A 104,334-nucleotide genomic window follows, 5' to 3' on the forward strand; every position below is an offset into this window, starting at 1 on the left:
GTCCCAAGTGGACTCCACCATAGGGGGCCGGCCACCCCCACATGGGAGGTGGGAATCCCACCTTTGGGTGGGAGTCCTAGTTGGGCTAGGTTTGCCCCCTCCTATGGAAGGTTTTGGTTTCGGGTCTTATTCGAAGACTTGGACACCAACACTTGGGATCCACCTATATAATGAGGGGCCAAGGGAGGGGGCCGGCCACCCCAAGACCACAAGCTGGCTGCCCCCATAGAGTGGCCGGCCACCCCCTCCCAAACCCTAGCTTTGCTCCTCCACTTCATATTGCCCGGTTTGCTTAGCGAAGCTCCGCCGGACTTCTACACCGCCACCGACACCACGCCGTCGTGCCGTCGGATTCAAGAGGAGCTACTACTTCCGCTGCCCGCTGGAACGGGAGGTGGACGTCGTCTTCATCAACAACCGAACGTGTGACCGAGTACGGAGGTGCTGCCCGTTCGTGGCGCCGGAACCGATCGTGATCAAGATCTTCTACGCGCTTTTGCAAGCGGCAAGTGAACGTCTACCGCAGCAACAAGAGCCTCATCTTGTAGGCTTTGGAATCTCTTCAAGGGTGAGACTCGATACCCCTCGTTGCTACCGTCTTCTAGATTGCATCTTGGCTTGGATTGCGTGTTCGCGGTAGGAAAATTTTTGTTTTCTATGCAACGTTATCCTACAGTCTGGTTCTTCGACCTCGGTCGAAACGGGCGTCCTGGCCGTCGAGCAGAAGGTGGATACCAACGTTGTTTATCCCGCCGAAGATGTGCACAGCGTTGCAGGCCACCACGGCGAGGTCTTCCTAGGCCCGATGCTGGACGCGAACCTCGACCCCTTCGACGATTTCGGCCCAAACGTTCAGTTCCAGGAGGATGTTGAGGGTGATGACGAGGAGGTACTTCTCTTTTACCGAAACTGTCCCAACCCTCTTTGTGTCATATTGCTGTTCACATGGTTTGCACGAGCCTGGTTCTTGATTGATTTGATATCCTACCTTGTTCTTGTAGATGTAATTGATTCTACGATTCGTAAGATCAGATTCTAGTTTAATTTCGACTAATCTGCCATGTAGTCACATAATCAATTTATGTGTTCATACTTAGTGGACTTGCAATTGTTGTGGCTTATGTTCATGGTTGTTCATAGGGTTTCTCATGATTTATTACGATTTGTTCTGCCATTTACTTGTTCTACACATTTAATTTTAGGGTTTCTAAGGTTTGATTATGTTAGTGGAGTATTTATTCGATCTGTCATAAAAAACCTGATTATGTAGTACTTAATAATTCATAGGAGTATTCTGATGACATGGACAACAACAAGCTAGGTGCGCAGGGACCGGAAAAGCCGCTATGTTCTCAAGCGGCTGAAGGGTGATGAAATTCGTTTCGCATGCGCGGGGAGCTATTTTGCCCATTATGTGGCAAATTTCTCTAGAAGGACATCCACAGCCTGATCCAACATGCGATGGGTGTAGGCCTAAGTACATAGGGGGAAACACCGCCCTGCAACCCAGGCCAAGCACGCGTCATATGGCCTCTTCCTCCAGAATTACGTCTTGCCTAGCTTGCTCCACGTCAACGCCCCTGCTGCTGGCCCTCATGCTCCTGGTCATGTTTAAAGTTCATATGTGTAATCTTAATCCCTTTGGAAGTTCAGCATTAAACTCTACTAGTACAACCGTGGTGGTCTTGTGATGTAGTACTCTTTTGATGCATTTGTGATGTAGTAGTTTTTTTTGAAATGTATAGTACTATCTAAGAAAAGTACTCCCTCCGATTCACATTCATTTCACATCAAGAAATATGGATCAGAGCGAGGGAGTAAATTAAACATGGCATCTCGTGCATGAAGCTTGACATATCGATCAGGTTGGCTAGAATAGCAATACAATGCTGCTCATTAGGCAAATGCATGCCATGTACTATAGTATACATCTAGTAAAGAAGTCTATACTGACATAAAAAACTACTTTGGGGATGAGAGTCAATTGGGGCATCTACAATATAGAAAATCTTGCTCGTAGATGATTTTGGCTAAGAGGGTTTTACTCACATTACACGTGCCACTTTCTTGTCTGCAAAACAAGTTCCAATAAAGGGAGAGGAAAGAAGAGGGTATTGTGGGCGAGATTGAACACCTTTTTTATGTGTTAAGCCGAGGCCTCGTTTAGATGAGGATTTCGACTTATGCCTAACAGCTCAACACACCCACAAATAATTCTGCTTGCGCGCACCACCGTTCATTAAAAATAACAATATTAGCTCGCAAGATTAAGAACGAAGTGAATTTAAGTAACTTGGTAAGCTTTTCAAGCAATATATTCAGCGAAAGAGCACGCATGTTCGGCTCAAAATAATCATAAGAGAAGAAAAATAAATCTAAGGCACCACATGGATTCATACCTTGAGTCGACGCTGGCTCGTAGAAGGGCGGCCGCGCCTCGAGGATGCCGGGACGTCTCCACCTCGGTCTCACATGTGACCGCTTATCGGCGGGTGGTGCGCCGCGCCATGTAGAAGATCTATCAAGAGAGGAGAGCCCGATGACGCTACCGACGCCTCAACCTTGATAGCACCGACCCGTTGCTCCGCACCGAGATGCGCCACGTGCAAGATTTAGCGGATGCACCAATTTTAGAGATATGTCATGATCATTGTAACAAATTTCAACGTGATGATGATTTGATCTTGTACTCGGCCTTGAACATAAGAACTAGTACAATCTCACATTTTTTTTATCATTATCCTTTGCGAGATTTAGCGGATGCGCCAAATTCAGAGAAATATCATGATCATGGTAACACAATTTTCAATGTAATGATGATTTGATGTTGCACTCGACCTTGAACATAAGTACTAGTACGGTCTCACAAATTTGTATCATTATACTTTGCAAGTTTTAGTGGATGCGCCCATTTTCAGCGGTATATCATGATCATGGTAAGTTGGTAACAAATTTTCAACGTGATGATGATTTGATTTTGCACTCGGCCTTGAACAGAGGTACTAGTACGGTCTCACAATTTTTTATCATTATACTTGGACGGTGGCCAAATTCAAAATCTCATAGCGGCAAAACTTCCCGCCCACAAAATACAAAAATTTCACACGCTTCCAAATTCCCATTCTACCCCGGTGGAGATGGCAGCAAAGTCGGTTGGTGGGGGGTCTGCCCGTCATTTTTTGAATCACCACCTCCCTAGCCCGGAAACCCTCCCAAAAAAAATTCATTTCCCTCATACCACCCACCGGAACTTCCCAAGTCCCTCTCTCCCACCTCCACGACCACCGCACCGAACATCCCCGCCGGACTTCCCCGGCCTACCCGAGCCCTCGCGATCCTCGTCATCCGGCTGCCTGCCGGAGCCGCTTCATCGACGCCGTCATCAACCGGACCGGATCATCCCCGCCGTACCTCGAAACCATATGCTCATCCAGCAGTCTACCGCAGTCGCTTCAGCTGCGGTATCGTCCACCCCACAGAGCCGCTTCGCCGGATCAGCCGTCCACCGCATCGTATCTTGCTCACCGACACCGCCGTGCATGAACCGGATCTGCTTCACCGGCGCCGTGCATGATCTAAACTCTTCTACTGTCGCTTTTCTATTGCTTGCCTGCAAGTTCTTGTTTAATCTTGGGGGAACCTGTTTGTGCTAACGACGCGCCGTTACTTTTTTGCAGATGAGATGAGTAACCATGAAGTGTAATGGCCGTCTCTCCAATCCCAAGTAGCACATGTAGCGTACTTCATCACCGGATCTATCAACCCCAGGAAGATCTGCCCGTGACTCCCACGCAGTGCTTCTCCTAATGTAAGTCCCTTGTTTTAGCGCCATGTTCCGGGTTCGTATGCTTGTTTGTCCGAAGCTCTTTTAGTTCATTCCTAGCTATGACCGTAACACGTTGCTATTTTCTACTTCATTGCTAACTTTAAGCGATTGAACATTTTGGTTTGCATTCCCTGCTCCGTAGATGTAGCCATCATAACTTCTATCTTGCGCAGTCGTTGTTACAAAAATTATAGGTATTATAGTAACATCCTGCTATTATTTAGTTCATGGCCAATTTTAAGTAATTGCACATGTTGGTTCGCATTCCCTGGTCTATAGCTTTTGGCATCGTAACTTCTATATTTGGTTTACATTCCCCGCTCCGTAGATCTAGCCATCATAACTTTATCTTGCTCGGTCGTTGTTACAAAAATTATGGCCTGCTACTATGTTGTTTGTGCCAATTTTTTACTCCATGAACATGTTGGCTTGCATTCCCCGTACTACAGGTGATGCCATTGTTTTGTATCTAGTTCATTGTAAGCTAACAAAGTAAGGACTTAGTTTGGCATGCTATCACTCGCTATCTAGCCTCGTAGTACAAATAAACTTGTCATACTACTAGATAATAATTTTGCGTGCCATCTTGTTCTTCAAAAGCTGCATTATTGACTTGTTTCTCTGACTTGGCATGACGCTCACATATGGAAAGCTGAACATATTGGTTTGCATTCCCTCTTATACAAGTTCACAGGTGATCCCACTATATTCCGTATCTGGTCCATCCTAAGCTCCAGCATTAACTATCCTCTATGTGTTGCTCATTACAAGTTTATATCCCGAAACATCTTGATTTGCATCCCCTTCACTATAAGTTCAGGAGTATTATTTAGTTCACGGCCAAAATGAAGTAATTGCACTTGGCACATGTTGGTTCACATTCCCTCCTCTTTAGCTTTTGCCATCGTAACTTCTATTTTTGGTTTACATTCCCCGCTCCGTAGATGTAGCCATCATAACTTCATCTTGCTCGGTCGTTGTTACAAAATTTATAGCCTCGCTACTATGTTGTTCATGCCAATTTTGTACTCCCCGAACATGTTGGTTTGCATGGGACTCGACAAGTAGTAAGTCCGTCTGTTTCATTCTAACATGCTCGTTATATTGGCCGTTGGTATGCGGCATGCACTCTTTGTTTGCTTATTGTGCGCATTACAATGATCTTGTTATAACGACGAAATGATGAGTTCCAAATTCTTTGGCAAACAATATTGCATTGTCTTTGCGTTTCCATTGTTGCTGTCTTAACTTGTAATGTCTTTGTTTCAGATATAGGTGCTGCATGGACAACTTAAAAGATTGCCGGATCGCTTCATTGTATTGCTAGGTTTAATTACCATTCAATTTCTCTGGGGTCTGTAATATTTTTTCAAAGCCTTGCAGCTGATGTAATATTTAGTTAGTTTTTATAGTTCTTTCGCGCATTTTTTCTTTGGTGCTTGTCGTAAGTGAGGCTATCCGACGTAAATCAATGCCGCGTAAATATTCTCGCATCTAAATCACGAATTCCCATCCCTTAAACGGCCCAATTAAGCGAAATCACATACGTGCCGGCCCGCAAAATACTAAAGCGCCTTTTACGCCGGCATATAAACAACAACTAAACGGGCTGGCCCACTTACTTATTGGGCCAGCCCACTTGATTAACCGTGGACCCCACACTTTTATTGGGCCGGCCCACTTGCTTTAAGGTGGACCCCACCCACTACTGGGCCGGCCCACCAACTAGTTGGGCCAGCCCAATTGCTTTTGTGGTGGTCCCCACGTACTAAACGGGCCGGCCCTTTAAGACGAATGTGGGACCCACCGTGTTTTTGGCCCGCCCACTAGCCCGTTGGGCCGGCCCACTTGCTCTAGGGTGGACCCCACATACTAAATGGGCCGGCCCTTTTACGGAAAGTGGGACCCACTCGTGTTTTTGGCCCGGCCCACAAGCGTGTTGGGCCGCCCACTTGCTATACGGTGGACCCCACATACTAAATGGGCCGGCCGTTTAACCGAAAGTGGGACCCACCGGCGTTTTGGCCCGGCCCACTATCTTGTTGGGCCGGCCCACTTGCTATATGGTGGACCCCACATACTAAATGGGCCGGCCCTTTAGCAGGGAAGTGGGACCCACCAGACTTTTTTGGCCCGGCCCACTATCTTGTTGGGCCGGCCCACTCGCTCTATGGTGGACCCCACATGCTAAATGGGCCAGCCCTGTAACAGGAAAGTGGGACCCACCTGTGTTTTTGGCCCGGCCCACTATCTTTTGGGCCGGCCCACTTGCTATATGGTGGACCCCACATACTAAATGGGCTGGCCTTTTAACAGGAAAGTGGGACCCACATGCTAATTGGGCCGGCCCACTAACTTCTTGGGCCGGCCCAGCTTGCTTTAATGTGGACCCCACTTTGTAAATGGGCCGGCCCGTACTCAGAAAGTGGGTCCCACATGTCTTGTGGGCCGGCCCTTTTGCCTGTTGACCAGTCAATCGAGTGCATTCGGCCCGGCCCACATGCTTAGTGGGCCGGCCCATTAAAGTTTTGACCACTCAACCTTAGAGGTTAGGCCCGGCCCACGTAACTAATGGACCAGCCCAGCTATATAGTTGACCGGTCAAACTATGTCAGCCGGCCCGGCCCGCAAACTTATTGGGCCGGCCCGCTTAAGACGTGGCAGGCCTCGTGTGGGCCTACCATCTACCACGGGGTTTCAGCCGGTTAACGCCGTTAACTGCCAGTTAACGGCGTCTGCCACGTGTCAGTTTGCATGACGTCAGCAGTCAACGGGCTCCCGAAACACTTGGGCAACGGTCCGATTTTCCGTGGCGGAAGGGCGCCCAAGCGCGACGGACCGAAAAAACGTCGTTGGACTTTGCCTGACGCAGTTTCCACAACAGAACCCATATCGTCGGGTTAGGCCCATGGGCGACGAAAAATACCCCTTAGCGGACGATTTTGAGACGTTGTCTATCAGAACTTTTCTTGTAGTGCTCCCTTCACAAATTCTCAAAGGGGACACCCAACCTTGCCCTGATTGGTCTAGCCCTTGTCACGCGGATCATGCCCGCCGACTGTTGATCGTATGATCTAACGGGCAGGATAACCCCTTTCTCTCTCTGATCGGGGCCACCACCCTCTCTCTCTCTGTCGGCGGCTAGCTTCCACCCTCTATATGTATTATTTTTCACGCGCTAAAAATTATAAACTCTTGTAGGCATTCCTTTTGTTTTAGGGAATATAGTTTGGGATATAGTTTTGGTTATTTGAAACGTCCCAAAAGTGGTATAATTTTGGTACAAACACGAGGCATACATATTTGTGGGATTTCGGTGAATGGATTATTTATCACCCCTCTAACAATTATCAACTTTCTTTAGCATTCCTTTTTATTTTAGGGAATATAGTTTTGGTAATTTGAAACGGCCCAAAAGTGGTATAATTTAACATGAGGCATACATATTTGGCATATTTGTGGGATTTCGGTGAATGGATTATTTATCACCCCTCTAACAATTATCAACTTTCTTTAGCATTCCTTTTCTTTTAGGGAATATAGTTTGGGATATAGTTTTGGTAATTTCAAACGTCCCAAAAGTGGTATAATTTTGGTATAAACATGAGGCATACATATTTGTGGGATTTTGGTGAATGCATTATTTGTCACCCCTCTAACAATTATCAACTATCTTTAGCATTCATTTTCTTTTAGGGAATATAGTTTTGGTAATTTGAAACGGCCCAAAAGTGGTATAATTTTGGTATAAACATGAGACATACATATTTGGCATATTTGTGGGATTTCGGTGAATGGATTATTTATCACCCCTCTAACAATTATCAACTATCTTTAGCATTCCTTTTCCTTTAGGGAATATAGTTTGGGATATAGTTTTGGTAATTTCAAACATCCCAAAACTGGTATAATTTTGGTATAAACATGAGGCATACATATTTGTGGGATTTCGGTGAATGCATTATTTGTCACCCCTCTATCAATTATTAACTATCTTTAGCATTCCTTTTCTTTTAGGGAATATAGTATTAGTTATTTGAAACATCCCAAAAGTGGTATAATTTTGGTATAAACATGAGACATACATATTTGTGGGATTTCGGTGAATGCATTATTTGTCACCCCTCTAACAATTATCAACTATCTTTAGCATTACTTTTCTTTTAGGGAATATAGTTTTGGTTATTTGAAATGTCCCAAAAGTGGTATAATTTTGGTATAAACATGAGACATGCATATTTGTGGGATTTTGGTGAATGCATTATTTGTCACCCCTCTAATAATTATCAACTATCTTTAGCATTCCTATATTCCCTAACATGTATTTTTATTTTTTTTGGTAATTTTGGTGAATGCACACACTAACTTTGAAAACAACTACAAGTACATGTAACTGAATAATGGATTTATAACAAGGGATCCCTTGTAACAACTTCTAGCGCCTGATGAGCAATGATAAGAATCCGATCGCAATTATACAACAAAAAACAACCAGCCATCAGATTAGCTTGCTTCTTCAACTCGATCAGCTGCCTTAACTGCTTGTTCATTTTCTTCAGTTCTCCCTTCACTTCCACCAGTACTGCATTGGGAGCATTAGGCATAATCGGAAGGGCACTAATCGGAACGGCTCCTATCTCCACCGCATTCTCTACAGCAAGTCCCCCCTCCCAAATTGCGCTCCCCAATAGCGCCAATTGATTCCTGCAATTGAAGCCCCTGAACGTACACATCGATCCGCTCGAAATGCCCGCATTTCTTCAGGATCCGAAAACAACAACGTGAACCCTAAATCCCAAATTCGAGGTAATAACAAGAAAATCGAGAGAAAAGAGAGAAATTGGAGCGAGATCTAACCATATCCCCATCTCTATATGGAAAGCTCTCGCATGCAAGGAACTCACGTCCACGGTTGCTGTTGTCATCCGTCTTACAGATCGACCGCTTCAGAGGCTCCTGGCATGGGCAGTCAGGGCATCTTGTCAAAGGCACGGGTCCATACTGCGGCCATGAAGAATGGGAGGTTGAAGAGAAACTAGACATCACCCGCCTGCCGGAGAAGGGCTGCCGCTGGCGGAGAAGAAGAACAATGGGGCGCGGGGAAAGAAAGGGGAAGCAATGGCACGGGCACGGGCTGGCCCGGGCTCCCATTTTGCAACGGTCACCTGGGTAAGCTGTGGGTCAGGCGCGCTAGCGTGGACAAGTTGTGGGTCCCACGATAATCTGGATAAGTGGAGACGTGTCCACTGCCGGGCACCAACATCGTCCCCACTAACGGTCAACTTAACAGGATTCCTCCCGTTCGAGCTCCTTGTGAGGTTTCAGACAAGGGCTTGGGGAAAACTGAGGAAAAACTAAGTGGCTGGGGAAATATGAGCACAACTAAGGAACCGAGGGCACGGAAATAGAAAGCCCTGTGTTGTAATGCCCAAACGAATCTCATAGTAGTCGTCTTGCTATGTATGATCTTTATTCTATCAAATGTCCAGCTGTAATTTGTTCACCCAACATGCTATTATCTTTCTGGAGAGACACCACTAGTGAACTGTTGACCCCGATCCTTTTCTTTTACAGTGATAAATTCAACCACTGCAATCCTGCTCTGTTTACTTACTGCAAGCCCTATTCTCTTTAATTACTGCAAACATCTTCTTCCACACCATACGGTTAACTCTTTGATTCAGCAAAACCACGGAGATTGACAACCTCATTGTGAGTTGAGGCAAAGTATTGCGATTGTGTTGTGTGCAGGTTCCACGTTGTTGGTGACGCCGGTAGTGCGCCCTGCCAATAGTTAGCCAGCAACACCTTCAGAAGTCACTCCTTTCTCCTACTGGTCAATTAAACCTTGGTTTCTTACTGAGGGAAAACTTGATGTTGTGCTCATCACACCTTCCTCTTGGGGTTTCCCAACCGCTTCCACAACTGCCAGCAAGATTATCTGGCGATGTACCTGGAGCACCATCAGTCAGCAACACGTCCGTCAAGTAGGGAGATGGACATGGAGACCATTATTCCTAAGAGCACCATCAGCATCGTCCCACCATGACGTTGATAGGGGAACCTTGAAAATCAGAAAACCTAGAAGTACGACACACACACACAAAAACAAGAACCGAGCCTCCCTTCCCCTCACGATGCCAAAACGGTGATCAAAGGGGAAGGTGAGCGACAGACTCGCCAGCGAGAAAGAGACCTGGAAGTCTAGAACCGCTCCTCTGCGGTCGTAGGAATCAACAACACAAATTTTTTTTATTAGAAATTACTACTCGGTGAAGATAGATTTGTTTTACTGATCTAATTTGGTGCAATTGGACTCTTCTGCTTGGACATTCTTTGTCCAGTTGTTGAATGTCACGTTCTGACCTACGAAAAAGCATGTCGAGTTAAGTTCTAAAAAAGTTACATTTTCCATTTTTTCCTTATTATTTCTTGGCGAGCGCTCAACGTCGGTTGAACGATCGGAGGCCTAACATTGGGTGTTTCCGCACCGTCCGATCGGGACCTGACGTACATGATAGGCTCAAATGTTGTTTTACATTTTGCTCCCTCCGTTTTCAAGAAACCGACCCGTAGTCCGAGTTACTTCACTTAAAATCAAAAAAGCGTATACCTTTGGCCCTAGCTTTCCGGATATTACAACACATATGCCATTACTGTGATTTATACCTAATACAAATAGTACACCAAAACTATTGCAACATTTTAAAAGAAATGTTACAAAAATTAAGTGGTTAAACAATACTTTTTGCTGGAGAATGATCTACAAAAAAATTGCCAACAATTTCTACAAACATCGGGAAGTACTACAAAAAGGGATTTCTATTTTCGTGCCCTCGGGTCCTTAGTTGTACTCAGTTTTCTCCAGCTCCTTAATTTTTCTTAATTTTCCCCAAGCCCTTGTCTGAAACCCGCAGAAGGACCTCGGACGGGAGGATTCCCGTTTAGTTGACCGTTCCATGCTGAAGTGTGGGGCCGCGTTATGTGGGGGCACATCGCGTGGGGCTGGTAGAAAGAGACCGCGTGGGACAGGACGAGACCGCGTTTGGTTGTACGTGAGCAGGAGCTGGGTTCTGTCTCTCTCGGTCCAAATTGGCATCCCTTTTTAAGACCACCTTTTTTTCCTCTTTCTCTCTATCTTTTTTCACCAAATTATTATCAAATCTAGAGAAGCTTCCATTTCTGTCTTTCTTCAATTATTTGTGCCTTTTGGTCCTCTTTTTTTGCCCAATATGTCAGCAAATCTAGTACTCCCTCTGGTCCATATTAATGACCTCACCTATCTTGGTTCATATGTACTCCAGTTAAATCTAGAAACAAATCTCGATGCTAATGCACGATAAATTCACACCGTCATAATAAATCGAGAAAACAAAGTAGAGCCAACAAAGTATAGTAGAATAGGGATAGATAATAAGCTGCATACAACAACCAACATAATATAACGAGGTTCTTCACAACACCAACATAGTAACAACATAATAACAAAATAAAAAGCTGCTTTGCAGCAGCACATGTTCTCGACTCCGCCTACTCCAACCCCATCTAGCTCTTCCTCCAGTTCTTGCTCCCCTGTCCATTGATCTTGGGCACCTTGGGCTTGATCGAAGGCATGCACACGGCAGCGATCTCCACCCACTGGAAGTTGTGGAGGTGAATGCCGAGCGACTTGTTGCGAAGGTGAATGCCGGCGCGGAAGGAGTAGACGTTCACTGTCGGGCCGACCTTGGGGAAGGTCCTCTGATGTCCTCGACATGCGTGAGGAGGCAGTTGAAGTCGGTGCCGCCGAGTCTCCTAGTGCAGAAGGGGCACTTGTAGACACCTTTGGCGAAGTAGGAGGTGAACTGACCGACATGCAGCCTCCGCAGAACCTGCCGAGTCTTGGTGTGCTGATCCTCCTCATCGCTGCCGATGTTGCTGCTAGACACCTGATCCATATCAAACGGAAACTATGAGTGAATGAGATGCAACGATGATGTAACGTGCATAATAACAAAGGTAGGAAAAACAGAGGCATCCTCAGTTAGAGTGAACACGATTATATATCTACAGGTACGGGGTTAGCGAACCAAAGCTAATGCACAACAGATTTGTACACAGCAATGGTTCGCTGAACCCGCCCTGTAAAAATTTATGCCCAACGATTCATCATAGGCAAAGAAACAAATTCCAGATCTGAATTTGAACAAATTCCAGATTATTTGCAAATTAAACGATTGATACCTTTTGATTCGTGCAGAAATTAACTGATTGACATCCCATGATTACTTGCATAAATTAACCGAACGTCCAAACCCCAAATCTTAACCCCAAATCTTAACTGATTGAGATGTCATGATTACTTGCATAAATCAAGAAGGGATCAAATCAAAATGGAATAAAATCGGCAGAAATATTAACCCGATACTCATCCTACCTACAGATCGGCACTAATATTTACTACTGAACCAGCAAAAATAGGGTTGAAAAAGGAAAGGGGAACAACAAGGGAGCAAAGCGTAGTTACCTCGTTCCAAGGGTCGTCCATGCAGGTGTCGTAGGGGTTCGACGGACGGATGTACGGCACCTGCTCGTAGGGGTCCCATTGCGGCAGGATCTGACCGCCACCAGCGGTAGCCTCCGATGCATCGGCGGGAGCCGCCAATGCACCGACGGCGGCGACGGTCGTAGAAGGGACGGCGTAGAGGACGGAGGCGCCGCGCGTAGAGGGGACGACATCGAGGACGGAGGCACCGCGCGTAGAGGGGACGACGTCGAGGACGGAGGACGGATTCGCATTCTCCTTGTCCATCGCCGGCAGAGGAGAGGGAGAGGGTGTTTTGCTTTGGAGAAGATGATGGGACGTGAGAGGCGGCGTTGCGTGAGGGAGTGAGAGTGAAAGTGATAATGCGAGGAGGTGAACAGGGAGAGGCATCTATAAAGGCGAGGGGTCCTAAATGCGACCCGCGTCCTACGCATCCACGGTTGCACGTCTGCACGTCTTCGACTTCTGCACCGCGACACACGTCCATGATTGCACGTCTTCAACTTCTGAACCGCGTCCTACGCGTCAACAATTGCACGTCTTCCACTTCTGCACGCAACACGCGTCCTCGAGTCTAACCCTGGAAATTTAGATATACTCAGATATACCCTCGAGTCTTATACTAGCATTTTTTGTGTGCTTAGTTTTCCCCTTGAGTGCTAATCGCTAGTGCAATATACTCAGTTTTACCCTCAAGTGGTTGGTCAACAGAGAGTCAACAAATAGGATTAAGCTAGTTAAATGAGTCATTTAATGTGCAAAAAATTCTAAAAAAGATAAAACCATAGTGGCACTTACTCATGGAGTCTTCTTACGCGACCTGCCACGTTGGGAACCATAACAATCATAGATAAATCAAGTTTTACCACAAATTTCACTTCTCAAATCACCTAGTAGCTATGAAGGTGCATGGCTTTCCACAATAAGCCCTTCCCAAAACAGCTTTTCCCAAAACATATTTTGTCTGAATGAGGCCACAATTTTCACACTCATTTATATTTGTATTGCAAATAGTTTGAGGTAGGCAAGATGGGTTTCATTGTACAAAACACGCATTTTCCATTTTTTAAATCTCATATTTGAATCCCTTAGTATGTTTACTACTCACGTGCCCTTGGTTTCTTGATACTACTCAGTTTTGCCCTCTTCCTTCACAAATTCTCACAGATGCCCAACCTTGCCCTGATTGGTCTAGCCCTTGTCACGCAGATCGTGCCCGCCGACCGTTGATCGTATGATCTAACGGGCAGGATAACCCCTCTCTCTCTCTCTAATCGGGGCCACCACCCTCTCTCTCTGTCGGCGGCTAGCTTCCTCCCTCTATGTATGCTAAATACCCAGTTTGCCACCGGATTCAGCAAGTTTGGTTTTCTGTATTATTTTTCACGCGCTAAAAATTATAAACTCTTTTAGGCATTATTTTCACGCAAAAAATGATAAACCATCACCGATTTGTTGTAGCCATTACTTTTCACGCAAAAAATAGATTTCGGTGAATGCATTATTTTTCACCCCTCTAACAATTATCAACTCTCTTTAGCATTCCTTTTTTCTTTTAGGGAATATAGTTTGGGATATAATTTTGGTTATTTGAAACGTCCCAAAAGTGGTATAATTTTGGTATAAACATGAGGCATACATATTTGAGGGATCTCGGTGAATGAATTATTTATCACCCCTCTAACAATTATCAACTATCTTTAGCATTACTTTTTCTTTTAGGGAATATAGTTTTGGTAATTTGAAACGGCCCAAAAGTGGTATAATTTTGGTAGAAACATGAGACATACATATTTGGCATATTTGAGGGATTTCGGGAAATTGATTTTTTATCACCCCTCTAACAATTATCAACTTTCTTTAGCATTCCTGTTTTTAGGGAATATAGTTTTGGTTATTTGAAACGTCCCAAAAGTGGTATAATTTTGGTATAAACATGTGGCATGCATATTTATGGGATTTCGGTGAATGCATTATTTGTCACCCCTCTAATAATTATCAACTATCTTTCGCATTTTTTTTTTTAGGGAATATAGTTTTGGTAATTTGAAACGGTCCAAAAGTGGTATAATTTTGGTGGAAACATGAGACATACATATTTGGCATATCTGGGGGATTTCGGGAAATGGATTATTTATCACCCCTCTAATAATTATCAACTTTCTTTAGTATTTCTTTTCTTTTAGGGAATATAGTTTTGGTTATTTGAAACGTCCCAAAATTGAGGCTGCAAGGGTAGTTGTCTTCACTTGTTTTGTGGTAGTCATGGTGTGGATAATCCACGTATGTGTCGACCTTGTTGTAACTGAGTCGCTTGATTTTCTCTTTATAAAGTGATGAATTTTCTTGAAAAACTTAAAAAATGTCGTTTGCAACTTACATGTTGAGCTTTGACTTAATTCTCTTTTGAGTAAGAACTACGTAGCAAAACTGCTTTAAAATTGAAGTGAGAATTTCCCTTTTCAAGTTCTTTTCTCTGTGAAGCTTTCAAGCCTGGCCTATGTCAAAGCTACTGACATGTCCCCGCAAAAAAAAAAAAAAAGCTACTGACATGTGGGCCCACCCCTCGTCCGTCCAGTCCAGCCCCACTGCTCATCATCTCTTCTCCTCTTCCCCTCGCGGCGGCGCCGGCGGCCTCCCCGTACGTTTGCCGGCGAACCCTCTCCGCCGAGGAATCCCTCACCGAAGCGCAGCCGCCTTGAAGGAATCCGCATCTCCTAGCCTTCATCCGCCCCCGCTCTACTGGACTGGCGTGGCCGCAGACCGGAGATCCTCCTCGATTTCTTCTGCCGGTGAGGAACCCTAACTTGCTCGCAATTTTTCTAGCAGTTTCCAATTCCGGTCCTTCCGCGAGCAATCTAATCACTCCAATACATCCAGGCTATCGCGGGTGGTGGAGGTTTTAAGGGGGCATTGGCGATTTCCCACTTCGCTGCAGATTGGTGAGCGATGGAAGTGGACACGATCCCGGGGGAGGATGAGCTGTCCTTCGCGGCCAACCAGGACGACGACGACGCGGAGGACGTCTCGCCAGGCAGCAGGGAGCTGGCCGCCATGGTGGAGGCGGCAGCGGCGGCGGAGACCGTCGAGCTGGACAGGGCCGCGGCGCCGCCGCACGGGGAGGAGGACGACCGGACGCCGAGAGACGGGATGGAGTTCAAGTCGTACGAGGAGTTGCTCAACTTCTACAAGCGCTACGCCCTGCGCACGGGGTTCGGCGTCTGCGTCAAGAAGTCATCTTTCACCAAGGCCGGCCTCTGCCGCCGCCTCGTGCTCGTCTGCAACAAGTGGGGCAACGGCAAGGATGACGCCTGCTACCAGGCCAGGCCGACGGCCAAGACCAACTGCCAGGCCACCGTCGTCGGGAGGCTGTGGGGGGATGGGCTGCTGCACCTCACGGACGTCAGCCTCGAGCACAACCACGCGCTGAACCCGTCGTCGGCGCGCTTCCTGAGGTGCTACAAGACGCTGCCCAGCGGGATGAGCAAAGATCTGGTGGTCAGGGCTGCCAGAGGCGAGTTCTCCACCTCTGGCGACGCCGAGGTCCCCATGTTCGATGACTGGGGGCGTCTGAAGCTCAGGGAGGGCGATGTTCAGGCCATCAATGGTTTCTTTGCGGAGATGCAGGCCAAGCAGACAAACTTCTTCTATCTCATGGATTTTTACGTAGAGGGCCATCTGAGGAGTGTTCTTTGGGCTGATTCAAGATCCAGGGAAGCATACCAGTACTTCAACGACGCTATCTGGGTCGATACAACCTGCTTAAGGAATAAGTTTCACGTACCACTTGTTTTGTTTCTTGGGGTGAACCATCATGGTCAGCTTGTTTTGTTAGGCTGCGGTTTGCTTTCAGATGAGAGTACAGAGAGCTTCCTATGGTTGTTCAAGTCATGGCTGACTTGCATGAAGGGACGGCTTCCAAGCGCCATAATTACTGACGAGTCTGTGGCGATAAAAACCGCGGTTCGTGAAGTATTCCCAAAAGCACGCCACAGAATAAGCGATTGGCATATATTAGGAACCATGTCGGAAAAATTAGATGACTCGGTAAGAACCGAATTGGAAACTGCAATATATGATTCCTTGAAGGAGGATGAGTTCGAGGCAAGGTGGAAGAACACGACCGAGAGATATGGCCTTCAGGATACTGAATGGATCATCTTTCTGTATGAAAATCGACACTTGTGGGTCCCTTCCTTCCTGAAAGATGCCTTCTGGGCTGGATTGTCTGTTAACCACCGGGAAAGTCCAGGTGCATTCTTTGGTGATTCATTGAGCCAATTAACAACATTGGTGACATTCCTTAAAAGCTACACTGTTCTTGTACAGAACAAGTACAAAATGGAGCAACAGGATGATTTTGAGTCATTAAGTAGCGGCAGGGTCCTTGTATCAAAGTATCCTATGGAAGAACAGCTATCCAAATTGTACAGCTTGAACATGTTTGTGAAGTTCCAGGATGAGCTAAAATCAACCATGGAATGTCAAGTTCAGCTGGATGGTTCGGCATCTTCTTTTATAGTTCTTGATTTAGCTGCTGAACCAGGCGGAGGAATGGTGAATAAAAAGTATGAGGTTGTTCACTGTATGGAGACTAACCGGATGGAGTGTAACTGTGGCCGATTTCAGTTTTCTGGAATTGTTTGTCGGCATGCGTTATCGGTGCTTAAGTGGCAGCAAGTGTACGATATCCCCCCTTGCTATGTACTTAACAGGTGGCGGAGTGACTATAAGGAGTTGCATGCTCTGGATAATCCATTGAAGGATCTAGTGTCGAGTAATCATGTTGAGCGTTATGATCATATTTCTTTGCAGTGCCTCCGTCTTGTTGAGATCGGAATGGTTTCAGATGACAAGTATCAGCATGCATTAAAACTAATTAGCGACATGACAAGGACCCTTCTTGATGATACTTTGTGCCGTGAAGTAGAGCAGAAACTTTTACCATCTGAACGTGCAATTCCAAATGTTGATAGCCATGCACAACCTGGTTCATCTGAGGGGGGTCCAGCCAAAAAGCGCCGCGGCCGTCCTCCCAAGAAAAGTAAAGACTTGAGCGTGGAGTCCGTATCAAATCAATATGGAAACAAGGTATCTCCTTGCTTCTAGTTTGTCAACTTCTTGCATTAATTTGCTGTTGGTGGCTTGGTGCTAATCAAGCTCTATTTGTTGTGCGACAGGATTCTTTGCTGGTATCATCGGCTGTAAGTCAGAAGGATGGTTTACATTCTTCTTCGACTGCCTCCAACCTCGGTACTCATGTCAGGGCACATGGTGTTGATGATCTTATGGTAATTTCTATCATTCATATTAGGTTATTGAATCCATCATTACACACAAGGGCCTTGAAAATAACCTAACTTCAACTGTATAACTTCCAGGAAGAAGTTGATCCGAATGAGGTATCATTTGAGAGTGGTTATGGGGCGGAATCTAGCCATCCAAATCATTATGGTGACCAGCTGCATACAGGCCAAACGTTGCAGGTTTTCTTTTCAGCAACATGTCCGCATTTTTATTTGCAATTATTTTTTTAGCATGTGCAATGGAGGAAAATAAACTACTGGTTTCTTCATAATGGACAGTTTGGCGGCCAAGACATGCCATCAGCGGAGCAATCGTGGGTGTACCCAAATCCAGCTATATATCAGGTGAATTGGTGCATTGCATCTGTCTAGTATTTTTGTGAGTCAAGTTGTGTCATGAAGTTGTAGTGATATGCATATGCGCTGATGCATCATACAAAAAATGTAGGATGATCAAGTGCCTTATGGTAGGAGGACATCATGAATGCTGGAACAAGAGGTAACGATTTCAGGTTTCTCTCATTAAATTATCACGTTCTGTGTTGCTGGGACCTACCGCAGAAATAATCTTATTATCAGAATGGAACACCTAAAAGTCTGATGCGCAAAACTGGACAAAATTAATACCGTCGTGTGTAGATTGTGGCCTTATGTACTGTTAAACTTAGGACGCTGATATTTGAAGTTTGATACACCCAAATGAAAGGTGGTAATACTATGCACTGTTATTGCAGTAATACTTATCACCTAAACTGTTAAGTTCATTGTTCACCCTTTTTACTATCAGTCGAGTTATTCCTTTTCAAGATATGTACCTTGTCTTAAACAAGGGCGTCCCTAGCTGAACCACAGGTTTTAACCAAGGTTAATATTGAAACAATTATTCAGTAAAGCAAAATAAGTGAATAGGACAGTATCTGTCTTTACTTGGTTAGCTTTTAATTGTAAGAGTAGTGCCATGCTTAACCACAGTTGGCTCATAAAAGCCCAACAAAACATACTGTTGCCTTTTGGGAGATGTAGGATGCCTTGCAATCGTTTCGAGTACTTTGCGGATTTAAGCATTTCACATGTTAACCCACCATTTGCCAATCCGGACCATCTAGTGTGTTTGATGGAGGATCCTTATGAGGAAACTCTGCCACCTATCTTCCTGGGTCACATTGTAAATTACTTTTTTTTTGGCCAAGTTCGAGACGCCTGCCGAGTTCTCTCTAATGGGGTTCTGTCTCATGCTGCAGGTTTCAGATCAATTGTACAGAAGAGTTTGGAAACCCAAGGGTAGGGAGGTCAATTAGTACCAGTCCCGAGATGCATTTGGTTCAGTCATCTAACAGCAGAGGCAGCATGAGAATGCGGGTTCTTTCATCTTCGTAGAAACTCGTAGAAATGTAGTCATGTGACATGGCTGACCTTGATGTTAGCAACTAGAATGTACTATCATCTTTTCTTGAGGCCATTTTTTGAACTGCTGACCAAGATTATTTTTTTGCCCCTGTCATGAAATTGAACTAGTTACTAGGACATTCTGTTCATTGTGCAAATGCAAATGCAAAAAATCCATGTGACAGAAAACTGTAGTTTTTTTGTTGTTGTGAAATTTTGGGATCTTGACAGTCAGTCAGCCAGGTCTGCCCTTCCCCAGCACGGATGAGCCTGGCGTCTAACTCTCCGTCTCCCACCGGTGGGCACAGCTTCATGGACATGGAATTTATGTCTTTGTTTACGTTGCAGTTTTATTATTACTCAGTCCAGCAAAATAAGGGAATAGGACAGTATCATTCCTACTTGGTTTGCATTTAATCGTAAGAACATCGCCATGCTTAACCACAGTTGGCTCATAAAAGCCCAACAAAACATATCAGTGAGTATGAACAGACATGCATGTTACTTGGCCTGTTATTTCACTAACTTTCTTTTATTAATCCTGTTACCTCTTTTTATAATGAAGAGGAACAAATTACTCATGAACTGTACTTGTATGTATTGGCACTTAGTAGTTAGTACATGTTTTATACTGGCCGTTGCCTTTTGGGAGACGTAGGATGCCTTGCAACTACTTGTTTCGAGTACTTTGCAGATTTGAGCATTTCAGATGTTAACCCACCATTTGCCAATCCGGACCATCTAGTATCTTTGATGGATCATCCTTATGAGGAAACTCTGTATATTGGAATAGGGAAAATATCTTGCTGGGTCACATGTAAACTACAGTACATTTGTTTTTCTGGCCAATTTCGAGACACCCGCCGAGTTCACTCTGTAATGGGGCTCTGTCTCATGTTGCAGGTTTCAGATGAGATGTACAGAAGAGTTTGGAGACCCAAGGGGAGGGAGGCCAATTAGTGCCAGGCCGAGGTGCATTTGGTTCAGCCATCTAACATGAGACATCTTGGTAGAAACTCGTAGGAATGTAGTCGTGTGACATGGCTGACCTTGATGTTAGCAACTGAAATGTATACCATCTTTTCTTGAGGCCATTTTTTTAACTGCTGATCAAGATTGTTTTGTTTTGCCCCTGTCACGAAATTCGACTAGTTAGTACTAAGAGCCTTTCTCGGAGACCAACATTCTGTGCATCGTGTAAATGCCAAAAAAAAAAAAAACCATGTGACAGAACACCTGAGTTTTTTTTTGTGTGGCGAAATTTAGGGATCTCGGCAGTCAGTCAGTCAGTCAGGTCTGCCCTTCCCCGGCACGGACGAGCCTGGCGTCTCACTCTCCGTCTCCGGTGGTCACAGCTTCATGGGCATGGAATTCATGTCTTGGTTTTCTTTGCAGTTTTATTATTGTGGTGATGGTTAATAGTTGTGTCGATCTGTGTGAGCTAGGTTGCGAAGAGGAAGAGGCCTGCGGTCACACGCGAGTCGCTCTCTTGTACTCTGCTTATTATCTCTTTGTTTAAGGTATAATTTGCACTTTTATTTGAGCGAATTCCAGAGGAAATGGTTCGGGTAATGCTTGAATTTGGAAGACATCACGTAATCAGTGACGTCCGTGCTCCCACAGTATTTATACGGTGCATGTCTGTACTTTTTCTAGGCACAGGAAGAAAGCAGAGCAGTAGAAAATACTTCATCGCTAGATAGTGAATAGTTTCAGCGCGCGTGAGTGAGTAGGGAATGGCGTCGACGGCGGTGGCCGACGTGAACGCCGGGAGGGTGGCGGTGACCGGGCCCCTGGACGCCACGAATCCGGCGATCGTCCGGATGCGGCAGCTCGTCGACGGGCAGCAGTACGCAGGTGGCACTCACTCACTCATTTGGCAGTTTGGCATACGCATTAGATAGCTAGGCGTACACTGATAGATATATGTTGGTACGCATACAGATGGGTGGAGCAGGTGCTGGGAGCAAGGCGTGACGCCGTGGGACCTCGGCGAGCCCACGCCGGCCGTCGTCAAGCTGGTGCGGTCCGGCACCCTCCCCGCCGGGAGCGTCCTCGTCCCGGGATGCGGCGGGGTACGTACACGCACGCACGGCCGTCCATCTCCGTAGCATACAATTCATATATAGTGAGGGTTTTGCATTGTATCTACGACGCAGGGGTACGACGCGGTGGCCCTCTCCGGCGCCGGCCGCTTCGCCGTCGGCCTCGACGTCTGCAACGCCGCCATCCAAAGGGCCAAACAGGTGACTCAAGTTACTATCCTAGCAGTTCGCGCGCGCGTACCTACGGCATTATTTAGCGCTAACACAGGCTGGTCCATCGATGTCAGTGGTCGTCGTCGTCGCCCGACGTGGCCTTCGTCAACGCCGACTTCTTCACCTGGGCGCCGCCGGAGCCCTTCCATCTCATCTTCGACTACACGTACATACATACGCTAATCAAGTTCCTAATCAACAATAGTTTCCTACTAGTACTTCACTTGCTTATGCCCTCCTGGTAATAATTCTTCAGATTCTTCTGCGCTCTCGATCCGTCGCTGAGGCCAGCGTGGGCGGCGAGGATGCACGAGCTGCTGCGGCCAGACGGAGAGCTCATCACACTCATGTACCTGGTAATCATCGATCAGGGCTAACATAATCCATCACATTGTTTAGTTATGCCTCATGTTCAGTTCAGGGGTAGTTCAAAGCGATACCATAACCAACCATTTTGCCCGTGCTTTGCATTTCAGCCTCAAGACCAGGACTCCGGGCCGCCATACAACACGACAGTGCTCGAGTAAGCTTGCAAATCAAGATATTCCATCACACTGTTGAGACATAACATAACTGTAATTCTTCATTCACTATGTCAATTGCAGCTATGAGGAGGTGCTGAAGCCCCTAGGTTTCATTATCGCCTCCATCGAAGATAATGACGTGGCGGTCGAACCACGCAAGGTATGCATGTTCAAAAATGTATCTATGTGTAGGTAACATCAGGTGCTAATGTCTATCTCAATATTCAGGGGCTGGAGAAGATTGCAAGGTGGAAGAAGATGCCAGATGGAGCAGAAAAAACAGCATCAGACTTGCTGCCCACTAACGCTCTCTGAGTTACCATAAGATACACAGCTGAGAGGCATGACATGCACAACTTATCGATGCATGAACGGGAATATATGTATCCACGGTGCTAGTACTCTTTACATGATAACCTTGGTCACACGGCATTCTTTATTAAGACCAATGTATAATTATCATGGTTATGCCACAAATATCTACTGAATGAAGTATCCTTGCATTGATAGCGAATCATGTGGCTCAGCCATGGAATTCATAAACTGATCTCACATACTGTTAGCTTGTGGTCAGGAAAACAAACAACAAAATAATGTTCTGCAAAGTTGATGCTCACACTTCACACACATAGTGCACATTACACAGATGCTGATTAACCTCACGAAACTGGGCTACTCACACATGTAATCCACGCTGCTATCGGCGCCATCCTTTGGAAGTAACCAAGTCAAAAAGCCCTCGCGAGTTCCACCTTTCAGCGTCTGGGATGAGTACTCGACTATCATGTGCCACAACTCGCCAACAGTCCATCCATGGTGAGTTATCCACTGGATCACCTGTCACAGTGTAATGATGCAAAGGGTAAGGTGAAGATAACATAAAAGAAAAAAAGCCTTACAAAATGTGATAACAATCCACTACAAGGAAAACGGAGGATCCCTGCCTCCATCTAGAACCATCTATCAGTATTAAACCTTCCAAATATGGATTAGACGATACCCATCGCCAACCTGTGGTCTGTCCATGGAAAGCTTCTATTGGACTCCAAAAGCAATAGGGTGGATAAAAAGATTGGAATACAGATTGGATTCTTGATCACTGAATGGGAAAGATCCAGATCCCCAAGGATAAATACCAATGCATACGAGATGGAGGCGAGAAAGTAGAGCAGCCAGCCATTTCAGTGGGGTGATTGCAGAACCATGAAGATAATTGGACACACAAAACTACTACAGCTCTCAAAATAGTAGAGCTTTTTTTTTCTGTACGTAAGGAAAAAAAATGAAGTGTTCGATAGACTTGCGGTACCTCTTCTAGTCTTTTCAGTGATGCATCCTCGAAGGTATAGTAATTAACAAAAGGTCGCCGTGCCTGCAAATAATAACAAGGAAATACATATTATAACTCCAATCATTTTGATACTTGAATTTATTTAGTACATATATTTAACTGGGAGCATAATTAGTTCATCAGTACTGCTAAACCCTGAAATTCGTCTGTAATAACATTTTCCCTGTACCTGTGATGCAGCAATCCACTGAATCATGCTCTTGATTTCAGGGTTTCCACCAAAAGCCCCACAACCCCAGTTTCCAGTTGAAACTCCTATACAGTGATCAGAGCTAACACTTGAACAGTTATCCATGGTATTAGAATCCTGAAACCGTGTGTTAGAAGTTAAAACATGATCAGAAGTTTAGGCACCATACTTCTAATGCAGTCCCTGTATTCTAAGCTACTGCTTATCATGTTAGTCATTATTTGAAATCATATACACAGGCAGCAGAGGTCCACATGTTCGACATAAACTAGAATTACTTCATTTTTTTACGAGCACATGAAAAAAATGATAGCACCAAATAAATTCTGAGTCAATTTCTGACCTAAGCATAAATTGAGGTGTTTACTAATAGTCTCTCAACATTTTTTTCTTGCAAATGCTTCCAATTAGGTAATTCATAAGAGGATTCAACTACAGAACTCTACATGAGTCATTAGGTGAGAACCTGAAATGGCTTCAAACAGAACTGATGCTTTGATGCATCCACAAATCCACAAAACGCTTTGTTCACCTCCCTGCACATATATGTATTACCGATGAAAACACTTCAGAGAGAAACTAAAATTATATTGGCAGGCAAGAACATGCCGCCAGTAAATCATAACATATGGTGGCACACTGAAGTGAAACAAAAACATGACATACCTTAAAAGACCATTAGTTTCATACTGTAACTTAGTTGGACAGTCCAAAGCATCAATTGCTACTATCCTAGTTTTTCGTCTACCCATTGCGTCAAGGGGCTTCGTATCTAAATAGTCACCGACAAAGCGGAATGAGGAACCATACCTGTAAGAAGAAAGTGAGGGGTTCATTTACAAAGTAACAGTCATCAAGAGACGTACTCCCTCCGTCCTCAAATAAGTGGACATCTAGCCTCTAAACTTTGTCCACAAAAGAGTGTACTCCTATCTTCCCAATGCAATTTAATTGCTTCTCTCTCATCGCACGGAAATCAAACTCAATAATATTGAGCACATATTTCTCTTGTTTTCTACATGCACTTAGCTTATTGGAGGTGAAAGAATTAAAGAGGAGAGATGCATGTTCCCAATGTACTTTTTACTCCACCTCATAATTTATCTTGAAAATCCCGCAGGTACACTTATTTGTGGACGGAGGGAGTAGGGATTTCAGAGTTGATTAGGACTGTAGAGCTTCTCCTTTTCAATCTATGAACTACATCAAGTGAAGAGTGAATAAGGCTAAAACTAACCCCATATACTGTGAGAACCTTTCTGCGCCGACAATTTCTATAGCCTCATTATCTCCCATTGAAGCCATAAAGAGCATGCCCACAATCAACTCTGGATTTATCATGAAACGGATCTCTTCCTGTACCATTGAGGAGATACATCATGTATAAGAGAACCGCAAAATAAACTTACATCGGTATAATTTATCATAACATTGAGGAGGTAATCTACCAATCAAAAGAAAGAGACCTGCACACAACCCCTGGAAAGTGCGCCTCCCCCCAAATATTTATTTGCAAAGTCAACCTCAAGGGCTTCTTGTTCCTCATCTTCTATCAAACCCGAGGAAATTACCTACTAATGAAAAGAAAACAAACAATCAGCATACTTCATTGCAATGAACTTGAGGCATTTTGATAGCAATACGATAAAGAGAACCATTCCTAATTCATACTCCAGTGTCACAGCCTCACAGGGTAATTCATTCCTACTAGCCTTATTTCCGTATCATGCAATACCAGGATACAGATAGCCAATCATGCGCATTAAAATGCCGATAAAACAAGTGACTCAAAATTGCAGCATACGATTCTCACAGGGTACAGACACATATGGAGAACAATAATGACATACAAATAGACCAATACATTTACTTCTCCAGTGAGACCAATACAAATAGCCAGGGGATGCTAATTTGAAAACAAACGACTATCCTAAATAGACCTGCGTAGTTCAATTACGTTGCACGGATACTCAAAAAAACTCACGTATCCGTATCGGATACAGCCGGATACGCGGATACGTATCGGATACCTGCGGATACCTAGCATGTACGTAGCAGCTGATTTTTCATTTTTTAAAAAGAAACTAAATGGTTACTTCAGAGCTAGGTGGAGAAGGGACTAAGAGAGTGCTGAAGTTATCAAAACTTTTATGCAAACAACCTCTGGTACTCCTATATAGTAGTTCTTCTGGTAAAAATCAGTAATTTGTATCTATGTTATTAATAATTATATGTATATAAACGTATCTCCGTATCTGTATTTTTGGAAAATGAACGTATCGGCGTATCGCAGTATCCGTATCCGTATCCGAATCGCCGTATCCGGGCAACCTAAGTTCATAAAAGATAAACTCAATATGAAAGAGGTGTGGCAAATATGCTCAGTTCTCCTCAGATCTCATTCCAGGAAACTACTCTTGTAGGATGAATGTTTACTAATTAATCATATTCTTGTATACTGCATCATCTTATGTGAAGAGGCATATGGTCTGAAACAATACTGGTTACAAGCTCCACTTTGATTTAACAAATACAACTCAACTAACTTACGTGCTAGTTAATTTCATAGGAACCATGCAAGAACTTATGTGGTAGTTAATTTCATAGGAACCGTGCAAGAGCACTAATGCAAAACATACAGCGGACGACTTACCCGGAATGGGCAGAGGGGCACGCTAGATTTCATCCAAGCATCACTGTCAGGGTAGGTAATGCCACCGGAGACAGAGCCGCACCGAAGAACCTTCCGCTCAAATGACACGAATCCAGTAGGCGTAGACGCGGTCACCCTCTCAAAGTAGTGAGCAAGGCACCTCACTTTGTGCTCCTGGCTTGGCCTCGAATTGTTGTAAGTCAGTGCCCTGCCGATCCATCAGTAAACAACAGAAGCAACAAGAGACCAGTAAGAACAGCAAATCACTTCTACATATGCAATGATTAATTAAACCCTGGAAAAACCCAAACCGAAATGAGCCAAGTCCAAGGGGCATACGCGAACAAGGTGTCGAAATTGATGGCCGGGAGGCGCGCCTCGCCGCGACCGGCGGTGGGGAAGAGGCAGAAGAGCGCGCAGGCGAGCAGCGCGGCGGCCAGCTCTTGTCCGAGGAGAACGACGCCCGCGTCCTGCGACGACAGGAGGCGGAGCCCGAGCGCGGCGGTGGCGGCGGCGTAGTGGTCCTCGAGCAGCGCGGGGAGGCGGAGGAGGAGGCGCGCGAGGCGGGGGAGCACGTCGGAGAACCAGTCCCGCGCGTGGGCGCGCGAGAGGAGGTCGTCGAAGAAGAGCGCGTAGCCCTCGGCGGCGCGCGCGGGGAGCGCCGGGAGGGAGAGGGCGACGCGGAGGTCGTGGAGCGCGTCGGCGAGGACGTCGCCGGAGGTGACGCGGCTGACGTCGGGACCTAGCGCCAGCGCCTTCAGCTGCTCCTGCGCCGCCGGCGGCCAGAATAGCGCGCCGCCGCGGAGCACAACCGGGATCAGCGGCAGGATCGACCGCAGGTCGCCGCGCGCCTCCATGGTTTGCTCCGCTCTGCAGCTTGCCCTTCTCTCTCCTTTTTTTTTCCGTTTGAGCTTTGCCTGGTTGGTCGATGGGCCTCAATGTTGTACCTTAGGCTAGAGTAAACGGGCTGGTTTCGGCCCAATAGTGCGGCCCAACTACCACACTGGACTGAAGCTTATCCATTTCGAACTCGTTCTCTCTATGGAGCTCCAAGCTTTGCCATGGGAGTGGACACGCGCCACCAATGGCCGCACTCCACGCCAAGCTCCCACCGGCGCCGCCAGGCCACCGACCTCCGCCGCGCGTCAACCTCCGCGAGACGTCGGAGGTCGTGCGCGAATGCAAACGGCTGGACGGGCTCATGAAGGCCGGCAGGCTGGCGGACGCGCTGGACCTGTTCGACCGGATGCCCACCAAGAACGTGGTCGCGTGGACCTCCGCCGTGTCCGGGCTCACGCGCGGCGGACATCCCTTCGCGGCGCTGGAGAAGTTCGCGGACATGGTGGCCTCGGGCGTTGCGCCGAACGACTTCGCGTGCAACGCGGCGCTGGCGGCGTGCGCTGCCGCGGGCGCGGCCGCGCTCCGCGCCGGGGAGCAGGTGCACTCGCTCGCCGTGCGTTCGGGTCTCGCCGGGGACGCGTGGGTAGGCTGCTGCCTGGTCGAGCTCTACTCGCGGTGCGGCTCCCTGCGCGCCGCCCAGGACGTGCTCGACCGGATGGAGTCGCCGGACGTGGTGGGGTACACCTCGCTCGTCTCGGCGTTCTGCCGGAGCGGCGAGTTCGGTCTGGCGGTGGAGGCGCTCGGGCAGATGATTGTGCGGGGAGTTGAGCCGAACGAGCACACGATGACGAGCGTCCTGGCGGCGCGTTGCCCGCTGGTTCTCGGCGAGCAGATACATGGGTACATAATCAAGGCAGTGGGCTCGCCGTCGCAGAGCGCCTACGCGTCGAGCGCACTGATCGATTTCTATTCGAGAAATGGTGAGTTTGACATGGCGAAGATGGTGTTCGACAGTCTGCAGTGCAAGAATGTGGTAACCTGGTGCTCCAGGATGCAAGTGCACATCAGGGATGGGAGGCCGGAGGACGCATTGCAAGTGTTCGGTGACATGCTCTCGGAGGGTGTCATCGATCCTAACGAGTTCGCCTTGTCGATTGCTCTTGGTGCATGTGGATCCATCACCCCAGGGCGGCAGCTTCACTCTTTGGCCATCAAGTGCGACCTAACCACTGATCTCCGGGTGTTGAATGCCCTGCTCTCCATGTATGGAAGAAGTGGTTTTGTTGAAGAACTCGAGGCCGTGCTCAGCGACATCGAAAATCCTGACCTTGTCAGTTGGACAGCAGCTGTCTCTGCATATTTCCAGAATGGCCATGGTGAGAAGGCCATAGCATTGCTCTCCCGGATGCACTCAAAGGGTCTCATGCCAAACGACTATGCCTTCTCCAGCGTGCTGAGTTCCTGCGCTGACTTGGCACTGCTGGATCAAGGGAGGCAGTTCCATTGCTTGGCTCTGAAGCTGGGATGCGACTCAAAGGTCTGCACTGGGAACGCGCTGGTTAACATGTACTCCAAGTGTGGCCAGATCGTCCCCGCCAGGCTCGCCTTTGACATCATGGATCACCGCGACGCGACGTCCTGGAACTCGCTGATCCATGGCTACGCGCAGCACGGGGAGGTGAACATGGCTCTGGAGGCGTTCAGCGAGATGTGCTCCATTGGTGATGGTGAGCCAGACGAGTCGACGTTCCTGGGAGTCCTAGCAGCATGCAACCACGCTGGGCTGGTGGACGAAGGAATGACATTCTTCAAATCAGTAATGGCTAGCCGGTATGGCGCCTCCCCGACACCCTCACACTACGCCTGTGTGGTCGACATGCTGGGCCGGAGTGGCAGGTTCGACGATGCGCTCAGTTTGATCAAGGACATGCCATTCGAGCCTGGTGTGCTGATATGGAAGACACTCCTGGCGTCGAGCAGGCTGCACGGCAACCTGGAGGCCGGGAAGCTTGCCGCGGAGAAGCTTGCGGAGCTCTCCGAAGGGGGAGAGGACCGGGACTCGGCGAGCTATGTGCTGATGTCAGGCATCCATGCGATGCTTGGGGAGTGGGGTGATGCCAGCAGGGTGCGGTGGAGGATGGACAATGCAGGGGTGTGGAAGGAAGCAGGGTGCAGCTGGGTGGAGGTCAAGAACGAGGTGCACGCCTTCGTCGCCCGGGACGCGTCTCACCCGGACTCGGCGTCCATGTACCAGATGCTCTGGGAACTATTTGACGCCATGCGAGATACAACCTACCACAAAGAAGATGTTGAATTGTTCGATGTACATATGCAGAATTAAATGTGAAAAATATACATATTTTCGAGTTGTTTGGTGAGGATGTGCAATTCTGTTGGGACATACGGATATGGGATGTCAATTCTGAAGTTCTGTGCCACAGGATGTGGATGCCGCTGGAAAGGAGTCTCACCAATGGATCAAAAACAAGAAACAAGTCTGTCAAGGTAACTGACTTCTGGTTCTTCTCATATTGCTACTTCCATTACACAGTTTGTAAATATAGCGAATGTGAATGAATATCAATAGCATCTTGGTTTCAGTTTGTAACGATTAAAATGCGCTCCAGAAAGTTGATTAAAACAGCTTTCATTGTGGCATGCACCATTGCGATATTTAGTTTTACTTACCCCATCTGCCGTTCGGCTATGGCACTAGTAAATTGGGTTTATGACTCCAAGGAGCTGAATTTTTGACATTCTAAGACCCTATTCTGGCATTGCCCAGTTACATGCTGATGAGACTGTAGCATGGCCTTCTCAATTACTGCCTATGTCACATAAATGAACAGAAGATTAGCTACTAGTTACAGTGACAGTTCTGACTGACTTAAAAGATTGCTTCTGAATTTTGACCAAATGAGCTCCCGATTTCAGGGTTCCACTTTCTATTCACTAGTTACTCTAGGTAGTTGAAGCAGAAAAGGGAGATTAGAAGCTTGTCAACATATTCTTCTGAAGTTAAGTTTTCCAGGTTCAACACATTCTTCTGAAGTCAGGTTTTTTCCTTTTCTTTCTGAGAAGTTCTCAAGAAGATTGGCCATACATATGCTGGAACTGACGGTTCCGTGTTCCACTATGGTGCATTTGTTCACCTGCAATTTCAGTCTTCCATGTTCCATGTTCCACTGTCTGAGACGACAAATCCCCACCCACCTCTTCCAGTGGATGCAAAATGAGCCATTCAAATTAATCTTGAGGCATGGTTCCCTCCAACAGAACTCGCTGGCAGCTTTCATTCAGCTGCCCCCTGGGCTGCACAGGCATGGTTCCCTTTAACAGAACTGCAAGCACCTGGCCTGGGTTATCATATATTCATTCTCTCTCACACGTTCTCCAGCATTTAATTTATTCTCTGACACCACCATCGCGACAGCAAGTAGCACACAAGGGTGATTTCCTCTTCATTCAGTTCAAGTAGTACTCCTACTACAGACTTAGCATCAGGGCACATACACATGCATCGACACACCGTTTCCAGATTGAGTTCTCTCCAGATTTGCTTCACCTCCTTACAACAACAACAACAACCAAGCCTTTCAGTCCCAAACAAGTTGGGGTAGGCTAGAGTTGAAACCCATAAGATCTCGAAGCCAAACAAGTTGCTTCACCTCCTTGCATTTCAAAAATAAGTGAGCACCATCCTTATCAAGGCGATGACAACAGACACACAGTGTGTCACACTGAAGTCCTTTCCGGTTTATATTCGTCTTGAGGAGCAGACTATTGTGTGCAAGACGCCAAATGAATTATTTCACTTTTGTCTGGCATTTTAAATCCCAGATCTTCTACCATCTTTGTCCACTATATGTACTATTTGATGACGAAGAAGCTTGTGGCCCATCTCTGTCACGTGTATATAACTTGTAGGCTGATTTGACCAAGAAATTACCTTTGCAATCATAATGCCAAGTGATAAAATCCTAAAAATCATGTCCTTATCATCCTTCCAAAACGTATTTCTCACCAATTCCCTTTTCCACTGTGAAGTGTTCTGATTAATAAGTTCACTAACCTTGACCAGTGGGCAATGATCTCTCTGAGTGAATGGCCGGAATTCTCCAAATAACTCCTTCTCTAAGCAATGCAACTACTTTTAGGATGCTGCGCCACGAGTAAGGCATCCCTTCCATTGGTTGGGCATCCAAAATGGAATTGCTTGGGAATTGTTTTGCGTTAAGTATTTGGGCACACAAAGACTCCAGAGCTGATAGGATTCTCCAAGCACCATGGAAACTAAGTTAAAGCATGGCTAACCTTATTCTCATTGTATTGCTTTGCCCACCAGAATCTGCAGATCATCATGCTCATTTTCTCCCATAACGTTTTTGCAAGATCAAAGCAAGGAATAGAAAAGTTGGTATAGCCTGGGCACATGCTTTGATAAATACATCTTTACCACCATTGGATAGTAACCTTTCCACCACCCTTGTATTCTTTTCCACACACTGTCCTTAAGATACTCAAAAGTTTTTGATCGGCATGGACCAACATGCACAGGTAATCTCTGAAGATTAGAACACTTCTAACTTGAGGACCGGTTCACTACTTGGATCAATATCAACCTTTCATATGGAATCTGACGGCTTGGGACACCTGCTTACCGCTTCACGCCATCTTCATGACCATGTCGATGTTGATCTTGCATCGGACGGTCCTTAAGCCAGCGCCTGTTACTGTTGACGCCCAACAACCGCGAGCAGGAGCTTGTTATCTTTCCCCTTGGTTGTATAAACCCTAGACGCCACTCTGCACATGTATCTAGCCTTACTTTTCAGCAATACAACCTACGAAAATCACACCACAAAATCCCCTCATCTGAATTTAGTGTTTATCTCAAACATAGGATTCAGAACTGTTATGTATAAGCTCCAAAGTGTTCAGCTCTTTCCTGCTCATTCTGACTCGATCTGGTAGAAGTGAACTGCTAATGGTGATTTTCCAGTTCAGCTTATTAAGTGCAGTTCAATGGCTTAAACAGAACATCTCTGAAGCAGCTAATCTGAAATTCGAAAAGCCACATCAGATGCAAATTCATTGCTTTGTTAGCAATTCAGGGAAAGTGTCTGACTGCTGACCGGCTTGCGAAGCAGAGCTGGCCTCATAAATTCAGTGTCCAATCTGCTTACTATGCCATGGCTGTGCACACTCTTGCCTACTGTTCTTTGTTGTTCGCAGTTTGGAATCAACTGTTAGAAATATTTGTTAGGTGTATTTTTGCGTTTTTTTGGGGCAGTCTGCTGGGGTTTATGACTCGTCAGGAATGATATGATCTCTTTAGAACAAAACCATCTAGACAACTCATGCCGCATCGTTCGAAATTGTTTCATTTTCTGCAGCTGTGGAATGAGCTGCAGAGGGGGCAAGGGATGACTGAGGTCTGGTGGATGTTGCTCACCTCCGACCCGGGGAGGCTGAAGTGCCCGCGCCGTGGTCTACAGGGAACCTGACGTGTGTGCTATCAAAGCAAGGCTCTTCTGTGCTTAAGGGGTTCTGTTACCACAATATTATCTTTTCTTCCGTAATCTTGATGCGGTAAAGTTGTCTTGATCAGTTTAAGGGGTCAACACTTATAATCTGCACTTGTTAGTAGCAGGCACATGCCGAGTTGGAAACTTGGAATCTTTTGCTGCAACTCATGTTCAGGACTTTAGAGTCCATGCTTCGTTAACTAGTACAGAGTACTACTTGGCACTTTCTTTTGTTTTTCGGCAAGCAATGGCGCACCTGATCCCTTTGCAATGTCACATTATGGAGTATATCAAGAAGGGGAAGTGCTAAATCCTGAGGTGGGAACGCAGAAGTCAGCAGATACATGAGCATGGAGACAGTTTTCGATTATCTCTACAAGAATGTGCTCCATGATCCATCTGCCGGATCCAACGGGGATTGTGCAACACCCTGTGAGGCTCCCTCCGGTCTCTTCTAATTAACTCAGATTTAGTACAACTTTATACTAAATCTGAGTCAATTAAATAGAACCGGAGGGAGTACATCCCACTGCCAAGATGCTGAATTGGTTCGATGCACATGTGCAGATTTAGATGTGATTCTTGTTCTTGATTTCTATTTTCCAGATTTTTAATCTTGTTGCAAGTCCGTCAGGCTTTCAGATCTCTCAACATGGCATCTGACTAATCTGAGATAGAGTAGCACCAGAGGCCATTTAAGCTCAACCCCTCAACAGTTTTAAGATTTCAGATAGACAGCAACGGTAATAGCACCACACCATTCTTTAAGATTTCTACAGAATCACATCGAGACTGGATGACAGTTTTCAGAGCATGTTGCACTGCGATGTCGAAGTTTCCAACACCTCTGGTCTGGTGTGCACTTGCGGAAAAAAAAGGAGTAAACAACCTTGAACCTACAACAGACCAATGTACAGCGCCTCAAGCAAGCAAAAAACCTAGGGTGGCAACCGACTGGCAGGGAGCTCATGTACCGAGAATCCTGCAAAATAAATCTCCAGACCACTCCCAATTACACCCGATATGCTATCGCGAGCTAGTCCGCGCCGAGAGGTTCCCATGGTCTAACGCCTCAGGCCTCGGTCACCGGGGCCACGGGCTCTGAGGCTGCTGGCGTCGCTGCTCTTTGTGTTAGCAGAGGAGTGAGTGCCTTGACGACGATGCTCATGTTGGGCCTGAACTCTGCCTCGTATTGCACGCACAGAGCCGCCACCGCGGCAAGCTGCAGGTAAGAGAATGCAAGGAGTAAAGATCAGTGACACCATTGTTGGTCATCAAGTAACTATCAGACGGTCTAAAATATCATACACGCAGAGTTGATGAGAGGGAGATATATACCTTAGCAACTCCCTTCGGAGGGTATTCTCCCTTCAACCTAGGATCTATGCACTGTTTGACCTTATCTTCACTCAATCTTGGAGTGGCCTGAAGGGAAATTGGCACTACCAGATTAGTGATGGGAGTTTACTTTGGTTCAGATTTTGCTACCAGACAGGTCCTGGGAATAGATCAGTACCAGCAGCATTCTCTCAAAAACAAAATCAATTGCCAGCTGGAACTGGCCAAAATTTGAGCCAACAAAGGAATCCAAAATTCTTAACAGAAAATGTGTGGATGGTTAGAACCCAATTTTCTGCTAGGTTTGGTCTTCACACACTAACTGGTTTAAGTACTCAAAAGCAGAACTGACCTGTTATTGTTCAAGTCCACTGCTCAGTTTAATGGGAATAAAATTCAAAACCAAAATGACCTATAACTAAGCAACTTTCAGAAAACATATCAGTGTGCAAATTCGGGCATCCAGTCAGCTAGTTCTTGTCAGGGTTTCCAATTCTGAACTTGCAACAAGATGCTTGCTTCAGCTACATATAATTAAACCTCTCGTTTCCCAGTATTTTCTTCGTAATTTTACAGTTTCATTTCTACCAATTGATACATATAATAATGACAAGAGGAAAATCACTACAGTGACAGAGAAATAAGTAGCCGCAGTAAATAGTATGCCAATAAAATAACACATACCCAAGTGACTAAACTTTGCTGCCCCCGAGGCATTGTATGATCCACAGGTTTCCTTCCAGTCAGAAGTTCAAGAAGAACCACGCCAAAGCTGTAGACATCACTTTTCTGTGTCAGCTGGCCAGTCATAGCATATCTGCGACAAGTAGGAGCGTCAAAGTTAGAGAGGAAATGCATGAAAAGCAGGACTACAGATATCTCCAGAACTCATGCCAAAAATGCAAGTAAGCTTTTTGTTACGAGGCTCGTCTGGCTAGATAAAGATACACTGGCTGCCAGAGAAGTTGTTAATCTTACTAGAATATCAACTTAGGCCAGTCTTTAATTACTTCACAACTAGTTTACATATATAAGCATCATGAACAGATGAACCAGCACAGTCCAGGCAAAACACAAGATTGCAGTTTCCAAAGGCAGAAAACAATATCAACCATGGGGAGATAAAAACAAACTAACTTCTTAGTGTTTGAACCCTATCAGCAAACAGATTTTTTCTTTGCAGGCATAGGAAAGCAAATCAAAGAAATATCTAAGTTCTGCCCGAAATGATGCGCAGATTGGGAAAAATATCCTGGAAATTTAGGCTTAACTAGGCCTTTCCTAAAAGGTTACTGCTTAACTAGGCTTAAGTAGACCCAAACAAGGTTGCTGAACGCTCAGATGACAAACTCCTATTTGGCAAATTAATGATGTTCCGCATAAAGTTCAAAAATGCATACTATACGCCGGTAGCATTAATTTGTCTTGTCGGCATTGGGATATCTAGCAGATGCACAACAACATGCTATCTTGTCGGCATTGGGACAACACTTATCATTAAATAATAATACAATCTCCAAACATATTTGCCTACGTCAGCTGCCTTTCTAAAAATGTCATATTTACCCTAAAATAAGCATTTTGTCGTTTGTAGCCCAAATATCTGATACCAGTGTGGTCAGTATATAGGAAAATTAGTTAACAAAGAAAGGCTGAGTGTCTGCCTACATACCAGTAGAAGCCAACCATCGTATAGTTGGAAGTTCATATAAGTTGGTATATAAACAAACATATACTGGCGAATAAATTTTAGAGGGTATCAATACCAAACACGATATTAGTATCACATGGAAATATGATGGCTGCTGCTAGTAGAGAGAATTAGGGAAGAGGCGGCACTTTGGGCAAAAGCTGGGGCTGCCAACCTAAGAATGATCATCCCCACAACTTGGGACATCCACTGAACTCTGTAACAAATGATGTAACTCACCTCCTAGGAGGCTTGTACCCTTCTTCTATTCAACGAAAAGAAACGCAAAATCTTTGCGTTTTCTCGAGAAAAAAATATGATGGCTGAGACGAACCAATATCGGTGTACACGATTATCAGTCTATATATGTAGCCTACTTGGTTCATACATTAATGCTAGACATACTAGTGTTCCTTTTGGATATGTAGTTAGCACTGATTACTGTCCAAATGTGTAGAGCAACTAAAGTCGGTATCATGATCATGAAAACCAGAGTGGCTGTCCACCTTGCTTTGTCCAAATTCACTAGTACGACTGTTGGCTCTAAAGAACAAGCGATAGTATGGATTGGATATTCAGAAGTCATAGAAGTAGTTTTACGTATCCTCGTGAAGACAAACTTATGTTGGATGCCCAACCTGTAAAGCGTACGTGAGTGAACAGTGGACAAAAATAGCGAACCTTGAATTACGTACAACCCATTTGACCCAAAATCAGTTTGCAGCACAATGACAGGTTTAAGAGAACAGGTTGTGTCGTGATTCATGAACCAAATTCCCGGTGACTATGGCATGCACTACTATCTCCAATTCCTATATTTGCCACAAAGAATGGTCGGATATAGTGGTTGGGCATCCACTATCTACTGACACAGGTGTACCGCATCAGGTTTAAATTGGGAATTTCTTTAAAGGACTACATTAGGTCCAATCTTGTTTGTCAGCAAGTTTCCAGAACTGTGATGCGGTATTTATTTCTTCGATGCACGAAACATGCATGTGTCCTGCCTTGATGTGCCTCCATAGCCCATGCAGGTTAGGGCACCTAGTCTTGTTCTGGTGATGTCTACTACTAGATGTGAACCTAGAGCCTATGTGCACCCCTTGCTTCCATATAACATAAAAATCCTAACTCCATTTTGGCACCAGGAGACCCACAATTGTTGTTTATGCTGGCTACTTCAGTAGGTACGAGAACCGTCAATCTGAGATGCGTACTAAAAAAGTGGGTTCAATTCGGTATGAATCAAGCAGCTGAACATAAACACATACAATAGCAAGACAAGATGTGAAGAGGATAATCTAGAAGTTAGTTCATCCAAAAAGCAACCCCCAAGGCTGTCATTTAAAGAGGGCCTACCATACAGACATGATTTTTTTTTGACACCTTCAGACATGAATTGTGAACTAAAACAACGGCAATACTTACTTTTGCATTACAATGATATTATATTTTAGTTTGTTCTTATGAGCTGGAAATCTATAGTTGAGCTACGTTAATGCAAAATACTGAATGGCATGCAAAATGATTAGTATTAAACTATGAATCAGACAATTACTCTGGTGCATGGTATCCAAATGTCCCTAATACACGAGTTGAATGAAGACGTGCTGCCATATCTGGAGCTTGATTTAAGAGGTTGAAGTCCGCAATTTTCGCCTTGAAGTCCTCAAACAGAAGAACATTGCTTGATCTGATGTCTCGATGGATGATTGAAGGCTGAACCTTCTCATGCAGGTACTCTATACCTTTTGCCGCCTCAATAGCAATTTTGACCCTCTGCGTCCAGTCAAGCACAGGGCCAGGCTGGGCACCTTGAACTCCTTTTCTTCCTGTTTATGAAGAAATAGATGACTGAACTTGATATCCTAAAGAATAGCTTCATGATTATGCTACATGCTAAGTACACTAGGTTCCTAATGTCCTAATGTCTTACCGTGCAGAACATCATGAAGAGAACCCATTGTTGCAAATTCATATGCCAGTATACGATAGTTGCCCTCCACATAGTAACCCAACATCTCAACAAGATTGTCATGTTTCAGCCTTGATACAAGTGAGACCTGGGGATTCATACATAATGAAATGGATCTTAAGTCCTTTAGAATCTGGAACTATCATCAATGCATGAGAAGTAACAAACATAAATGTTTACCTAAAAACATCAGAAAAGGTAAGATTAAGGAAACTAAAAAGGAAGCAAAAAATGTTCACCTGTTTCAAGAATTCGTCGTTAGGCTCATTTTCAGATGCATCAAATTTCTTAATAGCCGCTTGCCTGCCATCATCCATAGTAGCATGATATACTCGTCCATACGAACCTTCACCAATCAGAGAACTCGATCCAAAATTGTCAGTCTTTTGTTTTAGGTCCTCAAATGACAATTCTGGGACGTCAATTGTAGGAGGGGAAATATCTGGCTCAGGTTGATCAGCAGGTCTGGAAGATTTGTGCTTGCCTGATGAACAACATAAAAATGCAATCACTAAGGACTCGGAATAAAAAAACATGTCAGCAAGAAGAAAAGATGCAACGAGCAGTAACATAAATCTGAAGCCAAGTTTCCAAATAGAATGCAACAAAGTGTCGAGGCATATGACTGAAACTACACGGGAGAGAGAGTCGAATGTGACACGAGACCATTAGCACACAATATTGACAATATTGCTACTCACAGCCCATATAGTTAGGGCCAAACAGAAAACCAACAATGGGTCCATAGCTCAGTGGTAGAGCAATTAACTGCAGATCAATAGGTCACCGGTTTGAACCCGGTTGGGCCCTACTGTTTTCTTTTCTGTATTTTTTTTTCCTTTTTCAACTACTGTTTTGGCCTTCAATTCTTTCTTCATAAGTAATCCGTCTTTCATTTTATTCCTTTCTCATCATGTTTGGGGCATGTTGATTCTTTTTGTGAGAACCGTTGTTCTTACACTAGATGGTTACCACTATTCAAACAGTTATCAATGACTCCAAAATCAAGTTAATTATTTACTATATTCTGCAGAGAGTGGTTCATCAATCTAGGCATTTAGACACTTAGGAAGAACACTTCACCAGTTAGACCCCTTGAAAATAATATAAGAATGGTTTGCATAACCTAAAAGTAGCATGTTAAATAAAAGCTGGACCTGATAGTCCATGAAAACACCTTGGAAGAATTTTTTCTACCTAATTTACAATGACACCATTTGGTAACTGCTATGAATGTGTGCTTGCTAACTAGCATTCAAATCCATATCTAAAAACCAGAGGGATACAACTGATATTCATTTGCATTCAAAGTCTAGAGTGAACCAAATGATATTTAACACAACCATATGAAACATATCGTCTATCTTATTTAACACAGTCACTAATGACTAAGAATAAAATCATGCAAGGAAAAAAGACGACAAGATGAACGAGCAGCAAGACCTAAATGTGAAAGCATTTGCCAAAATAGATTGCAAAAGAATACATTAAGGCGTATGAACAGAGAGAGTCGAATATGACATGAGAGCATTAAAACCCAATACTGTTACTCACAGCTCATTGATGGTTTTACATATATTTAGGGCCAAAGACAAGAACAAAAATGGGTCCATACCGGTAGAGCAATTGACTGCAGACCAATAGGTCACCGTTTCGAACCCGGTTGGGCCCTGTTATTTTCTTTCTGTTATTTTTTATTTCCTTTTTTAACTACCGTTTTGGCCTTTTACACTTTCTTAGTAAGTATCACTCTGTCCCATAATATAAGATGTTATTACAACCAATATATGAGTTAATTGGATGTAATAATATCTTATATTATGGGATGGAGGGAGTATTTATTTCCAACCATCTCTAGCTTAATTCCTTTTTCATCAATTATAGTACATTTTGGGCCGACAATTCTTCTTTGCGACAACCTTTGTTATTACATGACATCTTTACCACTATTCAAACGCTTATTAAATACTTCAAAGTCAAGTTAATTATTAGCCAATTAGGAACATTCGAAAGAATCTAAGAGTGGTTCATAACCCAAAAGTAGCACTTTACATAAAAGCTGGAACTGGCAATCCATGAAAACAGCCTTAAGTATTTGTCTCCTACCTGATAATGAAACTCGCTAACTAGCACTCAAATCCATATCTAAATCAACAGGGGTATAATTGATATTCATTTGCGTTGACAGTCCAGAGTGAACCAATCAATATTTAACACAACCACATGAAACATACTGTCTATCTTATTTAACACAATCACTAAGGACTCAAACAACAATTGTGTAAGCAAAAAAAGACAAGATGTCGAACACATAAATGAGAAAGTATTTTCCAAAATAGATTGCAAAATAAGACATTAAGGCGTATGAGTCAAAATACATGACAGAGAGAGTCAAATATGAGTATATGACATGGGAACATTAAAACCCTATACTGTTTGTTTTACATATATTTAGGGCCAAAGACAAGAACACAAATGGGTCCATAGCTCAGTGGTAGAGCAATTGACTGCAGATCAATAGGTCACCGGTTCGAACCCGGTTGGGCCCTCTTGTTTTCTCTCCGTTATTTTTTACTACCTTCTTAAACTACCGTTTGGCCTTATACACTTTCTTAATATAATGGTTGTAATAACATCTTATATTACGGGACGGATGGAGTATTTATTTACAGCCATCTCTAGCTTTATTCCTTTTTCATCAATTATAGTACTTTTTTGGGCATGAAGATTCTTCTTTGCACAACCTTTGTTATTACACGAGATTTTTACCACTATTCAAACGCTAATTAATTACTTCAAAATCAAGTTAATTGTTAATCAATCAGGGTCATTCGAAAGAATCTAAGAATGGTTCATAACCCAAAAGTAGCATTATACATAAAAGCTAGAACTGGCAATCCATGAACAGAGCCTGGAGTATTTTTCTACTACCTAATAATGAAACTTACTAACTAGCACTCAAATCCATATCTAATCAACAGGGATACAGTTGATATTCATTTTTGTTCACGGTCTAGAGTAAACCAAGCAATATTTAACACAACCACATGACCCGTCTATCTTATTTAACACAATCACTAAGGACTCAGACAACAATCGTGTAAGCAAAAGAAGACAAGATGAAACAAGCAGGAACATATAAATGTGAAAGTATTTTCCAAAATAGATTGCAAAATAAGGCATTAAGGCGTATGAGTCAAAATACATGACAGAGAATATGACATGGGAACATTAAAACCCTATACTGTTCGTTTTACATATATTTAGGGCCAACGACAAGAACAAAAATGGGTCCATAGCTCAGTGGTAGAGCAATTGACTGCAGATCAATAGGTCACCGGTTCGAACCCGGTTGGGCCCTCTTGTTTTCTCTCTGTTATTTTTTACTACCTTTTTTAACTACCGTTTTGGCCTTACACACTTTCTTAGTAAGTATCACTCTGCCCCATAATATAAGATATTAATGGTTGTAATAACATCTTATATTATGAGACGGATGGAGTATTTATTTGCAACCATAACTAGCTTTATTCCTTTTTCATCAATTATAGTACATTTTTGTGCATGAAGATTCTTCTTTGCACAACCTTTATTATTCCACGAGATTTTTACCACTATTCAAACGATAATTAATTACTTCAAAATCAAGTTAATTATTAGCCAGTCAGGGTCATTCGAAAGAATCTAAGAATGGTTCATAACCCAAAAGTAGCACTTCACATAAAAGCTGGAACTGGCAATCCATGAACACAGCCTGAAGTATTTTTCTACTACCTAATAATGAAACCTGCTAACTAGCACTCAAATCCATATCTAAATCAACAGGGATACAGTTGATATTCATTTGCGTTCAGGATCTAGAGTGAACAAAGCAATATTTAACACAGCCACATGAAACATACCGTCTATCTTATTTAACACGATCACTAAGGACTCAGAATAGCAATCATGCAAGCAAAAAAGATATGAAACAAGCAGGAACACATAAATGTGAAAGTATTTTCCAAAATAGATTGCAAAATAATACATTAAGGTGTATGAGTCAAAATACATGACAGAGAGTCAAGTATGACACAAGAACATTAAAACCCAATACTGTTGGTTTTACATATATTTAGGGCCAAATAGAAGAACAAAAATGGGTCCATAGCTCATCGGTAGAGCAATTGACTGCAGATCAATAGGTTTGGGTTTGAACCCGGTTGGGCTCTCTTGTTTTCTCTCTGTTATATTTTACTACCTTTTTTGGCCTTATACACTTTCTTAGTAAGTATCACTCTGTCCTATAACATCTTCTATTATGGGAAGGATGGATTAGTTATTTCCAACTATCTCTAGCTTTATTCCTTTTTCATCAATTATAATACATTTTTGGGTATGACGATTCTTCTCTGTGACAACCTTTGTTATTACACGAGATTTTTACCACTATTCAAACGCTAATTAAATAATTCAAAATCAAGTCAATTATTAGCCAATTAGGGCCATACAAAAGAATCTAAGAATGGCTCATAACCCAAAAGTAGCACTTAACATAAAAGCTGGAACTGGCGGCAATCCATGAACACAGCCTGAAGTATTTTTCTACTGCCTAATGATGAAACTTGCTAACTAGCACTCAAATCCATATCTAAATCAACAGGGATACAATTGATATTCATTTACGTTCACGGTCTAGAGGGAACAAAGCAGTATTTAACACAGCCACATGAAACATACCGTCTATCTTATTTAACACAAACACTAAGGACTCAGAATAACAATCATGTAAGCAAAAAAGAGATGAAAAAAGAGATGAAAAAAGAAGGAACACGTAAATGTGAAAAGTATTTTGTAAAATAGATTGCAAAATAATACATTAAGGCGTATGAGTCAAAATACATGACAAGAGAGAGTCAAATATGACATGGGAACATTAAAACCCAATACTGGTGGTTTTACATATATTTAGGGCCAAAGACAAGAACAAAAATGGGTCCATAGCTCAGTGGTAGAGCAATTGACTGCAGATCAATAGGTCACCGGTTCGAACCCGGTTGGGCCCTGTTGTTTTCTTTCTGTTTATTTTTTTTTTCCTTTTTTAAATACAGCTTTGGACTTCTACACTTTCTTAGGAAGTATTTATTTCCAGCCATCTCTAGCTTTGTTCCCTTTTCATCAATTATACATTTTTGGGCATTATGATTCTTGTTTGCGACAACATTTGTTATGACACAGGATTTTTACCGCTATTCAGACACTTATTAATTACTTTAAAGTAAAGTTAAATATTAGCCAATTAGATCCATTAAAAAGAATCTAAGAATGGTTTGCATAACCCAAAAAATAGCATGCTACATAAAACACGGAACTGACAGTCCATGAGCCCAGCTAGAAGTATTCTATGGCAAATAAATCCATATATAAATCCACATGGATACAAATGATATTCAATTGGGGTTCACAGTTCAGAGCAAACCCAGTCAACATTTAACACAAGCATATGAGTGTACCGTCATTCTTATTGCCCTGAGCTTTGGAGTGTTCCACTTCATCGATGTCCTCCTCCCGGAACCGGCAATTGCAGCAGAACCAGTGCCCCATATCGTCTCCTCGCCCACCACTTCAAATCCATGCACCAATACGCACAAAACAGTTAGCACATGAGTATCATAAGTTGAGAGCACGCACTGACAAAGTCATTCATAAAGCAGAAACTAAATTTATATACTGTAGAATCATTCAGCGCATCTCTAGAATCTGAACTCGATCGATTACATTCTGCGCAGAAAGCATTGCATTTCCGTATACAGCAGCACAACTTCACAGAAGCGCTGAAGTTTATTTTTCCCAGAAACAGATGAGGGGAAACGTTTTGGAACAAGGTGTAGCCAGCTATGAGACAAGCACAACATTCAGGCAGGTGGATGAATCCAGCCTCTGCAACCCCACCAACCCAATTTCTCCGTTCCCCACATGAACGCAAACAGCACATAAATGGAAACCTCGCATCCAGCCTTTCCCTTGCTTAATCACTCGCTTTAATTCGCCGAACACACCGGCTGGGCAATGAATGCGCGGCACCTACTTAACGCACAGTTCAAATCCGGTACTAGTAACACACGCGGAGGCGCTAATTCAGGAATGGAACCAGCCGACGGAAATGGAAACAGGCCGCCGGAAATTCCTCCTGAAACAGCACGGATTGAACTGAGCCGAACCGAACTCCCCGCGAATAATCACCAACACAACCATCAGTCCCAAAATCACCCGGAATTTATTTATTTATTTTTAAAAATCAAACTCCCCCCGAGAGTCCGAGACCGGCCTGGGCGAATCCACGCTCCCCCGTCGACTCCGCGGACCGCGGCCCGAAACACGCACCAGAAAACTAGTAGAGCTCCAGCGATCTCGAGGGGCCGAGCTCTTTACCTGCGCGTCCGCCGCGGCCGCGAGCTCTCCACCGCCTCCAGCAGCAGCAGCAGCTCCGCCGCCCGCGCGGTAGGGTTCGCCCGCCCGCCCGCCGAAGGGCCGAGGCGTAGCTTGGAAGGCAAGGGAGAGCGCAGAGGAACAGCGGCTTCGCTTCCCCTGTTGTGCTAATGCTGCTGCCGCCCGGCCGCTTAAGTTAAAGCCATCTTTACGGGAGGGAGGGAGCGTGGTAACGTCGCTAATTGCACACACGATTAGCCAGCCCTAAACGGCGCACGAGGTCGGCGAGGCCGGAGACGGGACGCTCTCGATGACACGTGGGGCCGGGTTCGGGGGACCACGCGAGGCGGAGCTGGGTGCTGGGTGCTGGCCAGGTGGGCTGGGTTTGGCGGTTACCGGGTGCCTGCGGCGGGAGGCGGTGCTCTGCGTGACAGGTGGGGACAGTGGTACGTGGGGCCCGCGTGCTCGTTGGGTACAGGCGTACAGCTCAGGTGTGGTGCGTATCCGGCCGTTGAGGCGTGGACCGGGTCTAGGAGCTGGGCGCGGCACCGGAACCGCGTGGGCCGGTGGGGACCTGGGGGGACGTGCACGTGCTGCCGCGGGTCGCTGACCAGGTGGGCCCCGGCGGAAGGGAGCGTGGCTTGGCCAGCATGACGATAGAGCTAGTGACGTTGCGTTGTGCTGTACTGCTGTATGGCATTTTCTTTCGACATTTGAAAAAAAAATGCAAATATTCTGCCGCTCTACTGATAATCATCAACACTATAACATTTTATAGTAATAAATATAATGTTAGCAAAATATTTTTTATAAGTGTACACTTGCAAACGAATTGGTAGTGTAACCTAGGATCACAAGGGCATTGCTAGTGTACACACACCCAGGCACACTTGAAATTCCGACAGACCACAGGTTGCTTTTTTAGTGACCGGAACCGACGGGAGGTAGCTAGAGGAGGCTCATATTGGATAGGAGGAAGGAGAGCATCGTCGCCACACCACCGGAGAAGGGGAATAAGGGAGAATCGTGGCCACCACCCCGTCCATCTCCATCACTGCCAACACCAGCCAAAAACGGTGGCGACCTTACCCTGCAACAATCTCCTCCCTCCGCCAACCCGCCCCTACCCCGCCCATCCCTCTAGCCCCACCCCTTCTCCAACGCCGTTGACCCACACCCAAAACCCTAAGTCCACGACCTACGGTCCCTTCTCTGGTGGGTACAAGGATGAGTGTCTGTGGGCCCCACATGGAACCACACGACAAGTCAAGACGCACCGTGCCCATGGTAACCTATATAGAAGGCAGTTCGGGATCACAATTTGTATAACGATGACACTTGCAGTAAAATCGGTAATCCGAGTGCAGGAAACGGTTGTACAACATGACTAATCTAGGCTAGCAACGACCTAGGCTAGTGTTCTTATATGGCTATCAACTACGCAGACGAGAAGTTGAGCATATTCATTGATCCGCCCGTGTAAATGTGAAAACCTTGCTTCACTTACAATACAAACTTATCCTATGTCGTCTCTTTCTTACTATGCTATATTGCGAAGACTTGAATGCATATGGTCTTGAAATCCGGCAATTGTATATTATTTCCATGTTATATTAATTAGCTTCTGCATTTACAAAAAAAAATCCCTGTCGACAAGCTAATATTGGAAGCAAATCAGTCACGTCCATTATGAACCCGCGTGTCATGTTTGTCGGTTTGCTCTTTAGTTTTCAAGTGTGTGACACAATGCTTACGTCCTTCGATCAGCATAGATCAGCATACGTCATAGGCGCCTCGGCTTCTTCGCAAGTGATCTCAGTCATCTCCAAGCCCATTCTTACCTTTGTTCCGTCGCTCCTATGGTACCGAAGATCCACATTTATGTCTTTAAATCCTTTCCCCCTTCATCTATAGCAAAATACCAACCTTTAAGGAGAACACTATTCACATAACTACTCCCACCTCTCGTAGTTTTTACAACTCCATGTTCTTAGAACAATGTCGTGGAAAAAAAGATCTACAAGCTCTCATACAAGGGTAGGATCTCTCAAATGGTCGGAGGATGCTCTGAGTCAATAGTCTCTATACCTATTTGTCGGTTGATATCTTATTTAATCGTTTTTTCTCATCCATCTTGATATGGCCAATGGTTTTTCTTCATTTGTTCATTTATTATGGATTTTTGCCAACATACTTAAACCATGTATGATTTGTTGGTTCTTTAAAACAACTTAAAATGCGTCTAACATACGCTCCGGCGTAGCCACTCCTATCAACCCACCCCCGCACATGGGAAAATCTATTTGGTAGGCTTCGATAGGCTGGAGCCTACCCTCCAATTTTACAAAATATTATCGAGTATACATGCTCCAATCTATGGTTGATTAAGAAAGAAGAAGAAAATGGTCGTTCGAGCATGAATCAGTGTTGTATTACGAGACATGAGGAAGAAAGCATCGATTTGGTAGCTAGCCAGTTGTCTTGTCGAATTTGGGATTTGAGAGGGAATAGGAATAAGCCAAACAAACACAGGAGGTTGTGATGTCTTGACGTTTCGCGTCGCAGAGTGCACCGTGTAACGCACCCTAGCGTTGGCATGGCTGCCGCGAGTCAAGTCGCCACTCGCCAGGAAGAAGGCAAAGTGAGAGGCGTCTGACGATATGACTGAGGCTGGCGATAAAGACGTGCGAGGTGGCCGGCGAGACCTGAGTAGGAGCAGCACCGACATCAATCCATGAGTGGACACATCCTGCAGCCTATAGCTAGGTCATAGGAGCCTACGAAATAAGGACAAAAATAAGTAAATAAAATTTGCTTTTCTTGCTATGGAAATCAAAGGTACCTTTTTTTTTGTAATTGATGATTGCTTTCGTGCTTTCTATATTATCCATTATTCAAAAGTTATTGAGGAAATAATTTCCCTCTTTAAGTTAGAACTGATGATATGTATACTTCTCAATTTGTTCATAGATTCAGAAGTGAAAAGTAGCGATGAGGAAAGTAATCGTCAAACACTTCCAATCTATGAAACAATAAAATGAAGATTTACTTGAACATAGAGCTGTAGCAATTCCACCTCACTAGGACAGACCATTTGTTCTGAATTATATTATGTTGATATTTAGTGAGCTTTATATTCATCATGTTTTTCTCCGTTTAGCCTAGTCCTTTAAGGTTCGAGCCTACCCTTCATTTCATCTTACTTGGTTTCGAGAGGATGAATTGCCAAATCTTGTGATTGACATTGTCACCCCAGACACATCACGATCGAGTACTAACAGTGGTTAGTATAGAAAAGTTATTTTACAACTTGGTTAGTAGGAAAAGATGGTAGGAGTTGTAGTGTGGAGCACGTGAAATGGGCTCATGATTTTGCTAGCCCTAGCTGCTAATCTCAGCACGGCCAGCCTAGCATCGCAACCACCAGCAAAAGCGACCGAGCCCAGCACCAGCAGAGAAGAGAGAGCAGCCAGCCCCAACTGCCCTCCGCTCCGCCCCACGGAATTTTCAAAAAAGGCGAGCGACGGTGCCACGTCACCGCCAATTTCCTTTCCTTTTCTTTCTCGAGGCGACGGCGGAAAAAAAAGAGAGGAAAAAGCGAACGAGGCGGAGAAGGTCCAAGTCCTCCCTCTCTCTTCCAGCTCAAGCGAAGCGACCCTTTCCACCGGACGCGCCGCCCGCCCGACGCCAACCACCGCGGACCGGGATCCGCCGCCGCCGCCGCCGCTCCTCGGAGGTGCAGCCGTGCAGGTACGTCCTGCCTCCGTCCACTCTGCCGCGCGCGCGCGCCGCCTTGGGTAGCTGCTGCTGCGGGCCGCGCGCTGCCTCGGACTGCCCGCGCGCGCGCCGCCTCGATTTGGCCGCCCCGGACCGCGTCCTCGGCGGCGGGGCGGCGGTTCGCGCCCGTGCGGTTCCGCTCCGATCGGCCGCGCCGCCTTTTTTTGTTTCCGCCGCGGCCGGGGATGGTGGGGATTTGTTACTACTCCCATTTTGGGGGATATTTTTCGCTATGCCCGTAGGATTCGCTCTGTCCGCCGTCCGACTGTTCCCCGTTTCTGCGGCGCGGGGTTGTAGCGGGGCCTACTGCCTGGTTCCGACCCCCCGTCGATCGACTGCCGTTGCCGCGGGCGCGATCCTGCGGAGAGCTTGACGCGATCTTACCGTGATTTCATGGTTTTAACCGTCAATTTTTGTCGTCGCAGGTCGGAGGGGCTGCTCGATTCGGAGAGACGCGGCTACCTCGCTGGAGAAGTCGGGTCTGGGGTGGGAGCTCAGCTCCCCGTCGCCGTGACGTGGCCACGGGCTTAGGGTTTACTGTTCAGCAGTAGGGCCGGTGGCAGCTCTGAAAGCCGGAAGTTGGGGGACGAGCTCTTCAGAGTCGGTGCTGGGGGGTTTGGAATTATCTGGGCGGTAGCATGATCAAGCAGATCCTGGGGCGGTTCCCGAAGAAGCCGTCCAAGTCGGGGGACAAGGACCCCGTTGCCCGGCCGAGCGCATCCTCGGCGCCGAACCCGCAGTTCGGTCCGAGGGGCGCCAGCTCGGGTGGCCAGACGCCGGTCATCTCCAGCTACGGGCTCAGCTACGGGAGCGGCCCGCACCCCGGGAACGGGAACGGGAACGCGAGGGCGAACGGCACCTCGGCGCCGGCGGCCTTCGAGCTCTTGCCGAGCTTCAAGGATGTGGCCAACGCCGAGAAGAACAACCTGTTTGTCAGGAAGCTGAACCTGTGCTGCGTCACGTTCGACTTCGGCGACCCGACCAAGAGCGTGAAGGAGAAGGAGGTGAAGCGGCAGACTTTGTTGGAGCTCGTTGACTATGTCGCCGCGGCCAGTGGGAAGTTTCCGGAGATTGTTATGCAGGAGACCACGAGGATGGTCTCTGTGAACCTGTTCAGGACGCTGACTACCCCGCCCAGGGAGAACAATATTTCAGCCTATGATCTGGATGAGGATGAGCCTGTGATGGACCCTGCGTGGTCGCACTTGCAGATTGTCTATGAGCTGTTCTTGAGGTTCATCCAGTCTCCGGAGACTGATGCCAAGCTCGCTAAAAGGTACATCGACCATTCGTTTGTGCTCAGGCTTCTTGATCTCTTTGACTCTGAGGACCCTAGGGAGAGGGAGTACCTCAAGATGATACTTCACCGTGTGTATGGGAAGTTCATGGTTCATCGCCCGGTCATTAGGAAAGCCATCAACAACACCTTCTACCAGTTCATCTATGAAACCGAGAAACACAATGGGATTGCAGAGCTTTTGGAGATCTTGGGGAGCATCATCAATGGGTTCGCGTTGCCGCTTAAGGAAGAGCATAAACTGTTCCTTGTCCGGGCCTTGATTCCGCTTCACAAGCCAAAGTGCATTCAACTGTATCACCAACAGCTGTCTTACTGCATTACCCAGTTTGTCGAAAAGGATTGCAAACTTTCGGACACAGTTATCAGGGGCCTACTGAAATATTGGCCCATCACAAACAGCACCAAGGAGGTGATGTTTCTGGGGGAGCTGGAAGAGATATTAGAAGCTACACAGCCTGCCGAGTTTCAGAAATGCATGGTTCCTCTTTTCCGCCAGATTGCACGTTGTCTGAACAGTTCTCACTTTCAGGTAGTGTTAACCTTATGTGTTACCCTTTCCATTAAAAGTATCCATCTGTATTCCTTCATTTTCCATTTCTTCTATTGTGTATGTTCTGTTCATCCTTTTGTCCCTGAATAGTTAATGAATTGTGACCATCCCATTTTGCTTATTAGGTTTTTATTCAAGGCATGGTAGTGCAGGTTTTAGGGGGGATTGTGTTAATTCATTGCATGCCAGGCTTAGAGTTAGACAGCTTGCTGCTTACTCCTTCTGTCCCTATTTACGTGGCGCACACGCATTTCAATGTCCAATTTTGACCATTAATTTAACTACCAAAATATATGTTATATATGGATTACTATGAAAATTATATCATTGAGCTTGTATTGGAAAAAAATATTTGAATGACATAATATTTATGAAAATTATATCATGTAATAATAGTTATTTATTTGGTCAAACAAAAAACACAAAAAACAATGGCGCCACCTAAATAAGGACCGAGGGAGTAGTATTCTTAGTGGCACACAGAATTTTGTGCACAGGATGTAATGTTCATATCTATAGGTTTGCAATCACTTCTCATTATTAATTTTCTATTCTACACATTTTCATTTATTTAGGGCTTGTATTTTTAGAGTTTTTTTATATTTTGTGCTAGCAACACATTAGCAGAATACACAAAAAAAACAAAAAACAATGGCGCCACCTAAATAGGGACACCGAGCTAGTAGTATTCTTAGTGGCACACAGAATTTTGTGCACAGGATGTAATGTTTATATCTATAGATTTGCAATCACTTCTCATGATAGTTTTTCTATTCTATACATTTTCATTTATTTTAGGGCTTGTATTTTTAGAGTTTTTTTATATTTTGTGCTAGCAACACATTAGCAGAATACACACTAAACTCAATTTTGCGCCGTTCTAGTAATGGTTGAGCAGTTCTCTGGTTGCTGACAACACCAAAAAAACAAAATTTATCAGCTGTGCATGGATTTTGTCCAAAATGGGTTGCTTACCAGATTCCTGATGAGGAGATGGTTGTTTAGTGTGGGCATTGACCCAACTTGGTGGCTTCACTTGTATATTATTCCATTAGAAGCCCTTGTGGGTTCTGGCACATGCCAAATCTATCAGAATTTCAAGCTTATGCCTCTGGTTCCTTATTCTTACTCTCCGCAGTTACTTATATATAATCTTTGCTTTATTGTTGGAAGGTAGTCATAATTATAAATGCTAGTCTGCTTGAAGTTGCAGAACCAGAGTATAGTATTAACATATGAATAGTAGCTAATGGTGATTATGCTGCTTCTAGGTTGCTGAGAGATCGTTGTTTTTGTGGAACAACGACCATATCGAGGGTTTGATCAAACAAAATAGCAAGGTGATACTACCTATCATCTTGCCTGCACTGGAGAGGAATTCCAGTGGGCACTGGAACCAAGTTGTGCAAAGCCTAACTATTAATGTGCGCAAACTGTTCTCTGATCATGACGCTGGGCTGTACACCGAGTGTTTGCGGAAATATGAGGAAGCCAAGGCCAAAGAGAAGGAGGTCAAATCGAAGCAAGAGGCCACATGGAGACGCCTAGAAGAGATCGCATCAGCAAAAGCAACAAGTGGAGAGGCTGTGCTTGTCTCTCGATCCTTACCGCGTCAATCTTCAGGGGTGTAGCTAATTATTCAAGTGGTAAAGAAGTTTTCCCTTTTTTCTGCTGGGTAGTTTGAAGCTTGGGCTCTTGTTTCTAAATGTGATGCAAGGATTTCTTGAATTTGTAGGTCTCCAGAGATTCATGAAACATTGTACAGGATTGAATTGTATATACAAGGTATATTAGGCGGGCAAATCAACGGAAGATCTTAGAAGCCAGTCGGGTTAGGCGCAGCGCATTATCATCACCATTTCTAAATCCCGAGCCTTGGCTTCTTTTGGCATGCTGAGATCTGCAGTTTATTGCTGTATCCTTTATCCTTGTCCGAGTTGGGTTACGATTTGTTCCTCCAGTGGAAAAGTTTGTTTCGGAAGGTTGGTTGTTGTGGTCGGTGGGTAGATCTCTAGTTAGAGAGAGGGTTTCATTTAAGAATGAGTCATGGTTCTTGAGTCGGCATGGTTGTAAATGGAAGCAAATTTTTCTTTCTGAATACGAAGACCAAATATTTCTCACAGAATGTGTTGGGTGCATTCATTTCATTATTGTCATTATGCTGTGGTCAGTGAGTGTTCATGCAATTCGTTTTAATTTTTTGTTGAAGAAATCTGAATCGGAATGCTCAAAACTGAAACAAATTAAGAGCTTTCTTTTTTTTGCGGGGGAAAACAAATTAAGAGCTGGCAGATGAAAATTTTAAATCCGGGATACTCCTTATTTTGTCATCTGTTCATCATCATAATATCAAATACTTGTACATCTGTCTGACAAATCATACTGGATTCAGACAAGGTGGCCACTGATCAACTGCAATCAATAGCTACCGGGCTGCTGCTGCTGCTGATGATGATCGTGTTGGCGCTCAGTTCAGTTGCCATGGGCTTTCCTGGCCAGCAAGGAGCTGAACGTCGGCCGGAAGTACTTCCCGGAGCCATCCTGGAAGAACATGCCGGCGACGACCTTGTACATGGCCTCGGTCATGTGCACCCCGTCCCAGTTGACATACCTGGCCGGCTGCGCGCACGCGCTGCTGACCTCCGGCGAGCCGCAGGTGGAGAGGATCTTGAAGTTGTAGTCGCCGCCACCCGCGCCGCAGCAGGCCTTGAAGCGCTCCGCGAAGCCGTACGTCGCAGGGCTCTTGACGACGGCGAGGTGGGCGGCGTGGTAGTCGGCGAAGGCGATGACGGTGCCGGGGTGCTTCTGCCGGAGCCGGCGGAGGCTGGCCTGGAGGAGGCGGTTGTGGGCCAGGCTCACCGCGTTGACGGAGGCGACGCAGCCGAGGTCGTCCCGGTCGTCCGGCCGCGCCAGCGCCATGGCCATCGTCAGGCAGCCCGTGAGCGGCAGCCCCTGGACGGCTATGTACTTGGCACCTCTCTTCAGCAGCCCCTGCAGTTTTTTTTTTTGACAGGATCAGATGCAGGGTTTAGCTAGGTTCTTACTGCTAAATTCAGTTTATGTTCTGCAGGCGAGGTCAGGGCCTGGGTGCTACATGAACAACAATGATCTTTACCGGTTTCCTTATTCAGAACAATAGTGATTCTTCCTGTGAGTAGGCACGACATAGACAGTCCAGTAAATGGCCATCAAATTAGGTTGGGGGACACTCATGTACGGAAACTGACAGTGAACATTGAAGAGTGAGTGTTGGCTGGGGCAGCCGTAGATCTATCTACTTTTGGGCAGTGCCAGGAAGAACACCTAACTCAATTCGGTGAGTTCGGTCACAGCTTGTACGCCAGGTCAGTAGCCAAGGAATTAACACACCGAAATCAAAGTAAGGAAAATGCACCGACCTGCCAAAACAAATGTTCTGACTTCCGACGGAGACACATCACAAGATGCATCTATGGGGTTTGAAGTTCTGAACACCGATGTGCTAAGCCTCACCCAATGCTACTAGTTTCTTAGCGTGTTATTACTAGAAATTTTGCTGACGTGGCACTGTATTTAGTGCGGAGAAAAATACATCTTACTCCCTCCATTTGGTTTATAAGGTCAACACACATTTCAAGAAAAAATTCATATACAATATATAAATAATACATAAGAAAATATATCATTATATTCGTATTTAAAAGAGTTTTTGGTGCTATAATTTTTTGTTTGACTTAAAACGTATACATAGTAGTATATGAAATTTATGGCCAAAGTTTTTGGCTATATATGGTCTTGCACGTGGTCACTGGTAAAAACCATTATTCCACCAATAACGTGCAAGAATGAGATCAAAATAATTAAATACAAGCTCAAATGATTACAATAGTAGAGCCAACCGTCGCGAAAAGTGCTACTGGAGCCAGGGCTCTATGGAGCCCTTTATTTTAAAAATTCAAAAAGTGCATTTTGAAATCTCAAAAAATAAAAAAAAAAGCATAAGAGCACATCAAAAAATCTAGTATATATGACACATGACACAAGTTTCGTCAAAACATACCATCATCTGTGATCTACACAAAGAAGTGTGGGTATTAAAAATGATTTTTCCCCTTTTTCGGGAGTTACAAATTTATCAAGTTAATGTAGCCCAAAATACACCGTACTACATAGCCAAACTTTGCAGATATGTTCATCATATTAGTATGCATCCACAAGCAAAACATCAGATTTTTGAAAACATATAGTTATGATTTTTCTTTTTAACAAAACATATCGGGCTACATGGAGCCTAGTAATCGACACACCCCAACAGCTGGCTTTATCGTATTGATTTTTCATATATAGCCAGTTCAATAACTGGTTTGTATAATAGTTAACTACAAGTATGTACTACTTTATGAATATTTTGCCCAGCTTATACTCCTACAAAGTTATTTGGAGCACGTGTTGCTGCTGACTCTCAATCAATAACCTATTTCGCTTCTTTCAACTGCACATAACAAAAATATTATATTAAAGATCTTATAGCCCACTTACCTCACCTTATTATATTTTATTAGTGAACTCCTGATAAACAATGTATTACGATGACTGTCTCTTAAAATAAATAACTATCTAGAATGATGTGATAAGAGGCCTAAATGTTAGTAGCAGCAATTACCCCTACTCAGTGAGCAGGGTACTTACTTAAAATAGTCCTAAAATTTGAAGACTCGGTCATCCATCAACCCATATAATACGCAGTGGACCTTCCAAGCTAGTCCCTCCGTTCGAAAATATAAGGGGTTCTTAAATTTCGTTGGTCAACGACTTACAAGTTTAACTATGATTTGTACTTATGATATGTTTACAAATATTGTATATGCATATATGATGTGAAAGAGAATTGTAAGATCACTAAAATAATACTAGAACTAAAATGTGTCTAGATACATCCACATTAGAGTCAATTAATATGGACCAGAGGGAGTAGCATTTTTACATTCTCAATCCATATTTTGTAGTATATTATTGGCCCAAGTTGAGCATCAAAAACCGCGCGAAATATCTCTTACATTTTGGGATGTAGATTTTTTTGAAAAGGATATTAAGACCCCAACATGAGATGCATACAACTTTTATTTAAATTTATTTAACAAAGACATGTAAAGTTAAGAACACTTACTTTGAAATGGAGAGTAGTAATTAATTAGTGTACACTGTACAGCAGTACGGTACCTCGAGGAAGGTGGTGACCCTGTCGATGGCCATGGTCCGGATGACCTTGCGCGGGATTGCGTCTGCCGCCATGATCAAGCTGTAGGCGTAGTCGTTGGCCCCGATCTCCCCCACCCAGAACAGCGCCTCGCCCACGTCCTTCTGGGCGATCCGCCGCGCCTTGAGGTGCACGTCGAACCAGCCGAGCTCCGTCATGATGGAATGCGGCGTGACGTCGAAGCTGAGGTTGTTCTTGACGAACCACTCGTGCTCGATCGCCGTCGCGCCGGCCACCGCGAAGTTAACTGAGTTGCCGCTGGAGGCGTTGGCGGCGGCGGAGCTGGAGGAGAGGTAGGGCGGCAGGAAGGAGGGGAGGCGGAGGGCGTCGGCGGCGAGGAAGTCGACGACGAGGCGGCCGTCGGAGTAGCGGTTGGTGGGGCGGTGGAAGAAGGTGGTGCCGTAGGGCGGGTGGGAGACGTAGCCGAAGGAGAAGGGGCCCGTCGTGGAGTGCGTGTTGCCCGTGTCCGTGAACGAGTCGCCGAACGCGTACACCGTCCGGAACGGCGAAGGTGGCGAGGATGGTGGTGATTGCCCCGCGGCGACGTTGACGGAGACTGAGAAGAACGCGAGGAGGGCCGGGAGCAGGAGGAGGAGGGCGGCGGGCACGTCCATGGCGACTGGCGAGCACGGTTGAGTGAGATAGTAAAGTGGCTGCTGGATGCTGCTAGCTAACTTCACTGCGTCTGTTGCTGGCTTGCTGCCGTGTCCGTATGGTAGTTTTTATAGCTGGATTTTCGTGGATTGATTGCATTGCAAGGGATTTTCGTTCCGATTTTCTGGCTGAATTTTCTTCAGTTCTGCATGAATGGAGTCCATGTCCAGCACCCGGCCCGAAGCTGCTGTTTGTTTCGCTTGCATGGCAGCTGCAGCTGGCTAGCCCGCAAGTCAATCTGCTGGCACGCAATTTCCTTGCCTTTTTGAGAAATAAAAAAAATAAAGGAATGGAAGTGAGTAATTAGGAGTGGCCGGTGGTTAAGGATCCATAATGACGTGTCTCTGTGATACTAGGCAGCTCGAACGTGTAAATTCATGGCTGCACCAACCCCCTGGATCGGATCGTAGCAGGCGGGCCAAGCTATCATTTTAGTTTATGTTGTATCTTGTGCATATCCAAATTTTCATCCAAAAAATATGATGATGAGTGTACTGTAGCATGCATAATGAAAAATTTAAAATACAAACGATGCACAACCGGATTTCAACGGTTTCGAGAAGAGTCGGACACAACAAAGCCCCGAGCACGCTTGTCAAAGCCGTTGGCAAGTGTCGCCCCTCGGCAAATGGCCTCGGCAGAGACATATAATATTTAGGAGACATCAGTAGAATCTATTTAATTTTTGTTCCTAGGTGAATACTATTGCCACCCTGTGTTTTTGGTCCCACGTGCGCTTTATCTTTACCTACTAATAAAGGAAGTAAAGTTTCTTCCTATTATTTTCGTCCCTGTTGACGTGTACAAGTAGATTGGCTAGCCCTTTCCATCAGTTCGGACTTTTTGTTCAAGTGGCTAGTGCATGAAGCTTAACATGGTATCAGAGCCCCAGGTCTCGAGTTCAAATCCCGACTTTCACAATTTATTCTAAAATCCTCGCAGCCGCAGCCGCCGGCCGCCGCCGTAGCCTCTTTGCCTCTCTACACGTGTTGACTTGTCTTCTCGTCTTCCCGTCACACGTGAGAGGGGGTGTTGACGTGTACAAGTAGATTGCCTAGCCCTTTCCATCAGTTCGGACTTTTGGTTCAAGTGGCTAGTGCATGAAGCTTAACAGTCCCTATTTTTTTTTAAAAAAAGGTTTCTTCCTATTATTTTCGTCCGTTTTAAAACTGCCCATGGTTTACAATCGAAATTACAAGCACTGCTGCCGCCCTGCCACCGCGAAGTCAACAAAACGATTCGTTCGGTACGTGAAATCAAGCGACAGCCCTCGCGGCCACGATTTTGTTCTTCTTCTCCCCTTTCTAGGTAGCTCCAATCCCCGCCACCTCCTATCCTCGAACGCCATGGAGAGCGGAGCGCCAGGACATGGACCAGAGAGCCCCTCCACGCCACCAATTGCCGGCGCAGCGCCTAGGGGAGGACGTGCTGGAATTTGGGGCATTTGCCTTTGGCCCAAGGCTCATTATCAAATTCTGAAACTCACATGACCCATTCCAAAAATCAGTTTGGTCATGATGTTTGGTTCCAGAATGCACATGAGGGTGTTTGTGTAAGACTTAAGAGCATGTCTAACAAACTCCCTAAAACGCCGAAACCCGTAAAATAACCGCCGAAATACAGGGTTCAGCGTGTCCGCGACATTTATCAGGCCTCGTAAAACAGCTGGCCCGTGTCAAAAATTCCCAGTTCCGGTCCGGGTCGGCTCCTCGACCCCTAATAGTGGGGGTTGGAAGGCCGAACTGGAGGCCGACCCGTCTATTTGCTTCCTCTAGGGTGCATGGAAATTTCAGATTCCCTAGTCTCCTTCCCCCGCGCTGCCGCCACATCCGCTCGCTGCCGCCGGAAACCAGGTATCGGCCCCCTCCACCGCTCGTCGAGCCGCTCCAGTGTGCCTTGACGCCCGCCGCACCCCCGCCGGACCTTAGCGCTCCTCGCCGCACCCCCTCCGCGTACTGCCTCGGCGCAGATCCCACGGTGAGTTCTTCTAGCCTTCGATCTTTGTTTTCGCCGGCACGAGCATAGAGGCTGATGTATATTTCACGGTGATAGATGAGCTCGGAGGTGACTATGGAGGATTTGGTGGATTCATCGACCGATTGGTCATCCTCAGATTCGGATGATTCGGACCTTGACGAGCTGCTTCACGACGATGACACGGAGATGATGCTGCTCATCCTCGGCATGAAAGAAATCAAGGACCTCGCCAAGCTGCTAGATCGGAGAACAGGGTCAACGATGGGTACCCGAGTGCAACCCGAGAGGAACCCTGATCGGCTTGAAGCTTTTCTTGCAGCGCATCTTAGCATTGAAGATGCCGAGACTCATCACCAACTCACCCAAGATCTTATCGATCACCACTGGCAGTTGCATGGCCATTGATTTATTACATTCGTTTCCTATTCTTGTATGTGTGATATGAAATATTTGTTATTTGTTTGATTGCGGGAACATTTGTTATTTGTTTGATTATTCGATTCGAACATTTGTTGTCTGTTCTGAAAAACATTATTATAGTAATTATGATGATTATTGTATGTTTTGAAACTTTTATTCACTGTGATGGTTGTATTGGTTCTGATATGTAAAATATGATAAAACTCTGTTTTTATTGGCCAAAATCGCATGAGAAATATCAGTGCCCGTATTTCCAATCCCATGCGTTTTCGGTCTGTAAAAACCGAATACGGGGCTTTCTACGATACGGGCCAGTTTTCTAGAAACCTGTTAGACATGGAGTAGTATGAGTTAACTGAATAAAGGGTGAAGATTTTTTTTAAAAAAAACATAAATTGTTTGCTTCCCTCACCGGCCTAGCCCAGGTTGGATCCCGAGTGAACCCTAGGTCGATGCTGGCGGCGGAGGCAGATGGGGAGTGGATGCTGGCGGCGGAGGCAGAGGGGGAGTCGATCCTGGCGCCGGAAGTCGATGCTGGCGGCGGAGGCAGAGGTGGTGGAGCCGATGCTATCGGAGGAGTCGGAGGGAGAGTCGCCGTCGGATGGGGAGGAGCCGGCGTCGGAGGGGGATGAGGAGTGGCGGAGGTGCCGTCTGTGCGATTGCCTGTGCCGCTGGACTTATTTCCGCTCCTGCGCTTACCGCCGCGTCGCCCCCGGGATTGACTACGTCCGCCTCCCCGCCGCCGCCGCCGCCGATGACGACCACCACCTCCCCGCCTGGTCGCTGCTGGTCGGCGTTGCCGACGGCGCCTCCTCCTCCCTACGGGTGAGCCGCCTCCGCGTGGCGCGGTCCGGCCGCATCCTCGGCCGGAGCGACGACGCGCTCGACGTCTTCCACGACATCGCCCTCGCCAAGCCGCCGGAGTACACCTTCAAAGCTGGCGCCGCCCCCCTGGCTTCCGACGGCCGCTCGCTCTGCGTCCTGCATCACGCACTTGAGCAGCAACCCCAGGCCCTGCAGCTAACTCTGCACCCGCCGCAGCCGCACGAGACGCCTCTGCCGCTGCCGGAGATCGAAGGGACCACCGCCGACCATTGCGTGCCCATCTCCGCCGGCGGCCACGTCTGGGCTCTGTCCGCCATCATGGCATCAGCACGTCGCTCAGCTTGGTCATGCGCCGCCTTGTCCCTGCGTCCGGCGGCGGGACGCGGTGGGAGCTTGTCGGGAGCCCCTTCGCCAGCCCACGCTTACACTACCCCTTGCCCCCGTGGACTGGCAGGTTGCTCCAGGGCTACGCCGTGATCCCCGACGCCAAGCTCATCCTCGTCTCCTTGCTACAATACGGCCTCTTCCTCACCTTCGCCACTGACTCCGGCAGCTGGACTCGGGTGCTCACCGACACCGACGAAACAAGGTCGCAACGCTACCTCCCTATCCTTGGCCGCGCCATATATGTCGAACACCACAATGCCGTCTACTTTCTCCGCGACAACATCATCTATGCCTACAAGCTCACATACCAAAAGGATGATCAGGAGGGGACGCTGCAGCTCAAGCTCGATCTGCCCGTCCAGATCGAGTTTCTCTGCCCTTTCCAACCCGAGCAAGGCTACGGCTTACTCACCCGCCTTTCCAGCCGCCTCATGTGCGCTGTCTGGATCAGTGTGGCGTGGCTCGATCCATGCCCGTGCCAGCACCTGCACGCCATTGTCACCACCTTCTACCTCCATGACACCCAGGACCTGGCTCAGGGAGGAATCATGGCGCTGCATTCCACTTTCCGTCAGCTAGACATGGTGCCCAATCCGGCAGCACACCAGCATTTCTGCTTCCTACAGTAAGCATACCATGCTAGCTAGCCAGTTTCTGTTAATTTGATTGATCATACGCGGATTCGTGCTGGTCACATCGTTTACTAGTTAGAGTTTTTTTTGTCTCAAGCAATCAATCTACAGTAAGCATTTTTTGTGGTCACCTCCCAGATTGCTAAAATGTTTTTCTTACTGTCAACCAAGGAAAAAAATAGCTGGCTATAGCTTCGCTATAGCACCGCTATAGCTTCTCAGACATCCTTCCGCGACGCTAAGCTTGTTTCTTCCGCTATAGGCGCTACGTCCACTAAAGCGCCGCTAATTACCGCTAAATAGTGTAGCCGCTAGAGGAGCTAGAGCGCCGCTAACATAATTGTCCGATGACACTAGAATTTGAAGCCCAATACATGTTTTCGCCGGGCTGCTGCGCCCAAGACACGACGCCTTGGCTTGGGAGTCACGGGCTGAATCAAGACGACCGACCACATCCGAAATTCCATTTCATTCCATCCCATCCCATGTAATTTTTTTAGAAATAAGGATTGTATATACAATTGGCATATCTAGTTTAGATCCTTAGCACATTATAAGCAATGCAATAATCCTGAAGACAAAGATAAATATTATTTTCCATGATATGTATGCTGCAATTTTTTTTGTTTCTGTGACATATATTACTTTTATAGAGAAAACCGCTAAATGGTTTAGCTTCCACTATAGCTCCGCTATAGCTTCAATAGCTTCTGGACGAGGTGTCCGCTAAATCAAATAGCCCGCTATTTTTTTCCTTGCTGTCAACTAATCAATTGATTAATTAGGGAGTATGAAGACCAGGGCTCTCTGGTGCTGCAGCATCGTGGAGAAGAGGAAGAGGGTCTAACCAGTTCCCAGCACGTCGAGCATCCATCCAAGATGCTTAGTTGTTGCAGGTCTTGCTTCACCTGAATTAAGCTTTCATGTTTAACCTAACTTATACGTCTAATAAGTTTTTCTTCTTGCATGCAGATACATGATGAAAATGCGCTCAACTCCTCCCTCGGGACCGAGTCGCAGCCTGCCGGTTGATCCTGCTTCAAGACAACAAGTCTGTTCCTGAAGTCATGCTGTGCCTGTGAAGCCGGCTACAACAACTATCAAGAAAGATCTGATTATCATGCTGGGCATGCGTCAGTTTAGTTTGAAAAAGGAGAGGCAGACTTTCGAGCGACCTGTAAGGCGTCCTAGTGCTGGTCCTTTCGTTATGGTTATCAGAGTTGGCCAAGAGACCACTGCTCTTACTGAGACTCTGCAAGTTTACCATCAGACACAGTTTATGATTACATGGCAGATGAGTCGGATGTCGTCGGCAGGAGGGTAGTTATCTCTGGATATGTGGCAGTGAACGATGAATTGTCCATGGTTTGTTATTTCTCTCAAGACCAATGTTTATGATTACTGCTCTCTATTTTTAGAGAGATCACTACTCTTATTATGTGTGAGTAGTTCTTACAGGCTTAGGGCTAAAGCATAGCCTCACAACAATCTGAGCATATTTTGAAATGGGATTATTATGTTCGTGATTGAATCTTGATTTTTCTTGTCTCTTTAATCTCCTTACTCGATATATGGATTTGTGAGGTACCCAAGGCCTCGATGATGGATAAAGATAATAAGGTGACATGATTGGTAATTTTTAGGTACGTTGAAACCCAGTGACAATAAATGGAGTACAATAGTTGTTTGAAATCCATTTGGGAATCACGATGAGTTATTTATCTCAAGGTTTTCGTCTGTTTTACTTAATAGTTGCTTGGTCCTGACGCGACAGTGGTAGTGATTGGACTAGTGATCTACAGTGTTTGTGGTTGAAGATCTATAGCGTTATTAACGCATCGCTCACATATATCTATCGGCATTATATCATAATACATTTTGTTCTTTATTATCTTTATCCCTTTTGTGTATGCACATTTAGCCCTAGCCTATATCCTTTCATCGGCACAAAAATCACAAAAAAAAAACGTTTGTTCTGGTAAACAAAGATGCGTACAAGTTCATAAGGTCTTGTTCAACATAATCTTACGCCAAAGCAAACTCTTCCTAAGGTTTGACAAACCTAGGTCTTCTAAGAAAAATCAAGGTATACTACATCCGTAATTTAGATTGAGGGTATCAACAAAAAACAAAAAGCAAAAGAGATTTCCTACAAGTGATGAGAGGAGGCGCCGGAGCATACCATCGACAAGTGAAGATTCCTTTGGTGCCGGATCTGCATTTCCCCTCCCAGTTGGTCCATCTGTGTCAAACAAGGAGGTCTTGCAGCAAAACATTTTTACTAGCGTTGACGAGGGGACGGTAGGGGCAATGAATATGTCGAAAGCATACGAAAACAAATGGCCAAACAAAGAAAATAATCTTGTGGGAGGAAACCACAATTGGAGCTCGGGTTACATGGATCTTGTTCATTTTTCAAAATTCAAAAACAACATTTTAGAGTTAAAAGATAAGATCCTAGATATAGTCAATGATGTATTCTAGGAGTATGCAGAATCTCAACCTAAAATGCCCACTATTCTGGGCAACACAAAAACGATAAAATTGTACAAACTTTGGAGATTTGTTTTTGCGAAACACAACGCAACGTAACACACACTCTTACAAATACGCACATACGCTCACCTATGTGAACGCATGCACACACGTACATCTTATACCTACCAGCTCTTCCGATAGACCGGGTCCAAGAAATTAATCCGGTGGCTCTTCATGATATTGATGAAGCCACCACAACCGGAACGGCGGTTCCCACTAAAAAAAATCTTTCACATAGTAGAATATAAACTGTTTCATATTAGTTTTTTGCACACTTGTAATCATTATTATCTACAGCTAGATTTTTTTTTTCAAAATCGTTTGGAACTTTAAATTACAGTTTTTGATTTTTTTTTCTCAAAAAACTGGCCTTCGTGGGTGACTGGGTGTGCGCTTCTTCTTTTTCTAACAAAAGTCTAGTAGGCCTGAAGACAAACAATGGCAGCCAGCCAGCCAGCCACATAAGGCGTTTGCTTGTCGTCTCGTCCCCAACCCCAAAGCCCAAGTTGGATTGGATCCCGAGTGAAGTGAAACCCTAGGTCGATGCCGGCGGCGGAGGCAGAGGGGGACTCGCCGTCGATGTCGATGATGGAGTCGGAGGGCGAGGAGGAGGACTGGGAGGCGGAGCGGCGGAGGTGCCGTTTCCGCTACTGCGTGTGCAGCTGGGACGATTTTCCGTCGGGCCGCGTCGCCCCCGGGGTCGACTACATCTGTCTCCCCGACCCGGACCCCGCCGCCGACGCCGCCGACCAGCACCTCCCCGCCTGGTCGCTGCTCGTCGGCGTCGCGGACGGCGTCTCCTCCCTACGGCTGAGCCGCCTCCGCGTGGCGCGGTCCGGGCGCATCCTGGGCCGGAGCGACGACGCGCTCGAGGTCTTCCACGACATCGTCCTCGCCAAGCCGCCGCGGTACACCTTCCAAGCTCGCGTCGCGCCCCTGGATTGCGACGGCCGCTCGCTCTGCGTCCTGCATCAGGACTACCATGAGCAACCCCAGGCCCTGCAGCTAACTCTGCAGCCGCCGAAGCCGCAGGCGATGCCCCTGCCGGAGATTGAAGGGACTACTAGCTATTGCATGCCCATCTCCGCCGACGGCCAAACCTGGGCTCTGTCCGCCACCCGTCAAGTTGATCATATCAACTCGTGGTTGACAGTCGTCACACGGCGCCTAGTGCCTGCACCCGGCGGCGGGAGGCGGTGGGAGCTTGTCGGGGGGCCCTTCACCACCCCAATCAAACACCAGAGATCAGCCCCGTGGATGGGCGACTTCCTCCAGGGCTACGCCGTGATCCCCGACGCCAAGCTCATCCTCGTCTCCTTCCAACAATACGGCCTCTTCCTCACCTTCGCCCCTAGCTCCGGCAGGTGGACTCGGGTGCTCACTCACACGGACAAGAAAAGGTCGGAACGCTACCTCCCTATCGTTGGCCGAGGCGCATATGTCGAACAGCACAAAGCCGTCTACTTCCTCAGGAACAACATCATCTATGCCTACAAGCTCACCTACCAAAAGGATGATCAGGGGAGGATGCAGCAGCTCAAGCTGGATCTGCCCGTCCTGATCGACTATGTCTGCCCGTTCACACCCGGCAAAGGGTACGGCATCCTCACCCGCCTCGCTGGCCTCCGCATGTGCTCTGTCTGGATCAGTCTGGCGCAGCGCACCCCGTGCCCGTGCGAGAACCTGCACGCCATCGTCACCACCTTCGACCTCCTTGACATCCAAGACCCGGCTGAGGGAGGAATCAAGCTGCTGCACTCAACTTACCGCCGGGTAGACATGGTGCCCAATCCGCCAGCTCAACAGCAGTTCTGCTTTCTACAGTAAGCAAACTAGCTGTTTTTTTTTTCTTAGAAATGGAAATAAAAAACAGAAACTAACAAAAAAGAGAAATTAATAAGGACACGTCTAGGGAGCGGCTGCATGCCAGTTGGTCGTACTGAGCGGTCATTCCAAAAATGAAAAGTGCTCACACATACGGAAAGATGTGTCCAGCTGTCAAAGAAATAGTAGGCTAGCTGAAATCACTTTGTCGTTTTAAAAAAACTGTAACTTTTAAACCGTGCGACGAAATTACAATCCGTTTTCACTTTTAGAATCTGAGCGACGAGAGCTTCAAAACTAGACCACATTTTCATATGTTTCGACGTAATTTTTTAACAAGCAACTTTGATGCTCGATAGAGCAACTTTGTTGTGCAGAAAAACAATTTTAGTGTGCGGCAAAGCAACTTTGGTGTGCAACGAAAACACTTGATTCACAACGATGGTAGGTCACAATAGCTGTAGCAACAACTCCTAATGTTGATCTGCAGGACACTAAAATTGCTCGGTCGAGTACCAAAGTTGCTCTGCAAGCACTAAAAATTGCTCGGTCGGGCGTCAAAGTTGCTCTGCATGGTTCAAAAACTGCGTCGTCGGGCACCAAAGTTACTCTGCAGGGCACTTAAGTTGCTTCGTCAAACATTGAAATTGCTCCGATGGATACCAAAATTGTTGTCGGGCATCAAAGTTGTGCCTTCGTGTACCAAGAAGTGTACATGTTCGTTGCACACCAAAGTTGCTTTGTCGCACACCAAAGTTATTTTGCTGCACAACAAAGTTGCTCTGTCGCGCATCAAAGTTGCTTGTTAAAAAAATTCATCGAAACATATGAAAATGTGGTCTAGTTTCGAAACTCTCGTCATGGAGATTTTAGTAGTGAAAACGAATCGTAATTTCGTCGCACGGTTTAAAAGTTACAGTATTTTTTAAATGATACTTGATATGAGCTAGCCTACCATTTTTTTAACAGCTAGATGTAAATAACTGTCACCTACTGTGTGTGCCAGGAAGGTCCGGCCGGCACGCGCCCGCTCATAAGATTTCAGGAATTAATAAACAGGACCAGGGCTCGCTGATGAACTCCGAGTCTCTAGAAAAAAATGTTCTATTTTCAGAATGATAAAGTTTCTATTTTTCCTTTTGTTGAGTTTTTATTAATTTGATCGATCATGCGTGCATTCGTGTTGTTCACCTTGGTTGCTAGTTACCGTTTTTGTTATGTCTCAACTAATCAATCTACACAGCATTTCTGTCAAGTAATCAATCTACATTAAGCATTTTTGTGGTCACCTACCAGATTGCTTACAGGGTTTTTTTTGTCTGTCAACTAATCAATTGATTAGGGAGTACGAGGACCAGGGCTCTCCGGTGCTGCAGCAAGGTGGAGAAGAGGAAGAGGGTCTAACCAGTTCCCAGCACGTCAACAAACCATCCAAGATGCTTAGTTGTTGCAGGTCTTGCTTGATCTGAATTTAGCTTCATGTTTTACGGAGCTTATACATCTAAATAAGTTTCTCTTCGTGCATGCAGAAACATGATGGAAATGTGCTCAATAACATTCCCGGACTTTCAATGCGGCATGGACGGTGGTCACATTGCCCATCGGTGCTCTCGCGAGCCAGCTGAGGGGCCCTTCTCGACAATTCCAATTCCTCCCTTGGGACTCACTCGGAGCCTGCCGGTCGACCCTGCTTCAAGGCAACACCAAGTCTGTTCTACAAGTCCTGTTGTGCATGTGAAGGGTGCTACAACGGCTATCAAGAAAGATCTGATTATCATTTGCCAAGGTGGCTCACAAGTAGTTATCTACCAGACGGGCGCCATGGATGATGATGTCAAGCCCATCGAACTGTGTTGTGCTGCAGTTGGCGATCGTGATTGGCACTTTTTCAAGAATGGCTCAAAAATACAGGCAGTCTCGTCCATGAAAGACGGCATGCTTGTGTTTAGTCTGAACAAGGAGAGGCCCACTTGCAAGCGACCTTTACAGCATCCTAATGCTGGTCCTTTCGTTATGGTTGCCAGAGTTGGCCAAGAGACCATTGCTCTTACTGAGACTCTGCAAATTTACCATCAGACACAGTTCAATTATGGACCCACCACCTCATGGTTGCTTTACAAGGCAGATGAGTCGAAGGTTGTCTTCAGGAGGGTTGATATCTCTGGATATGTAGCAATGGGCGATGATTCCCTTATAGTTTGTGATGCTGTCACATGCTCCTGCCTTCATTTTGACCTGGGTGCCAAACAATGGAGTGTTGTCATGCCTTTGGCTGCATTCAAAGAATACCCGCTTGACCCTACAGAGGCCCTTTTAAATGGTAGATGTGTATTTGTCGATGGCTTTATCTACACATGCAGAAAAGGAGGGCTGGCTGCTTATGAACTGCTTCGTGAAGATCATTCTCTGTACCTCAGCCAGCCTATATTTTTGCCATTATCACGCGTACATTGTGTGGGTGAAGGCATATGTTTGGATTATGCCGGCAAAGATGTGGACTCTGGTGCTACTTTGTTGTACGTGGTGCAAGGTGAATAGCTTCTCTGTCTCTCTTCTCGATTATGCATGCATGGCTGTGATCAGTTCACTTCTAATGTTTTGTTGATGTATGTGTATATGCTAGATGAATATTCTCCGCAGAAGTATGGTGTACGGTCCACCACTTTCAGCATCACCACTGTCAAGGTTAGGACTCAAAGAACAGCCAGCAACAGAATGAAACCTGTGGGAATCGACCATATGGATAGTGTCACTCGTTCCATACATGAAGCCATGGATATGAGATGCTGCTTTGCGGTCTGATGGATGGATGCCCTATTATTATTAGTGTATATAAGCTCCGTAGTATTTGTAACCCTGAGTTTCCATGGCACTTGACACCTCTTTTGGAAGCGATCGGGAGGATCTGGACTTTTAAGTTTTAACATGCACCGAGAGGACAGGCCGGTTGGAACTCTCTTGGTAGGTCCAATTAGTTGTACTTTGGTGGTGGTACATTTCTCTAGAGGGCCTGTATGTAATGAACTAATGACTGATGACCTTGGCTAAATTATATTCCAAACATTCCCTATTACCTCTCGAGGGATTGTGCTAGTGCTTTTGCTCGTCTTTATGCCTGGAGAAATCCCTATTTCATTTATATTTATTTATGCATGTTGCCAATGCCACATTGCATCATCCACTCTCCAGGCAAGAAACTAGCTTAGAAAACCTTGCATGTTTTACTATTGTCAAATAAATAATGTGCTGGAGTTGATCATCACAAATGGGTTTGTTCCGCCGATATTTTATTGATACCAGAGGGTTTGTTCTTTGATCAAGGTATAAGGTGCTATTGAAGTAGTAAGGTAAAATCCAACGTGGCCCCCATTTCTGACATGAAATGTGTATGTTTAGGGTACCACTGCTAAGCATTGAAGGACGCCTCAAACTAGGTAAAGGCATTGGATCCGGAGCACGTGGCGGACGCAGGTAAACATTAGAGGGTCGGCACACCTCCAATTGTGATAAAAGTTTGCCACATGAGTAATATATATAACCAACAGATTGTCAATTTTCGCCTTATGTTATCGGAAAAGTGCCGCAATGTGGGTGTACCCCATGCTATCCTCATGCCTCTTCATAATCAATACTACAATGACAATGAACGCCCGTGCATTGCAAAAAAAGCATACACAGCGAGTGCGGTATGTCCCCGAGAGAGAGGCGAACACAAGACTTTTACCGCGCTACCAATCTGCCCAATTCTGTGGCTTTCGGGCCATGGAGGTGGAGTGGATCTCGGTCCCATGGGTGGAGGGCTCCGTTTTTTTGGTTTTAGGGTAAAGATTTGGTGGGGCGGCGCTTAGGTGGTTGGTGGCGGCGGTGCCTTCTTCAATAAAACCTCCAGAACTCTAGTTGCTGCGATGATGGCCGGCGCGGGTTGCTGCAGCAGCCAACCTAGGTCTAGCATGGGACTTGTTTCAATTAAAGGGAGTACCACGGATGTTTCCAAGGTACAACATACTCGGATACTCCTGCATACGAGGACGGGAGATGATGCTTGGGCAGGCTCTTTTTTTTTTTTAGAGCAAAACTTAACTGTGCTCAGCAAACATACGGTTACATCAGATTACCGTCCATCATCTAAGGGAAAATGCATTTCTAACAGAACCTCTACCTACCGGTCAAGCATCTACCGTTAGTTTGCATCGCGATTCATGCGCGCTCAGTACAGCTGGTCTCGCATGTACTGCACATATGGAGTATATAATAAATTTTAATAATAAGTTTAAAATAATATTTGTCTAGAAAAGTCAGTGATGTAATGAACTAATGATCGATGAACTTGAAAACAAATTCTTCTCTAATCTCTACTCTATGTAAAGAGCGGTGCCGGCGGGAGAGGTGGCAGCTAGCTTGGCTGCGACGATATAGCAAGCAATCTCCTGCTTGTGTGTTTCTTCACCTCCGTAGCACAGCTTCCCTCCAAGCTCGAGTTACTAGCTAGCTTACCCTCCCGCGCAAATATCCCTTACCAAAACCTTTTAGAACAAGTTTCGAATCCACCACTGGCCTCGATCGATCGACCAGTATATGTACGCGGCGCACCGGGCTAACTTGCTCATCTCATCTCTCATTCTCGATCGATCAACTCAATCAGAACACCATAGCAACCTCCATCATTCCTTGCCTAGGCTTCCTCATGGCGGCGGCCACCAAGAACAAGAACCAGCCCCCACCACCAGCACCAGCTCCAGCGCCAGCGGCGAAGTTCGAGTGGGCGGAGAAGGCCGGCAGCTACGTGCTCCGACTCACCCTCCCGGCGGGCTTCAACAAGGACGACTTCCGTGTGCAGGTCGACGGCGCGGGGAGGCTCACAGTCCGGGGCAGCCGTCCCGCCGCCGCTGGCCGCGGCTCATTACACAAGGTCTTCCAGCTGCCCTCCACCGCCAACCTCGACGAGATTGCCGGCAGGTTCCAAGCCGGCGTGCTCACCCTCACCATACCCAAGCGCGCGGCACCATTGGCCCCGGCGCCGACGAGCATCGAGGAGATTAAGAGGAAGCTGGATGTTGGAAAGGAGACCAAGGCCAACGAAGAAGATGCGTTGAAGAAGGCGGCCATGGACAAGAAGGCTCAGCAACAAAACCAGCACGAGGAAGAGGAGAAGGCTAAGTCACAGAAGCAAGAGCAGCAGAAGCCACCGGCGCCAGTGAAGAAGGAAGAAGTGAAGCCCAAGGCACCTCAGCTGACACCGGTGAAGAAGGAAGAAGAAATGAAGCCAAAGGCACCTCAGGCGGCGGCTGCAACGCCGCCGCCCGAGAAGTCACCGCCCAAACCCGAGTGCGCCGACAAGGCCAAGCCGACGGTTGCCCATGAGAGCCTGGCCGAGACGGTGAGCCGACCCAGCGAGGTAGAGCAGCGCGACAAGCAAGTGAAGGCGGAGCGAGAGAAGAAGGCGCTGGCAGTCAGCGGTTGGAAGGAGGGCTCAATGCGGGGGTTCAAGGGGCTGACGGACATGAAGTGGGCAGAGGGGCTGACGGGCATGAAGTGGACAGAGGGGCTGACGGACATGAAGTGGGCGGACGGCGTGGTGGAGGCGGCGAGGAACAACAAGGAGGCGGTGGCTGTCGGCATCACCGCCTTCTCCATTGGATTCCTCGTTTCCCAGAAGCTCTTCAGGAAGTGAGCATTACAAAAAAAAAAAATGTGTGGATATACAAATACACAAATGTAAAGATAGTTGTGTAATTTAAAGCGTGTAAACTGAGGCGGCAAACATGTAGAGCTATTTGTGCAAATAACGTGTCTACATTGATACAAGAAGCATGAAGTCAATTATCATATCTGCTACAACAAAAGTTGCAAAATTTGGGCATTTTCCAGTGACCAAATCTACCAGAGAATACATTAATCCGTGTGTAACATTTCATTAACCTGAACCTATCACAGAATCCGGCAGGGATGATCTTAGTCTACAAACAGGCAGAGATGGATGTCACCTAGGCATACCATACCGTTCTAACCTATCTAGGTGCGGTCGGAGTTGACCATCGCCCAGCACCAGCGGGCGCACGCTTCCCTGATTGCTGCATCTTCTGTGCTTTGGCAAGCTGCGCAGTCAGGTCCTGATCCATGATGAACAATTAATTCATCAGCCCACAAATCCCCCACGGTAAATCATCTACACATGGAAAGACAAAGGGGTTAAAAATACCTTTGGCTTGAACGAACCATCCAGCGAGTGCAAGATTGTATCAGCGATCCCGTAGTCGATGGCCTCTTGAGCACGGAAGTACCTAGGGCCTCTGAGGAATTCTGCGAGCTCTTCCTTCGGTTTACCAACTCCTTTGGACACGAGCTCCAGGTAGTAATCCGTGTTTGTCTCCAACTCTTTTGCCTGAGTGCAAAATAAAATCTTGAACGCATAGCACAGCAGAGAGAATCAGGGTGCAAATATATCGAAAAGAAGAGCTGGGTTTCACCTTAATCCACATATCAATGGCAGCTCCACCGGACTTGTGGACCTTGGGCAGGTGCAGTTTAGCTGCAGTTCAGAAATGTACATCAAAGAACATTAAGACATCCTTGTCAGAGTCATTCATGTAGGCATGTGGGCAAGGAGAATCCGAGAAAAATGACGTACTTATCGAATTTGGTAGCACCCCTCTTTTACCCTTCTCGCCCAGGGAAAGAAGCATCGCCGCCTGACCATACGCCATGCTCAGATTGATCGTGTAAACCTTGGCTTTGCTCCGCTATAAAACCAAGAAAGATAGCATACAGAAGTCAGACTAAACTCCTTTGTGTATGAATATAAATTAACGTCTTTAATTCATATTGCTTCAAAGGAAACGAAATCTTTCAACCCATTTGATTTATTAAAGATGGAGTATGCTAAGGTGTAACTGCAGTCTGAGATGTAAAAGAAGCAATTCTGCAGACCCAGTTTCACTATTAAGTAATCACTGGTCGTCGAGTGAACTGAAATCACTTACAATTTCTTTTGTCAAGCAATAGCTAACAGACTTTTAAGTGACAATAGCTAGCACATCTGATATCTGACACGAATCCAGCCAAATTAACTTGCTTCAGTTTTGAAGGAAATATGAAGGTACGCCAAATATACAAAATAGACAACTGTTGTAGACTGAAAATCACAAGGGCTGAACAGAACAGCCTAAGCATATGTGCAAAAGAGTTTGAACAATATAATCACGCCGTTAGAAATTTTGAAACATAACGGAATAACTATTATCCAAACCAGAAATATGAATATGCCGTGGGAACTATAATACATCATTATGTGAGCTTTGTCCAATATGCAAATATTGACAGAGAAGATGACAAATTATGCCAAAGAAAAGCATTGTGAGAGCATAATATAAAGATATGTCCAATTTGCAGTTACTCTGACGGAAAAAGAGAAGGGCTTACATTGATGAAATCAGCAATTGCATATGCATCCGTTTCAGATGCAACCAGCTCATTATTTTCATCCTGTTGCGGCACAGAGAATAGGAATAACCATAAACCATACTTGTACACATTGATACAGACGTTGATGCAAGCGAATAGAAAACGACATGCTAACAATTTTAAGAAATGCTGTTTTGATATCGATATTTAAGACATGTACTTACCATTGTTCCCGTGGAGTTTATGTATAAGTATATTGGTTTCGTGCGATCGTCATAATCTAGCCACAGAAACTGTGCAGCAATCAGCTCAGTAACAGCTGGAACAATCTACCAATAGAACAAGGAAAAGACAAGGTTACCAATCTGTTAACTGAAACCTTATAAATACGACGTTGCAGATAAGAAACAAGATAGAAAGTTGGTCTCTTACTGGCATTCCAAGAAATATAATTCGAGAGTCCAACAGTAATGATGGTAGATCTGGGGCTGAGCTTCTCATTCTTCTATATCCTCGCCCTGCTCTACCCATGCTCATGCTGGGCATGCCCATACCCATGCTGTAATTTGCAGGACCCTCATGGGTGCCTGATAAAGAGTACATACCAAATTCATCGTAACTCCTAGAAGCAGCAACACTTTCCTGCATTTGTTGCGGTTAAACTCTATGTTAACTTTGAAGTATGACTGCCGAGGAACAAAATGACAAATGAACAGAGCTCTGCCTGAGATAACTAACCTCTGTAACTTTCGTTGATTGCCGATTATAAGGGTTGCCATCAGTCATAAACATTTCCATCTGGGAAGGACTCAAGCCATAAAGGAATTGAGGAACATTCTTGTAATTGTCCATCACTGCAAGAAGGCACAAAACTTTAAAGCAACACAACAAATAACTGGGCAAAAAGGTAAGGAATAGGGTACCTAAGTGACAGGTTGCAAAGCTAAAACAGGCTAGAGAATTGCTCACCACCTCAACATAAAAAATAACAACTGCAATGATTTGCACATGCGCGTAAAATATGTGATGTGCGGACATTTCACATCAAGCACTCAATGAGACAAAATCACTAAGATAAACATGATCCTGTCATGTCTGGCACTTATGCGTAATCAACTCGCAAACATCGTCTACTTCTCGGCTACAGTCTTGTTAAAGAAAACTCTACTACTTCTTAACAACCACCTGGTAGTAAAATTTTCCATAGCCATGTTTAAGCTACCTAAGAGAAAATGGAAATAACATACTGTGCTTCAGTCAAGTACTGAACTTTCACACATGCTTGCCACTATAGAACATCCATAGCTGATGAATTTCAATAGCATTGCGTCCTATCGAGAATTAAGTCGACTGTATATAAAAATGCCAAAACTAGGAAAGAGATACATGGGAATTTGACATTATCAACATTCAACTATTGCTCTAACAAGAACTAAGGTAGTACATAGGAGCTAGAAGAAGCGCCTCATTTTCGACTCCCTAGTGCAGCAGATATGTTTTGCTTATTTACATGGTTTTGTACAGTTATAGAGAACGGATCACATTCGGGTGTGAACGTACTAATGAACTCTCTGAACCTGTAATCCAGTAACTTAATTCCAAGCAATCATGATCTGTACATAATTTTTTGGTTAGTAACTTAATTCTACTACTATTCCTCTAAGAGGATCTACATGATTCGTAGCAGCTAGGGGAAGCATCTCATCCTAGTACAGCACAAGGCGTATTTGAGATCATTGCTTATTTACATGGTTTTGTACAAGTGTGCATACTAATTCGTATTCAAGCATGAACAAACGTTGACGGCGCATCGTTTATCCACCGGACTAAATACTGAGCGTTGATATTGAGCGGTGAAAATGCAGTAACAAAGCTATCTGAACATGTAACCCCAGTAACTTAAGTTAGAGCAAATCATAAGCTCTACAGAGTTTTGTTCTTTGATTTGGGTGGTTGCGTACCAGTGAAGCTCTGACTAGGTTTCAATCAAACGAAACGGATCCAGGACACATTCTTAGCACGAAAAGCACATCGTTTGTTCACTGGAACCTCCTAGTCAAAACTAGCCAGCAAGATGTTCTAATAAATCGGTGAGGTGGAAGGGGTAGTGGGGGAGGCGAGCTCACGGCCATCCTAAGTGACAAGTCGCAAAGCTAAAACAGGGTGGAGAATTTCCCATGACCTCAACATAAAAAAGTAACAAGTGTCATGATTTGTATGTGCGCGTAAAATGTGGCACATGAGGACATTCCACATCAAGCACTCCATGAGACAAGATCACTCAAGATAAAACATGACCCAGGCATGTCTGGCACTTATGCATAGTCAACATGCGCACATCGTCTGCTTCTCCCCTACAGTCTTGTTAAAAAAAAACTCTACTGCATAGTCAACATGAAAATGGAAATAACATACTATGCATCAGTCGACTGCTGAACTTTTACACGTGGTTGGTAGTATAGACCATCCATAGCTTATTAATTTAAATAGCCTCGCCTTCTATCCATAGTTAAGTCAACTCATCTGCATACTGAAATGCCAAAACTTGGAAAGAGAGACATGGGAAAATCGCATTATCTACATTCTACTGTTGCTCTATAAAGATCTAACGTAGTACATAGTTGCTAGAAGAGGCATCTTATTTTTGTACAATTGTAAAAGCCGGATAGTATTCAACTGCGAAAATACTGATAAACTATCTTAACCTGTAACCCAGTAACTTATTAACTCGAAGCAAATCACAATTTGTACATAATTGCTTGGTTAGTCTCAATCGTTACATACTTACATTGTACTGATATTCCTCTAAAAGGGCCATGTGATTCATAGCAGCTAGGGGAAGCATCTCATCTTCGGCTCCCTAGTACAGCACAAGGCTTATTCGAGATCATTGCTTATTTACATTGTTTTGTACAGTTGTGCGTACCAATTAGTACTCAAGCATGAACGAACATTGACAGCGCATCGTTAGTTCACCAGACTAAATATTGAAAGCTGAAAATGCAATAACAAACTATCTTGGACCTATAACCCCCGAAACTTAACTTGGAGCAAATCATCATTTGTATAGAATTTTCTTCTTTAGTTTGAATGGTTGCATACCGCTCTACCAGCGACCCTCTGACAAGATTTAGCTCTAGCACGAAAATCGCATCGTTTATTCGGCAGCTGACAGGAACGTCCTAGTCTACTACTACATGATAAACTAGCCATACAGATGTTCTAATAAATTGAATTCGGTGAGGAGGTAAGTGGGTGAAGCGAGCTCACGGCCATCCTTGAACTTTCACAAACATTTCGATTTGGTACTACAGAGCAACCTTAGCTCATTAATCTCAGTAGCCAACTCTAAGTCATAGTAAAGTCAACTGTATTTGAAATGCTGAAACTTTGAATGAGAATGTGTGATCTATATAACCCAGTAACTGAAGTTCCTGAGCAGGTCATTTTTTTGGTTGCTTTGTTTCCATGGTTGCATACCAGTGCAGGTCTGATTAGGTTGTGCTCTAGGAGAATTGCAAGTGAGAAATACTCTAAGAAGAAAATCTCATCGTTTATTGGCTCAAATAAAAACTGTATTTTTACCGGCTGACAGGAATGCGCTGCCTTTGCATGCATGAACCCATGTCAGGATGGTAGCTAGTAATAAGATGTTGGAAATTCAGTAGGGGGAAGAAGAGGGAGGTAGCGGCGGCTCTCACGTCCATCCTTGAGGTTCTCCTCGCGGAACTGCTTGGGGACGCGGTCGTAGCCCCCGCCGGCGCCGTCTCCGTGGTAGTAGTGGCACCTGCAGCCTCCGCCGCCCCCTACCGACCTCCTCTGGAGCCTCGGCGCAGGCTGGGAGTGGGTGGAGGAGTTGGGGAAGGGGGCCCTGGCCGGCGACGGCGAGGCGGCGGCGGGGCAGCGCAGCGCGAGCGCCATGGTCGCCCTCCCTCACTCGCTCGCTGCTGGGTGTGGTGGGATGATTCGGATAACTGGCCTGTTTTTTTCTTCTTGTCATGTGAACTGGGGCGGGTATATTGGGCCTGCGTGTGTGCGAAACTGTGGCAATTCCTACACGTCACCCGTTGGGCATATGGTCTTCTCCTGTCAACAAAGCTGGCCCAGGCCCATGACCGTGAGGCTTCTCTATCGTGAGGCTGGGGCTTTGTACTCAGAAACGGCCGGGGAGCGAAAACTTGTTTTTACAGGCGCATGTACCTACCGGAGTGACGTCAGCAATGACGTCAGCCATGTGCTGACCAATTTTTTCCTAAAATTGTGAAACAAATTTGAAACATAATTGAAACACAACTGAAACAGTAATATTTTTGTGAAACAAACCGTAGTGACGTCAGCAATGATGTCATCAGTTTCACTTTTTGTCAGACAATTTCACAATGTTTTTCATGTATCACTTTAGTTTCAAAAAAGTTTCACTTATGTTTCAATTATTAGTTTTATATTAGACAAATATCAAAAGCCTCACCAATCTCAAAGCACAGAGTAGACGGTAGATGTGACACCTATACCTACAGACGCCTGTAAAATCGCCGCTCTCGGCCGGGGAGTCGTTGTAGAAGCAGGATGTGGTCATCTCCAAAAGGTCAGCAACGCTCTTCATGTAGAATCTCTTGCAGCCCTCCAAGCTGTACGCATTACTTCTACCATGGGATGCATCAAGGTGGTGCTGGAAATGGATGGTACTATATCCTGAAGCAACCCATAACGACATGGAGCTATGTATGCCCCCTTCCCGCTTGGAGTTATCTTGAGAGAAATCAAAGCCTTGTTAAATTTTGGTGCTGATAGTGTAAAAGTTTCTTATGTCCAAGGTCTTGCTATGCACGGCGCTACCTCAGTCTGTGCTTAACCTATGTGCTGGCAAGTGTACCAATTCAGTGGAATGCGAATGTTTCTCTCAAAATAAAAATAATTCCTCCAGACCAATGTTTAAAATAACGTGCTAGAAGAAATAGACCTGGCCTCCTCCAAATGTTATACACGCAATATCGTGCTAATAGCCTGCTATATTTTATATAGTGTTTGAATAAAAATATACCAGATATATCCTGAAAATAAAGTATTTCAGAAAAATAAAGTATATTATCTTTTTTTTTCCGAAACACAATACAGATGTAGACACTCATACATACGCACATACACTCACCCTATGAACACAGACGCGCACACCCTACCCTTATGAGCACCTTCAAGAGAATGAGTCAAAGAAACTTTATCTGGCAGATCTTCAGATTGACGAAGTCACCACAAACATCTCGTTGTCGATGAGAACGTCGCCTTCCACCAAAGAATATTCCGCCTTTTATGAGACATAAAGTGTCAAACCTGGAATTTGAACTCTCGTGAGTTGGGAGTACCACTGCCCTCCTAAGAGCATCTCCACCGGTAGCCCCCAAATAGGCGCCGGCACCTCCGTTTGGGGGACGCCGGCACTGCATCCTCCATTTAGGGACGTTGTTCCCACACCGGCGCCCCCAAACAGGCGGCCCCGATAGATTTTTAAATTTAAATACAAATTTACGACACGATATTCATACGTAGTTCGAACGAAATTTGTACAAATTTAACGCGATTTCAAACTAAAAAACTAAAAATAAACATCTAGCGGCGCGGGGAGTCGAAGGCGCTGAAGTCGAGTACGTCGCCGCGGGATGAGAAGGACCAGCCGTCGACGTCGTCGGCCTTCTCCTCCTTTGGCGCTGGCAGCTCGGATGGTCCGGCGAGGTCGACGTAGTTGGCGTCGTGGTCCCTGGCGGACCACACCGCCGCCTGGCGCGGGTTGATCGCGACGTGACGGTAGTCCTCGTCGACGGAGCGGCCGATGATGAAGTTGAGGGCGGGGAACTCCTCCTCGTCGCCGTCGCCATGGAGGGCCGCCTGCGCCTCGGACTCCTTCTCCCACCATTGCTTCTTCGCCGGCGGAAGTGGTGGCAAGGCGTCCTCCTCCTTGACGCGGGAGCGGCGGCCCGACCCCGTCGTCCGACGAGCCGGAGCAGAGGAGGCCCGCCTGGCATCGTCGCGGATGACGACGCCTCCGGAAGGACGTGCGGGCGCGGCCGAGCACGTGCCCCCGACGGCGGACGATCCCGTGCGTGAGGTTCCGGACGCTGTGGTCCGTTCCGGCGCCCTCTGCTTGGTAGGCGGCGGCGCCATGGTCGCCGCCTACGGGAAGTAGACCGGCTCCTGTTGCCCACGGACGCGTGGATGGTAGTCGTACTTGCGAAGCGTGCGGTCGACGTCGCGCCCGTACCACCAGGCACGGCGGCCGACATTGTTGAAGCGGCCGCCGGAGGGATTGTCCATCCGCGCGAGCTCTTCGACGCCCTCGCCGTTTTGGTTTCCGTGCGGGAGGCCATTAACACCGATGACCAACCTCCCCGCGTCGTTTCTGATGCAAACCGCCGCGTCTCCTCGCTGACAAGGCGCCCCCACCCGCGAAAACCGTCGTTCCGCGAGGCGCCGGCGCGCCCGATTCACGCCCTTGGCGAAGGGGCCGGCACGGGGTTGCCGGCGATTCTACTGGGCTCCAAAATTGGCCGGCGCCGTTTGGGGCGCGCCGGTGCGAGCCCATTTTCGCCTCCGGCCCCCAAATTGCTATCGGGGCCGCTATCGGGGCCGCCGGTGGAGATGCTCTAAGCACCCAACCATAGATTGGTTCTCAAATAAAGTATATTATCCAAAAATAACAAAGTAACACATCATAACCAAATATACAAAAATAAGTCTCTTATTTTCTAAGAGTCTAATATCAACATACCACGTGGGAACAATATAACATAGATTACTTATCAACAATTATCTCAGATAAGAGAAACCGGCACCACGATAAATAGAAAACAAGTTCTTCTTTTGAGAACCAAAAAAAAACTTCTTTTCTTAAGGAGCAAAACTCAGGCCCTTGAGCCAGCAGGACAGAAAAACAGACTAAACAGTGCACATATTGTTTCATAAATAACGTTATAGCAAGCAAAGTTATTAAAATTTAACCTAAGATATGACCATTAGCTTAGGAATATTTTTCGAAATAGATTTGCTCAGGAATAAAGCATCCCGACACATCCTCCTATCTCTCCCCTCCATCCTCCCGTGACGTCTTTTAGCGCCCCTTAGAGCATCTAAGAGCATCTCTAGTAGACACCGCATATCGCCCCCCATATATTAATTTGGGTCAATATGCGGGTTTTCTCTGATCTGGCCTGGATTTGTTTTCCAGACCGCAATCCGAAACTGCTCTCGGCCACTATATATCCCGTTCGGAGACCCCGATGCGGGTCAAAACCCACCCGCCTCGCAGCCAACGAGAAATCTGCCGCGCGCATTCGAAACTCCGGCGAGCAATCGGGCACATCCCCTTCCTCCCGCGAGCGGCAACACCATGGTATCCGGTGGAGGTCAAGGAGGCCGCTGTGGAGGGAGAGTGGGCGGCGCCGAATCCCCTTCCTCTTGCGCCCGCGAGCTGTCCGCCGCTGAGGAGCTCGAGCGGCAGCGTCAGGCCTCCGACGTCGCGCACATTCGTGGCTCCTACCGGTACCTTCGGCAGGGCTGCAAGCCGCCTCACACATTCGAGAGGCGCGGATCGTGTTTCTACCGGGATCTGCAGCCCTTGAGCTCCCGCGGATCAACATCGCGCTCCACCGATCCGCCGCCGCGCCGCCTCAGCTTCAGTGAGGCGCTGAGCTCGAGTGCGTCGCCCTCGGTGCCGCGGTTCGACTCGGGCGACTCCGTGGAGGACAAGGACATTTCGATGCTCGCCGCCAAGCTCAAGCACGCCGCGACCATGCTGATGGCCGGCGACTTCGTCCCCGACTCCGTCCTAGGCACCGTCACGAAGCTGGTGGAGGACCAGACCCACCACGAAGCTGACAAGAAGGCGAAATGGCTCCGCGAGCAGGCGACGCAGGATGCTTGCTACATCGAGCTCGACGACTCCGAGTGAGCTGCAGCTGGCTCCACCGCCGCGGCACGAAGCTCTCAGACTACGGTGAGCTATATTTTGGTAGTCAGCGGCCGCGGCGGCGCCATTAACGTAGAAAGCGGAGCATTAGGCTTCGTTGTTCATCTCCTTTCTCTGTCAAAATGTACTGAAAAATCTGGCGCGAACGTTTGTTTTAAATTATGCAGTTCGGTTTGCAGTCCTGGTTTGTGCGATTGTTTTTCAGCCCGTAAATCTGTTTTGTGGTGGCCTCCATACGTGTATTTAGGGTTTAGGTTTAGAAATGCTCCGAATCGACTTCTAATTGGACAGGGGGAGACGGTTTTGGTGGGGTTGCCGGATCCGGCCCCAACTCACCGTGCGGATTTCCGAAATAAAGGTGGCCAGCCCCAGCAACCAGCATCATCTAGTCTACGGTTTGCCTGCCGCCGCCGCCGTGTGAGCTACAGCATGTCAGAGGAGCCACCGCCGCCAACGGAAAGATCATATCAATGGGATTGTTTGCGCGATCTGCCGGTAAGACATCCATATCTTCTTGTAGCTCTGGATTCTATGGTCTTATTAAGCATGCGTTAATTTTATGCAATTGATTGCCGCAACAACGCCCCTTCTTCCATCTATGTATGCTTCAAATTTGATTGTTTTTTCTTGTGATACCATCATTATTGCTAACACGAAAGCTCATTGATTGTTTTGATTGTGAAACAGTCTGAGCTCGAGAAAAACACTTTTCCATCTTCGAAGCTGCTGCTTGACCTCGTCTGCCCCTTGGCGCTGCGACTGATGATCCACTTCATCCTTTCCCGGCGGCCAGCTGCTAGTACTGACAACGTCCCCATTGTCCGTCCTCGCCACTTCACTACTCCACCGCTGGGCCTGATTGACCTCGCCCGTTCCTCCTCGGCACCGCTGCTCCTGTCTACTTCAGTTGGCCGCCACAATGCGCCGCCGCGTTCCTCCTTAGCACCACCTTCCTCGTCACCTCTGCTCCTGCCTCCGTCAGTTGGCCGCCGCAATGCGTCACCGCATTCCTCCTTGGCACCACCTCCCTCGGCACCTCTGCTCCTGCCTCCGTCAGTTGGCCGCCACAATGCGCCACCGCGTTCCTCCTTGGCACCACCTCCCTCGGCACCTTTGCTCCTGTCTCCGTCGGTTGGCCGCAACAATGCACGGCGGCGTTCTGCACTTCGTGGCCAACTCCTCGTAGAGGTATTTGCTGCATATTCTGACTTTCCCTTCAGGGGCACCATTACTATCATGGGTGGGACTGCTTCCAACTGTATCTACAACCGTCCGGGTCGGGATGCGGATGCAGATTTCTATTCGCAAAAAAATGAGTGGTTAACAACACACGCCGACGACTCCGAATTCAAGGTATATATATGATTGTTCTCACTTAACAACAGATTGATTGCGATTTAATTGATGTGGTGGCTATCACTCACACACAGACATATATATGAATGCAGAGTAAGCTGCGGCTCACTGGACCAGGCTGTTCCATCCCGGCGCATTGGGGCTTTAGCATCAGTGCCTTTTTCCCCGGGATAGATGAGGAGTACACAGCATGCTATGATTCGCCTGATGACTATCGTAGCATGCTCAACCATCCCGAGACCATAACCATCACAACAAACATGGGCTCCCTGTACGTGGTGTGTGCGGTGCTAAGTGACGCCGTGCAGGCTAATCTCAAGCTCATTGTGCGCCTGCCCTTTTTGTATGTTTTTGCCGACATGTATGGTCATGTTATGGCGTACATCGGCACATCTCAGATTGGTACCACAATCTACAGTAGAGAAGACAAAGATTCGGAGGATCTCACCGACTATCAAGATGGAGAAGAATTCGGCCCAAAACTTTGCCTTCCGTTGGAACAATCTCTCTTTGCGGTACCAATCGGATCATGTCTGCATATAAAGGGAGAGCTCGTATTGACTGGATCACAAATAATACCTATCAATTATTCTATCCCAACTGAAAGTCACTTCTTCGAGACTGGCTGGGACAAGGACGAAGAAGAAGCCTTCTTCGAAACTGGCTGGGATGAGGACGAAGAATGTCACTTCTTGGAGACCCTCTGGGATGAGGACGAAGACGCTCAATTCGAAGTCCAGACCGCTATACGCTTAAATCTTAGATCTGTAGAGGTAGAGATATAAATTTGTTGTAATAGCATCTCCATTCTGCTCTACGCTTGCATCTTAGTAATGTACGGAGATGAATTTGTTCCAAGGGAGTGACTACACAGTGGTCAACCAGTATGTATCTTATTCAGTGGTCAGTTCCCACAACCTTTTTGGAACCCTTTTGCTAATTCCAGGTTAACCAAGAATTAAGTTAGTTTCAGATTAACTTGGCGATCGTTAGATTTGCATCGTTATTTGTGTATACGAAAATTACACATGAATATATAAATGAAGTACTATTCCTACTTTCTTGATGGTACCCCATGCATGCTTGCTTTTGTTTTGCCGTTACCAGCTCTGGACCTGTCACATGATATTTCGTTGTCTCTGGGGTCTGCTTGTCAAGCAGCTAGAACTAGTGGACACTCCACTAGTAGAAAAGAGGGTTTCTATCCCAACCCATTAGTTTCCAAATATTTTGGCCTCGGACTAATGGGATCTTTAGTCGCAGGGGAACCGGGACTAAAGCTCTGGGCCCAACGACCTCCGTCGACAGCGGGTGTACGGCCAGGCCTTTAGTCCCGGCTGTTGTGGCCAACCAGGACTAAAGGTTTTCAGGCATGGCCCGAGCACCTTTAGTCTCGGTTGGCCATACCAATCGGGACTAAAGGCCCACCACTATAAATACTGGTTGCAACACACTTTGGCTTGTGTGTGAGCCACTTGGTGTTTCACTTCTACTCACAAGAGATGGTGGGTTTGGTTTTTATCTTCTTATGCACAAGAGGTGTTCGATGAAATCCCCGAGAGCATGATGCCACTTGTGTTTACACAAAACAAACATGATATGAAGTATCCGAACCACACTTAAGCTTTCTCATTTATTTTTCCTCCTCAATCGTGGTTAGCAACTTGAACCTTTCATGTGTCATTGATAAATATGCATGTGTAGTTTATAGTTTATTTTTTATTATTTCTAGTTAGTTCAATACATACATGATTGTTAATTATATACTTTATATAATAATAATGCAGATGAACCGGCGATGGATGTACGGTAATCGACTCTGTGACGAGTTCATTACAGGTTTGAATGATTTCCTCGCTGTGGCTAATGCGAACAAGCGGGGTGGTTTTATTCTCTGTTCATGTGCTGACTGTAAGAATCAGAAGGGTTAATCTTTCTCAAGAACCGTTCATGTCCACCTGCTTCGGCATGGTTTCATACAAAGCTATAATTATTGGACCAAGCATATAGAAAGAGGGGTTAGAATGGAAGATAATGAAGAAGGGGATGATGACAACTATCCTGATTTCGGTGATACTTTCATGGAGGATGCTGAAGGAGGGGAAGGTGAAGAAGAGGCACGTGATGAGTCCGCTGATGATCTTGGTCGGACCATTGCTGATGCACGGAGACACTGCGAAACTGAAAAGCAGAGGGAGAATTTGGATCGCATGTTAGAGGATCACAAAAAGTCATTGTACCCAGGATGCGATAATGGTCTGAAAAGCTGGGCTGCACACTGGATTTGCTGAAATGGAAGGCACGGGAAGGTCTATCTGACTCAGGATTTGAAAAGTTGCTGAAAATGATGAAGAATATGTTTCCAAAGAATAACGAGTTGTTCGCCAGTACGTACGAAGCAAATAAAGTTGTCTGCGCTCTAGGTTTAGAGGTTCAGAAGATACATGCATGCATTAACGACTGCATCCTCTACCGCGGTGAATACGAGAATTTGAATGAATGCCCGGTATGCACTGCATTGCATTATAAGATCAGAGGAGATGGCCCTGATGATGATGTTAGGGCGAGAAACCCAGGAAGAGGGTTCCCACCAAAGTGATGTGGTATGCTCCTATAATACCACGGTTGAAACGTCTGTTCAGGAATAAAGAGCATGCCAAGTTATTGCGATGGAACAAAGAGGACCGTAAGTCGGACGGGGATTTGAGACCCCCGCTGACGGAACGCAATGGACACTAGTAGAAAAACAGGCTTCCGGTGAGCCCCATAAGTCGCGAAGCTGTAGGAACCGCGACTAATGGTACCTTTAGTCGCGGTTCGGGAGGCGAACCGCGACCAAAGGCCTGGGCCCAGGGCGCTCGGTGGCCAGCCGGTGCACGTGGGGGGCTTTAGTCGCGGTTGGCCAGGCCAACCACGACTAAATGTCCTCAGGCCTGGCCCAAAGGCCTTTAGTCGCGGTTGGCCTGGCCAACCGCGACTAAAGCCCCTCCCCTATATATACCACTCAGCCCACAGCACTTAGTCATTTGGTGCCACTTCTCTTCACAAACTTCACAAGGGGTGTAGGGTTTGCTTTTGGCTCCTCTTATGCACACAAGGTGTTTGATGAAATGCCCCAAGAGCATGAAACAAACATGATATGAAGTGTCGGAGCCACACTTGATCGAGCTTCCTCATTTATTTTTTCCTCCTCGATCGCGGTTAGCAACAACTTGAACCTTTCATATATATGTGTCATTGATAAAATATGCATATGTGTGTAGTTCTTTGTTTAATTTGTATTTAGTTTAACAAATGCATGATGGTTAATTATATATTTTGTATTATAATAATGCAGATGAATCGGCAATGGATGTACGCTAGCCGACTCTCCGGCGAATTCACTACGGGTTTGGAAGATTTCCTCGTAGTGGCTAATGCGAACAAGCAGGGGGGGTTTTGTTATCTGTCCATGTGTTGACCGTAAGAATCGAAGGGTTACTCTTCCTCAAGGGAAGTTCACTCGCACCTGATTCGGCATGGTTTCATGCCAAGCTATAATTGTTGGACCAAGCATGGAGAAAGAGGGGTTATAATGGAAGAAGATGAAGAAGGGGATGACATCGATGAGAGCTATCTTGATTATTTCGGTGATACTTTCATGGATGATGCTGAAGGTGGGGAAGGTGAAGGGGAAGGTGATCAAGAAGAGGCACGTGATGATCCCGTTGATGATCTTGGTCGGACCATTGCTGATGCACGGAGACGCCGCGAAACTGAAAAAGAGAGGGAGAATTTGGATCGCATGTTAGAGGATCACAGGAAGGCGCTGTACCCCGGATGCGATGATGGTCTGAAAAAGCTGGGCTGCACACTGGATTTGCTGAAATGGAAGGCACGAGCAGGTGTAGCTGACTCGGCATTTGAAAACTTGCTGAAAATGTTGAAGAATATGTTTCCAAAGAATAACGAGTTGCCCGCCGATACGTACGAAGCAAAGAAGGTTGTCTCGCCCTCTAGGTTTAGAGGTTCCGAAGATACATGCATGCATCAACGACCGCATCCTCTACCGCGGTGAATACGAGAATTTGAATGAATGCCCGGTATGCACCGCATTGCGTTATAAGATCGAGGCGATGACCCCGGTGACGATGTTGAGGGCCGAAACCCGGGAAGAGGGTTCCCGCCAAGGTGATGTGGTATGCTCCTATAATACCACGGTTGAAACGTCCGTTCGGGAACAAAGAGCATGCCAAGTTGTTGCGATGGCACAAAGAGGACCGTAAGTCGGACGGGGAGTTGAGACACCCCGCAGATGGAACGCAATGGAGAAAGATCGACAGAGAGTTCAAAGATTTTGCAGCCGACGCAAGGAACATAAGATTTGGTCTAAGTACGGATGGCATGAATCCTTTTGGCGAGCGAGCTCCAGCCATAGCACTCGGCCCGTGACTCTATGCATCTACAACCTTCCTCCTTGGTTGTGCATGAAGCGGAAGTTCATTATGATGCCGGTGCTCATCCAAGGTCCGAAGCAACCCGGCAACGACATCGATGTGTACCTAAGGCCATTAGTTGATGAGCTTTTACAGCTGTGGGGCAGACCTGGTGTCCGTGTGTGGGATGAGCACAAAGAAGAGGAATTTGACCTACGAGCGTTGCTTTTCGTAACCATCAACGATTGGCCTGCTCTTAGTAACCTTTCGGGACTGTCAAATAAGGGATACAATGCATGCACGCACTGCTTACATGAGACCGAAAGTGTACATTTGCCAAATTGTAAGAAGAACGTGTACCTTGGGCATCGTCGATTTCTTCCGAAAGGTCATCCAAGAAGAAAGAAAGGCAAGCATTACAACGGCAAGGCGGATCACCGGCCGAAGCCTCGCGGAACACACTCGGTGCTCGAGGTATTTGATATGGTCAAGGATTTGAAAGTCATCTTTGGAAAGGGTCCTGGCGGACAATCGGTTCCGAAGGGAGCCGACGGGCACGTAGCCATGTGGAAGAAGAAATCTATATTCGGGAGCTAGAATATTGGAAAGTCCTAGAAGTCCGCTCCGCAATCGACGTGATGCACGTTACGAAGAATATTTGCGTGAACATCCTAAGCTTCTTGGGCGTGTATGGGAAGTCAAATGATACAAAGGAAGCACGGCAGGACCAAGCAAAGTTTGAAAGACCCCGATGACCGGCATCCGGAACGGTTTCAAGGTCGTGCCGCCTACGCTCCGACCAAAGAAGAGAAGGTCATCTTTTTTGAATGCCCGAGCAGTATGAAGGTCCCGTCGAGATTCTCGTCCAATATAAAGGGAATAATAAACATGGCGGAGAAAAAGTTCCAAAACCCGAAGTCTCACGACCGCCACGTGATTATGACGCAATTGCTTCCGATTGCTTTGAGGGGCTCCTGCCGGAAAATGTTCGAGTAGCCATTGTGAAGCTATGTGCATTCCTCAATGCAATCTCTCGAAGGTAATCAATCCGGAAGTTCTACCACGGTTACGGAACGATGTGATCCAATGTCTTGTCGGTTTCGAGTTGGTGTTCCCGCCATCCTTCTTCAATATTATGACGCACCTCCTGGTTCACCTAGTCGATGAGATTTCCATTCTCGGTCCCGTATTTCTACACAATATGTTCCCCTTCGAGAGGTTCATGGGAGTATTAAAGAAATATGTTCGTAACCGTGCTAGGCCGGAAGGAAGCATCGCCAAGGGCTATGGAAATGAGGAGGTAATTGAGTTTTGTGTTGACTTTGTTCCCGACCTTAAGCCGATTGGTCTTCCTCAATCGCGGCACGAGGGGAGACTAAGTGGAAAAGGCACGATCGGAAGGAAATCAACGATATGTATGGACGGCCATTCTCCGACCGAAGCACACCACACGGTTCCGACCAATTCCAGCTTGGTGGCTCCGTACTTTGAGAAACACAAGAATATTTTACGCTCGGACAACCCCGGGAAGCCCGAATCCTGGATTAGGAAGGCCCACATGGAGACTTTCGGCGGTTGGTTGAGAAAACATTTAATGAGTGACAATAAGGTTGTAGATCAGCTGTACATGTTGGCCAAGACACCATCTTCGACTATAACGACTTTCCAAGGGTACGAGATAAATGGGAATACATTTTACACGATCGCCCAAGATAAAAAGAGCACCAACCAAAACAGTGGTGCCCGCTTTGATGCAGCAACCGAGAATGGGCAAAAGGTCACATATTATGGTTACATAGAGGAGATATGGGAACTTGACTATGGACCCTCCTTTAGGGTCCCTTTGTTCCGGTGCAAATGGTTCAAGCTAACAGGAGGTGGGGTAAAGGTGGACCAAGCAATACGGAATGACAATGGTGGATTTCAACAATCTTGGTTACCTTGACGAACCATTCGTCCTAGCGAAAGATGTCGCTCGGGTTTTCTATGTGAAGGACATGAGTAGCAAACCGAGGAAACGGAAAGATAAGAAAACGATCAGTACATCATGCGATGATCCAAAGCGCCACATTGTTCTTTCGGGGAAAAGAAACATCGTGGGAGTGGAGGACAAGACAGACATGTCGGAAGATTATAATATGTTTGCTGAAATTCCGCCCTTCAAAGTGAACACCGACCCAAGCATTAAGTTAAATGATGAGGATGCTCCATGGATACGGCACAATCGTAAGCAAGCAGGGACACAAGGGAAGAAATGATGTGTAATAATTTATTATTGTACCAAACTTTGTTGAATGAATCATGTGAATTATATTACCCGTGATGTGTTTGGTGTCCATTTTCGAATGATTCAATTGACTCGAGATAGCACCGATGATACATGAAATTTGGAGTGACTAAGTCATACTCCCGCATACATGAAATTTGGAGTGACTAAGTCATACTCCCGCATACAGAAATTTGGAGTGACTAAGTCATACTCCCGCATACATGAAATTTGGAGTGATTTAGTCATACTCCTGCCTAGGCGTATAATATGCATACTCGTAGTCTTCATAGCCGCCGCCGTTGTACCGGTAGTCGTCGCCTTCTAAGTTGCCGGCGTCGTCGTCGCTGCTGCCGTCGTCGCCGTCGTCGGGCGGCGCTCGTGGCTCGAACTGAGGGTAGCGCAGGCGGGGGATATCGCCGGCCGTGATGTAGTCCATGACGCTCTGCGGAGTCCGGCCGTACCACCATAGCCGACGGCCGGCCTCGTGGAAGTTTCCAGGAGGCAGACCGTCCTCCTCATACCCGGCGAGCGCCCTCTCACGCCGATTGATGAAGAAGGCGTCCCAAGTATGCTGGTTATCGGGATGCCAGCGGGGATTCATCCGCCGCTCCGGCGTGAGGTCGAGGTAGTAGTGGTTCGTGATGGCCGCCCGGCGCGCAGTACCCTGAGGGACGGGAGGGACCGGCACGCCGCCGGCGCTTAGGCTCCAGCCGGCGGGGACGCGGTAGCCCGGTGGGAGCGGGAAGACAGGAGGCGGGAAGAAAGTGGCGGGAAGAAACAGGCGGGAAGACATGGAAGAAATGGCGGGAAGAAAGAGGCGGGAAGACATGGAAGAAATGGCGGGAAGAAGAGGATTCCAGAGCTGGTCATCTAATCTTTAGTCCCGGCTGGTGGGTGCAACCGGGACTAAAGGTGGTTTTGTATCATCTAATAAAACTGTCGGTGGAATAAGGACGTACTGCTCCTCGGAAAGACAAAGGCGGCCGGGAAGAACTGGCGGGAAGATGGGGCCGGCGGAAAGACAGAGGCGGGAAGAGGGGGCCGGCGGAAAGACAGAGGCGGAAAGATTTTTAAATGAATTAGTTTTATTTTTCTAAATTTTTTGATATATTATTTGTATTTTTAAGATTTTTAAATGAATTAGTTTTATTTTTCTGAATTTTTTGATATATTATTTGTATTTTTAAGATTTTTAAATGAATTAGTTTTATTTTTCTGAATTTTTTGATATATTATTTGTATTTTTAAGATTTTTAAATGAATTAGTTTTATTTTTCTGAATTTTTTTGATATATTATTTGTATTTTTAAGATTTTTAAATGAATTAGTTTTATTTTCTGAATTTTTTGATATATTATTTGTATTTTTAAGATTTTGAAATGAATTAATTTTATTTTTCTGAATTTTTGGATATATTATTTGTATTTTTCACATTTAGAAATGATTAGTTTTATTTTTTTGAATTTGTTGATATATTTTACACATTTAGAAATGATTAGTTTTATTCTTCTGAATTTTCTGAATTTCGAAAAAGGCCTTTAGTCGCGGTTGGCCTGGCCAACCGCGACTAAAGCTCATTTTCCGCGGGAACCGCAAAATCGGGCGAAAAATGGGATTTAGTCGCGGTTGGTGTCAACCTTTAGTCGCGGTTGGTAACACCAACCGCGACTAAATCCCCTCCCCTATAAATACGCGCGGGCGCCCGCGCAGATCCACTTCTCTTCTTTCCTCGCTTGAACCGCCAGGCTGCCGCCGCTTCGTCGACCGCTGCCCTCGTCGCCGCCGCGCCCCTCGTCCTCGCCGACGGCCGCCCTCGTCGCCGCCGTCAGCCGCCGCGCCTCCTTCTTCTCCCCTCGCCCGCCCCGTGTACGTCGTCGTCTCCCTCGATCTGCCGGCGCCCCCCGCCCCCGAACCCCGCCGGCCTTGCACACGCCGCCGCCAGACGACGCGCGCCGCCGCCTCCGTCGACAGTCGCAGCCGCCGCGCCGCCAGACCGACCTTGCGCCGCGCCGCCGCAGTAGGCGTGCCGCGCGCGCGCGCCGCAGTGCGCGCCGGCCGGCAGAGAGGAGAAGGCCAAGGGCGCGCGCGCCGCCTCTGGCCGGCCGATTTTTTTTGTTTTTTTAATTTGTAACTAATAAACTTAAGAAAAAAATAACTTAACCAAAATAACTTAAGAAAAAAATAACTTAACCAAAATAACTTAAGAAAAAAATAACTTAAAAAATAACTTAAGAAAAAAATAACTTAACCAAAATAACTTAAGAAAAAAATAACTTAACCAAAATAACTAATAAGAAAAAAATAACGTAAGAAAAAAATAACTTAACCAAAATAACTTAAGAAAAAAATAACTTAACCAAAATAACTTAAGAAAAAAATAACTTAAAAAATAACTTAAGAAAAAAATAACTTAACCAAAATAACTTAAGAAAAAAATAACTTAACCAAAATAACTTAAGAAAAAAATAACTTAAAAAATAACTTAAGAAAAAAATAACTTAACCAAAATAACTTAAGAAAAAAATAACTTAATTTGCATGTTTGGAATTTGGAAAACTTTTGTGTTTTTTTCTAACTAACTACACGGGAATGTTAACTGAAAAATTGACTCTCGGTCACCGCCACCGCTCTCTCGGCACCGCCACCGCTCTCTCGGTCACCGCCACACCGGTCTCTCGGTCACGCGGTTGCGTCCCCGCTTTCAATTCGCCACCGCCACCGGTCTCTCGGTCACGCGGTCACTGCGTCCCCCCTTTCGCCACCGCCACCGGTCTCTCGGTCACGCGGTCACTGCGTCGCCTCCATCGTCGCCCTCTCTCTTTATATGTAGAAGAGATGTGATAATGTTGGCATATACACAATTAATTTGTTTTGACTACATGTTTTCAGGACTGACATATGGCGGACGATAGAGCTGACCCGATTCCGGACAACTATGATCCGGACGCCGAAGACCATATGTTCGGCATCATAAAAGGCGATATTCTATATGTGCCGACCGGACAAGAAGAAGATGATATCTCTTCTTATCTGAACCTGGACGGTGAAGATGAAGGGCGCCGTCAGCAAGATGATGCCGAAGAAACGTCGGTAAACGACGATCTTGAATTGGAAGTAGCAACCACCTCCGGCGCCGAGGTATATATATACATTGAGCCTCTGGTGATACAAACTAACGGATTTGAATAAATATGTGTGTACTAACGCGCGCGACTCTCTTTCTTATTTTAGCCCTCGGCCGGATCGTCGAAAAAATCGAGTACGTCGTCAAAGCGTGGCGCAACCAAGACGATGAAACCAAACGAAACATGCACCATCGAGGTTGTCGAGGAAGCAACCGGCAGGCCGCTGGAGCCCAAGCAAGAACGCCACCAAGTTTATCAGCCAATGCGGAGCCGTTGTTAGAGACAACGTCTCGATCACCGTCCAGGAGTGGAATGAGCCAAAGAAGGCACGTCTTGGTTTCACTTTTGTCGATAAGAGAACAAAAAAATATTGCTTCAAGAAGCTTATAGAACATTTCGTTCTACCTCCGGAATACCGCAGATACGATGAGGCGGGTAACAAGATTCAGGAAAACAAGGAGAGGTGCAAGCTAGTCAAACAGTTCGCTCTTTCTAAGATGGCCGACGCATTCCGGAAATACAAGCAAAAACTAGGCCATGACTTTGTCAAGCAGGGCAAGACTCCGATTTTCGAAGGACAATATGAGAAACTGCAACATGATTGGCCAGAATTTGTGAAGCAAAAGAAATCGGAGCAGTTCCTTGAAATGTCGAAAAAAATAAGAAGAATGCGGCCAAGAAGGAGTACAATCATATTATGGGGCCAGGAGGGTATCGCTTTTGGCAGCCTAGGTGGGAGAAGATGGAGAACAAGCTGAGGGCGCGAGGAATCCGTCCAGGTACGGAGGGATGGGACCCAATGGCCAAAAGCTGGTGGTACGGGCATGGGGGATCGCTGAACCCGGAGACAGGGGAGTGTGTTTATCAGGGTAAAATAATTAAACCCACCCAAAAGCTTATTGAGGCAATGAGGGATGCTCAAGAGGGGAGGATCAAGTTCAACGGAGAGAACGACGCCCGACAAAAGCCCTCGGGAATCCCGAACACGGAGGACGTGTACGAGGCATGCCCGGGGACATTCCGTGGAAAGTAGGGTTCCCCGCAACGATGACCCGTACGGTTACGAAGCCGTAAGAGAAAGATGGATCGGGATGCGGATGTTGTGGCGAAGTTGGTAACGGAAATGGATGTGATGAAGAAAACCGTGAGTGTACTAGTAGCCGAAAGAGATGCAGCTCGGGCGCAGCATGAAGATCATCCAATGGATCTCGGAAGCCAGGAGCGAGAGAAGAAGCAGCGTGGCTTCCACGGAGGCCCCACCGGCTGGTGCACCGACGATCGAAATTACCGCACCGGAGCCTCCGGTGGTCGAAATTACTGCACCGGAGCCTCCTCGCTACCCCGTGGACGATATAAAGGAGATGAAAGCATGTCATCCGTATTATCCTATCGGGAACATGTCCATGAAGGTAGCCATCGGCAGTGCTTTACCACCCGGAGCACTCCACCACAACAACCCCATTCCGAGATGGCTATGCTCGTGTCACGGTGGAGGACATAGTCCAAGGGTTTGAGGACCTGGACATTGACATTGCTACACCTGAAGGGGCGACAAGACTTGGAGATGTCAAGCGCCAGTTCATTCTATGGCAGAAAAAGTTTATCAAGTTTCCAGGCGAGGCGCCAAGGCAAACAAGTCCACCCCCCTCCGGTGGTGGTGGCGGCGGCGGTGGTGGTGGTGGTTCACCTACACCTCCTTCACGTCAGCCGACGCCGTCCCCCAATTCACCTCCGGCGGGTAGCGGACGCCGCCCCCGGTCCTCGTCCGGCGGGTGATCGGACGCCGCCCCCAATCCACCTCCGGCGAAGAAGCGAGGCGGTCTTGGGTTATTAACCCGGAGCCTTATGTACCTGCAACCACAAAGATACCAGAGCCATCACTAAAGCCTCTCACCCCGAGGCCTTATGACCTTAGTGTGGAGCAAAATGCAGCGGTCGTGGCTGCTCGAAGCATGAGAAATGGCGGGCGGACTGCAAGAAGAAAAGAGAGCCCGAGCCCAAACAAGTATTTTCCGAGAAGGAAAAGAGCTGGGCTAAGTCATTTTTGAACACACCGTCCCGAGCCGCGAAGAATCTGCTCGACGACTATGAACGTGAACTTCGTAGTCAAGCACTCGCGGTCGGGGGAAACAAGTTGCCCAGCTCGGGGAACAAAGTAAACGATCGATCGCCCCGCTCATAGTGAAAGCCGCAGGTCCGGAGGACGATGCCCCTGATGTCATAGCAGCTGCGGCAGCACAGGGATTGACTGTAGTGAGAGCCAAAGAACAAGCGGCAGACTTAGGTCTGACTCTTCGTGCAGCATTAGGCCTTGATGACGTGGCAATGAAGGACGTAGTATTTGCATATGTGAAGGATGGTCCTCTCGTCGAGCCTGCGCAGGAAGAGGATCTACCTCGACAAATGAAAGGTCTCGCTAAATTGGTACAAGGGTTACATAAAACTTAAAAATGCCGGAGAATATATTTATGCGGAAGTTAGACCCGAGCATCACTTCAAACATTACTATATAACAATTCATCGGAGTGAATTGTTCCAGCTGTTCAATCCGCGCGAGCTCGACAAATCTATCATCAGCTGCTATGTTCGTAAGTGATTTATTAATTTCTACCCCATCTCGTTCATTGCCTGCACTATAAATATATATATTGTCCTAACTATCTTGTTGTGTACGCTATTATGCGAGAATGAAGAAGCGGGAAATGCGAATAAGGCACACCCATGATGTTGGGTTCATTGACCCACAAATCGTTAATTCATATGTGTTAGAACGCCACCCCAAAGACGTGGAGGATGACCTGTGGCGGTTTCTTACAAAACAGGAACTCAAAAGTGATATTCTATTTCCTTACCATTTTGGGTGAGTGTTTCGTCTTGAGCACATTCTCTTTTGTTTACTCCATGCATGGTATGTGGCTAATCGATGAGTTATGCATGATCGTGCATGTATCGTGTCCGCAGGTTCCACCGGATTCTGCTAGTAATTCAAATTCAGAACTCCACAGTTCTCGTCCACGACTCTCTGAATATGGATACGAAGCTTTGGGCCGACATGAGAAAAATGATGCAAAAGTAACTACTTTCATTCGTTTGCGCTCTATATCGATCGGCCTATTTCATTCATCATTTCCTAATATCAAGTAACTAATTAATAACTCTCTTGTTCATTTAATTTTCCTTGCCTCGTAGGGTTTGGAGACGGTTCGTAGATCAAAAGGTCGGTGAATTCAAAAAAGAGCTACATTTTAAAATGGCAAAGGCTGCGACCGGGGATATTCAGCCACCAGGGACCAATCTATGTGGATACTATGTTTGTGAGAGGATCCGGAGATACACCACTGAGCGGCAGCCGTCTGAGAACAACATCAGGAGGAATAACCTCCGGACGACGCTTACTCCAGAAGCTCGCTTCCGACCACTTCAAGAGGAACTAGCTGGATGGTTCGCCGGAGAAGTCATCGATCCTAGAGGAGAACACTATGTAGAGGACGTAGAACTTTATATGCACTAAATATGTATGGAAACTTGTTCAAAATTGTATATGGTCATCCGATATTGAATATATATTGTATATTCCTCTTGAATTCTTTTTGGTTCTAATTTCAAATTTGTTTGAAATTGTACATTCATATGCATGTATGTAGTACGGTAGAATATGTGAAACTCCTTCAAAATTAAAACCCAAAAGAAATAAAACAATACAAATTAAAAACAAACCAGATTTAGGGGAGGGGGCTAAACCCTAAACCTCGCGGAGGCCTTTAGTCGCGGTTGGCCGGAAGAACCGCGACTAAAGATCCTCCGCCCCGGCGCTCGCCTCGCCGCCCACGTGGACGGGCCTTTAGTCGCGGTTCGTAAGGAACCGCGACTAAAGGGGGGGCCTTTAGTCGCGCCTAATTGGTCGCGGTTGCGCAACCGCGACTAATGGCAGTTGCCAACCGCAACCAAAGGCCATTTTTCTACCAGTGGGAGAAAGATCGACAGAGAGTTCAAACATTTTGCAGGTGACGCAAGGAACTTAAGATTTGGTCTAAGTACAAATGGCATGAATCCTTTTGGCGAGCAGAGCTCTAGCCATAGCACCTGGGTCGTGACTCTATGCATCTACAACCTTCCTCCTTGGTTGTGCATGAAGCGGAAGTTCATTATGATGTCAGTGCTCATCCAAGGCCCGAGGAAACCCAGCAACGACATCGATGTGTACCTAAGGCCATTAGTTCATGAACTTTTACAGTTGTGGGGGAAACCTGGTGTACGTGTGTGGGATGAGCACAAATAAGAGGAATTTGACCTACGAGCGTTGTTTTTCGTAACCATAAATGATTGGCCTGCTCTTAGTAACCTTTCAGGGCAGACAAATAAGGGATACAAGGCATGCACGCACTGCTTACATGAGACTGAAAGTATATATTTGGATAATTGTAAGAAGAATGTGTACCTGGGGTATCATCGATTTCTTGCCCGACATCATAACTTAAGAAAGAAAGGCAAGCACTTCAACGGCAAGGAAGATAACCGGCCGAAGCCTACGGAATGTACTGGTGCTGATGTATTTGATATGGCCAAGGATTTGAAAGTCATCTTTGGAAAGGGTCATGGCGGACAATCAGTTCCGCAGGGAGTTGATGGGCACGCACCCATGTGGAAGAAGAAACCTATATTTTGGGAGCTAGAATATTGGAAAGTCCTAGATGTACGCTCTGCAGTCAATGTGATGCATGTTACGAAGAATATTTGCGTGAACCTACTAAGCTTCTTGGGCGTGTATGGAAAGACAAATGATACAAAGGAAGCATGGCTGGACCAGCAATGTTTGAAAGACCCAGAAGACCAACAACCAGAACGGTTTCAAGGTCGTGCCAGCTACGCTCTTACCAAAGAAGAGAAGGTCATCTTTTTTTAATACCTGAGCAGTATGAAGGTCCCGTCTGGCTTCTCGTCGAATATAAAGGGAATAATAAATATGGCGGAGAAAAAGTTCCAAAACCTGAAGTCTCATGACTGCCACATGGTTATGACGCAATTGCTTCCGATTGCTTTGAGGGGGCTCCTACCGGAAAATATTCGAGTAGCCATTGTGAAGCTATGTGCATTCCTCAATGCAATCTCTCAGAAGGTAATCAATCCAGAAGATCTACCACAGTTACAGAACGATGTGATCCAATGTCTTGTCAGTTTCGAGTTGGTGTTCCCACCATCCTTCTTCAATATTATGACGCACCTCCTGGTTCACCTAGTCGAAGAGATTTCCATTCTCGGTCCTGTATTTCTATACAATATGTTCCGCTTTGAGAGGTTCATGGAAGTATTAAAGAAATATGTTCGTAACTGTGCTAGGCCAAGCATCGCCAAAGGCTATGGAACAGAGGAGGTAATTGAGTTTTTTATTGACTATGTTCCTGACCTTAAGCCGATTGGTCTTCCTCAATCGTGGCACGAGGGGAGACTAAGTAGAAAAGACACGATCGGAAGGAAATCAACGATATGTATATACGGCCATTCTATGACTAAAGCACACCACACAGTTCTACAAAATTCCAGCTTGGTGGCTCCGTACTTCGGGGAAGCCTGAATCCTGGATTACAAAGTCCCACATGGAGACTTTCGGAAGTTGGCTGCGAAAACATTTAATGAGTGACAATGATGTTGAAGATCAGCTGTACATGTTGGCCAAATCACCATCTTCGACTATATCGACTTTCCAATGGTACGAGATAAATGGGAATATATTTTACATGATCGGCCAAGATAAAAAGAGCACCAACCAAAACAGTGGTGTCCGCTTTGATGCAGCAATCGACAATGGGAAAAAGGTCACATATTATGTTTACATAGAGGAGATATGGGAACTTGACTATGGAACCTCCTTTAAGGTCCCTTTGTTTCAGTGCAAATGGTTCAAGCTGACAGGAGGTGGGGTAAAGGTGCAAGATCAATACAGAATGACAATGGTGGATTTAACCAATCTTGGTTACCTTGACGAATCATTCGTCATAGCCAAAGATGTCGCTCAGGTTTTCTATGTGAAGGACATGAGTAGCAAACCGAGAAAAAGGAAAGATAAGAAAACGAGTACATCATGCGATGATCCAAAGTGCCACATAGTTGTTTCAAGGAAAATAAACATCGTGGGAGTGGAGGACAAGATAGACATGTCTGAAGATTATAATCAGTTTGCTGAAATTCCGCCCTTCAAAGTGAACACTGATCCAAGCATTAAGTTAAATGATGAGGATGCTCCATGGATACGGCACAATCGTAAGCAAGCAGGGACACAAGGGAAGAAATGATGGTTAATAATTTATTGTACCAAACTTTGTTGAATGGATCATGTGAATTATATTATCTGTGATGTGTTTGGTGTCCATTTTTGAATGATTCGATTGATTCGAGATACCACTGATGATACATGAAATTTGGAGTGATTTAGTCATACTCCTGCCTAGGCATATAATATGCATACTCGTAGTCTTCATAGTCGCCGCCGTTGTACTGGTGATGTCTACGGGTGCTTCTATTCTTGTAGACAGTGTTGGGCCTCCAAGAGCAGAGGTTTGTAGAACAGCAGCAAGTTTCCCTTAAGTGGATCACCCAAGGTTTATCGAACTCAGGGAGGAAGAGGTCAAAGATATCCCTCTCAAGCAACCCCGCAATCACGATACAAGAAGTCTCTTGTGTCCCCAACACACCTAATACACTTGTCAGATGTATAGGTGCACTAGTTCGGCGAAGAGATAGTGAAATACAAGTAGTATGGATGTATATGAGTGGTAGTAGTAATCTGAATAAAATATGGCAGCGAGTAAACATGCAATAGAACAGTAAATAAGCGGTGTTTGCAGTATTGGAAACAAGGCCTAGGGATCATACTTTCACTAGTGGACACTCTCAACATTGATCGCATAATAAATAATAACTTCTCTCATTTGTGCTACATACACTCTTTTGTTGGATGACAAACACCATTCGTTGTGTAGGGCTACAAGAGCACCTCAATGCCGGAGTTAACAAGCTCCACAACATTCGATGTTCATATTTAAATAACCTTGATGCGCGTAAATGTACACGTCCGTTGGGAACCCCAAGAGGAAGGTATGATGCGCACAGTGGCAAGTTTTCCCTCAGAAAGAAACCAAGGTTTATCGAACCAGGAGGAGCCAAGAAGCACGTTGAAGGTTGATGGTGGCGAAATGTGATGCGGCGCAACAACGGGGATTCCGGCGCCAACGTGGAATCCGCACAACAAAACCAAAGTACTTTGCCCCAACGAAACGAGTGAGGTTGTCAATCTCACCGGCTTGCTGTAACAAAGGATTAAGCGTATCGAGTGGAAGATGTTTGCAAAGAAAACAAGTAAAACACAATTGCAGTAGATTGTATGCTATGTAAAGAATAGGACCGGGGTCCACAGTTCACTAGAGGTGTCTCTCCCATAAGATAAAAGCATGTTGGGTGAACAAATTACAGTCGGGCAATTGACAAATAGAGAAAGTCATAACAATGCATATACATGATATGATAAATATAGTGAGATTTAATCCGGGCATTACGACAAAGTACATAGACCGCCATCCAACTGCATCTATGCCTAAAAAGTCCACCTTCAGGTTATCATCCGAACCCCATTCAGTATTAAGTTGCTAAGCAACAGACAATTGCATTAAGTATGGTGCGTAATGTAATCGACAACTACATCCTTAGACATAGAATCAATGTTTTATCCCTAGTGGCAACGAGCACATCACAACCTTAGAACTTTCTCGTCATCTGTCCCGGTGTCAATGAAGGCATGAACCCACTATCGAGCATAAATACTCCCTCTTGGAGTTAAGAGTACAAACTTGGCCAGAGCCTCTACTAATAACGGAGAGCATGCAAGATCATAAACAACACATAAACAATAGATTGATAATCACCATAATCATAGTACTCTCTATCCATCGGATCCCGACAAACACAACATATAGAATTACATATAGATGATCTTGATCATGTTAGGCAGCTCACAAGATCCAACAATGAAGCACAACAAGGAGAAGACGACCATCTAGCTACTGCTATGGACCCATGGTCCAGGGGTGAACTACTCACTCATCACTCCGGAGGCGATCATGGCGATGAAGAGCCCTCCGGGAGATGAATCCCCTCTCCGGCGGGGTGCCGGAGGCGATCTCCTGAATCCCCCGAGATGGGATTCGTGGCGGCGGCGTCTCTGGAAGGTTTTCCGTATCGTGGCTCTCGGTACTGGGGGTTTCGCGACGGAGACTTTAAGTAGGCGGAAGGGCAACGCGGGGGCCACACGAGGTGCCCGGGGGTAGGGCCGCGCGGCCGGGGCTTGGGCCGCGCCGCCCTGTCCCCGGCTGCCTCGTGGCCCCACTTCGTTATCTCTTCGGTCTTCTGGAAGCTTCGTGCAAAAATAGGACCCTGGGCGAAAGTTTCGTCCAATTCCTAGAATATTTCCTTACTAGGATTTCTGAAACCAAAAACAGCAGAAAACAACAGAATCGGCTCTTCGGCATCTTGTTAATAGGTTAGTTCCGGAAAATGCATAAATATGACATATAATGTGCATAAAACATGTAGGTATCATCAATAAAGTAGCATGGAACATAAGAAATTATCGATACGTTGGAGACGTATCAGCATCCCCAAGCTTAGTTACTGCTCGTCCCGAGCGAGTAAAACGATAACAAAGATAATTTCGAAGTGACATGCCATCATAATCTTGATCATACTATTTGTAAACATATGTAATGAATGCAGCGATCAAAACAAAAGTAATGACATGAGTAAACAAGTGAATCATATGACAAAGACTTTTCATGAATAGTACTTCAAGACAAGCATCAATAAGTCTTGCATAAGAGTTAACTCATAAAGCAATAAATCAAAGTAAAGGTGTTGAAGCAACACATAGGAAGATTAAGTTTCAGCGGTTGCTTTCAACTTATAACATGTATATCTCATGGATATTGTCAACATAAAGTAATATAACAAGTGCAATATGCAAGTATGTAGGAATCAATGCACAGTTCACACAAGTGTTTGCTTCTTAAGGTGGAAGGAGATAGGTAAACCGACTCAACAATAAAAGTAAAAGAATGGTCCTTCAAAGAGGAAAGCATCGATTGCTTGTATTTGTGCTAGAGCTTTTATTTTGAAAACATGAAACAATTTTGTCAACGGTAGTAATAAAGCATATGAGTTATGTAAATTATATCTTACAAGTTGCAAGCCTCATGCATAGTATACTAATAGTGCCCGCACCTCGTCCTACTTAGCTTGGACTACCGGATCTTCGCATGCCATGTTTCATCCAAGTGTCACAAAGGGGTACCTCCATGCCGCCTGTACAAAGGTCTAAGGAGAATGCTCGCATTTTGGATTTCTCGCTTTTGATTATTCTCAACTTAGACATCCATACCGGGACAACATGGACAACAGATAATGGACTCCTCTTAAATGCATAAGCATGTAGCAATGATTATTATTCTCATATGAGATTGAGGATATATGTCCAAAACTGAAACTTCCACCATGATTCATGGCTTTAGTTAGCGGCCCAATGTTCTTCTCTAACAATTTTGCATGCTCCAACCACTAAAATGATAGATCCTTCAGACAAGACGGACATGCATAGCAACTCACATGATATTCAACAATAGTTGATGGCGTTCCCCAGAAGCATGGTTATCGCATAACAAGCAACTTAATAAAAGATAAAGTGCATAAGTACATATTCAATACTACGATAGTTTTTAAGGCTATTTTGTCCCATGAGCTATATATTGCAAAGGTGAATGATGGAATTTTAAAGGTAGCACTCAAGCAATTTACTTTGGAATGGCGGAGAAATACCATGTAGTAGGTAGGTATGGTGGACACAAATGGCATAGTAGTTGGCTCAAGGATTTTGGATGCATGAGAAGTATTCCCTCTCGATACAAGGTTTAGGCTAGCAAGGTTATTTGAAGCAAACTCAAGGATGAACCGGTGCAGCAAAACTCACATAAAAGACATATTGTAAACATTATAAGACCCTACACCGTCTTCCTTGTTGTTCAAAACTCAATACTAGATATTATCTAGACCTTAGAGAGACCAAATATGCAAATCAAATTTTAGCAAGCTCTATGTATTTCTTCATTAATGGGTGCAAAGCATATGATGCAAGAGCTTAAACATGAGCACAACAATTGCCAAGTATCACATTATCCAAGACATTTTAGAATTACTACATGTAGCATTTTCCAATTCCAACCATATAACAATTTAACGAAGAAGAAACTTCGCCTTGAACATTATGAGTAAAGCCTAAGGACACATGTGTCCATATGCAACAGCGGAGCGTGTCTCTCTCCCACAAAGTGAATGCTAGGATCCATCTTATTCAAACAAAAACAAAAACAAAAACAAACCGACGCTCCAAGTAAAGAACACAAGATGTGATTGAATAAAAATATAGTTTCGGGGAGGAACTCGATGATTTTGTCGATGAAGAAGGGGATGCCTTGGGCATCCCCAAGCTTAGACGCTTGAGTCTTCTTAAAATATGCAGGGGTGAACCACGGGGGCATCCCCAAGCTTAGAGCTTTCACTCCTCTTGATCATAGTATATCATTCTCCTCTCTTGACCCTTGAAAACTTCCTTCACACCAAACTTCAAGCAAACTCATTAGAGGGTTAGTGCACAATTAATAATTCACACATTCAGAAGTGACACAATCATTCTTTACACTTCTGGACATTGCATAAAGCTACTGGACATTAATGGATCAAAGAAATGAATCCAACATAGCAAAAGAGGCAATGCGAAATAAAAGGCAGAATCTGTCAAAAACAGAACAGTCCGTAAAGACGAATTTAAAGCTGGCACCAGACTTGCTCAAATGGAAAAACTCAAAACTAATGAAAGTTGCGTACATATCTGAGGATCACGCTCGTAAATTGGCAGATTTTTTCGAATTTTATACAGAGAACTGTGCCCAGATTCGTGACAGACAGCAATGCTGTTTCTGCGCAGCGATCCCAAATATAACATCAACTTTGACATAGAAACTTTACTTGGCACAAAAACATGATAAGGAGAGGTTGCTACAGTAGTAAACAACTTCCAAGACTCAACAAAACAAAAATTGTTGTATTAAAATAAACACATGGGTTATCTCCCAAGAAGTTCTTTCTTTATAGCCATTAAGATGGGCTCAGTAATAAGAGTTGATGCAAAAGAGAGCATCAAGAAGCAAATTCAAAACACATTTAAGCCTAACCCACTTCCTATGAAAAGGGATCTTGTACACAAATAGATTCATGAAGAACAAAGTGGCAAGCATAGAAAAGCAACACAAGTGCAATTTCAAGATTCTCAACATAAAGAAGGGAAACTTAATATTATTAAGATGCATATAACCATGTTTCCCTCTCTCATAATAACTTTCAGTAGCATCATGAACAAACTCAACAATATAACTATCACATACAACATTCTTGTCATGAACTACATGCATAAAACTATTACTCTCCACATAAGCATAATCAATTTTATTAGTTGTAGTGGGAGCAAATTCAATAAAATAGCTATCATTATTATTCTCATCACCATAATCATCATACATAGGAGGCATATTGTAATCATAATTAATTTTCTCCTCAATAGTAGGTGGACTGAAAATATCATATTCATCATTGCAAGCATCATATATAGGAGGTAAAGTATCATCAAAGTAAATTTCATCCTCCATGCTTGGGGGACTAAAAATATCACAACCAGCTTCCCCAAGCTTAAATTCTTCCATAGCTTTAGCAATAATGGTGTTCAAAGAGTTCATGCTAATAACCTTGCTACAACTATTTTGCAAGCAAAGTTCCATGGGTTTTTTAATTTTCTCTTCAAACACATCATGTCCTAATTCAAGATAAATTTCATAAAGATCTCTAATTTTTTTGTTGTTTTCCATTATGCCTAACTAGTAAAAATAAAAACAAGTACAGGACTAGACATGATAACAAAATAAATTAAATGCAAGTAACTAATTTTTTTTTTGTGTTTTTGATATAGAGAGCAAGACGGTAAATAAAGTAAAACTAGCAACTAATTTTTTTGTGTTTTGTTTAGGTGCAGCAAACAAAGTAGTAAATAAAATAAAGCAAGACAAAAACAAAGTAAAGAGATTGAGAAGTGGAGACTCCCCTTGCAGCGTGTCTTGATCTCCCCGGCAACGGCGCCAGAAAACGGGCTTGATGCGCGTAAATGTACACGTCCGTTGGGAACCCCAAGAGGAAGGTATGATGCGCACGGTGGCAAGTTTTCCCTCAGAAAGAAACCAAGGTTTATCGAACCAGGAGGAGCCAAGAAGCACGTTGAAGGTTGATGGTGGCGAAATGTGATGCGGCGCAACAACAGGGATTCCGGCGCCAACGTGGAATCTGCACAACAAAACCAAAGTACTTTGCCCCAACGAAACAGTGAGGTTGTCAATCTCACCGGCTTGCTGTAACAAAGGATTAAGCGTATCGAGTGGAAGATGTTTGCAAAGAAAACAGTAAAACACAATTGCGATAGATTGTATGCTATGTAAAGAATAGGACCGGGGTCCACAGTTCACTAGAGGTGTCTCTCCCATAAGATAAAAGCATGTTGGGTGAACAAATTACAGTCGGGCAATTGACAAATAGAGAAAGGCATAACAATGCATATACATGATATGATAAATATAGTGAGATTTAATCCGGGCATTACGACAAAGTACATAGACCGCCATCCAACTGCATCTATGCCTAAAAAGTCCACCTTCAGGTTATCATCCGAACCCCATTCAGTATTAAGTTGCTAAGCAACAGACAATTGCATTAAGTATGGTGCGTAATGTAATCGACAACTACATCCTTAGACATAGAATCAATGTTTTATCCCTAGTGGCAACAACACATCACAACCTTAGAACTTTCTCGTCACCGTCCCGGTGTCAATGAAGGCATGAACCCACTATCGAGCATAAATACTCCCTCTTGGAGTTAAGAGTACAAACTTGGCCAGAGCCTCTACTAATAACGGAGAGCATGCAAGATCATAAACAACACATAAACAATAGATTGATAATCACCATAATCATAGTACTCTCTATCCATCGGATCCCGACAAACACAACATATAGAATTACATATAGATGATCTTGATCATGTTAGGCAGCTCACAAGATCCAACAATGAAGCACAACAAGGAGAAGACGACCATCTAGCTACTGCTATGGACCCATGGTCCAGGGGTGAACTACTCACTCATCACTCCGGAGGCGATCATGGCGATGAAGAGCCCTCCGGGAGATGAATCCCCTCTCCGGCGGGGTGCCGGAGGCGATCTCCTGAATCCCCCGAGATGGGATTCGCGGCGGCGGCGTCTCTGGAAGGTTTTCCGTATCGTGGCTCTCGGTACTGGGGGTTTCGCGACGGAGACTTTAAGTAGGCGGAAGGGCAACGCGGGGGCCACACGAGGTGCCCAGGGGGTAGGGCCGCGCGGCCAGGGCTTGGGCCGCGCCGCCCTGTCCCCTGGCTGCCTCGTGGCCCCACTTCGTTATCTCTTCGGTCTTCTGGAAGCTTCGTGCAAAAATAGGACCCCGGGCGAAAGTTTCGTCCAATTCCGAGAATATTTCCTTACTAGGATTTCTGAAACCAAAAACAGCGAGAAAACAAGCAATCGGCTCTTCGGCATCTTGTTAATAGGTTAGTTCCAGAAAATGCATAAATATGACATATAATGTGCATAAAACATGTAGGTATCATCAATAAAGTAGCATGGAACATAAGAAATTATCGATACGTTGGAGACGTATCAAACCTTAGAGCATAATAGATCATTGCAAAATAAACGAAGAACTAACATAGCGCACACACTGTC

General features: G+C 45.8%; 11 protein-coding genes and 4 non-coding genes across 16 annotated transcripts; 11 read left to right on the plus strand and 4 right to left on the minus strand.

Moving 5' to 3' along the window:
• The first annotated feature begins 14,931 nt into the window (after positions 1 to 14,931).
• On the plus strand, positions 14,932 to 19,206 carry LOC124682035 (protein FAR1-RELATED SEQUENCE 6-like). 2 transcript variants are annotated; one of them, XM_047216800.1, is made up of 7 exons: positions 14,932 to 15,142; positions 15,231 to 17,441; positions 17,531 to 17,641; positions 17,732 to 17,836; positions 17,936 to 18,001; positions 18,105 to 18,168; positions 18,898 to 19,206. In XM_047216800.1, the coding sequence occupies exons 2-6, from the start codon at positions 15,300 to 15,302 to the stop codon at positions 18,138 to 18,140; spliced, it is 2,460 nt and encodes an 819-aa protein (XP_047072756.1). In that variant the 5' UTR covers positions 14,932 to 15,142; positions 15,231 to 15,299; the 3' UTR covers positions 18,141 to 18,168; positions 18,898 to 19,206. The 2 variants fall into 2 exon arrangements, with proteins under 2 accessions (XP_047072756.1, XP_047072755.1); XM_047216799.1 differs by having other exon boundaries at positions 18,105 to 18,155.
• Positions 19,207 to 20,742: 1,536 nt separating this feature from the next.
• LOC124682038 (probable thiol methyltransferase 2) lies at positions 20,743 to 22,331 on the plus strand. The gene is made up of 8 exons (XM_047216803.1): positions 20,743 to 20,899; positions 20,987 to 21,117; positions 21,202 to 21,288; positions 21,375 to 21,466; positions 21,557 to 21,656; positions 21,777 to 21,823; positions 21,906 to 21,984; positions 22,053 to 22,331. Exons 1-8 carry the CDS (start codon positions 20,779 to 20,781, stop codon positions 22,137 to 22,139), a joined length of 744 nt encoding a protein of 247 aa, XP_047072759.1. The 5' UTR covers positions 20,743 to 20,778; the 3' UTR covers positions 22,140 to 22,331.
• Positions 22,332 to 22,420: 89 nt separating this feature from the next.
• On the minus strand, positions 22,421 to 26,883 carry LOC124682034 (poly(ADP-ribose) glycohydrolase 1-like). The gene is made up of 9 exons (XM_047216798.1): positions 26,358 to 26,883; positions 26,019 to 26,226; positions 24,832 to 24,936; positions 24,603 to 24,721; positions 24,032 to 24,175; positions 23,832 to 23,901; positions 23,345 to 23,482; positions 23,134 to 23,196; positions 22,421 to 22,661 (listed from the first exon to the last, which is right to left on the minus strand). The coding sequence occupies exons 1-9, from the start codon at positions 26,873 to 26,875 to the stop codon at positions 22,497 to 22,499; spliced, it is 1,530 nt and encodes a 509-aa protein (XP_047072754.1). The 5' UTR covers positions 26,876 to 26,883; the 3' UTR covers positions 22,421 to 22,496.
• Positions 26,884 to 27,061: 178 nt separating this feature from the next.
• LOC124682039 (pentatricopeptide repeat-containing protein At2g27610-like) lies at positions 27,062 to 29,226 on the plus strand. The gene has a single exon (XM_047216804.1). It carries the CDS (start codon positions 27,103 to 27,105, stop codon positions 29,197 to 29,199), a length of 2,097 nt encoding a protein of 698 aa, XP_047072760.1. The 5' UTR covers positions 27,062 to 27,102; the 3' UTR covers positions 29,200 to 29,226.
• A 3,904-nt stretch (positions 29,227 to 33,130) lies between these two features.
• LOC124682041 (PTI1-like tyrosine-protein kinase 1) lies at positions 33,131 to 43,004 on the minus strand. The gene is made up of 7 exons (XM_047216805.1): positions 42,882 to 43,004; positions 37,629 to 37,873; positions 37,351 to 37,477; positions 36,973 to 37,246; positions 34,409 to 34,541; positions 33,725 to 33,811; positions 33,131 to 33,608 (listed from the first exon to the last, which is right to left on the minus strand). The coding sequence occupies exons 1-7, from the start codon at positions 42,970 to 42,972 to the stop codon at positions 33,459 to 33,461; spliced, it is 1,107 nt and encodes a 368-aa protein (XP_047072761.1). The 5' UTR covers positions 42,973 to 43,004; the 3' UTR covers positions 33,131 to 33,458.
• On the plus strand, positions 38,128 to 38,199 carry TRNAC-GCA. Its single transcript has one exon. It is a non-coding gene; the product is annotated as a tRNA-Cys (tRNA).
• On the plus strand, positions 39,867 to 39,938 carry TRNAC-GCA. Its single transcript has one exon. It is a non-coding gene; the product is annotated as a tRNA-Cys (tRNA).
• Positions 40,679 to 40,750, plus strand: TRNAC-GCA. The gene has a single exon. It is a non-coding gene; the product is annotated as a tRNA-Cys (tRNA).
• TRNAC-GCA lies at positions 42,363 to 42,434 on the plus strand. The gene has a single exon. It is a non-coding gene; the product is annotated as a tRNA-Cys (tRNA).
• Positions 43,005 to 48,043: 5,039 nt separating the features above from the next.
• On the plus strand, positions 48,044 to 51,571 carry LOC124682033 (serine/threonine protein phosphatase 2A 57 kDa regulatory subunit B' theta isoform-like). Its single transcript, XM_047216797.1, has 3 exons — positions 48,044 to 49,403; positions 50,696 to 51,070; positions 51,160 to 51,571. Exons 1-2 carry the CDS (start codon positions 48,213 to 48,215, stop codon positions 51,053 to 51,055), a joined length of 1,551 nt encoding a protein of 516 aa, XP_047072753.1. The 5' UTR covers positions 48,044 to 48,212; the 3' UTR covers positions 51,056 to 51,070; positions 51,160 to 51,571.
• Positions 51,572 to 51,896: 325 nt separating this feature from the next.
• On the minus strand, positions 51,897 to 55,274 carry LOC124682030 (GDSL esterase/lipase At3g48460-like). The gene is made up of 2 exons (XM_047216793.1): positions 54,624 to 55,274; positions 51,897 to 52,415 (listed from the first exon to the last, which is right to left on the minus strand). The coding sequence occupies exons 1-2, from the start codon at positions 55,272 to 55,274 to the stop codon at positions 51,897 to 51,899; spliced, it is 1,170 nt and encodes a 389-aa protein (XP_047072749.1).
• Positions 55,275 to 58,242: 2,968 nt separating this feature from the next.
• On the plus strand, positions 58,243 to 60,671 carry LOC124682031. Its single transcript, XM_047216794.1, has 4 exons — positions 58,243 to 58,844; positions 58,877 to 59,548; positions 60,341 to 60,451; positions 60,528 to 60,671. Exons 1-4 carry the CDS (start codon positions 58,243 to 58,245, stop codon positions 60,616 to 60,618), a joined length of 1,476 nt encoding a protein of 491 aa, XP_047072750.1. The 3' UTR covers positions 60,619 to 60,671.
• Positions 60,672 to 63,233: 2,562 nt separating this feature from the next.
• On the plus strand, positions 63,234 to 66,845 carry LOC124682037. Its single transcript, XM_047216802.1, has 4 exons — positions 63,234 to 63,916; positions 65,260 to 65,370; positions 65,447 to 66,447; positions 66,541 to 66,845. Exons 1-4 carry the CDS (start codon positions 63,351 to 63,353, stop codon positions 66,717 to 66,719), a joined length of 1,857 nt encoding a protein of 618 aa, XP_047072758.1. The 5' UTR covers positions 63,234 to 63,350; the 3' UTR covers positions 66,720 to 66,845.
• A 1,705-nt stretch (positions 66,846 to 68,550) lies between these two features.
• LOC124682032 (histone-lysine N-methyltransferase 2B-like) lies at positions 68,551 to 69,588 on the plus strand. The gene is made up of 2 exons (XM_047216795.1): positions 68,551 to 69,417; positions 69,472 to 69,588. The coding sequence occupies exons 1-2, from the start codon at positions 68,602 to 68,604 to the stop codon at positions 69,586 to 69,588; spliced, it is 933 nt and encodes a 310-aa protein (XP_047072751.1). The 5' UTR covers positions 68,551 to 68,601.
• A 78-nt stretch (positions 69,589 to 69,666) lies between these two features.
• Positions 69,667 to 75,254, minus strand: LOC124682036 (ATP-dependent Clp protease proteolytic subunit-related protein 1, chloroplastic-like). Its single transcript, XM_047216801.1, has 9 exons — positions 75,020 to 75,254; positions 72,057 to 72,172; positions 71,751 to 71,960; positions 71,543 to 71,647; positions 71,337 to 71,399; positions 70,546 to 70,657; positions 70,385 to 70,446; positions 70,117 to 70,299; positions 69,667 to 70,027 (listed from the first exon to the last, which is right to left on the minus strand). Exons 1-9 carry the CDS (start codon positions 75,237 to 75,239, stop codon positions 69,926 to 69,928), a joined length of 1,173 nt encoding a protein of 390 aa, XP_047072757.1. The 5' UTR covers positions 75,240 to 75,254; the 3' UTR covers positions 69,667 to 69,925.
• Between the last annotated feature and the right edge of the window lie 29,080 nt (positions 75,255 to 104,334).

This window comes from Lolium rigidum, unplaced genomic scaffold, assembly GCF_022539505.1.
Source record: "Lolium rigidum isolate FL_2022 unplaced genomic scaffold, APGP_CSIRO_Lrig_0.1 contig_66381_1, whole genome shotgun sequence".
Classification (NCBI taxonomy): Eukaryota; Viridiplantae; Streptophyta; class Magnoliopsida; order Poales; family Poaceae; genus Lolium; species Lolium rigidum.

Coding starts and splice junctions, on each gene's coding strand:
- LOC124682031 (XM_047216794.1), top strand. CDS start 58,243: ATGCTGGCGGCGGAGGCAGAGGTGGTGGAGCCGATGCTATCGGAGGAG. Junction 58,845..58,876: donor GGCGGCCACGTCTGGGCTCT/GTCCGCCATCAT, acceptor CACGTCGCTCAG/CTTGGTCATGCGCCGCCTTG. Junction 59,549..60,340: donor CAGCATTTCTGCTTCCTACA/GTAAGCATACCA, acceptor TTGATTAATTAG/GGAGTATGAAGACCAGGGCT.
- LOC124682036 (XM_047216801.1), bottom strand. CDS start 75,239: ATGGCGCTCGCGCTGCGCTGCCCCGCCGCCGCCTCGCCGTCGCCGGCC. Junction 70,658..71,336: donor CAATTGCTGATTTCATCAAT/GTAAGCCCTTCT, acceptor TTGGTTTTATAG/CGGAGCAAAGCCAAGGTTTA. Junction 70,300..70,384: donor CCATTGATATGTGGATTAAG/GTGAAACCCAGC, acceptor TTTTGCACTCAG/GCAAAAGAGTTGGAGACAAA.
- LOC124682041 (XM_047216805.1), bottom strand. CDS start 42,972: ATGGGGCACTGGTTCTGCTGCAATTGCCGGTTCCGGGAGGAGGACATC. Junction 33,812..34,408: donor AGCAAAGTTTAGTCACTTGG/GTATGTGTTATT, acceptor ATTTCCCTTCAG/GCCACTCCAAGATTGAGTGA. Junction 33,609..33,724: donor CTCCGAAGGGAGTTGCTAAG/GTATATATCTCC, acceptor TCTTACCTGCAG/CTTGCCGCGGTGGCGGCTCT.
- LOC124682034 (XM_047216798.1), bottom strand. CDS start 26,875: ATGGAGGCGCGCGGCGACCTGCGGTCGATCCTGCCGCTGATCCCGGTT. Junction 23,483..23,831: donor TCTGTTTGAAGCCATTTCAG/GTTCTCACCTAA, acceptor ACACGGTTTCAG/GATTCTAATACCATGGATAA. Junction 23,197..23,344: donor AGTGGATTGCTGCATCACAG/GTACAGGGAAAA, acceptor TATTATTTGCAG/GCACGGCGACCTTTTGTTAA.
- LOC124682039 (XM_047216804.1), top strand. CDS start 27,103: ATGGCCGCACTCCACGCCAAGCTCCCACCGGCGCCGCCAGGCCACCGA.
- LOC124682030 (XM_047216793.1), bottom strand. CDS start 55,274: ATGGACGTGCCCGCCGCCCTCCTCCTCCTGCTCCCGGCCCTCCTCGCG. Junction 52,416..54,623: donor GGGTCACCACCTTCCTCGAG/GTACCGTACTGC, acceptor AAAAAACTGCAG/GGGCTGCTGAAGAGAGGTGC.
- LOC124682037 (XM_047216802.1), top strand. CDS start 63,351: ATGGGCGACTTCCTCCAGGGCTACGCCGTGATCCCCGACGCCAAGCTC. Junction 63,917..65,259: donor CAGCAGTTCTGCTTTCTACA/GTAAGCAAACTA, acceptor TCAATTGATTAG/GGAGTACGAGGACCAGGGCT. Junction 66,448..66,540: donor TTTGTTGTACGTGGTGCAAG/GTGAATAGCTTC, acceptor TGTATATGCTAG/ATGAATATTCTCCGCAGAAG.
- LOC124682035 (XM_047216800.1), top strand. CDS start 15,300: ATGGAAGTGGACACGATCCCGGGGGAGGATGAGCTGTCCTTCGCGGCC. Junction 17,442..17,530: donor CAAATCAATATGGAAACAAG/GTATCTCCTTGC, acceptor GTTGTGCGACAG/GATTCTTTGCTGGTATCATC. Junction 17,837..17,935: donor ATACAGGCCAAACGTTGCAG/GTTTTCTTTTCA, acceptor CATAATGGACAG/TTTGGCGGCCAAGACATGCC.
- LOC124682038 (XM_047216803.1), top strand. CDS start 20,779: ATGGCGTCGACGGCGGTGGCCGACGTGAACGCCGGGAGGGTGGCGGTG. Junction 21,289..21,374: donor CCATCCAAAGGGCCAAACAG/GTGACTCAAGTT, acceptor CATCGATGTCAG/TGGTCGTCGTCGTCGCCCGA. Junction 21,824..21,905: donor TACAACACGACAGTGCTCGA/GTAAGCTTGCAA, acceptor TGTCAATTGCAG/CTATGAGGAGGTGCTGAAGC.
- LOC124682032 (XM_047216795.1), top strand. CDS start 68,602: ATGGCGGCGGCCACCAAGAACAAGAACCAGCCCCCACCACCAGCACCA. Junction 69,418..69,471: donor GGTTCAAGGGGCTGACGGAC/ATGAAGTGGGCA, acceptor GGGCTGACGGAC/ATGAAGTGGGCGGACGGCGT.
- LOC124682033 (XM_047216797.1), top strand. CDS start 48,213: ATGATCAAGCAGATCCTGGGGCGGTTCCCGAAGAAGCCGTCCAAGTCG. Junction 49,404..50,695: donor TGAACAGTTCTCACTTTCAG/GTAGTGTTAACC, acceptor TGCTGCTTCTAG/GTTGCTGAGAGATCGTTGTT.